The 144,179-nt window shown below is 37.9% G+C and overlaps 1 protein-coding gene across 1 annotated transcript; it reads left to right on the top strand.

Moving 5' to 3' along the window:
* The first annotated feature begins 35,108 nt into the window (after positions 1-35,108).
* On the top strand, positions 35,109-140,144 carry ZFAND4 (zinc finger AN1-type containing 4). Its single transcript, XM_054576892.1, is given in 8 exon segments — positions 35,109-35,176; positions 36,119-36,186; positions 39,576-39,813; positions 63,677-63,827; positions 118,664-119,836; positions 120,863-120,917; positions 138,986-139,103; positions 140,009-140,144. Coding segments are annotated over 8 exon segments (1,977 nt in total). The 5' UTR covers positions 35,109-35,138.
* Positions 140,145-144,179: the final 4,035 nt, after the last annotated feature.

The raw sequence follows: 144,179 nt of genomic DNA, 5'->3' as shown, positions 1-144,179 counted from the left end.
TCCAAAACCTATGGGACACAGCAAAGGCAGTCCTGAGAGGGAAGTTCATGGCAATACAGGCCTACCTAAAAAATATTGAAATTTTTCAAATAAACAACCTAACTTTACATCTACAAAAACTGGAGGAACAACAAAGAAAGCCCAGAGCAAATTGAAGGAAGGATATAATTGAGATCAGAGCAGAATTAAATGACATAGAGGCGAAAAAGCAATTCAAAGGATCAACCAATCCAGGAGCTGGTTCTTTGAAAAGATAAATAAAATTGACAACCTTTTAATAAGACTCATCAAGAAAAGAAGAGAGAGTACCCAAATAAATAAAATCAGATATGAAAGTGGAGAAATTACAACTGATACCGCATAAATACATAGGATCATAAAAAATCACTATGAAAAACTATATGCCAAGAAACTTAAAAACCTAGGCCAAATGGGAAGATTTCTAGAAACAAATAATCCTTCAAAACTGAGTCAGGAAGAACCAGAAAGCCTGAATATACAGATAACAGCTAGTGAATTGAATCAGTAATCAAAAAACTCCTGGTACATAAAAGGCCTGGACCAGACAGGTTCACAGAAGAATTTTACCAAACATTTAGAGAAGAGCTAACTCCAATTCTGACGGATCTCTTCTTGCTCCAATACCAGATTGTTTTTAGTATAGGGGCTTTGTAGTATAGTTTGATGTCCGGTATTGTGATCTCTCTTACTTTGTTTTTCGTTCCCAAAATTGCTGTGGCTATTCGGGGTCGTTTATGGTTCCATATAAATTTTTGAAATGTCTGTTCTATTTCTGTGAAATATGTCATTGCTATCTTAATAGGGATTGCGTTGAATCTATAAATTGCTTTTGGTAGTATGGACATTTTGATGATATTAATTCTTCCAATCCATGAGCATGGTGTATGCTTCCATTCATTTGTGTCTTCCTTAATTTCTTTCTTCAATGTTGTAGAGTTTCTGCATAGAGGTCTTTTACCTACTTGGTTAAATTTATTCCTAGGTACTTTGGTTTTCTTGTTGCTATATTGAATGATTTTTTTTTCTGATTTCTTCTTCTTCTATTTCATTACTGGTGTACAAAAATGCCTTTGATTTCTGAATATTGACTTTGTATCCTGCTGGTTTGCCAAATTCACTTATTAGGTTGAGTAGATTTATGGTGGTGTCTGCAGGGTTTTCTATGTACACTATCATGTCATCTGCAAGCAATGATAGTTTTACTTCCTCCTTTCCTACTTGGATGTCTTTTATTTCTTTTTCTTGTCTGACCGCTGTGGCTAGGACTTCAAATACCATGTTGAATAGAAGTGGTGAAAGCGGACATCCGTGTCGTGTTTCCGATCTTAGGGGAAAGCTCTTAGTTTTCGATTTTGAGTATGATGTTGGGTGTACGCTTTTCATATATGGCCTTTATTATGTTGAGGAATGCCCCAATTTATTCCAATTTTGCTGAGTGTTTTGATCATAAATGAGTGCTGTACCTTATCGAATGCTTTTTCTGCGTCTATCGAGGTGATAATGTGGTTTTTGTCTTTTCCTTTATTTATGTGATGTATTACGTTTATTGACTTGGGTACATTGAACCATCCCTGCATCCCTGGGATGAATCCCACTTGATCACGGTGGATAATCTTTCGAATGTATTGCTGGATGCGGTTTGCCAATATTTTGTTGAGGATTTTAGCATCTATGTTCATCAGCGAAACTGGCCTGTAGTTTTCTTTCTTTGTAGGGTCTTTATCTGGTGTTGGGATTGGGGTGATGCTGGCCTCATAAAAAGAGTCTGTGAGTCTCCCCTCCTCTTGATTTTTTGGAATAGTCTGAGAAGGACAGGGGTTAGCTCTTCCTTAAATGTTTTGTAACATTCTCCTGGGAAACCGTCCGGCCCTGGGCTTTTGTGTGCCGGGACTTTCTTGATTACTGCTTCAATTTCCCCAGCTGTTATCGGTCTGTTCAAGCTTTCTGTTTCTTCCTCCTTCAGTGTTGGAAGATTATACTTTTCTAAAAATTTGTCCATTTCATCTAGGTCTTCAAATTTCTTGGCATATAATTGCTCATAGTAGTTTCTGACAATCCTTTGTATTTTTGTGGTATCAGTTGTTATTTCTCCTCTTTCATTTCTGATATTATTAATTTGGGTCCTCTCCCTTTTTTTCTTGATGAGTCTGCTTAAAGGCTTGTTAATTTTATTTATCTTTTCAAAGAACCAGCTTCTGGATTGGTTGGTCCTTTGAATTGTTCTTTTCGTCTCTATGTCATTCAGTTCTGCTCTCATCTTGGCTATTTCCTTCCTTCTACTTGCTCTGGGATTTATTTGTTGTTTCTCCAATTCTTGAAGTTGTAGTGTTAGGTCTTGTATTTGAAATGTTTCTATCTTTTTTAGATAGAAACATTTTTTATATTGTATTGCTATCTTTTTGTATTGCTATGAATTTCCCTCTCAGAACCCCCCTTTGCGGTGTCCCATAGGTTTTGGACTGTTGTCTGTTCATTTTCTTTTGTTTCCAGAAATTTTTTGATTTCTTCTCTTATCTCATTATTGACCCATTCATTGTTTAAGAGTCTACTGTTCAGTCTCCATGCGTTTGCAAGTTTTCGAAGTTTCTCTTTGAGGTTGATTTCCAGTTTCAAGGCCTTGTGGTCTGAGAAAAAGTTTGGTATTATTTCAATTTTCCTGAATTTGCTGAGGCTTGCTTTGTGTCCTATCATGTGGTCTGTTTTGAAAAACTGCCATGAGCATTTGAAAAGAATGTGCATTTTTCTTCTTTGGGATGTAAGGTTCTATATATGTCAGTTAAGTCTATTTGATTCAGTGTGTCATTCAGCGCCCCAATATGTTTATTAATGTTTTGTTTGGAAGATCTGTCCATTTTTGACAGTGGGGTGTTGAAATCCCCTACTATCAGTGTGTTGCTGTCTATATCTTTTTGGAAGTCATCCAACAATTTCCTTATTAACTTGGGGGCTCCTATATTGGGAGCATATAACTTTACAATGGTCATGTCTTCTTGATGGATTCTTCCTTTAAGTATGATAAAGTGCCCCTGTGGGTCTCTTTTTATGGCCTTTGTTTTGAAATCTACTTTGTCTGATACAAGTATGGCAACCCCGGCCTTTTTCTCTTGCCCATTTGCTTGGAATATTTTTTTTCCATCCCTTTACTTTCAATCTGTGTAGGTCTCTTGCTCTGAGGTGGTTCTTTTGTAGGCAGCATATGTGTGGGTTATGTTTTCTTATCCATTCAGCTACCCTGTGTCTCTTTACTGGGGCATTTAGTCCGTTTACATTGAGAGTTATTACTGATAGGAACTTACTCATTTTTTCTCTTTGTACCTGTGTTTTTCTCTTTCTCACTCTTCTCCTTCCTCTTCTTAAACAAGTCCCTTGAGCGTATCTTGGAGTGCTGGTTTGGTAGAGATGTATTCTTTTAGCCTTCTTTTGTCTGGGAAACTCCGTATTTCCCCTTCTATTTTAATTGAGAGCCTTGTTGGGTGGAGCAGCCTTGGTTGTAGGCCCTTGCTTTTCATGACTTGGAATATTTGTTGCCATTCCCTTCTGGCTTGTAGTGTTTCTGTTGAAAAGCCAACTGCTGGCCATATTGGTGCTCCCTTGTATGTTACTACCTGTTTATCCCTTGCTGCCTTTAGGATTCTCTCTTTGTCTTCGATATTTGCCATTGTAATGATGATGTGTCTTGGACTGGGCCTCGTCAGGTTCCTCTTGAATGGGACCCTCTGTGCTTCCTGGACTTGTGTGACTTTTTCTCTCCTCCAGTTTGGGATGTTTTCCATCATTAGTTTTTCAAGCAAGTTCTCTATCCCTTGTTCTTCTTTTCCTTCTGGTATCCCTATTATACGGATATTATTATGTTTCAGGTTGTGCTGCATTTCCCTCAATGCATCTTCATTCTTTCTGAGACTTTTTTCAATCTCTTGCTCTTTCTGGGAGCTTTTTTCTACCTTGTCCTCCATCTCACTGATTCGATCCTCAGCTTCATCCAGCCTGCTTTGGATTTCTTCTGCTGTGTTCTTCAATTCAGAAATGGTATTCTTCATATCCTCTTGTGTCTTCTTGATAGTTTCTATGTCCTTTTCCAGGCTGATATAGTTTGCTGTAAGATCCTGATAGTTTCTCTGCAGTTTCTCATAGTTATCTTTGAGCTGGCTGGGCTCATTGAGCTTCCTTAGAACCATTGTTTTGAATTCAATATCTGATAGTTCCCTTGCCTGTATTTCATTTAGCTCTCTCTGTGGGGAGTCCCCTTTTCCACTCATTTGGGGGGAACTTCTTTTTCTTTCCATTTTTGTGGGAGTCTGTTAAGCTATTCATTTATTTATTTATTCATTTATTTATTTTTGCTTCTGCTTCAATTGGGCCGTCTAGATTTCCTGACTTTGTGGATTAAACTTCTATGGTAGTAGGTGGGTCTTTTATTCATTTATTTTTCCCTTTACTTTTCTTTCTGGGCCTGCCTCTGATGATGTCAGTTATTGACCCTATATGACCTTGGGTCATTTGTTTGAGCCTTCCAGGAGTCTACTGTCTGTGTCTGACTCCTGCTTGGGGCAGCTCTGTGACCCCTTAGGTCAGGGATGGACTATTCCTGTGGATCGCTCTGCACTCTGACGCCGGCTCCTTGATCGTGCTCCCCGGTAAGGCAGGATCCCCCGCCTGCCTGGGCTCGCGCGTGCTTGCCCCAGCCCAGGGGCTTTTTCGCAACCTCGCGTACTCGTCTGGCCCCCTGGCCTGCGGGCACCCTGGCACTGGTCAGTTTAGGGTCTTCTGTTGTGTGCTTTCACTGCTTTTGGCTCTTTGGGTGTGTTGCTTGCCCTCGCCAAATGGAGACTATGGAAATGGGAGGAAGTCAGCTCCAGGACTCTCTGGTTAATCCTGTCTCCGGTCTCTTCTCCAGGGACTCTGGGCAGCTTTGTGACCCCATCTGCCCGGGATCTACTAATTCTGTGAGCTGCTCCGCAATCGCGGGCCGGGCAGGTCAATTTATGCCTGCCCTCGCCGCTCTGCGCACTCCCTCACAGGCCATAACGGTGCCAACCTGTGGGAGGCCTTGCCAGCCCGTGCGAGCCCTCGCCAGCCTGCGCGGGTCCACACACACACTCAACAACCGTGACCGGCCACTTGGCACAAGTGCGCGCACCTGCACTGGGTGGTTTTGGGGTGTTATTGTGTGCTTTTCGGCTTTTGGCTCTTTGGGGGTGTGGCCTCTTCCCACACAATGGAGACTATCGAAAGGAGGAGTCGGGCCTCTCCGGTTCCTCCTCTCGTTCTTTCCCCAACGCCTTCGTTTCCAGTCTCTCCTCAAGGTTCTCCCAGCCAGTGTGCACTCAGCCCCCCAGATTACAGGCGTATCAGCTGTGTTCCTAGTGCACCAAAGGCAGGTTAATTGGATTCCCTTATGCCCGAGCGAGATGGTAGCTGCAGAGTGGGAGGTGCGTTATCACTGGGGCTCCACCGGTCCCCCTCTCAGTTCTCTTTACAAAGTTTTCCTCACCAGTTTTTTCCCAGGCACCAGCCCACCCTGCTGCTGCCTCTACCCAGAGATCAAGGAGGGTGGCTGCCACTGTAATTTTTGCGTTGGCCCTTGAAATGTCTTTTTGCATCCCCAGCCACCAGTTTCTGGCAGAGAGCGCCCCTAAGCTTTTCAGGGTTGCGTTTTGTGTGTATTTTTGGGTTTTAGTTGCTGTAGTTTAGAGGTTCTTGTTTATTATTCAGACCCCGTTCTTCTTGGGGGGAGCTAACTGGCTGTTTCAATGTCTCTGTGGTGCTAGTGCCCGTGGGCACCCATCCCACCCTCTTGAGCCTCTCCCGTACTTTTCACCCATTGGGATGTGTGAGAGTCAAATCCACTGTCTGTCCGCAGCTCCAAGGTTCCTCTCCCACTATAGTTCCATTGTTTTCCAGGGGATTACTCCACTATTTAGTAGCAATTCCTGTTTGGTCTTGGGAGGAGGAGATCAGCGTGACCCCCATTCACTCCTCTGCCATCTTTTTCCCAATTCGAATTTTAAAAATGAAGACAAAGTGCAGTGAGTATCTTCTGAAGAGGAGCACTCTGAGGGTAGATACTTATGCTTCCAGGTTGGCTTTCTAAATCCAGTGGTCCAGTGGAACCTCTATATGGTAAGACATGCAGGTGAACATAATCATAAATTCAGGATAGCCTTCATAGTGTAAATCCTCATGTCTAGCTGTAATGGGGTACAGCCAGGGCCCCTCAAAGGGGAATTTGTAACAAGGTCCAGAATGCCGGGAGTCCAGGAATATACGATATCCCCCATAGACCTGGCTTGGGGATGGGCTCCATTTTACAATTTCTTTTCTCTTTTTGCTTTGAGTTTAGTTTGGTCTTCTGTATTTAGTTTCTTAATGTGGAAGTTTAAGTTATCTATTTGAGATCTTTCTTTTTTAACGTAGGCATTTACAGTTATAAATACCAGCAAAGCACTGTGTTTACTTAGTACCATAATTTTCGTATGCTGTATTTTTATTTTATTCATCTGAAAATATTTCCTATTTTTCCTGTGCTTTCTTCTTTGACCAGTTATGTTTTTAATCGATGCGGAAAAAGCATTTGATAAGGTCCAGTACCCATTTATGCTAAAAGCACTAAGCGAAGTGGGAATAAAGGGGGCATACCTCAACATAATAAAGGCCATGTATGGAAAACCTAGAGCCAACATCATACTCAATGGGCAAAAACTAAAAGCTTTCTCACTAGATTAGAAACAAGACAACGTTCTCTGCTTTCAACACTTCTATTCAACATAGTATTGCACATCCTAGCCACAATGATCAGAGAAGAAAAAGAAATAAAAGGCATCCAAATCTGAAAGGTGAAGTAAAACTGTCATTGTTTGTAGATGACATGATAGTGTAGTTAGAAAACCCCATAGACTCCACCATAAAACTACTTGACCTAATAAGTGAATTGGGCAAAAAAGCGGGATACAAAGTCAATATTCAGAAATTGAAGGCATTTTTGTACACCAACAATGAAATATCAGCATCAGAAATCAGGAAGAATATCCTCTTTGCTATAGCAACAAGAAAAATAAAGTACCCAGGAATAAACTTATCCAAGGAGGTGAAAGACCTATACTCAGAAAACTACATAACAGTGAAGAAAGAAATTAAGAAAGACACAAATAAATAGAAGCATATACTGTGTTCCTGGACTGGAAGAATTAATATCATCAAAATGTCCATACTACCCAAAGCAATTTATAAATTCAATGCTATCCCTATTAAAATACCAATGACATATTAGGCAGATATAAAACTAATATTTAAAAAACTTATATGAAACTGTAAACAACCCCAATAGCCACAGAAAGGTTGAGAAAGAAGAACTAAGTAGAAGGGATCACAATACCTGATATCAAACTATATTACCAGGCCACTATAATCCAAACAGTCTGGTACTGTTTGGACACGTAGATCAATGGAACAGATGAGACAGAGAGCCCGGAAATAAACCTATGTCTCCATGGTCAATTAATATTCCTCAAAGGGGAAAGAAGCATAAAAATGGAGTAAAAATAGCATCTTCAACAAATGGTGTTGGGGGACCTGACTAGCTACATGCCAAAAAATGAAATTCAACCACTAACTTACACAATATACAAAAATAAACTCAAGACAGACAAAAGACTTAAATATAAGTTGTGACACCATAAAAGTCCTAGAAGAGAACATAGACAGGAAACTCTCAGATATTCCATGCAGCTACATTTTCACCAGTATGTCCCCTGGAACAAGGGACATAAAGGAAAGAATAAAGGAAAATTTCCTACACTGCTAAAGGAAACATGAGCAAAATGAAAAGAGAACCAACTGTATTGGAAAATATATTTGCTGATGGTACCTTGGACAAGGGTTTGATCTCCAAAATATATAAAGAACTCACATGACTACTCTCCAGGAAGACAAACAATTGAATTAAAAAATGGACACAGGACCTGAACAGACATTTCTCCAAGGAGGACATACACAGAGCCCTGAGACATATGAAAGGATGCTCATCATCACTAGCCATCAGAGAAATGCAAATTAAAACCACAATAAGATACTACTTCACATCAATCAGAATGGCCATCATAAACAAATCAACAAACAAGAAGTGCTGACAAGGTTGTGGAGAAAAGAGAACCCTAGTACACTCTAGTTGGAATACGGACTTGTGCAGCCACTGTGGAAAACAATTTGTAATTTCTCAAAAAGCTAAAAACGGAACTGCCATTTGACCCAGCAGTTCTACTGCTGGGATTATACTGTAAGAATCCTGTAAGAATCCTGAAATACCGATTCAAAAGAAACTATTTACCCCAATCTTCATAGAAGCACAATTTACAATAGCCAAGTGCTGGAAGCAACCTAAGTGCCCATTAATAAATGAGTGGATCAAAAAACTATGGTACATTCACACTATGGAATATTATGCAGCAGAAAGAAAGAAAGAGCTACTACCCTTTGGGGCAGCATGGATGGAACTGGAGAGCATCATGCTAAGCGAAATAAGCCAGGGGATGAAAGACAAATACCATATGATCTCACCTATAAGTGGAACCTAATCAACAAAACAAACAAGAAAAATATAATCAGAAATATTGGAAGAAAAATCAAACCAACAGTAATGAGAAGGGAGGAGGGCTATGGGTTTCAGGGAAAAGAAGGGGAAGGGTCAAGTCAAGGAATATGTATAAAGGACCCATGGACAAAGCTAAAGTGGGGAAGGATTGAGGGTGGGAGGTGGGTGTGGGAGGGGCAGGGGAAAGTTGTGGCAGGAAAATGGATACAAATGTATTTGAGCAATAAAAAAATTTTAAAAAGAAACCCCAGATTCTCTCTTTATCTTGAATCTTTGGCATTTTATCTTTATGTTTCTTAGTGTGCTCCTCTTTGGGTCCAACTTGTTCAAGATTATCTGTCCTTCCTGGGCTTGAATGTCTGTTTCCTTCACCAAATTTGGGAAATTTTCTTTCATTGTTTTTACAAATAATTTTTTCAAAGCATTTATTTATTTAAAAAATTTTCAAATACATTTGTCTCCATTTACTTGCCACCCCTTTCCCCTGCCCCACCCGTCCCACCTCCCCCCTCTCAATCTGTCCCCACCTTGGCTTCGTCCATGTGTCCTTCACAGATGTTCTTTGATCTGACCCTTCCCCTTCCCCTTCCCCTCCCTCCTCCCGTGCCTTTCTGTTTCTTCCAATGTTACTAGTCATCTTTTCCTTATAAGTTTTCAATTTCTTGCTCTTTCTCTTATCTTTCTAGCATCTCTATGATGTTGGTACATTTGGAGATGTCCCAGAGGCTCCTTCATTATTGTTGGGTTTTGTTGGTTTATAGTGCTGTTCAAGTTTTCCATTTTCTTGCTGAGCTTCTTTCTAATTGTTCTATCCATTATTAAAAGTGGGAATATTGAAGCCTTCACTATTGTTCAAATATTTCTTTCCTCTCTTCTGTCTCTTTTTTATTTTGGTGGCTTGGTTCTTAGGAGCATGTATATTTATAATGGTTAAATCTTTTTTGATGGTGTCATCCTTTTATCATAATATCCTTTGTTTATCGTAACAATTTTCTTAAAGTCTGGTTTTTTTATATTAGTATAATCAATCTAGTTATCTTTGGCTCCTTTTGCTTCTTCTTCAAACTATCATCTTGATTTTTTGTCTGTTTTGCCAATCTTTTCCTTCTAATTGGAGTATTTTATTCATTTACATTTCATATAATTACTAGCTGGGAGGACTTCTGTCATTTTTCTGTTTGTCTTCTTTATTTGTTATAATACATTTTTTGTTTCTCTGATTTTTCACTACTGCCTTCTGTGTTATATAAATATTTTTTAGTTTATCACTTTAATTCCCTTATCTTTTTAGTTATATATTTTTATTTACTTTCTTAGTGGTTGCCATGGCAAATACTAGTATCTTAGTTTATAAAAATGCAGTTCAGATTACTACTAACTTAATTTTAAGTATATAAAAACTTTGTTGCTAAACAGCTTAGTCTTCCCATTTTTGTTTCTATTCTCACAAATTACATCTCTATACATTGTGTGTTCATCAGTACAGATTTGTAATTGCTTTATGCACTTTGCTTTAAATCAGGCAAAAAGAGTTACAAACAAAAATATATGATTATTGTTTTTAATATTTATCTGTGTAGCCATGATTACCAGTGTTCATGATTTCTTTGTGTGGATCACATTAGTTTCTAATATCCTTTCATTTCAACAGAAGGACTCCTTTTAGTGTTTGTTGTATGATAGATCTGCTCAGTTTTTGTTTGGAATTGTTTTTATTTTTTCCCATTTTTAAAGGATAACTTCATTCTATATAAAATTATTGGTTGGTAGTTTATTTTCAGCACTTTGAAAATGTCATCTTTTTGTCTTCTACCATGGTTTTTAATTACAAATCAGCTGTTACTTTTACTGAGCATTCTTTTACATAAGTAGCTTCTCTCTTGCTTCTTTCTACATCTTTTTTTGTATTTGTTTTTGACAGTTTATGCAGTATCTCATATCTGTCTTTTTTAGTTTATTTGACTTGGAGTTGACTGAGATATTTTGAATATGAATATTAATGATTTTTCATGAAATTTGAGAATTTTTAGCCATTATTTTTTCAAATATCTCTTTTGGCCCTTTCTTTGTTTCCTTCTAGGATACCCATTATGCAAATGGTATGCTTCATGCTGTCCCAATATTCTCTTCATACTGTTGACTTTCATCTTTGTTTGCCTTTGTATTTCTCAGACTAGACTGTCAAGCAATGTACCTTCAAGTTCACTGCTGCTTTCTTTTACCTGCTCAGGTACACTGTTGAGCCCCTGTAGTGAATTTTCCATTTCAGTCATTCAACTTTTCAACTCTGTAATATTGATTTAGTTTTATTTTATTATTTCTAAATATTTATTAATATTCTTTGTTTGGTGAGACATTTTGGTTTCCTGTCTTTCTTTGTCCCTGGTTTCCTTTAGGTTTTGTAACATTTAAAAGAACTTATTTCAAGTGTTTGTCTAACAAGTCCAACTTTTAAATTTCCTCAGAGACAGTTACTATTATTGCTTTTCCCCAGTATATGGGTCACTGTTTCATTTCTTTCTTTTTTTTTTTTTTGTATGCTTTATAGTTTTTGTTGAAACTTGACTGGTTTTCAACATTTTGCTTACAATTTGGCAGCTCTGGATATCAGATGATTAGATTTTCCTTCTTACCAGGCTTTCATTTTTTCTCCAAATTAACTATGTGAAGTCTATATTTTAAAATATTTTTGGTCATGCAGCGTCTATTCCATTAGTAGAGTGGTCAGCTGAATGGACAGAGATTTTCTTAAAAGACAGGAAACAAAGACACCAGTTTTTGCAGAGAGATTCTGTTATTATGTGTGTTGGGGCACACCTTCAACACTCACCCAGACAGTTTATAGCTCTGTTTTAACCTTCACATCCTGGTTATGTAGAGTCCAAAAGTTAGACAGAGGTGAAAACTAAGTGTCTTCTCAGCTCTCTCCTGAGTATATGAACATCCCTGGACATATGTGAATCTTTAAGTTTCCCAGGAATATGTCAAAGATTTTGAAAACTTATTCCCCATTTTTTTCTCTCAATGATTTTGGTTAATCTCAGTTGTTTTCCCCAGCTTTTTTCATTTTGTTAAGCCCAGTAACTAAAACACTTGCTCAGATATGCTCTCAACAAATGCCCTTCTGGTGCATTTAGTGCTAGGTGACCCTTAGTGCTCAATTCTGAGCCAGGTGAGATAAAGGAAGCCATTTTATTTAATTTATTTTTAAAAATATTTTTTATTTATTTTTAGATAGAGGGAAAGAAGGGAAAAACAGAGGAAGAGAAACATTGATGTGAGAGAGAAATATCAGTCAGTTGTCTCTTGTATGCCCCTCATCCAGGTACCGAACCTGCAACCCAAGCATGTGCGCTGACTGAGAACCAAACTGGTGACCTTTCGTTTTGCAGGACGATGCCTAATTAACTGAGCCACACTGCTCAGGGCAAAGAAGCCATATTAGAATCTTCCAGTAAGGAAGCAGATAGGTCAAAACAAATAATTTTAATTTTTTTGTGAATGAGTTATGTTTGTATTCCCTTGGTACTGGTGCTGAGAACAAAGCTGTTATTTTCAAGACTGCTTGTGAACTGGGGAGGGGAGGCTGGCAGTAGTGTAAAGTAAAATACCACAAAAAACTCATCATTTTTTTTTTCAGAATTGTTTTTTCATTTTATTTTTAATTTTATTTTAATTTATTTTTTCAAACACATTTGTCTCTGCCTACCCCCCACCACTTTCCCTTGCCCCCTCCCTCCTTCCCTCCCTCAGCTCTTCCCCTTTGGTTTTGTCCATGAGTCCTTGCTATATGTTCCTTGACTTTCCCCTTCCCTTCCTTTTCCCCTGCCCTCCCTCCCTCCTTCCCTCTTGTCTCTGTTGGTTTCTTTTCCTTTCAGTGTTGCTGGTCTTATTTTCCTTGCGTCTTTGTATTGTTGGTTAGGTTCCACTTATAGGTGAGAGCATATGGTATTTGTCTTTTGCCTCCTGGCTTATTTCGCTTAGCATGATGCTCTCCAGTTCCATCCATGTTGTCGTGAAGTTTAGTAGTTCTTTTTTTCTTTCTGCTGCGTAGTATTCCATTGTGTAAATGTACCATAACTTTTTGATCCAATCATCTACTGATGAGCATTTAGGTTGCTTCCAACACTTGGCTATTCAAAACCACCATGAGGTACCACCTCACACCGGTCAGAATGCCCATCATAAACAGATCAACAAACAACAGGTGCTGGCGAGGCTGTGGAGAAAAGGGAACCCTAGTACACTGTTGGTGGGAATGCAGACTGGTGCAGCCACTGTGGAAAGCAGTGTGGAATTTCCTCAAAAAGCTGAAAATGGAACTGCCTTTTAATCCAGTGATTCCCCTGCTGGGACTATACCCTAAGAACACCAAAATGCCAATTCAAAAGAACCTATGCACCCCAATGTACATAGCAGCACAATTTACAAAAAACTCACCATTCTTAAATCAAATTTCAGTGTTTTATTTTATTTTTTAAGAAGATTTTATTTATTTTTAGAGAGATAGGAAGGGAGGGAGAGAGAGAGAGAGAGGAAGAGAAACATGGATTGGTTTCCACTTACACATGCCCTGAATGGGGACTGAATCTGCAACCCAGGCTTGCAACCTGACTGGAATTTGAATCACACAACCTTTTTGCTATGCACAGGGTGCCCAACAGACCAAATGAATCATACCAGTAAGGGCTCAAGTTCCAGCATTAAAAAATAATAAGTGCTCTCTCGATTGCTATAAGCAGTTGGTCTGTTTCCAGAGTTCTTAAAAAGTTGATTTTGACAGCTTTTAAAAACTATTTTCCAGTTCCTTTTATGGGGGATGTACTTTTGGAATTCCTTACTCTGTCCTTTTTCTCCTGTGTATTTTTTTTTTTTTTAGCTATTTTCAAGCTGAAAAAGATATTCTATCTTGACTTTTCTTTTTACTCCGTACACTAAATATGCTGTTCTGCTGAAATTGTTTCTGACAAGAAATTGGTCATCTTCTTTTGTATTTAAGATATTTTTATTTTTTTCTGGCTTCTTTCCAGCATTTTCTTTATCACTGCTTTTGAACAATGTAATTATGTTATATCTTTCTATAGTTTGCTAAATGATTCTTTTGTCTGGCATTCATTATGCCTTTTGGACCTGTGAGTTTTATAATTGTCTTTAACTGTGGAAAGTTTTAAACTATTTTTTAAAAATATTTTTTTCTTTTCTCTATTGTGTCTCATCTCTTTTGTAAACTCAAATTACTGGTTATAGTAGGTTGCTTGAAGTTGTCCCACAGCTCACTGATTTTTTTTTTTTTTGACACTTTTTGTTCTTCCATGTTTCATTTTGCTTAGCTTCTCTATTGCTGTGTCTTAGAGTTCACCAATTTATTCTTCTCTAAATGTGCAGCTGCTGATACTGTGTCTTAGAGTTCACCAATTTATTCTTCTCTAAATGTGCAGCTGCTGATAATCCCATATTCTAGATTGTAGTTTTTATCTCTAGAAATTTGAATTGGATCTTATTAAATCTTTCTTGTCTACTTTACATTTTGGATATACGGAGTACAATTATGATAACTTATAATGTACTTCTGTGATAATTCTAATATAATTGTCAGTTTTGTGTGTCTTTCAATGATTATTTTCTCACTAAATGTTTTATTTTTCTGTTTCTTTGCATGCCTAGAAATATTTTACCAGATGTCTGACATTGTGAATCTTGTTTTGGGGTGATGGATATTTTTTATTCTATTGATCTTGAGATTTATTTTGTGATTTATGTAATTATTTTGAAACCATTTAATCCTTTCTGTTCTTGATTTTATGATTTATTATTATTTTTTAAGTGGGATTGGAGCAGTATGCAGTGTAAGTCTAATCATCCTCAATATCCTATCCATTGCAGATGAACTGTGAGATTTTATTCTAGTCTGGTTGGTGGCTTTCTATGTTTCTAGCCCTGTGTGAATGCTGGGAAATATTCTCTCTCTGATGGTTCTTTTGTGCTCTGAGGTAGTTTTCTTTTAAGCATATGCTGATCACTGTTTTTGCTGAATACTTGAATAGCACCGTCTATACATCTCCGTTTTGCAGTTCTTTTTTCTTCTCTGTTACTCTTTTTTGATCAGTGAACTCTTACCTGCTTTGGTGTTTTGGACTCTTCGCTCCACTTTCGGCTCTCTGAGTCTACTTATAACCACCTCAATTTCCCATTCCTATACCTGGTTTGGAACTTCTCTCAGAAGTGTAAGGTGGAACAATATTAGTGCTCACTTGATTTGTTTACCACATTTCAGAGGTCACTTTCTTATTTTGCTTGATGTTCTAGTGTCTTAATATCTGTAGTTTCATCTATTTGTCTTGTGTTTTTATTTACTTCAGGAAGGAGGAGGATACATCTAGTTCCTGTTATTCCATCTTCACTGGGAATGAAACCCTTTGTTAAGATACTTTTAGAGGAAGTTCTACCTTCACTAGGTCAGAGGAAGCATTGTTGGCTTTCATTGCCCTCAGTTTATTCTCACATTTCTTTGTTCCATTTGGTGAAAAATCTTTATATATAATCTCAAATTATATATAATTCCTTTTGATATTTGAGGATGAATTCTTTTTTAAATTGTACATTATTGATTATGCTATGACAGGTGTCCTGATTTTTCCCTCTTTGCCCCCATCTACCCCGCACCCCCTACTCCCACAGGAAATCCCCACACCATTGTTCATGTCCATGGGACATGAGTATAAGTTCTTTGGCTTTTCCATTTCCTGTACTGTACTTTACATCTCCATGACTATTCTGTAACTACCTATTTGTTCTTCTTAATCCCCTCACCTCTTCATCCATTCCCCTACATCACCCTCCCATTTGGCAACCATCAAAACACTCTCCATATCCATGATTCTGTCTCTGTTCTTGTTTCCATAATTTGTTTTTTAGATTTCAATTGTTGATATGTATTTATTGCCACATTATTGTTCATAGTTTTGAACTTCTTTCTCTTAAATAAGTCCACCTAACATTTCATGTAATAATGGTTTGGGGATGATGAACTCCTTTAGTTTTTGGGGGTTTTTTTGTTTTTTTTGTTTTTTTGTCTGGAAAGCACTTTATCAGCCATGGATTCTAAATGAAAGTTTTGCTGGGTAGAACAGTCTTGGCTGTAGGCCCCTGCTTTTTATGACTTTGGATATTCCTTGCCAATCCCTTCTAGCCTTCAAAGTTCCTTTGAGAAAGCAGCTTACAGTCCTATGGGGATGCCCCTATAGGTAATTAACTGCTTTTCTCTTGCTGCTTTTAGGATTCTTTCCTTATCTTTAACCTCTAGCATTTTAATTATGATGTGTCTTGGCGTGCCTATTTCCTGCATGCCTATTTCCTTCACCAAAATAGGGAACTTTTTTTTTCAATATTTTTTCAAATAGATTTCCAAGTTCTTGCTCTTTGTCTCCTCCTTCTGGCACCCCTATGACGTGAATGTTGGACTTCTTGAAGTTGTACCAGGACTGCTTATATTATCCTCATTTTTGGATTCTTTTTTCTTGTTGTTGTCCTGATGGGTTCTTGTTTACTTCCTTATGTTCCAAATAATTGATTTGATTCTCAGCTTCATCCACTCTATTGTTGTTTCCCTGTAAATTGTTCTTTATTTAAGTTAGTATATCCTTTGTTTCTGACTGGATCTTTTTTATTCTGCCGAGGCCCTCACTAGGTTCCTTGAGCATCCTTCTTAACCATGTTTTGATCTGCATCTGATAGATTGCTTATCTACATTTCATTTAGTTGTTTGTTTTTTTTTTCTGGAGTTTTGTTCTGTTCTTTCATTTGGGCCATGTTTCTTTGTCTCCTTGTTTTGGCAGCCTCCCTGTGTTTGTTTCTATATATTAGGTACAGCTGCCTTGATTCCTTGTCTCGGTAGTATGGTCTAATACAGTAGGTGTCTTGTAGGGTTCAGTGGCATAGCCTCTCCTATCACCCAAGTAGAGTACTGGGGGTGCATCCTTAATTTGAGCTGAATACACCCTCCTCTTGTAATTGAGCCTTAGTTGCTCCTGGCAGATCAATGGGGGTAATTTACCCAGGCCAGCCAGGTACAAGGACTAGCTGTGACCACTGACCACCAATGTCCACCCTCAATGGAGGATGAGCTGTGCAGTAAGGGTCGTGGTGCTCTAACATGGTGTGTAGCTGTCAAGTGTGTGGGGTGGCCCTGGTGTTTCCCGGGTGATTCAGGCCAAGGTCAGCCCCCACCTGTGTGTTTCCCAGGGCTTTTGGTTTTATTTCTGTGGAGAACATTAACGAATAGAGATGGTGCGAAGCTGGGATATACATGTATCGAGAGATGAATGGAAAATGCCTAGAACAGGATAGCTAATGGATGTCAAACTCATTACTGTTGCACTTAAATTCCTTTCTACACATATGTTTAGACAAAGTCTTTCATTACTCTTCATTTTAGTAATTCTCCTTGAGGTATGCTTTCCTCATTGCTCTTTCTTCAGTAAGTTCAGCTTCTTCCTGTCTGAAGGTATCTCCTCTTCCAGATAACCTTATTGTTCCTTCCATATCTGATTAAAATTGTCACATGTCACTTCCTCATACCTTTCTTGACCACTCATAAAAAATATACTCCCCACTCCCCCAGACTGAGCCAGTCACTCCTTACCTCTTTACCCTGATATATTGGTTTTCATTGCATTGAGTAACCTAGCATTATATTATAGATAAGTGTATGGATGAATGAATTTATTATTAGTATTATTTTTATGTCTTAAATAAAATCTAAGCCTCATGAAGGCAAGGTCTTTTTTCTTATTTACAAGTATAATTTTAGCATGGAATAATGCCTGATATAGAATAGGCATTGAGAGATACCAGTCAAGATGGTAGTGAAGGTAAACACAGTACTCCCTTCCTCCTACAACCACATCAAAATTACAACTAAACTACAGAACAACCATGGTTCAAAGCTGCCAGAAACTAAGCTAAATGGAAGTCCTACAACTACAGAATTAAAGAAAAAAACACATCGAGACTGGTAGGAGGGGTGGAGATGCAGAAAGGGCTGGTCTCACACCTATAAATGGCGGATAAAAATTGGGAGGAATATCTTGTCTTCAGAGGATTCCCTGAGGAGCAAAAGGTTCCAGACTCATTCCAGGCTCCGAGTTCAGGATTCCAGTGCCAGGAGGAGAAGATCCCATAACTTATGACTGTAAAACCCAGCAGGGATTGAGGCTAGGAGGACAGAAACTTCTTGAGTTTCAGGAAGTTCCTCTTAAAGGGCCCACACAGAGACTTAGCTTGGAATCACTCCCTTTGAGCTCCAGCATAGGGGCATCAGCTTGAAAGACACCAGAGACATACAGGGAGGAACTGAATTGCTTGACATCAGGGCAAGAGCTGGAGGGGTATGTTTCTTTTCCAATGGCAGAGGACATAGTTCCATTGCTGAGCCTTCCTCCTACAGAGCAGGCAGACAGGCACAATATCTGAGACTCCATCAACCTGTCTCATGCTGTTTGCCCCAACCTGGTGATTCCCTCAGGCCTCACTCCACACAACTTTCAAACCGCTTTTCATAGTGGCTTTCCAGTGGCTTTGCCATATGAATGAGTTGTCTTGGCTAATGCTTCAAATTTTCATACATTCTCTCAAACCAGCAACATCTGGCCTAATTGAGCCCCATATGTCTCACTAAGTGGTGCCTGGCCTGGCACTAGCAGCAGCTGGCCTTGGTTCACATTTGGCTTCTCCAATGCACTTCCAAGCCCAGCACAAGTAGCAGCCCATCAGCAGGTCTCTTTATAGCTTATAGCAGGTGTCCGTGGGCAGAACATAGGTGGTGGCTGACCTTGGTCTGCACCGTCTAGGAGGCCCCAGAGAAAGTACACCCAGTGAACAGCCTCGGGCTACATCAAAGCACCACAACCCAACCAACCTCCAAAAGTGACTCATTCAAAGGTTCCACTCAGTGGGCACCAGAGCCCTGCTTAAGTTAGTCCTGCTCTGTGTAGGAGGGCCATGCATAGCTGATCTGCCACATTGGTTAGAGGGCAGTGCTCAGTGATCATAGCCAGTCCTTGCAGCTGATTGGCCTGTGTAAATCCCTCCCCCATTGATGTGTCAACAGCAATCAAGTCTAGACTGCAAGAGGAGGGTGTGCAGCCCACATGGAGACATACCTCAAGTGCCATGTTTGGGTGATAAGAAAGGCTGTGCCACTGTACCCCACAAGACACCTACTACATTAGGCCCACACTACCAAGCTCGGGGGACATAGAAGCTTTACCTAAAACACAGAAAGAAAACACAGGGAGACTGCCAAAATGAGGAGACAAAGAAACATGTCCCAAATGAAAGAAGAGAACAAAACTCCAGAAAAAGAACCAGCATAATATAAAGAATAAGTTACAAGGAATCAAAAGTAGAGTGATGACACCAAAAATCAAATCAACAATTTGGAATATAAGGAAACAAAACACTCCCAATCAGGACAGCAAAAAGAAAACAGAATCCAAAAAAAAAAAAAAAAAAAATGAGAGTGTAAGGAGCCTTTGGGACAACTTGAAGCATACCAAAATTTGCATCATGGGGGTGCCAGAATGAGAAGAGAGAGAAAGCAAGAAATTGAAAACCTATTTGAAAAAATAATAACTGAATACTTCCCTAACTTGGTGAAGGAAATTAGACATAGAAGTCCAGGAAGCACACAGAATTCCAAGCAAGATGAATGCGAAGAACCCACACCAAGACACATAATATTTAAAATGCCAAAGATTAAAGACGAAGAGATAATCTTAAAAGCAGCAAGGGAAAAGCAGTTATTTACCTACAAGGGAGCTTCGATAAAACTGTCAGCATATTTCTCAAAAGAAACTTTGCAGGCTAGAAGGGATTGGCAAGAAATACTCAAAGTGATGAACAGCAAGGACCTACAACCAAGATTACCCAGAAAAGCTATCATGAGGAATGGAAGGACAGGTAAAGAGCTTCCCAGATAGGAAAAGGAGTTTATTATTACCAAACCAGTATTATATGAAATTTTGAAAGATCTCATTTAAGAAGAACAACAAAATATGAACAGTGAAAGGACAATAAGTACATATCTATCAACAGTTGAATCTAAAAAACAAAATAAGCAAACAAGCAGAACAGAAACAGAATAAAAAATACAGAGAATGTTTTGACAGTTGCCAGATGGGATGGGGGCTAAGGGATGGACAAAAAAGGTGAAGGGATTAAGGAATTCAAGTAGGTTTTTACAAAATAGTCATGGAGATGTAAAGTACAGCATGGGAAATAGAGTCAATAATAGTCTAATAACTATGGTGTTAGATTGGTGTGAGATTTATTGGGATGATCACTTAAATTATGTGATATTGAACCATACATTCACTGACACTAATACAATAATACATGCAGACTGTAATTGAAAATAAAAAAATGCTAAAAAATAGGCACTGAAATATTTGACAAATGAATGAGTAAAGGAGATCAGAATGATGTTTAATAGTTTTTACCTATATCTAATTGAAATGTGGTAGGCTAGTGTAGATTATTTTTCTATTTGTGACTTTAAAATATGTCATCTTCTTTATGTATATACCATGTCTTCCCTAGTTCATTTATTTAAAATTTTATTTATTTTTAGAGAGAGGGGAAGGAAGAGAAACATCAATGTGTGGTTGCTTCTCGCACACCTCCAACCAGGGAACCTGGCCTGCAAATCCAGGCATGTGCCCTGACTGGGAATCAAACTGGCAGCCCTTTGGTTCTCAGGCTGGCACTCAGTCCACTGAGCCATAGCTGTCAGGGCTCTAGTTCATTCCTATAACCTTTTTTCACAATCACTTTTTTTTTTTCATTTTTTTTTCTGAAGTGTCTATATTCCTACAGTATTATCAAAAGTGCTTTCAAGGTCTTTGTTTTAAAATTTTGTATGTAATAACATAAGGGTACATATATTCTTTCTAAAGTAGTGTTTTGGTTTTCTTTAGATATACATAAAAAGTGAAATCTCTGGGTCATAAGGCAGTTCCATTTTTAAGTTTTGAGGATCCTGGATACTGTTTTGCATAGTATATGCACCAATCTGAATTCCCACCAACAACGCAGGAGTCTTCCTCTTTTTCCACATCCTCACCAACACTTGCTGTTTATGGATGTATTGATGATGGCCATTCTGACAGATGTAAGGTGATATCTCATTGTGTTTTTAATTTTCATTCCTTTAATTATTAGTGACATTGAGCATCTTTTAATATGTGTATTGACATCTGTTTGTCCTCTTTGGAGAAGTGCCTATTCAGGTCCTTTGCCTATTTTGTAATTGGATTGTTTCATTATTTATTTATTTATTTTTTGGTGTTGAGTTGTATAAGTTCTTTTTTTTTAATTGTTCAAGTATAGTTGTCTCCATTTCCCCCCTACTTCTCCCCCTGCCCCATCCATCCCCACCTCCCACCCTCAATCCTGCCCTCTTTGGCTTTTTCCATGTGTCCTTTATATATGTTCATTGATGACCCTTTCCCTATTTTCCCCCATTATCCCTCTCCCCCCTCCCCTCTGGTTACTGTCAGTTTGTTCTTTATTTCAATATCTCTGGTTATATTTTGCTTGCTTGTTTGTTTTTTTTTTTATTAGGTTCCACTTATAGGTGAGATCATATGGTATTTGTCCTTCACCGTCTGGCTTATTTCACTTAGCATAATGCTCACCAGATCCATCCATGCTGTCACGAAGGGTAGGAGCTCCTTCTTTATTTCTGCTGCATAGTTATTCCATTGTGTAAATGTACCATAGTTTTTTATTTTTACATTTGAAAATATATTTTATTGATTATGCTATTACAGTTGCCCAAATTTTTTCTTCCCTTTATTTCTTTCCACCCTTCAACCCCTCCTCCCCATCAGCATTCTGTCCCCTTAGTTCATGTCCATGAAAGTTCTACATACATACATAAAAGTTCTTTAGCTTCTCCATTTCCTGTACTATTCTTAACCTCCCCCTGTCTATTTTGTACCTAACATTTATGCTTCTTATTTCCTGTACCTTTGCCCCCATCGTCCTCTCTCCTCCTCCCCGCTGATAACCTTCCCTGTGATTTCCATTTCTGTGATTCTGTTCCTGTTCTTGTTGTTTGTGTTTGCTTTTTTTTTTTTTTTTTTTAGGTTCAGTTTCTGGTAGTTGTAAGTTTGTTGTCATTTTTATGTTCATAGTTTTGATCTTCTCCTTTCTCTTAGATAAGTTCCTTTAACATTTCATATAATAAGGGCTTGGTGATGATGAACTCCTTTACTTCTGCCTTATTTGGGAAGCACTTTATCTGCTCTTCCATTCTAAATGATAGTTTTGCTGGATAGAGTAATCTTGGGTGTATACCTTTACCTTTCATGAGTTTGAATACCTCTTTCCAGCTCTTTCTTGCCTGTAAGGTTTCTTTTGAGAAATCAGCTGATAGTCTTTTGGGAACTCCTTTGTAGGTAACTGGCTGCTTTTATCTTGCTGCTTTTAAGATACTCTCCTCTTTTGAAAAAGGATTTTATTTTTAGAGAGATGGGAAGGAAAGGAGAAAGAGGAGAGAAACATCAATGTGCAAGAGACAGTTGTTTTTTTTAAGCCCCCATTTGGGGACCTGACCTGGAACTCAGGCATGTGCCCTGACTGGGAATTGAACCAGCAACCCTTCAGTTCATTGGCCCACATTCGGTCCACTGAGCCACACCAGCCAGGGCTCCTTATCTTTAATCTTGGGTAATGTAATTATGATGTGCCGTGATGTGTGCTTCTTTGGGTCAAAGTTCTTTGGGACTCTCTGAGCTTCCTGGACTTACTGGAAGTCTATTTCCTTTGCCAGATTCGGGAAGTTCTCCTTCATTATTTTTTCAAATAAGTTTTCAATTTCTTGCTCTTCCTTTTCTCCTTCTGGCACCCATATGATTCGGATGTTGGAACGTTGAAAGTTGTCCCAGTTGTTCCTAAGCCTCTCCTCATTTTTTGAATTCTTGTTTCTTCATTCTTTTCTGGTTGAATGTTTATTTCTTCCTGCTCCAAATTGTTAATTTGAGTCCTGGTTTCCTTCCCTTCACTGTTGGTACCCTGTGTATTTTTCTTTATTTCTCTTTGCATAGCCTTCACTTTCTCCTCAGTTTTGCAGTCATAGTTGACCATTTCTGTGAGTATTCTGATTACCAGTGTTTTGGACTCTGCAGCTGACAGGTTGGCTATCTCTTCATTGCTTAGTTGTATTTTTTCTGGAATTGTGATCTTTTCTTTCATTTGGACCATGTTTCTTTGTCTCGGTGCACCTGTTACATTGTAAGGGGCAGAGCTTTAGGCATTTGCCAAGGCAGGGCAACCCATGTCATTGCATTGTGTTGCTGTTGTTGGGGAGGGGTCAGAGGGGGAACAGTGCCACTTGCTTGGCTCTCAGCTGGCTTTCAGTCACTTCCCCTGCTACCCACAACCAAATTGGGCCCTTCTGGTGCTGATCCCCAGGTGGGTGGGTTTGTGTACATCCTAGGAGCCTGTGGGTCTCTTTAGTGAAATTCCCTGTGAGGCTGGGAGTTTCTCCTGCTGCAGCCCATACAGGTTTTTACAGCCAGAGGTTTCTATTTCCACACTGTAACCCTGGGTTGTGTGGTCTGTCTTGGTCCCCAGTTGCTTCTCTTGGTTTATCTGCACGTGAACGTGGGACCGCCCAGTCCACCAGCCACTGTCTCAATCCGTCCTCCAGCTACCACCTTGCCCTGCATCCTCTCTGCCCAGGCTTTCTGTCTCCACCCCTCCTACCAGTCTGGATGAATGTTTCTTCTTTAACTCCTTGGATATCGGACTTCTATACAACAGAAAGTTCTATGCTTTCTGGCAGTTCTGGTTGTTTTTTGTTTTTAAATTTGTTGTGTCTTTCCTTGGTTGTGTGAGAAGGCAAAGTGTATCTACCTCTGCTTCCATCTTGGCTGGAAGTCAGCCTGATCTCATGTGTACCATAGTTCTTTGATCCACTCATTTACTGATTGGCACTTAGGTTGCTTCCAACACTTGGCTCTTGTAAATTTTGCAACCAAGATATGGGAGCAGTCCAGCTGCCTGTCAGTAGACGAGTGGATAAAAAAGTGGTGGTACCTATATACAATGGAATATCACTCAGCTATTAAAAAAAATGAAATCTTATCATTTACAACAGCATGGATGGAACTACAGGATTATGCTAGTGAAGTAAGTCCGTCAGAGAAAAAAAATTCCACCATATGATTTCACTTACCGATGGAATCTAGACAACAATATAAATGAACAAACAAAACAGAAACAGATACATAAAGAGAACAGACTGATGGTTACCAGAGGAGGAAGGGGTTGGGAGACTGGGTGGGAAAGCTGAAGGGACTGAGAAGTACAGTTTAGTAGTTACAAAATAGTCATGGGAATATAAGTACAACATAGGAAATATAGTTATTAATATTGTCATAGTGATGTATGGTGCCAGGTGGGTAGTGGAAATATTGGGGGAACACTTTGTAAAATATATGATTGTCTAACCAGTATGCTGTATACCTGAAACTAATACAAAATAATATTGAATGCAAACTGTAACTTAAAAAAATTTTAAAGCAAAAGTAATCCATGATTGTAGAAATCAGAGCATTGTTTTCCTTTTTGTAGGACGTTGATAAAACAACTCTAAGATGAGGGAAATGTTTTATATCTTGATTTGGGTGATGATTTGAATTTATACCTTTTTCAAAACTTACAAAACTCTACATTTAATACTTGTAAATGATGCCATAGTAAAAGAAAACATTGAAGGTAAAATAAAATGTTTTCTATCATATTTCTTTCAACTTACATGTGTCATCCTATTTAAACTAAGTTCCTCCTATTCAGTGTATAGTTGACTTTTCTTATTTTAATCAACAAACAAGTGTAGGCAAGGATGTGGAGAAAGGAGAACCCTTTTGCACTGTTGCTGGGAATACAGATTGGTGCAGCCACTGTGGAAAGCAGTATGGAGATACCTCTAAAAAAAGGTATCTGCCATATGGAACTGCCTTATGACCCATAGATTCCACTGCTGGGAATAAACTATTTTTCTTTTAAAAAAAGTAAAATGAAATTTGTATGTAATATGTGTACTTATCACACAATGTAACCTTAAGAATTAAAGTTGTAACTGGCATTGTTGAATAGAAACATGTGCATTCAGTATAACAAGAAACCAGGAATGGAAATGATTTTTAGTATATTGATTTTCTCATTTGTTTTTTAATTAAGCTTTTATTTATGTTAATAAACTTTATATGCTAGAGCAACTTTAGGTTCACAACAAAATTGAGCAAAAAGTAGAGTTTCCATTACTCTATATACCATGCTCCCCACGGACAAACCTCCCCCCACTATCAACATTGCACACCAGAGTAGTTGATTTGTTACAATTGATCAGCCTATTGACACATCGTTTTCACCTAAAGTCTGCAGCTTGCTTTAGGCTTCCCTGTTGATGTGCATTCAATGGATTTTCACAAATGTGTAACGACATCTATTCATCATTATAGTAATATATAAAATAGTTTCATTGCCCCCCAAATCCTCTCTGCTCTGCAATCCTTCCTCCTTGCAACACCGGGCAACCGCAGTCTTTTTGCTCTCTATTCCATAGTCTTTCCTTTTCCAGAATGTCATATAGTTGGAATTACACAGTATGTAACATTTTCAGATTGGCTTCTTTTCCCCAAAAATGTTTATTTACATTTCTTCCATGTCTTTTCGAGACTCGAGAGTTTATTTCTTTATAGCACTGAATATTCTATTGTCTTCATATACCATAGTTAATTTATTAATTCACTTACTGAAGGACTTCTTGGTTGCTATCAAGTTTTAGTGATTATGAATAAGGATGCTACAAACATCTGAGTGCAGGTTTTTGTGTGGGCATACATCTTTAACTTATTTGGACAAATACCAAGGAGCATGATTGCTGGATCATATAGTAAGAGCATGTTTAGTTTTATAGGAAACTGTCAAAGTGTCTGTACTATTTTGCATTCCCACAGTAGAGAATGAAATTTCCTGTTGCTGCATTTCCTTGTCTGTATTTGATGAGGTCAGTATTTGGATTTTGGTCATTCCAATAGGTGTGTAGTGTATCTCCCTGATATTTTAGTATCCATTTCCTCAATTACATATGAGGTTGAACATCTTTTCAAATGCTTACTTGCTGTCTGTACATCTTTTTTGGTGAAGTTTCTGTTCAGGTCTTTACCGCATTTTTAAAATGGTTTGTTTGCTTTTTTATTGTTGAGTTCTTAGTGTTCTTTATATACTTTGCATAATAGTCCTTTATTAGATATGTCTCCTGAAAATATTTTCTCCCAGTCTGTGGCTTATTTTCTCATCCTCTTGACATTGTCTTTCACAGAGCAGGAGCTCTTAATTTTAAAGAAGTCTAGTTTATCAATTATTTCTTTTTTGGGTCATGCTTTTGGTAATGTATCTAAAAAGTCATCACCATACCCAAGGTCATATAGGGTTTTTTGCATGTTATTATCTAGGAGTTTTTATTTTTTTATTTTACTATTTTATTTTTTTATTGTTCAAGTACATTTGTCTCCATTTTCCCACCACCACTTTCCCAAGCCCTCTTCCCAAGCCCCCCCCATTCCTTTCCACTTTGGCTTTGTCTGTGGGTCTGTTATACGTGTTCCTTGACTTGACCCTTCCCTGCCCTTGCCCCGTCCACCCATCCATCCTTCCCTCTTGATTCTGTTGGTTTCTTTTTTCTTTCAATGTTGCTGGTTATATTCTCCTTCCCTGCTTGTTTGCAGAATAGGTTCCATTTACAGGTGAGATCATATGGTATTTGTCTTTCACCCCCTGGCTTATTTCACTTAGCATAATGCTCTCCAGTTCCATTCATGGATTGCAAAGGGTAGTAGCTCTTTCTTTATTTCTGCTGTGTAGTATTCCATTGTGTAAATGTACCATAGTTTTTTGATCCACTCATTTTTGATCAACTTAGGTTGCTTCCGACACTTGGCTATTATAAATTGTGCTGCTATGAACATTGGGGTGTGTAGGTTCTTTTGAATTGGTGTTTTGGGATTCTTAGGGTACTGTTGCACTGCATGGTGGCTATAGGAGGCCCGCCGCCATGGGGGGGGGGTACCACAGAGAGTGCAGCGCTCCCTGAAACCTGAGGGAAACGGGCCGGGGACAGCTGAGGTGGGAGCAGAGCTTTGAAACCCACAGAACCCGTCCCGCGGTTGTCACGGGTGAGGGGGACAAACAAAACATTGCAAACACTTCTCTGCTTGCCGGGAGAGCAGATGGGGGCACTTCTCTCTCACTGGAGAAAGTCGTGACACATCCTTCTAGTGGGGAAGGCCTCGTTGCCCTTTGTTCCAAGGCTTTTATTGAAAATCTTATCAGTGGGTATGTAACAGGAATGCATACGTTATCTCATAACATCAGTATGGTAAGTTTCACAGTGAATATATGATGCTTTTAACAAGACAAGTGACAGGAGTACACTGATTTACATGGATGGGTCCAAGAGGAGACTAGAATCAACAATAGAGACTATAGATAAGGGGAAAGTAGACTTAAAAGTGCCTTAAAGATACAGGGTAAGAGGTGTAAATAAAGCAAATGTCTTAACGATACCAGGTAAGGGGTGTAAATAAAGCAAGTATCTTAACAATGTAAGGTAAATAAAGGTCCTTCACAGCATGAGCTGACCAGAGATCTGAAGGAGGAACAGAGCACACTCTAAAGAATTTACTTTTAGGACTGATTACCCCAGGACCCACCAGGTATGATCTAGGGCTGTTTTTCCTACACTGCTTCAAGCCTGAGCCATGCGAGGGGAGGGAGCCACCAAGGGTTAAGGAGACTGCTTCTTGGCTGCAACGAGGACTCCAGCCATGACCAAGCCAAGCCAAGAGGTGCAGGGGCTTTTCTGCCCCTTCTCCATGTCCCCAATTTCTTATCGCCTGCCAAAATCGGCCAACACCTGTCTTAGGTTGCCCTTTCCTTGAGGGGTCTTACCCATGATTGGCTAATTGACCATCCATGACAAAGCAGAGAGGCAGGGGCCTGCCAGAGGGGGACAGGCCAAGTCTCCTCAGGAGCCTGTTTTCCAAGGCCTCCTGATTGTTTCCAGCACTGGGGTCCTCCAAACTTTTGGCAGGGTTAAGCTCCTGAAACCAGGCCGGGCGTGTCCCAACAGACTACAGTGCCAGCAGTGGAATTACTGGGTCAAAAGGCAGTTCCATTTTTAGATTTTTAAGGAAATTCCACACTGTTTTTCACAGTGGCTGCAACGGTGTAGTAGGACTCCCTTTTCTCCGCAGCCTCGCCAGCACCTGTTGTTTGTTGATTTATTTGTGATGGACATTCGGACTGGTGTGAAGTGGTATCTCATTGTGGTTTTAATTTGCACTTTTCTGATGGCTAGCGATGATGTTCTCTGGGCCCTGTGTATGTCCTCCTTGGAGAAGTGTCTGTTCAGGTCCTTTGCCCGTTTTTTAATTGGATTGTTTGTCTTCCTGGAGTGGAGTTATGTGAGTTCTTTTTATATTTTGGAGATCAAACCCCTGTCTGATGTATCATTGGCAAATATATCATCCCATGTGGTTGGTTCCCTTGTCATTATGCTGATGTTTTCTTTAGCCGTGCAGAAGCTTCTTATCTTGAGTGCCACTTGTTTATTATTTCCTTTATATCCCTTGCTCTGGGGACATATCGGTGAAAATATTGCTGTGTGGGATATCTGAGAGTTTCCTGCCTATGATCTCCTCTAGGACTCTTACAGTGTCACGACTTACATTTAAGTCTTTTATCCATCTTGAGTTTCTATTTGTGTATGGTGTCAGTTGGTGGTCGAATTCCATTTTTTTGCAAGTAGCTGTCCAGCTCTCCCAACACCATTTGTGGAAGAGGCTATTTTTACTCTATTTTATGGTACTGCCCATTTTGTCAAATATTAATTGACCGTAGGGACTTGGGTTTGTTTCTGGGCTCTCAATTCTGCGCCATTATCTACATGTCTGTTCTTATGCCAGTATCAGACTGCCTTGATTACAGGGGCCTTGTAATACAGTTTGATGTCAGGTATTGTGATCCCTCCTACTTTGTTCTTATTTCTCAAAATTGCTGTGGATATTTGGGATCATTTATGCTTCCATCTAAATTTTTTAAGTGTTTCTTCTGTGTCTGTGAAATAAGTCATTGGTATTTTAATGGGGATTGCATTGAATCTATAAATTGCTTTGGATAGTATGGACATTTTGATGGTGTTAATTCTTCCAATCCATGAACACGGTATACGCTTTCATTTATTTGTGTCTTCCTTAATTTCCTTCTTCAGTGTTGTGTAGTTTTCAGAACACAGGTCTTTTACGTCCTTGGTTAAGTTTATTCCTAGGTACTTGATTTTTCTTGTTGCCATAGCAAAGGGGATATTCTTCCTGATTTCTGATTCTGATATTTCAATTTCAGTGTACAAAGACGCCTTCAATTTCTGAATGTTGACTTTGTATCCCACTGTGTTGCCCAATTCACTTATTAGGTCGAGTCATTTTTTGGTGGAGTCTACAGGGTTTTCTATGCACACTATCATGTCATCTGCAAGCAATGGTAGTTTTACTTCCTCCTTTCCCATTTGGTTGCCTTTTATTTCTTTTACTTGTCTGACCGCTGTGGCTAGGACTTCCAATACTATGTTGAAGACAAGTGGTGAAAGCGGACGTCCTTGTCTTGTTCCCGACCTTAGTGGGAAAGCTTTTAGTTTTTTCCCATTGAGTATGATGTTGGCTGTAGGTTTTTCATACATGACCTTTATTATGTTGAGGTATGCCCCCTTTATTCCCACTCTGCTGAGTGTTCTTAGCATAAATGGGTGCTGTACCTTATCAAATGCTTTTTCTTTTTTTTTTATTATCCTTTTTATATTTATTTATTTTTTTAATTTTATTTTAATTTATTTTTTCAAACGCCCACCACTTTCCCTTGCCCCCTCCCTCCTTCCCTCCCTCAGCTCTTCCCCTTTGGTTTTGTCCATGAGTCCTTGCTATATGTTCCTTGACTTTCCCCTTCCTTTCCTTGTCCCCGGCCCCCCTCCCTCCTTCCCTCTTGTATCTATCGAGATGATCATGTGGTTTTTGTCTTTCCTTTCGTTTATGTGATGTATCACATTTATTGATTTCTGAATATTGAACCATCCCTGCATCCCTGGGATGAATCCCACTTGATCATGGTGGACAATCCTTTTAATGTGTTGCTGGATGCAGTTTGTCAATATTTTGTTGAGGATTTTAGCGTCTATGTTCATCAGCCATATTGGCCTGTAGTTCTCTTTCTTTGTTGTGTCTTTATCTGGTTTTGGGGTTAGGATGATGCTGGCCTCATAAAAAGAGTTTGGGAGCCTTCCCTCCTCTTGGATTTTTTGGAATAGTCTGAGAAGGACAGGGGTCAACTCTTCCTTAAATGTTTTGTAAAATTCTCCTGTGCAAGCGACCGGTTCAGGGCTTCCGTGTGCTGGGAGTTTTTGGATTACTGCTTCAGTTTCACCGGCTGCTGTCGGTCTGTTCAGACTTTCTGCTTCTTCTTCATTCCATGTTGGAAGGTTACATTTTTCTAGAAATTTGTCCATTTCATCGAAGTTTTCAAATTTCTTAGCATAGAATTGTTCATAGTAATTTCTTACAATCCTTTGTAATTTCTGTGGTATCAGTTGTTATTTCTCCTCTTTCACTTCTGATATTATGTATTTGGGTCCTCTCCATTTTTTTCTCGATGAGTGTGCTTAAAGGCTTGTCGATTTTGTTTATCTTTTCAAAGAACCAGCTCCTGGATTGGTTGATCCTTTGAATTGTTCTTTTCATCTCTATGCCATTCAATTCTGCTCTGATCTGGATTATTTCCTTTCTTCTACTGGCTCTGGGCTTTGTTTGTTGTTGTTTCTCCAGTTCTTGAAGCTGGAGGGTTAGGTTGTTTATTGGAAATGTTTCTATCTTTTTTTGGTAGGCCCGTATTGCTATGAACTTCCCTCTCAGGACTGCCTTTGCTGTGTCCTATAGGTTTTGGACTGTTGTGTGTTCATTTCCATTTGTTTCCAGAAACTTTTTGACTTCTTTGAGCTCATTATTGACCCATTCATTGTTTAATAGCATGCTATTCAGTGTCCATGAGTTTTTTCCTGAGGTTGCTTTCTTGTTTCCAGCCCTTGTGCTCTGAGAAAATGCCTGTTATGATTTCGATTTTCCTGAATTTGTTGAGGCTTTTTTTGTGTCCCACTATGTGGTCTATCTTTGAAACTGTTCCATGTACATTTGAAAAGAATGTGTATTTTTCTTCTTTGGGATGAAAGATTCTATATATGTCAGTTAAGTCCATGTGATCTGATGTGCCGTTCTTTCCACAATATTCTTGTTGATGTTGTGTTTGGAAGATCTATCTATTTTTGACAGCGGGGTGTTAAAATCCCCTACACTCACTGTGTTGCTGTCTATATCTTTCTTGAAGTCCTCCAAGATTTTCCTTATATATTGGGGTGCTCCTGTGTTGTGTGCACATACATGTACAATGTTTATGTCTTCTTGATGGAGTCTTCCTTTGAATAGTATAAAGTGTCCTTCTGGATCTCTTTTTGTGTCCATTGTTTTGAACTCTATTTTGTCTGATATAAGTATTGCTACCCGTGCTTCTTTTTCCTGTCCATTTGCTTGGAATATTTTTTTCCATGCCTTTACTTTCAGTCTGTGTAGGTCCTATGTTCTGAGGTGGGTGTCTTGTAGGCAGCATATGTGCGGTTCATGTTTTGCAATCCATTCAGCTAGCCTTTGTCTTTTGATTGGGGCATTTAATCCATTTACATTTAAAGTTATTATTGATAGGTACTTATTCATTTTTTTCTTTTTGTATCTGTGTTCCTCTCTTTCTCAGTCTTTTTCTTCATCTTGTTAACGCAGTCCCTTTAGCATATCTTATAGTGCTGGTTTGGTGGAGGTGCATCCTTTTAGCCTTCTTTTGTCTGGGAAACTCCTTACTTTGCCTTCCATTTTACTTGAGAGCCTTGCTGGGTAGAGTTGTCTTGGCTGCAGGCCCTTGCTTTTCAGCCCTTGGAATATTTCTTGCCATTCCCTTCTGGCTTGTAGTGTTTCTGTTGAAAAGCCAACTGCTGGCCATATTGGTGCTCCCTTGTATGTTACTACCTGTTTATCCCTTGCTGCCTTTAGGATTCTCTCTTTGTCTTCGATATTTGCCATTGTAATGATGATGTGTCTTGGACTGGGCCTCGTCAGGTTCCTCTTGAATGGGACCCTCTGTGCTTCCTGGACTTGTGTGACTTTTTCTCTCCTCCAGTTTGGGATGTTTTCCATCATTAGTTTTTCAAACAGGTTCTCTATCCCTTGTTCTTCTTTTCCTTCTGGTATCCCTATTATACGGATATTATTATGTTTCAGGTTGTGCTGCATTTCCCTCAATGCATCTTCATTCTTTCTGAGACTTTTTTCAATCTCTTGCTCTTTCTGGGAGCTTTTTTCTACCTGTCCTCCTGCTCATTGATTCGATCCTCTGCTTCATTGAGCCTGCTTTTGATTCCTTCTACTGTGTTCTTCAATTCAGAAATTGTATTCTTCATTTCCCCTTGCCTCTTATTGATAGTTTCTATGTCTTTTCTCATGCTGATATAGTTTGCAGTAAGTTCCTCATAGTTTCCCTGTAGTTTTTTGTAATTCTCTTTGAGCTCACTGAGCTTCCTTAGAACTGCTGTTTTGAACTCAGTATCTGATAGTTTACTTGCCTCTATTTCATTTAGTTCTCTTTGTGGGGGTTCCTCCTTTCCCTTTGACTGGGGGGTGTTTCTTTTTCTTCCCACTTTTTGTGAGACTCTTCTTTTTTTGCTCCTGCTTCTTAAATGGATCTGTCTTGACTTCCTGTCGTGTGAACTTCTCCAGTAGGAGACCGCTTCTTTTCTTTTCTTTTTCTCTTTCTTTCTTTTTCCCTCCTTTTTTCCCTCCCTCCCTCCCTTCCTTCCTTCCTTCCCCTCCCTTCCTCCCTCCCTCCCTTCCTTCCTCTTTCTTTCCTTTCTGCATCTGCCTCTGATGAAGTCAGATGTTGACCCCATCTGACCTTAGGCAGTCTTTAAGAGACTTCCAGAAATCTACAGTCTATGTCTGTCTCCTCCAGTTGTTAATCCAGTTGTCACTCTGCCCCCAGCAGTCAGGGCCGGGCAGAGTTCCTCTTGTGGTTGGGGCTATTGGTCCTTTCATGCTGCTGCCGCTCAGGCGAGTGGTCTCCCTGAGTAAGGTGGCAGCTGCCGTGTGGGGTAGGAGTCAGCACCAGGACCCCACCGGCCACCTTCTCAGTCCTCTCCCCAAAACCCCCCCTCCCAAGTCTCTTCAGGCGGCTCCAGCCCACTCTGCTCCTGCCTCCGCAGGAGCCCAGGGTAAGTGCCTACCACTACAAATTATTGCCTTGGCCCTTTAAACGGCTCCTTGCATCTCCAGGTGCCTGTCTCTGGCAGAGAGCACTGCTATGCTTTTCACAGCTGGCGGTTGTCTGTGTGCTTTTTGGGCTCTGGTGCTGTAGGCTGGAGATCCGCACTTATGGTTTAGACCCTGCTCTTCTCAGGGGGGTCCAACTAGCCGTTTCAGTAGCCCTCTGGCGCTGTCGTCGTGGCCGCCCAGCCCACCTTCTCGAGCCCCTACCGCACTCCTTACCAGTTAGGTTGTGTTAAAGCCCATTCCTCTGTCTGTCCGAGGTGTTAAGGCTCCTCTCTCACTATTGTTCAGTTGTTTTCCAGGTGATTTCTTCACAATTCAGTTGTAATCACAGGTTGGTCCTGGGATGAGATCAGTGTGGCTTCCACTCGCAGTTCCATCATCTTGAAGTGTCTGGGCATATTTCTTTTTAAAAGATTTTTGTGTGTTGAGTGAATGGATGGTATTTTAATATGAATTTATTTCATTATTTTTACCCAAATTTCTAATTAAAATATAGAAATTTTTTCTATAATAAGATATTTTGTATTAAATATATTATATTAAAAAGTTAATATTATATTAAAAAGGGTAAAAATAGAAATTTTTTTCTATTAAAATGTATTTTGTATTAAAAGATATTTTCATCTACCAATTATTCATTATTATAAACAAAGCTGTGACAAGTTATATGTGACTCTTAATATATATGTGAATAGCACTTACTGTTAGTATTCTAGTCAACTTATTTTATATTATAGTATCATAAGCAAAAGTAATTATAGGAGGTAGTATGTGAGATGTTTTAAAATGTTTTTTTATCAATATAAGTATCCATTAAATGTTCTGTGTGTAGATAATATGCATTCTCTGGCTAGTATTGTGCATACATTTTTTGGGCATTCAAATATGCAGTTTGCTAAGAAGAAATGATTATTTATGCCTTGGTATCACATATGCCTTACTATTCTTTTAACATTACAAAACTATAAAGAAGCTGTCTTATAGACCTTATTTTCAGCATTGAAAATTGTTCAGAATATTTGCCCCCTCAAGATTGAGTTATTCTGTAATTAGTGTTCAGGCAGTACAAAAAGCTTATTAATATCCAATTGTAACTGTAATCACATACAAAGAATTTTCTAATATATTAATGTTTTTTTCAGAAATTGTATTTTCTGCTGATCTTTTTCAAAGTTACTGACCTTTCCATTTACTAGATATGTGAAAGATGCTATCTTAACCACTAAATAAACTCATATCTATACAATCATTATTCCACATGGGCATGTTACTCTGGGAACAGATTTTTAGAGTAAAAACCCCTAAGGACAGTAAACTGTTCCATATTTTTATTTATATATGGTTGCCATGTTATTTTAGTTTCAGGTGTACAATATAACAATTTTGTATTTGTAGATACTGCAAAATTATCTCCACAATAAGTCTAATTAACATCCATCAGCATACAGTTATAAAAGTTGTTTTTCTTGTGATGAAAACTTTTAGATCTCTCTTAAGCAAGTTTTAGATATACAACACAATATTATTAATTAGAGTCCCCATGTTGTACATTACACCCATATGACTTATATTATAACTGGGAGTTTGTACGTTTTAACCCCCTTTACCCATTTCTCCAATCCCCACTTGTACTTTTAACCCTGAATATAACTGAATGAAAAGTGTACTTTGTAGCATTTAGAACTGGCTTCTAGGCTTTAAATGTTAAATTCCTCATGGCTGATTCATAAAATCTTCTCTTTTAAAGGAGTTCTTGGTTATAGGCCAGGGAGTTATTGAAATATACCATTCTTTTCTAAAGCGAGTAGATTGGACTACATCAATGTTTAGCGATGCCTTTTAAAAACCTATAATTCTGTAAATTTTAGCCAAGCACTTAAGAATTCAATTTAGAAGTATGTTTAATTCCTCCTCCTTCTTCTTTGTTTTTTTAAAATGACTTAGTGTTGTATAACATTCTTCTGAGGATTCTATTGAATTTTTAACTATATTTTATAACCTTTCCCTAAGGTATTCCTATCTGTCAGCAGCACTTAATTTGGAATAATATGGAAATTGAAGATGATTATTGCTTGAATGATTACAAGTGAGTGTAACTGCATATTAGCTGTTTTATAATTGCTCGGTATTACAACTTCATATACTGTTGTTTTTATTCTGAATCCTTGGATCATGTGTCATATTCTGAATAGTTTTGTTTTCTAGATTTCAGTGTGAATCCTGAGCTTTAAAATATGTTGGCTCAATACCCTATATTACCTGATATTTGTCCTCTGAATCTTTGTTTTGCTTTTCTATAATTCACTCTAAGCTATTTATCTCCTTCCATTTTAGATCTTTCTCTTCTGATCTTGAGTTCTTTGCTCCTTTCTTTGAATATTGACCCCATTACCACCTGGCTGGGTTCCTTTCCTTTCTATTTTCACAAGTATTGGGCAAGAGATTATTGCTCTTCACCAGATCTTTTATTTTTAAATTAAGTCCTTCTTCGGTTACTAAGTGACACTATGTACATCAGTGATTGCATATAATAGTATCTGACATTTTGCCTTTTTTCTCCCGTCTCTTACTCAATCTTCACTCTTAAGAGAAGAACAAAAATGCCAGAGGCAATATGGAATAGCTGGAGAGCACTGGGAGACCTTGTAGATTTGCTGTTTTCCTGTTTCCTATTTTATTAAATATATCTGCTACTTTCTAACACTTTGGGTCTTGAACAAGCTTCTTTTCTTCTTAGGGCCTCTTTTTTCTTACATGTAAAATAAAGAGGTTAAACTACATGATCACAGAGGTATTTTCCAATACTTTTACTGAGATTTCATGTCATATTTAAGGATTATGAAAACTTCTTCACTTTTTCATTATTTATATAAGTAAATAAGTTAACATTTTATACTTATGTGCATTGCTATATCTATTTTTATATTTTAGAGGATAGGCACTTGCCTGATAAAGAAGTACATAATATATATTAAACAGTGAATGCATTTTGATGATTGTAGTTTATTATTGTGTTAACTATCCACAGCATTTCAGAAGGCTGTACCTTGAAGCTGGTATTGGCTATGCGTGGTGGACCTATAAATACTAGAAGAGGTAGGCATATGTTAAAATTATGTATATTAAAGCAATTCGACAATATCAATATTCAAGCCAGTTGGTGTTTTTATGTTTTGTAGTAAGGTTCTCTTTCTGTTACTAGGTTTTGAAAGAACCACCTCCCCCCCCCTTGCCCCCCCGCAGGCATTGTTCTTTAAGCCTAAATGAATAGAGACAGGAATTTATATTCCAGACAGTCTCAGTCCAGGGAGAGTTGAAAATAAACCTCATCAATATAAGGAAGGGAAATGGGATGGCGTAGTATAATTATGTTGTCATTGTGTTTAGGTTCACTCCAGTCTTGTTGCTTTTCTTATCCACTAATTCTTTAATTCTTGGGGTAATGATTTTTATGGAAACTTCTAGGATGTCTGCTGTTAGCATGGTCTGTGATGTATTTGGATTTCATAGATATTATCATGGCCCTGTAGAATCCTTTTTCAGACTTAGGCAGTCTCTGGGAGTTTGTTCGTTCGTTCGTTCATTCATTCATTCATTCATTCATTCATTCATTCAGGAAATACATTTTGAGCATGTACTAGATGTTGAGTGCAATGTTTTATGGGAGAAAATGTCCCTACTTTATGAAAGTATCCACAACAAGTGTGTAAAGAATTGATATCACTTCAAGCAGTTGTAAATGCTGTGGAGGAAATAGGATAGTGTGAAAGTCTGTGGAAGCAAGGTAGTGGGAGGATGATTGTGGAAGGACCTTGTGAGAAGATCATGTGAGCAGACTTTATTAACAAGGAAGTTCTAAGCATGGGAAGAACCGGGAATGTTTACATTGGCCCCTGAATCAAGTATGCTACATGAACCCTCACCAAATAGAGGCATCTTTAGACTGCTCAGAGCAGTCTTCATTTTGGGGAAGACCTTCATATTTGTTTGAGCCTTTAACCAGAAAACTGAAGGTTAAGTATTGATTCCAATGGTGATTTATTTCTTCCAAGTCAAATTTTATCTCCATACTTCAAATTTTAGAAAAGTTAGAAAATAAAGTTATCACTATTACCATCTTTTTCCTAAGTATTTCGAGTATTTTGTGAAATGTATTACTTTGGCTGTTTAACTACTTTGCATAAGTTAAAGAAGATGATTAATTAGCACTCTTAATATCTAGGACTGTCTATTAATTGGACTTATGAAATTGTTCTATCTGACATGAGGTGATGTTTATAGTTCCTATTCTGAAGGTAGTACAAGAACCCCTAAAGCATTTACTGAGTCATTATTGTGAGATAGAATGATATACTATTTAATGACATGTGAGCTCCATTGTATTATATTTTTGAAAGTTGGTTATCTCTATATAGTATTTTCTTTAAACCAGGGTTTTAATCAGAATATCTACTTTTCTTACTAGGGCTAAAATTATTTTATGTTTATGAGGAGGCATGTATAAGTGCTACACATTCTGAGTTAAAAATATATGTATTTTTAAAACTTTAAGAAAATGAAAGGCATCATACCCTTAGATAGTTGAAGCTTCATAATACCATTTTTTTCTACAGCTTTCTGTGCCTTATTTGTAAGTTTAAAAATCAGCACCTAGAACTTGTCTGTTTTTTATATTTTAAATTGTTTTTAATAATTTTATCTTTATTGAATCAACTTTTTTGAAATTAAAAACTTGATGTTTTTACACTTATGGTTAAGTCATTTTAAAACTTTACATATTAAAAACTTTGTGAAAAACTGAACCCAAATCTAAAACTTCTGCACATGGTATTTGAGAAACTTTTTCTTTTTAGTTATTTAGTCTTATTTGAAACTTATGGTTAAGAAAGTGTCTTTATCATCTGAGTTCCAGTAATCTTTAGCCTTTAAAATTGTTTTTTGAATTAGCCATTATCAAAAGAGAATAGAAAATACTTTCTTCTCTAAAACTAAATTTTATCTTAAACTGCATATATGATGTTTTATATCTGATGAAATCTAAATGATTTTTGTGTTATGAAAATGTGTGTTCACACATACACATATGTGCATACACATATTCAGTCCCAATGCCTCCCTAACTATGGCACACTATGTTGATTTAAACAAGGCTTTCATGTGGTGTTAGTAACAGCAGTAGCAGTTTTTTATTTTTCATGAATGTAATGTGGAAAATACATCATTAACTTAAAACTGGTAAGAACTTACTTTAAAAATGTCTTTTAATATTTATTCATTTTGTGCCTATGAAAGAGTCAAAGCATCCAAACATTTTTATAAAATAAGCTAAATCTTATTTGTGAAATTTTTGTATTTTAGTAGTGGTGATATTGAATTTAGGCCATGGGAACATTTTTAATGTTTTTACCTTGTTACTTTAAGTGTTTCTTATTGCTGTAACTTTTTAAAAGGGTAGTACAGCACTGTAATTCTGTTAATGATAAGCTACTTGAATGGGAGTTATACAGTTTCAGAAATTGTTGTCTCTTTTAGGAAAGAGCAAACGTTTCTTCAGCTTGACATGAGAGTGTTTTTAGGAATGAACTTCTTTATCTTCCTGTAACCATTACGAAAGACACCCACGTCTGGAGTTCAGGGGCTTTTTAGAACATTCACGCTAAGAGCCAGCAATCTCTTTAAGTCCATTTCCACCACAGGAATGGAACCTGTGGGTGCTGTGGACAAGAGCAGGCTGTATAATCATGGTTGCAATATTATTCAAACCTGAGGACACCTTCAGACTTGTAGAACCTGCCAGTAGTGAGGGTTTTGTTCCAGTCCTTGTTCTCTGACTGAACACATGGATATTTCTAGGACAATTGGAGTCCTGGGAAGATGCTTTTAAGAAACAACATTCTGACCATTATACACACAGCAGTTTCAGTACATAAATGTCCTCCTTGTTTTTGTATTATTGTGTACTTTTAGTAACCTAAGTGCACATCAAGAAACAGCCTCCAATTTAAACTAAGAGTAATCAGCCTGCATTTTAAAACTAGAAAGAAAAAGAGGGATTCACTTGTTTCTCATTAATAATGTGTCTCCTAATTATGTGTGTTTTTGAAATCTAAAGTAAATGAAATTTATATTGCTTTTAATTATTGACTTTCGGAACCAGTATTGGAAAATATAGAAAGCAGAGGTGTTAAGTAAAAATCATAGTGTATTATGTCAGAATCAACAAATACAGACTCTAGTGGTAGGGGGAAAACCTCATGTATCTTTGTACATAACAACATAATAATGCATTTTATTTCTTTCATATTAATACAATATAAGGGGTGGTATGAACTGTAAAAGACCAGAAAATTCTTTGAAGGATATCATGTATATATTATATACACAGGGCTGTATACAAATTCATCATATTATGTCTTGTCACCATCCCAAGATGCATAAGACTTGATATAAATTGAAAGCTTGTTTATCAATTTTTCCATTTGTAGTTCCCATGGAAGATCCACTTAGGGACATGGCTGAGTACATGGATTCCAGTCAAGATGAGGTCTGGGAAAAGACCTCCTACAACAAACAAGTTACATTTTTGATATACCGAGAAGGAGAGCAGTTGAATTTCTTCCGTGTAATAGATAGGGGAGATGGCACTTTAACACCGTTATCTGAATCTTTAAGGTAAATAGGTTTTCATTTGCATGTCTCACTTAGAAAAGGAAATTATATGATACACTCCCTAAAACTTTATGTTTATCTAGTATTGTCAAAATAATCTTACTACATTCACAAGACTGACTAAATGTCATGCATTTCCCTTTTCTCCTTCCACCCCAGGTATGTGATTCTGAAATTGTCCCCATATGATTAATACTTAGAGGGTAGTTTTTAAAACTGAAATTTATTTTTGGATAAGATTTTTTATACAAAAGATTTCTTTCTGTGACATTATGAAACTTTAAGATGCCTACTAGATTATAGAGTCTTGTTATAATAGTGTGTTATTATATAGTCTTGCCATAATTGAAAGGGTTGAACCTAAAATTACTATCTTTTCTCAAAATTTAACTCTGCTGCTTAAAGGTGGGTAAATCTTAATTCTTTGGTCTTGTTTTTCTATTCTATTAAAGGGGGAGAACTTGTAATATTACTTATAAAATCAGAATGATACACCTAAAGGTACTTGACTAGGCAAAATAACAGTTTCTGTGCATTCTCTCTTACTATAACTCTTTATTGCCTTTCATTTAAGTCACTAAACATTTACGGAAATTTTGTAGCTACTCTCTACCCTCTGCACTGGGTTACAAAGAGATTATTTCTCCCTCATGGAGCTTGCGATCTGCTGTAAATAGTATCTATAATATACTGTTGGCAATTGTTATGAAAAGATATCAACATCTCTGGAAAATCAGATGAGAGGGCCTTCATTTTCCTGAATGGTGGGGAGTTAGGTACAACCTCTGAGAAGAAGCAAGCATAAAAGAGGAGTAGGAGTTTGCCAAATAGACAAAGGAGGAAGGAATGGTGTTACAGGTAACTAAATTTAATCCACAAGATAAAAATCCTAGGGACAAACAATTCATAGAAAAGATAACTGATAGTCTGAAGAACAGTTTCTATGTGTCCAGAGTCTAGACACAGAGTAGCTGGACACTCTGCTTAGGGTCCCATAAGCTGCAATCATGGTGTTGACAAAGATGTACTCTTATCTGGAAGCTTGACTGGGGAAGAGAATTTGCTTTCAAGCTAATTCACATTGTTGCCATAATTCATTTTCTTGTGGTTATGTAACTGAGGGCCATGGTTTTTTGCTGGCTGTTGGCTAAAGCCTGCCCAAAGCTTCCTTGTGATGTAGTTAAAGTCAACTGATTTGGCCCCTAAATTATATCTGCAAAATCCTTTTAATTTTTCTCTATCCTGTTGGCTACATGTAAACCACAGGTTATGCCCACACTGAAGGGCAGGAGAGTATATAGGATGAGAGCATCAGAGATTGGGAATCATTGGGATTCCTTTAGGATTCTGCCCACCACAGGTTGTTATGTGGAAGAAAGATTAGGTTTCTTTGTGGAAGAAGGAGAGCAAACTGTAATAAATGGGTAATGACTATATAGTTTTTCTACTTTATTGAATTTATTGGGGTGACATTAATTAATAAAATTATATGGGTTTCAGGTTAACTCTAGTGTGTCGGGACCTACTTAGCACTACAAATGTGGCATAAACATTTGGGCTTGAAGTTAAGAAGGGAGAGCAATGAGAGCTGCAGCCTTAATCCAGTGTCTCTCACTTGGACCATGAGTCAAATTTCTTTATACAGTCTCTCTGTGTGCTAGCTCAAAGGCCCTTTACTACCTGTCATCATCGTTTTTTCAGGTTTCTTTAGTTATGCCATGTTTTTTGTATGTCTGTTTCCCTTTGTTTGAAATGCCATTTCCTCCTTTTACTCCAATTTTTCCTCAGCCAACTTCTATTGTGTTATTGTTCCCCTCAAGGTAATTACTAAAATTTTTCTTTTTTTTCTATTCACCTACTAGAATTGGACAAGAAATAGATTGCATGAGCAAAGGGAACAGAAATAATTTTTTGGTCATACCTTGAAGGAAATTTATCTTCCCTATGCTACAACAGGAGGCAGCAAACTTTTCAGTGAAAAGCCAGATAATTACTATTTTCGGGCTTTTAGGCTAAGAGACAAAATCAGGTGTGGGTATTTATATAACAGAGAGAAAAAAATTTTCAGAAGATTTTTACTGACATTCATTATATAAGAATGATAATTGAGTATGTGAGTATGCATGTGTGTGTGTGATTCAGGTCTAGTAATGGGAATTATTTTTTGTGGGAGTGATATTTTGGGTAAAAAATTAGATGTTGCCTATCTAATTTGCAAAATCAGTTGCAAAAGTTCATTTGTTTAATATTGATCAGAAATGAGATTTTATGTGTTTTATCTTGGAAAATTTCTTTTCACAAAGATAGCTACTACCAATACTAATAGTTCATGAGTATGTGATTTTAATAGAGCATATTGATCACTTGGAAGGTGTTTATAGAATTCTATTAGAGTTTTTTGTTGCTGTTTACCTTTAATATGTTGTTTACACTGCAGATTATTTTCAACTGAAGATAGATGGAGCTCCTCAATGACATATTTTAATAGATTTTTAAATATGGATATTTCTATCAATTTACAGTGAGGTATAAAAATACTGCTGGGAGTATACTGTGAGTTCAAAAAATGTCTGCTGCAAATGTGTGGGAATGGAGATCTCGCTTAAGTTTCTAACTTTTGAAAGCATGACATTACATGTGATTACATTTTGACAACTAGTCAAAATGGCATTACTGCAGTATAAGTTTCTCACAAAAGTACTCTTTTGCCTTGTAATTTTAGGTGGAATTCACTAAGGAACATTATCAAATCCACAGCAAAAGCCAATTTCAAAAGCATTCAGTGTTTGATATTAGCAGTTGAGGGCAGTTCTTTTCTTTTTTTTTTTTTCTCCAAAATAATCCATTGATTATACTATTACAATTGTCCCAATTTTTCCCCCTTTGCCTCCCTCAACCCAGTACCCCCCATCCCTTCCAGCATTCCCTCCCCACTTATTTCATGTCCATGGGTCATGCATATAAGTCCTTTGGCTTGTCCATTTCCTATGCTGTTCTTAGCATCCCCTGTCTATTCTATCCCTACCAATTTGTACTTCTTAATCCCTACATCTTTGCCCCATTCTCCCCTTTCCCCCTCCCAATGGATAATCCTAAAGATGATCTCCATATTTATGATTCTTTTGTTGTTCTGCTTATTGGATTAGTTTCTTTTTTATTTTTTAAATTTTAAAAATCAAATTTTGTTCTTTTTTATAATTTTTATTGTTTTTCTATTATACTTGTCACAAACTTTTCCCCCTATGCCCACATCCACTCATCCCATCCCCGATTGCCACAGTCATTTCCTGCACTGTTGTCCATGATCATATGTCATTCATACATGTTCTTTGATTATTTGTTTATTTTTTAAAATTTATTTATGTTTTCAAATATATTTGTCTCTGCCAACCCCCAAACGCTTTTCCTTGCCCCCTCTCTCCCTCCCTCAGCTCTTCCCCTTTGGTTTTGTCCATGAATCCTTGCTATATATTCCTTGACTTTCCCCTTCCCTTCCTTTTCCCCACCTTCCCTCCCTCCTTCCCTCTTGTCTCTGTTGGTTTCTTTTCCTTTCAGTGTTGCTAGTCTTATTTTCCTTGCATCTTTGTATTGTTGGTTAGGTTCCATTTATAGGTGAGATCATATGGTACTTGTCTTCTGCCCCCTGGCTTATTTCGCTTAGCATAATGCTCTCTAGTTCCATCCATGCTGTCGCAAAGTTTAGTAGTTCTTTTTCTTTCTGCTGCGTAGTATTCCATTGTGTAAATGTACCATAATTTTTTGATCCAATCATCTACTGACGGGCATTTACGTTGCTTCCAACACTTGGTTATTGTACATTGTGCTGCTATGAACATTGGGGTGCATAGGTTCTTTTGAATTGGCGTTTTGGGATTCTTAGGGTATAGTCCCAGCAGGGGAATCACTGGATTAAAAGGCAGTTCCATTTTCAGCTTTTTGAGGAAATTCCACACTCCTTTCCACAATGGCAGCACCAGTCAGCATTCCCACCAACAGTGTACTAGGGTTCCCTTTTCTCCACAGCCTCGCCAGCACCTGTTGTTTGTGGATCTGTTTATGATGGCCATTCTGACCGGTGTGAGGTGGTACCTCATGGTGGTTTTGATCTGCATTTCTCTGATGGCTAGTGATGCTGAGCATCCTTTCAAGTGCCTCTGGGCCCTCTGTATCTCCTCCTTGGAAAAGCGTCTGCCCAGGTCCTTTGCCCATTTTTTGATTGGATCATTTATCATATTGGACTAGAGTCAAGTGAGTCCTTTATATATCTTGGAGATCAAACCTCTATCTGATGTATCATTAGCGAACATATTTTCCCATACAGCTGGCTCCCTTTTAATTTTGCTGACGTTTCCTTTAGCCGTACAGAAGCTTCTTATTTTTATGAGGTCCCACTTGTTTATTCTTTCCTTGATGTCCCTTGCTTCAGGGGACATATCAGTGAAAAAACTGCTGCGTGGGACATCTGAGAGTTTCCTGCCAATGTTCTCCTCTAGGACTTTGATGGTGTTGCGACTTCTATTTAAGTCTTTTATCCATCTTGAGTTTATTTTTGTGAATGGTGTTAGCTGATGATCCAATTTCAATTTTTTGCATGTAGCCGTCCAGCTCTCCCAACACCATTTGTTGAAGAGGCTCTTATTGCTCGATTTTATGCTTCTGCCCCCTTTGTCAAATATTAGATGCCCATAGAGACCTGGGCTTATTTCTGGGCTTTCTATTCTGTTCCACTGGTCTATGGGTCTGTTCTTGTGCCAGTACCAGATTGTTTTCAGTATGGTGGCTTTGTAGTAGGGTTTGATGTCCGGTATTGTGATCCCTCGTACTTTGTGTTTCTTTCTCAAAAGTGCTGTGGCTATTCGGGGTAGTTTATGGTTCCATATAAATTTTTGAAATGTCTGTTCTATTTCTGTGAAATACGTCATTGGTATCTTAATAGGGATTGCGTTGAATCTATAAATTGCTTTGGGTAGTATGGACATTTTGAGAATATTAATTCTTCCAATCCATGAGCATGGTGTATGCTTCCATTTATTTGTGTCTTCCTTAATTTCTTTCTTCAATGTTGTAGAGTTTCTGCATAGAGGTCTTTTACCTACTTGGTTAAATTTATTCCTAGGTACTTTGGTTTTCTTGTTGCTATATTGAATGATTTTTTTTTCTGATTTCTTCTTCTTCTATTTCATTACTGGTGTACAAAAATGCCTTTGATTTCTGAATATTGACTTTGTATCCTGCTGGTTTGCCAAATTCACTTATTAGGTTGAGTAGATTTATGGTGGTGTCTGCAGGGTTTTCTATGTACACTATCATGTCATCTGCAAGCAATGATAGTTTTACTTCCTCCTTTCCTACTTGGATGTCTTTTATTTCTTTTTCTTGTCTGACCGCTGTGGCTAGGACTTCCAATACTATGTTGAATAGAAGTGGTGAAAGCGGACATCCGTGTCATGTTTCCGATCTTAGGGGAAAGCTTTTAGTTTTCGGATTTTGAGTATGATGTTGGGTGTACGCTTTTCATACATGGCCTTTGTTACGTTGAGGAATGCCCCAATTTATTCCCATTTTGCTGAGTGTTTTGATCATAAATGAGTGCTGTACCTTATCGAATGCTTTTTCTGCGTCTATCGAGGTGATAATGTGGTTTTTGTCTTTTCCTTTATTTATGTGATGTATTACGTTTATTGACTTGGGTACATTGAACCATCCCTGCATCCCTGGGATGAATCCCACTTGATCACGGTGGATAATCTTTCGAATGTGTTGCTGGATGCGGTTTGCCAATATTTTGTTGAGGATTTTAGCATCTATGTTCATCAGCGAAACTGGCCTGTAGTTTTCTTTCTTTGTAAGGTCTTTATCTGGTGTTGGGATTGGGGTGATGCTGGCCTCATAAAAAGAGTCTGTGAGTCTCCCCTCCTCTTGATTTTTTGGAATAGTCTGAGAAGGACAGGGGTTAGCTCTTCCTTAAATGTTTTGTAACATTCTCCTGGGAAACCGTCCGGCCCTGGGCTTTTGTGTGCCGGGACTTTCTTGATTACTGCTTCAATTTCCCCAGCTGTTATCGGTCTGTTCAAGCTTTCTGTTTCTTCCTCCTTCAGTGTTGGAAGATTATACTTTTCTAAAAATTTGTCCATTTCATCTAGGTCTTCAAATTTCTTGGCATATAATTGCTCATAGTAGTTTCTGACAATCCTTTGTATTTTTGTGGTATCAGTTGTTATTTCTCCTCTTTCATTTCTGATATTATTAATTTGGGTCCTCTCCCTTTTTTTCTTGATGAGTCTGCTTAAAGGCTTGTTAATTTTATTTATCTTTTCAAAGAACCAGCTTCTGGATTGGTTGGTCCTTTGAATTGTTCTTTTCGTCTCTATGTCATTCAGTTCTGCTCTCATCTTGGCTATTTCCTTCCTTCTACTTGCTCTGGGATTTATTTGTTGTTTCTCCAATTCTTGAAGTTGTAGTGTTAGGTCTTGTATTTGAAATGTTTCTATCTTTTTTAGATAGAAACATTTTTTATATTGTATTGCTATCTTTTTGTATTGCTATGAATTTCCCTCTCAGAACCCCCTTTGCGGTGTCCCATAGGTTTTGGACTGTTGTCTGTTCATTTTCTTTTGTTTCCAGAAATTTTTTGATTTCTTCTCTTATCTCATTATTGACCCATTCATTGTTTAAGAGTCTACTGTTCAGTCTCCATGCGTTTGCAAGTTTTCGAAGTTTCTCTTTGAGGTTGATTTCCAGTTTCAAGGCCTTGTGGTCTGAGAAAAAGTTTGGTATTATTTCAATTTTCCTGAATTTGCTGAGGCTTGCTTTGTGTCCTATCATGTGGTCTGTTTTGAAAAACTGCCATGAGCATTTGAAAAGAATGTGCATTTTTCTTCTTTGGGATGTAAGGTTCTATATATGTCAGTTAAGTCTATTTGATTCAGTGTGTCATTCAGCGCCCCAATATGTTTATTAATGTTTTGTTTGGAAGATCTGTCCATTTTTGACAGTGGGGTGTTGAAATCCCCTACTATCAGTGTGTTGGTGTCTATATCTTTTTGGAAGTCATCCAACAATTTCCTTATTAACTTGGGGGCTCCTATATTGGGAGCATATAACTTTACAATGGTCATGTCTTCTTGATGGATTCTTCCTTTAAGTATGATAAAGTGCCCCTGTGGGTCTCTTTTTATGGCCTTTGTTTTGAAATCTACTTTGTCTGATACAAGTATGGCAACCCCGGCCTTTTTCTCTTGCCCATTTGCTGGAATATTTTTTTTCCATCCCTTTACTTTCAATCTGTGTAGGTCTCTTGCTCTGAGGTGGTTCTTTTGTAGGCAGCATATGTGTGGGTTATGTTTTCTTATCCATTCAGCTACCCTGTGTCTCTTTACTGGGGCATTTAGTCCGTTTACATTGAGAGTTATTACTGATAGGAACTTACTCATTTTTTCTCTTTGTACCTGTGTTTTTCTCTTTCTCACTCTTCTCCTTCCTCTTCTTAAACAAGTCCCTTGAGCGTATCTTGGAGTGCTGGTTTGGTAGAGATGTATTCTTTTAGCCTTCTTTTGTCTGGGAAACTCCGTATTTCCCCTTCTATTTTAATTGAGAGCCTTGTTGGGTGGAGCAGCCTTGGTTGTAGGCCCTTGCTTTTCATGACTTGGAATATTTGTTGCCATTCCCTTCTGGCTTGTAGTGTTTCTGTTGAAAAGCCAACTGCTGGCCATATTGGTGCTCCCTTGTATGTTACTACCTGTTTATCCCTTGCTGCCTTTAGGATTCTCTCTTTGTCTTCGATATTTGCCATTGTAATGATGGTGTGTCTTGGACTGGGCCTCGTCAGGTTCCTCTTGAATGGGACCCTCTGTGCTTCCTGGACTTGTGTGACTTTTTCTCTCCTCCAGTTTGGGATGTTTTCCATCATTAGTTTTTCAAACAAGTTCTCTATCCCTTGTTCTTCTTTTCCTTCTGGTATCCCTATTATACGGATATTATTATGTTTCAGGTTGTGCTGCATTTCCCTCAATGCATCTTCATTCTTTCTGAGACTTTTTTCAATCTCTTGCTCTTTCTGGGAGCTTTTTTCTCCCTTGTCCTCCATCTCACTGATTCGATCCTCAGCTTCATCCAGCCTGCTTTGGATTTCTTCTGCTGTGTTCTTCAATTCAGAAATGGTATTCTTCATATCCTCTTGTGTCTTCTTGATAGTTTCTATGTCCTTTTCCAGGCTGATATAGTTTGCTGTAAGATCCTGATAGTTTCTCTGCAGTTTCTCATAGTTATCTTTGAGCTGGCTGGGCTCATTGAGCTTCCTTAGAACCATTGTTTTGAATTCAATGTCTGATAGTTCCCTTGCCTGTATTTCATTTAGCTCTCTCTGTGGGGAGTCCCCTTTTCCACTCATTTGGGGGGGAACTTCTTTTTCTTTCCATTTTTGTGGGAGTCTGTTAAGCTATTCATTTATTTATTTATTCATTTATTTATTTTTGCTTCTGCTTCAATTGGGCCGTCTAGATTTCCTGACTTTGTGGATTAAACTTCTATGGTAGTAGGTGGGTCTTTTATTCATTTATTTTTCCCTTTACTTTTCTTTCTGGGCCTGCCTCTGGTGATGTCAGTTGTTGACCCTATATGACCTTGGGTCATTTGTTTGAGTCTTCCAGGAGTCTACTGTCTGTGTCTGACTCCTGCTTGGGGCAGCTCTGTGACCCCTTAGGTCAGGGATGGACTATTCCTGTGGATCGCTCTGCACTCTGACGCCGGCTCCTTGATCGTGCTCCCCTGTAAGGCAGGATCCCCCGCCTGCCTGGGCTCGCGCGTGCTTGCCCCAGCCCAGGGGCTTTTTCGCTACCTCGCATACTTGTCTGGCCCCCTGGCCTGCGGGCACCCCGGCACTGGTCAGTTTAGGGTCTTCTGTTGTGTGCTTTCACTGCTTTTGGCTCTTTGGGTGTGTTGCTTGCCCTCGCCAAATGGAGACTATGGAAATGGGAGGAAGTCAGCTCCAGGACTCTCTGGTTAATCCTGTCTCCGGTCTCTTCTCCAGGGACTCTGGGCAGCTTTGTGACCCCATCTGCCCGGGATCTACTAATTCTGTGAGCCGCTCCGCAATCGCGGGCCAGGCGGGTCAATTTATGCCTGCCCTCGCCGCTCTGCGCACTCCCTCACAGGCCATAACGGTGCCAACCTGTGGGAGGCCTTGCCAGCCCGTGCGAGCCCTCGCCAGCCTGCGCGGGTCCACACACACACTCAACAACCGTGACCGGCCACTTGGCACAAGTGCGCGCACCTGCACTGGGTGGTTTTGGGGTGTTATTGTGTGCCTTTCGGCTTTTGGCTCTTTGGGGGTGTGGCCTCTTCCCACACAATGGAGACTATTGAAAGGAGGAGTCGGGCCTCCCCAGTTCCTCCTCCCGTTCTTTCCCCAACGCCTCCATTTCAGCTTCTCCTCAGAGGTCTCTGGGCAGTTCTGTGACCCCTTTGGCCAAGGATCCACCACCTGTGCAGACTGCGTTTCAATCGTGGGCAGTCTGATTTGTGCGCGCCCCCTTCTGCCTCTTTGGGTGCGCGCCTTTCCAGCCCACAATGGAGACTACGGAACAGTGAGGGAGTCGGGACTCCCCAGTTCCTCCTCCCATTATTTCCCCAGCGCCTCCATTTCCAGTCTATCCTCAGGGGTCTTTGGGCAGTTCTGTTACCCCTTCTGCCAAGGATCCACCACCTGTGTGAACTGCGTTTCAATGGCGGGCAGTCGGGTTCATGCGCACCCCGCTTCTGCCTATTTTGGGGTGTGCTTTGCCTGCCCAGAATGGAGACTATGGAACTGGGAGGTAGTCAGGACTCCCTGGTTCCTACTCCCATTCTTTCCCCAACACCTCCATCTCCAGTCTTTCCTCAGGGCTCTCCCAGCCAGTCTGCACTTAGTCCCCCAGTTTACACACGCACATGCTGTGTGCGGAGCACACAAAAGTCAGGTTAATTGATTCCCTTATGCCTGAGTGAGATGATAGCTGTAGAGTGGGAGGTGCGTTATCACCGGGGCTCCACCGGCCACCATCTCGGTTCTCTTCTCAAAGTTTTCCTCACCAGTCTTTTCCCAGGCACTAGCCCACCCTGCTGCTGCCTCTACCCAGAGATCAAGGAGGGTGGCTGCCATTGAAATTTTTGCGTGGGCCCTCTAAATGTCTCTTTGCATCCCCAGCCACCTGTCTCTGGCAGAGAGCGCCCCCAAGCTTTTCCAGGTTGTGTTTTGTGTGTATTTTTTGGTTTTAGCTGCTGTAGTTTAGAGGTCCCTGTTTATGATTCAGACCCCGTTCTTCTCGGGGGGGAGCTCACCGGCCGTTTTAATGTCCCACTGGTGCTATTGCCCGTGGGCACCCAGCCTACCCTCTTGAGCCTCCACCGCACTTCTCACCTGTTGGGATGTGTGAGAGTCGAATCCACTTCCTGTCTGCGTCTCCAAGGCTCCTCTCCCACTATAATTCCACTGTTTTCCAGGTGATTACTCCATTATTTAGTCACAATTCCCATTTGGTCTTGGGAGGAGGAGGTCAGCGTGACTCCCATTCACTCCTCCGCCATCTTTCTCTCTCCTGTTCTTTGATTTTTTAGATTTGATTGTTGATACTTGTGAATTTATTGCCATTTAAATGCTCATAATTTTGGTCTTCTTTTTCTTCAATAAATCCCGTTACATTTTATATAATAATGGCTTAGTGATGAACTCCTTCAGCTTTACCTTGCCTGGGAAGCCCTTTAGCTGCCCTTCCATTCTAAATAATAGCTTTGCTAGACAGCATAATGTAGGTTGTAGGTCCTTGCTTTTCATCACTTTGAATACTTGTTGCCAATTCCTTCTACCCTGCATTTTCCTTTGAGAAATCAGCTCACAGTCTTATGGGAACTCCTTTGTAGTAAACTATCTGCTTTTCTCTTGATGCTCTTAAGATTCTCTATTTATCTTTAACCTTTGGCATTTTATTCATGATGTGTCTTGGTGTTATCCTCTTTGTGTCCATCTTGTTTTGGACTCTCTCTGTTTCCTGGACTTGCATGTCTATTTCCTTCACCAAATAAGGGAAGCTTTCTTTTAGTATTTTTCAAATAAGTTTTCAATTTCTTGCTCTACCTCTACTCCTTCTGGCATCTCCATGATGCAAATGTTGGTATGCTTGAAATTTTTCCAGAGGCTCCATATCCTACTCATGTTTTTTGGATTCTTTTTGTTCTTGTTACTCTGAATGAATTTGTTTTCATGCTTATGTTCCAAATTATTGATTTGATTCTCAGCTTCATCTGCTCTGCTGTTGATTCTCTAAATTTTTCTTTATTTTACCTAGTATAACCTTCATTTCTGCCTGGGTCTTTTTTATGCTGTTAATGTACCCAATGAGCTCCTTGACCATCCTAATAATCAGTGTTTTGTACTCTGATAGATTGCATCTCCATTTTGTTTAGTTCTTTTCTTTCATTTGGACCATATTTCTTTGTCTCCTCATTTTGGAAGCTTCCCTGTGTTTGTTTCTATGTACTAGATAGAGCTGTGTTGACTTCCTCTCTTAGTAGCATGGCCTATTGTAGAAAAGTCCATATGTAAGTTGGATGGGGCAGAGCCTTAAGTATTGCCAGGGCAAGGCAAACCATGTGAACCAGGATGATGGAGCCTCAGATACAGTATTGCCACTCTGGCTCTGTGTGGGAGAGGGCTCTGAAAAGACACTGGGCCTGGAGTTTTGTCTGGGAAGAAGCTGTTCCCTGGCACTTGTTCTGATGCTAGACACTTCAGTTTCTCCCTGTATGCCAAGCTGCCCTTCTAGCTACTGCACTAGAGCTGGAGCTAGAGGGAGTGAGTCTATGTAAGTCCTAAGACCATTGTGGGCCCTTTAAGATGAGACACCTTAGAGTCCCTCGGTTTCATCTGCTGCCCCAACCCCCACTAGTTTTTACAGCCAGAAGATACGGGGACTTATATTCCTTGTAGTGGAACACTGGGCTGGGTAGTCTGTTCTAGGGCTGGGATACCTCACTCCCGAGGTATCCCTCCTGATTTTTATGCAAAACATATGGGTGTGGGACTGCCCATTCCATATCTCCACATCTCCACCTCTCCAACCTGTCTGAAGAAATGTGACTTCTTTTATTCCTTGGTTGTGGGGACTTCCTTACCACTTGATTTTCTGACAATTCTGGATGATAGTTGTTTTGTAATTTATTTGTAATTTTTCCTGTGTTTGTGTGAGGAGGCAAGCTGTGTTTACCTATACCTCCATCTTCAGGGTAGTTTCTTTTCATCAGAAAAATTCTGTGTCAACCCGGAGCTAAAAATACACAATTAAACTACTACTCTCAAGCCATTGAATTGTTGCTTAGGTCCAGGACACAAATCAAGTTTACCATTAACACCAACGGTGCAGTAACACATAATAGATTCAAATATTGTCCACAGAATACCTGCTGAGTAACCATAGGATTTAAACACCTTACATTTCATTACAAAAACTTTGTAAATTTGTTCAACAAGCTTTTTGCTTTTGTGTTCCAATAATTTTATTCCATCCGTAATAGCAGATATCACTTCAAGTTGTACTAAATCAGTGTTTTAGCAACTTCTTTGAATATACCCTTTTTTAAAGAAGGAAGCTGTAGAACTATAAGAATAGAGGTACCAGATTCAAGACGGCAGAGCAGTGAGTGGAAGTCACACTGACCTCATCCCAGGACCAACCTGTGATTACAACTGAATTGTGAAGAAATCACCTGGAAAACAACTGAACAATAGTGAGAGAGGAGCCTTAACACCTCGGACAGACAGAGGAATGGGCTTTAACACAACCTAACTGGTAAGGAGTGCGGTAGGGGCTCGAGAAGGTGGGCTGGGCGGCCACGACGACAGCGCCAGAGGGCTACTGAAACGGCTAGTTGGACCCCCCTGAGAAGAGCAGGGTCTAAACCATAAGTGCGGATCTCCAGCCTACAGCACCAGAGCCCAAAAAGCACACAGACAACCGCCAGCTGTGAAAAGCATAGCAGTGCTCTCTGCCAGAGACAGGCACCTGGAGATGCAAGGAGCCGTTTAAAGGGCCAAGGCAATAATTTGTAGTGGTAGGCACTTACCCTGGGCTCCTGCGGAGGCAGGAGCAGAGTGGGCTGGAGCCGCCTGAAGAGACTTGGGAGGGGGGTTTTGGGGAGAGGACTGAGAAGGTGGCCGGTGGGGTCCTGGTGCTGACTCCTACCCCACACGGCAGCTGCCACCTTACTCAGGGAGACCACTCGCCTGAGCGGCAGCAGCATGAAAGGACCAATAGCCCCAACCACAAGAGGAACTCTGCCCGGCCCTGACTGCTGGGGGCAGAGTGACAACTGGATTAACAACTGGAGGAGACAGACATAGACTGTAGATTTCTGGAAGTCTCTTAAAGACTGCCTAAGGTCAGATGGGGTCAACATCTGACTTCATCAGAGGCAGATGCAGAAAGGAAAGAAAGAGGAAGGAAGGGAGGGAGGGAGGAAGGGAGGGGAAGGAAGGAAGGAAGGGAGGGAGGGAGGGAAAAAAGGAGGGAAAAAGAAAGAAAGAGAAAAAGAAAAGAAAAGAAGCGGTCTCCTACTGGAGAAGTTCACACGACAGGAAGTCAAGACAGATCCATTTAAGAAGCAGGAGCAAAAAAAGAAGAGTCTCACAAAAAGTGGGAAGAAAAAGAAACACCCCCCAGTCAAAGGGAAAGGAGGAACCCCCACAAAGAGAACTAAATGAAATAGAGGCAAGTAAACTATCAGATACTGAGTTCAAAACAGCAGTTCTAAGGAAGCTCAGTGAGCTCAAAGAGAATTACAAAAAACTACAGGGAAACTATGAGGAACTTACTGCAAACTATATCAGCATGAGAAAAGACATAGAAACTATCAATAAGAGGCAAGGGGAAATGAAGAATACAATTTCTGAATTGAAGAACACAGTAGAAGGAATCAAAAGCAGGCTCAATGAAGCAGAGGATCGAATCAATGAGCAGGAGGACAGGTAGAAAAAAGCTCCCAGAAAGAGCAAGAGATTGAAAAAAGTCTCAGAAAGAATGAAGATGCATTGAGGGAAATGCAGCACAACCTGAAACATAATAATATCCGTATAATAGGGATACCAGAAGGAAAAGAAGAACAAGGGATAGAGAACCTGTTTGAAAAACTAATGATGGAAAACATCCCAAACTGGAGGAGAGAAAAAGTCACACAAGTCCAGGAAGCACAGAGGGTCCCATTCAAGAGGAACCTGACGAGGCCCAGTCCAAGACACATCATCATTACAATGGCAAATATCGAAGACAAAGAGAGAATCCTAAAGGCAGCAAGGGATAAACAGGTAGTAACATACAAGGGAGCACCAATATGGCCAGCAGTTGGCTTTTCAACAGAAACACTACAAGCCAGAAGGGAATGGCAAGAAATATTCCAAGGGCTGAAAAGCAAGGGCCTGCAGCCAAGACAACTCTACCCAGCAAGGCTCTCAAGTAAAATGGAAGGCAAAGTAAGGAGTTTCCCAGACAAAAGAAGGCTAAAAGGATGCACCTCCACCAAACCAGCACTATAAGATATGCTAAAGGGACTGCGTTAACAAGATGAAGAAAAAGACTGAGAAAGAGAGGAACACAGATACAAAAAGAAAAAAATGAATAAGTACCTATCAATAATAACTTTAAATGTAAATGGATTAAATGCCCCAATCAAAAGACAAAGGCTAGCTGAATGGATTGCAAAACATGAACCGCACATATGCTGCCTACAAGACACCCACCTCAGAACATAGGACCTACACAGACTGAAAGTAAAGGCATGGAAAAAAATATTCCAAGCAAATGGACAGGAAAAAGAAGCACGGGTAGCAATACTTATATCAGACAAAATAGAGTTCAAAACAATGGACACAAAAAGAGATCCAGAAGGACACTTTATAATATTCAAAGGAAGACTCCATCAAGAAGACATAAACATTGTACATGTATGTGCACACAACACAGGAGCACCCCAATATATAAGGAAAATCTTGGAGGACTTCAAGAAAGATATAGACAGCAACACAGTGAGTGTAGGGGATTTTAACACCCCGCTGTCAAAAATAGATAGATCTTCCAAACACAACATCAACAAGAATATTGTGGAAAGAACGGCACATCAGATCACATGGACTTAACTGACATATATAGAATCTTTCATCCCAAAGAAGAAAAATACACATTCTTTTCAAATGTACATGGAACAGTTTCAAAGATAGACCACATAGTGGGACACAAAAAAAGCCTCAACAAATTCAGGAAAATCGAAATCATAACAGGCATTTTCTCAGAGCACAAGGGCTGGAAACAAGAAAGCAACCTCAGGAAAAAACTCATGGACACTGAATAGCATGCTATTAAACAATGAATGGGTCAATAATGAGCTCAAAGAAGTCAAAAAGTTTCTGGAAACAAATGGAAATGAACACACAACAGTCCAAAACCTATAGGACACAGCAAAGGCAGTCCTGAGAGGGAAGTTCATAGCAATACGGGCCTACCAAAAAAAGATAGAAACATTTCCAATAAACAACCTAACCCTCCAGCTTCAAGAACTGGAGAAACAACAACAAACAAAGCCCAGAGCCAGTAGAAGAAAGGAAATAATCCAGATCAGAGCAGAATTGAATGGCATAGAGATGAAAAGAACAATTCAAAGGATCAACCAATCCAGGAGCTGGTTCTTTGAAAAGATAAACAAAATCGACAAGCCTTTAAGCACACTCATCGAGAAAAAAATGGAGAGGACCCAAATACATAATATCAGAAGTGAAAGAGGAGAAATAACAACTGATACCACAGAAATTACAAAGGATTGTAAGAAATTACTATGAACAATTCTATGCTAAGAAATTTGGAAACTTCGATGAAATGGACAAATTTCTAGAAAAATGTAACCTTCCAACATGGAATGAAGAAGAAGCAGAAAGTCTGAACAGACCGACAGCAGCCGGTGAAACTGAAGCAGTAATCCAAAAACTCCCAGCACACGGAAGCCCTGAACCGGTCGCTTGCACAGGAGAATTTTACAAAACATTTAAGGAAGAGTTGACCCCTGTCCTTCTCAGACTATTCCAAAAAATCCAAGAGGAGGGAAGGCTCCCAAACTCTTTTTATGAGGCCAGCATCATCCTAACCCCAAAACCAGATAAAGACACAACAAAGAAAGAGAACTACAGGCCAATATGGCTGATGAACATAGACGCTAAAATCCTCAACAAAATATTGACAAACTGCATCCAGCAACACATTAAAAGGATTGTCCACCATGATCAAGTGGGATTCATCCCAGGGATGCAGGGATGGTTCAATATTCAGAAATCAATAAATGTGATACATCACATAAACGAAAGGAAAGACAAAAACCACATGATCATATCAATAGATACAAGAGGGAAGGAGGGAGGGGGGGGGGGACAAGGAAAGGAAGGGGAAAGTCAAGGAACATATAGCAAGGACTCATGGACAAAACCAAAGGGGAAGAGCTGAGGGAGGGAAGGAGGGAGGGGGCAAGGGAAAGTGGTGGGCGTTTGAAAAAATAAATTAAAATAAAATTAAAAAAATAAATAAATATAAAAAGGATAATAAAAAAAAAAAGAAAAAGCATTTGATAAGGTACAGCACCCATTTATGCTAAGAACACTCAGCAGAGTGGGAATAAAGGGGGCATACCTCAACATAATAAAGGTCATGTATGAAAAACCTACAGCCAACATCATACTCAATGGGAAAAAACTAAAAGCTTTCCCACTAAGGTCGGGAACAAGACAAGGGACGTCCGCTTTCACCACTTGTCTTCAACATAGTATTGGAAGTCCTAGCCACAGCGGTCAGACAAGTAAAAGAAATAAAAGGCAACCAAATGGGAAAGGAGGAAGTAAAACTACCATTGCTTGCAGATGACATGATAGTGTGCATAGAAAACCCTGTAGACTCCACCAAAAAATGACTCGACCTAATAAGTGAATTGGGCAACACAGTGGGATACAAAGTCAACATTCAGAAATTGAAGGCGTCTTTGTACACTGAAATTGAAATATCAGAATCAGAAATCAGGAAGAATATCCCCTTTGCTATGGCAACAAGAAAAATCAAGTACCTAGGAATAAACTTAACCAAGGACGTAAAAGACCTGTGTTCTGAAAACTACACAACACTGAAGAAGGAAATTAAGGAAGACACAAATAAATGAAAGTGTATACCGTGTTCATGGATTGGAAGAATTAACACCATCAAAATGTCCATACTATCCAAAGCAATTTATAGATTCAATGCAATCCCCATTAAAATACCAATGACTTATTTCACAGACACAGAAGAAACACTTAAAAAATTTAGATGGAAGCATAAATGATCCCAAATATCCACAGCAATTTTGAGAAATAAGAACAAAGTAGGAGGGATCACAATACCTGACATCAAACTGTATTACAAGGCCCCTGTAATCAAGGCAGTCTGATACTGGCATAAGAACAGACATGTAGATAATGGCGCAGAATTGAGAGCCCAGAAACAAACCCAAGTCCCTACGGTCAATTAATATTTGACAAAATGGGCAGTACCATAAAATAGAGTAAAAATAGCCTCTTCCACAAATGTTGGGAGAGCTGGACAGCTACTTGCAAAAAAATGGAATTCGACCACCAACTGACACCATACACAAATAGAAACTCAAGATGGATAAAAGACTTAAATGTAAGTCGTGACACTGTAAGAGTCCTAGAGGAGATCATAGGCAGGAAACTCTCAGATATCCCACACAGCAATATTTTCACCGATATGTCCCCAGAGCAAGGGATATAAAGGAAATAATAAACAAGTGGCACTCAAGATAAGAAGCTTCTGCACGGCTAAAGAAAACATCAGCATAATGACAAGGGAACCAACCACATGGGATGATATATTTGCCAATGATACATCAGACAGGGGTTTGATCTCCAAAATATAAAAAGAACTCACATAACTCCACTCCAGGAAGACAAACAATCCAATTAAAAAACGGGCAAAGGACCTGAACAGACACTTCTCCAAGGAGGACATACACAGGGCCCAGAGAACATCATCGCTAGCCATCAGAAAAGTGCAAATTAAAACCACAATGAGATACCACTTCACACCAGTCCGAATGTCCATCACAAATAAATCAACAAACAACAGGTGCTGGCGAGGCTGCGGAGAAAAGGGAGTCCTACTACACCGTTGCAGCCACTGTGAAAAACAGTGTGGAATTTCCTTAAAAATCTAAAAATGGAACTGCCTTTTGACCCAGTAATTCCACTGCTGGCACTGTAGTCTGTTGGGACACGCCCGGCCTGATTTCAGGAGCTTAACCCTGCCAAAAGTTTGGAGGACCCCAGTGCTGGAAACAATCAGGAGGCCTTGGAAAACAGGCTCCTGAGGAGACTTGGCCTGTCCCCCTCTGGCAGGCCCCTGCCTCTCTGCTTTGTCATGGATGGTCAATTAGCCAATCATGGGTAAGACCCCTCAAGGAAAGGGCAACCTAAGACAGGTGTTGGCCGATTTTGGCAGGCGATAAGAAATTGGGGACATGGAGAAGGGGCAGAAAAGCCCCTGCACCTCTTGGCTTGGCTTGGTCATGGCTGGAGTCCTCGTTGCAGCCAAGAAGCAGTCTCCTTAACCCTTGGTGGCTCCCTCCCCTCGCATGGCTCAGGCTTGAAGCAGTGTAGGAAAAACAGCCCTAGATCATACCTGGTGGGTCCTGGGGTAATCAGTCCTAAAAGTAAATTCTTTAGAGTGTGCTCTGTTCCTCCTTCAGATCTCTGGTCAGCTCATGCTGTGAAGGACCTTTATTTACCTTACATTGTTAAGATACTTGCTTTATTTACACCCCTTACCTGGTATCGTTAAGACATTTGCTTTATTTACACCTCTTACCCTGTATCTTTAAGGCACTTTTAAGTCTACTTTCCCCTTATCTATAGTCTCTATTGTTGATTCTAGTCTCCTCTTGGACCCATCCATGTAAATCAGTGTACTCCTGTCACTTGTCTTGTTAAAAGCATCATATATTCACTGTGAAACTTACCATACTGATGTTATGAGATAACGTATGCATTCCTGTTACATACCCACTGATAAGATTTTCAATAAAAGCCTTGGAACAAGGGGCAACGAGGCCTTCCCCACTAGAGGGATGTGTCACGACTTTCTCCAGTGAGAGAGAAGTGCCCCCATCTGCTCTCCCGGCAAGCAGAGAAGTGTTTGCAATGTTTTGTTTGTCCCCCTCACCCGTGACAACCGCGGGACGGGTTCTGTGGGTTTCAAAGCTCTGCTCCCACCTCAGCTGTCCCCGGCCCGTTTCCCTCAGGTTTCAGGGAGCGCTGCACTCTCTGTGGCACCCCTCCCCCCATGGCGGCGGGCCTCCTATAGCCACCATGCAGTGCAACAGTACCCTAAGAATCCCAAAACACCAATTCAAAAGAACCTACACACCCCAATGTTCATAGCAGCACAATTTATAATAGCCAAGTGTCGGAAGCAACCTAAGTTGATCAAAAATGAGTGGATCAAAAAACTATGGTACATTTACACAATGGAATACTACACAGCAGAAATAAAGAAAGAGCTACTACCCTTTGCAATCCATGAATGGAACTGGAGAGCATTATGCTAAGTGAAATAAGCCAGGGGGTGAAAGACAAATACCATATGATCTCACCTGTAAATGGAACCTATTCTGCAAACAAGCAGGGAAGGAGAATATAACCAGCAACATTGAAAGAAAGAGGAATCTGACAGGGACAGGAGGGAGGGCGGTGGTCGTGGCAAGGGGAAGGGGAAAGGTCAGATCAAGAAACACATGTGAAGGACACATGGACTAAGTGAAGGTGGCGAAGAATGAGGCGGGGAGGTGGGGTGGGCTGGGCAGTGGAGCATGGTGGAGGGTAGATGGAGACAAACGTATCGGAATGATTAAAAAAAATAAAAAAGAAATTGAGGTACCTTGTAAAATTTTATTAATTTAATTTTTATCTTTTTTAAAACCATCACCCAAGTACATAGTTAGTGGTTTTAGAGAGAGGGGAAGGGAGAGAGAATGGGAGGGAGAGAAACATTGATGTGAGGGGAAAACGTTCATTGGTTGCATTTTGTACATGTCCTGACCAGGGACCAAAAGTTCAACCTAGGTATGTGCCCTGACCAGGAATTGAACCCATGACCTTTCAGTTTCCTGGGCAATGCCCAACCAACTGAACCACACAGGACAGCGTAAAAATATTCTTTAGTTGTTTTATACAGACTCTTCAAAGTGTCTAGCTATTTAATCTCTTCAAACTTGGTATTGATGCCCCAAATAAATAAAAACACCTGAACAGTATCATTAACTTGTGTTGACTCATCAAAAGCCAGGAAAACAACTCCAAATAACTTGCCTTATTTTTTAATTAACTATTGATGTTGCTTCCAATTTTGTTAACTGTTCGAGAAGTTGTTCTTGCCAAAGGAGTAGTCTTTAAAAAAGTTTGTTTATTTCTGGACACATTTCAAGTACTGTAATCACACATGGTTCCATTAATTCTGTGTTGGTGAACAGATTTTCTTGCTTGGCTAGTAAATAAACCACTTAGAAACATATTTTGATTATAGTCTATTTTCATTTTTTAGCTTCTTTTTTATTTTATTTTTATGCTTTTTTTAAATTGTTGCTTAGTTACAGTTGTCCCGCATTTTCCCCCATTTCTCTCCCCTACCCCATTGCCCTGACTCCCACAGTCAATCCACCCTGCCATTGCCTGTGTCTATGAGTCCTCTATTCGTGTTCCTTGGCTCTCCCCTGCCCCTTCTTTCCCTCATTATTCCCTACCTCAACCCATCTGGCACTGTAAGTTTGTTCTTTATTTCCAAGTCCGTGACTCTATTTTGCTCATTTGTTTGTTTTCTTGATTAGGTTCCTCTGATAGGTGAGATCATATGTTATTTGCCTTTCACTGCCTGGCTTATTTCACTTAGCATAATGCTCTGCAATTACATCCTTCTGTTATGAAGGCTAGGAGTTCCTTCTTTTTTTCTGATGTGTAGTATTCCATTGTGTAAATGTACGATAATTTTTTGATCCATTCATTTACTGATGGGCACTTAGGTTGATTCCAACACTTGGCTATTGTAAATTGTGCTGCTATGAACATTGGGGTGCATAGGTATTTTTGAATTGGTGTTTTGGGATTCTTAGGGTATAATCCCAGCAGTAGAATCGCTGGGTTGAAAGGCAGTTCCATTTTTAGTTTTTTGAAGAAATTCCAAACTGTTTTCCACAGTGGCTGCACCAGTCTGCATTCCCAGCAGCAATGTACTCGGGTTCCCTTTTCTCCACAACCTCACCAGCACTTGTTTGTTGATTTATTAATGATGCCCATTCTTACCATTGTGTAGCAGTATCTCATTATGGTTTTAATTTGCATCCCTCTAATGGCTAGTGATGTTGAGCATTTTTTCATAGCTTCAGCAATTTTGAGAAAGAAGAACAAAGTAGGAGAAATCACAATACCTGACACCAAAGTATATGACAAGGCCACTGTAATCAACGCAGTCTGGTACTGGCACAAGAACAGACACATAGACCAATGGAACAGAATAGAGAGCCCAGAAATAAACCCATGTCTCTGTGGTCAGTTAATATTTAACAAAGGGGACAGGAATGTAAAATGAAGAAAAATAACCTCTTCATTATATGGTGTTGGGAGATCTGGGCAAGTATGTGCAAAAAAATGAAACTAGACCACCAACTTACACCAACCATAAAAATAAATTCAAGATGGATAAAAACTGGAGTTAAATATAAGTCAAGACACCATTGAAGTCCTGGAGGAGAACAAAGGCAGGAAAATTTCAAATATCCTATGGAGAAATATTTTCACTGATAAATCCCTTAGGACAAGGAAAGAATAAATAAATGGGACTACGTCAAACTAAAAAGCTTCTGCGTGGCTAAGAAAAACAACAGAATGGAAAGGGGACCAACTCTATGGGAAAACATATTTGCCAATGATACCTTGGACAAGGGTTTGATCTCCAAAATATATAGAGAACTCACATGACTTCACACCAGGAAGACAAACAATCCAATTAAAAAAGGGGCAACGGACCTGAACAGACACTTCTCCAAGGAGGACATACACAGTGCTCATTTTCATGTTCTATTTTTGGGTTTGTTTTTTTTTTGCGGTTTTAAAATTTATTATTACCACATAGCCAAGACTTTAAAATTTATTTATTATTACCACATAGCCAAGACTTTAAAATTTATTTATTTATTACCACATAGCCAAGACTTAAGTACAGGACACCCACCATAGTTATTTCAGAAAATACTGTACACTATTTGCAGTTCAACTGAATAATTTTAAAGACATAAAACAAATGTATAAAACTATCTTCTGGAGACTAGAAACACATACATTGAGTTTACAGTTTCTTCATAATGAGATGAAAGGCCATATAAAATTGAATCATGTTGGAGATATCAAAATATAATTTTTATACTCCCTAATTTTTATTATACAAGTAAATAAAAGGAGTTATTCTTTCTTTACTTAAGGATCCACAGTATAATAAATATCCTTATACAGATCTGAATTTTGTCTTATATTTACAAATCCAAAGTTGACAGTACTGAGCAATAGTGATATTTATGTGTTCTCATGTTCTATTTTTGTGAGGCAATTTTATTACGGTGAGATGTTCCATTTAAAATTTTGTTTTTTGTTTATTTTCATTGTATTTTTTCCATTCCCATTTTCCCCCTTATACTCTGTTCCACTTCCATTCACTCCCCTCCACTCCAGAGTCACCACACTGTTGTCCATATCCATGAGTCCTTTGTCTTTTCTGCTCTATCCTTCCAACATAGATATAAGTGAACTTTCTACAATGATTGACACATATTCTTTTTCTGCTCTATTTAAAATTTTAGTCATTCGCCAATTTTTTTTTTAAAACTCTTACTGCTTTACTTTTCTCATTATTGAAACAATTGAATTTCAGTAACATTTGTGTTCAGTTTAGCAAACATTTTTCACTATGTGCTAAGCATTGTGACAGGTGCTAAGACTAGAAAGATAAAAAAGTCAAATAACTGCTTTCAACTTATACATATGGTAGAAAAAGAGGGAAAAATAGACATTTAAGTATAAATACGAAGGCAGTGTGATAAGTACGGTTGCATGATGCAAAGAAAAGAGGCCCCAAATAATAATTATGTTAAGATATGAACAAATAGTATGATGATTAATCAATAATTGAAATGTTTAACATATTTAACAATTTGTGTCATTAATTACTTGCAGTTTTTTCATTTAAAATCTGTGCTATTCTAGGTGGTTACATTTCTAAACACACTGCAAAAATTCTTACGTTATCTGTATTATTTTGTAGTTATCCTTCAAGAACAGAAAATGTTCTGGTGACACTTGTGTATGAGTCCCCCCTCCTTTTTTCTTTGTGAGAATCCCCTCAGAATGAATAAAAATCAGGACTTCAGTGTCAATTTTTTTTTCATTCTGGATAATGGAGATTTGATCAGCTTGTGGTCTGGTTTGCCTTGGCTGATAAAATGAAATAAGATCATTTTTGTGGAAAGGGATTTTGCTTCTGTGGGAGTTATATAGCCAAAAGACCTTTATTTATGGTATAGTGACATCAGAAAAGCTTAGCAGTACTTTTAGTAGGGCTAGAGTATGATATTTATCTCCATTTATTTTTTTCTCCTAAAATATATTTTTAAAAGACATTTGCCTTGAATTCACATTGGCAAGGTGGATTTATTTTTTATCATTAGCAGCATCTATAGTTTCTATTGCACATGCAGTATTTTTAGTCATTGGGAAGGTGTCAGGCACATAATTATTGTTGGTTTGTTTGTTTTGTTTTTTTTTTTGTAGTGGTGGTTCTGTATATAATTTATGTACTGATGAAGATGAAGAAATTGAGCCTTCTCCTTCTGGGCAACAGATAATTGAAAATTCAATAACTATGAATAAAATGAAGCTGCTGAAGGCAAAGATGGAGAACGTGAATCTTGGCAAAAAGGTGAAGCTATCGGCAATGGACCCAGCCCTTCTCTAGTTTATCCCTAAAGGTCTCACAGTAATGAGTTCCACTGGTAATTGTGAAAAAAAAATTTATAAAATATTATTCATCTCAAGTTTCTGGCCTCAGTAACTTATTGAGATATTAGAAGAGATGAATTGTTTTTTTTAGACCAGCAACACATCTAATGTGGTTATAGTACACTGAAAACAATTAATGATTTTAAAAATTTCACAGTTCTAGAGCTGAGAAAAATTATAGATAGCCTAATCTTAATCTTAGTTATCTTTTGTTTTTAATTATACTTTATGCTGTTTGTTTTTCTAATTTTTTCCACTTTATCTCCCTCCAGCAAGTCCCCCCACACTCCCTCAGATAATCCCCACACCGTTATCCATGTCCATAGGTCCTGCATATGTGTTCTTTGACTACTCCAGTCCCTATGCTGTAATTTACATTCCCATGACTATTCTGTAACTACCAATTTGTACTTTTTTAATTCCTTCATGTATTTCACCCACACCCTAATGCTCCTGCTATCCAACAACTGTCAAACGTTCTCTGTATTTATGGTGCTGTTTCAGTTCTGCTTCTTAGTCAGTTTTGTTGTTCAGATTAAATTGTTGATAGATATGCATTTATTGCCATTTTATTGTTCATATTTTTGATCTTCTTAAAAAAGACGGTTTAACATTTCATATAAAACTTGTTTGGTGATGATGAATTCCTTTATTTTTGTTTGGTTTTTTTTTTTTTTTTGGTCTGGAAAGCTCTTTATCTGCTCTTTGATGCTAAATGATAGCTATGCTGGGTAGAGCAATCTTGGTTGTAGGTGCTTGATTATTATAACTTTGAATATTTCTTGCAATCCCTCCTAGCCTTCAAAGCTTCTTTTGAGAAATCAGCTGACTATCTTATGGGAGCTCCCTTATGTGTAACTAACTGCTTTTCTCCTGCAGCTTTTAAGATTCTCTCTTTATCTTTAACCTTTGGCATTTTAATTATGATGTGTCTTGATGTAGGCCTCTTTGGGTTCATCTTGTTTGGGACTTTTCATGTTTCCTGGACTTGTAAGTCTATTTTCTTCACCAAGTTAGGGAAGTTTTATTATTTTTCCAAATAAGTTTCCAATTTCTTGCTCATTCTCTTCTTCCAGCACCTCCATAATGGAAATGTTGGTATGCTTGAAGTTGTCACAGAGGCTCCTTACACTCACCTCATTATTTTGCATTCTTATTTAAACTTCTTGCTGTTTGAATTGGGTTTTTTTGGTTTGTTTGTTTCCTTCCTTGTGTTCAAAATCACTGATTTAATTCTTGGCTTCGTCCAGTCTAGTGTTCATTCCCTGTAAATTGTTCTTTATTTCAATTAGTCCATTCTTTGTTACTGACCAGACCTTTTTTATGCTGTTGAGGTATTCACTAAGTTTCTTGAGCATCATTTTTCTTTTCTTTTTTTTATTGTTGTTCTATTACAGTGGTCCCAATTTTCCCCCACAGCTCTCTCCTTCCCCTCCCACCCACCACTCCCACAGTCAATCCCCACCCTTTTGTCCACATCCCTGAGTCATTTATATTTGTTCTTTAACTATACCCTTCCCCTATCCACCTCCCCCATACCTTCTGTTCCCTGTCAGTTTTTTCTTTCTATTCATGTTTCTGATTCTATTTTGCTTGTTTGTTTTGTTCATTAGTTCCCACTTAGAAGTGAGATCATATAGTACTTGTCTTTCACCATCTGGCTTATTTCACTTAGCATAATACTCTCCAATTCCATCCATGACGTCAGGAAAAATAGGAGTGCCATATTTCTTTCTGCTGCCTAGTATTCCACCGTGTAAATGTAATACAGTGTTTTGATTCTCTTATTTATTGATGGGCATTTAGGCTGTTTCCAGCACTTGGCTATTATAAATAACACTGCTATGAACATTGGGGTGCATAGGTACTTTGGAATTGGTGTTTCAGGATTCTTAGGGTATAATCCCAGCAGTGAGATCGCTGGGTCAAAGATAGCTCCCTCTTTAGTTTTTTGAGGAAATTCCGTACTGTTTTCCACAGTGACTGTACCAGTCTGCATTCCCACCAACAGTGCATTCGGTTGCCCTTTTCTCTACATCATCCCCAGCACTTATTGTTTATTGATTGAATGATTGATTTTCTTTTTTTAATTTTGTATTTTTAAAGCATGTTTATTCTATTACAGTTGTTTCAATTTTTCCCCCTGTACCCTCCTCCACCCATCCCACCCTGCCCCCTGCTCACACAGTCAATTCCCACACTGTTGTCTATGCCCATCGGTCATTTATACATGTTCTTTGTCTAGTCCCTTCCCCTTCTTTCCACCACTGTCCTCCTTCCACATGCCCTCGGGACACTTTCAGTCTGCTCTGTGTTTCCATGCCTGTAGTTTATTTTGTTTGTTTGTTTATTTTGTTGAATAGATTCCACTTATAGGTAAGATCATATGGTATTTGTTTTTCACCAACTGGCTTATTTCACGTAGCATAATATTCTCCAGTTTCATCCATGTTGTCACAAAAGGTAGGAGTTCCTTCTTTCTTTCCTTTTTTTTTAAGTTGCAGATTGATCTTATTTATTTTTTTAAGATGTGAAGATCCATTATAAAATATTTAAACATTTAAATCCATTATAAAGTCTCAGCAATTAAAATAACATGACACCAGCACGGAAATAACCAAGTAGATCAATGAAATAAAATGAGTATTCTAGAAACAAATGTATATGGCTGTCTAACAATGTAATATATGATTAAATTGATATTTCAAGTCAATGGGGAAAATAAGGCTTTTTAAATAAATAAGGTGCATGGACCACTCTTACTTGAAATAAAACAAATATAGAGCCCTATTTCACACATTATACAAGAAATATTCAGGTGAGTTAAAAATCAATATGTAAAATCTAAGGAGTTTTAGGAGAAAATACAAAATAATATTTTTCTTATCCTGAAGTAAAATATTCAAACCCAGAAGCTATAAAGTAAAATATTGACAATATGACTATATTAAACATTTAAGACTATTCAGAAATATATATACATATAAAAAGTTAAAGGATAAGTAATAGAATAGGAAAGTATTTTCAACACATTTAAAAAAGGATTAATAGTTTTTTTTAGGTAAAAAATTCTACAAACTTTAATTAAAAAATGGATAAAGAATACCAAAAAGTCTTTTAAAGCTTTTTAAAAATAATAGAAATAGGCAAGAAATATACAAAAACAGGTTTAGTTTCAACAAATAATAAAGTAACAAAAGAACACATCATTGTCACAATCATATGACTAGGTATAAAAAATATTGGTAATATCAAGTATTGGTGATTGTGAAAGGAACTGGGTATTCATAGACTCTTTTTCTTCATCTTCTTAAAGCACTCCCTTTAACATATCTTGCAATGCTGGTTTTGTGGAGGTGTATCCTTTGCCTTTCTTTTGTTTGGGAAACTCCTTATTTCACTTGTCTTCTTTGCTTGTCTTTGATATTTGCCATTTTAATTATGATGTATCTTGGAGTGGGTCTCATTGGGTTCCTCTTGAATGGGACCCTCTGTGCTTCCTGGACTTGTGTGACTTTTTCTCTTCTCCAATTTGGGATGTTTTCCATAATGACTTTTTCAAATAAGTTCTCCATACTTTGTTCCTCTTCTCTTTCTGGTATCCCTATTATACTGCTCTTACTATGTTTCAGGTTGTCCTGCATTTCCCTCAATGCCTCTTCATTCTTTTTGAGTCTTTTTTCATTTTCATTTTCATTTCTGGGCACTTTTTTCTACCTTGTCCTCTAGCTCACTGATTTGATCCTCTTTCTATTGTGTTCTTCAATTCAGAAACTGTATTCTTCATTTCCTCTTGTCTTTTATTGATAGTTTCTATATCTTTTCTTATGCTGATATGGTTTGCAATAATTTCCTTATAGTTTCCCTGTGGATTTTGGTAATTTTCTTTGAGTTCACTGAGCTTCCTTAGAACCGTTGTTTTGAACTCAGTATCTGATAGTTTACTTGGCTCTATTTCATTTAGTTCTCTTTGCGGAGATTCTTCATTTCTCTTCAATTGAGGGGTGTTTCTTTTTCTTCCTATTATTTGTGAGACTCTTTTTTTTTTTTTTTGCTTCTGCTTAAATTTATCTGTCTTGACTTCCTGACTGTCACTTCCTGACTTGACACTTCCTGGTGTGAACTTCTACGGTAGGAGATTGCTTTTTTTTTTTTCTTTTTTCTGGATATGCCTCTGATGATGTCAGCTGTTGACCCTGTCTGACCTTAGGCAGCCTTTAAGAGACTTCCAGGAATCTACTGTCTGTGTCTGTCTCCTCCAGTTGTACCTAGTCACTCTGCCCTCAGCAGTCAGGGCCGGGCAGAGTCCCTCCTGTGATCCTGGGTATTGTGTCCTTTAACCTTTCTGCTACTTGAGGGAGTGGTCTGCCTGAGCTAGTTGGCTGCTGCCATATGGGCGAAGAGTCAGCACCATGAACCCCGTGGCTACTCCTTTAGTTCTCTCCCCAATGCCTCTGTCGCCAGACTTTCCTCAGGCGTCTCTAGACCACTGTGAGTCCTCTTTAGCCAGGGATCTACTATCTGTGACTGCTGCTCTGTGCTTAGTACTGAGGCCTGAGTAACACTGGGTCGGGGATGAGCCTATTGAGGTTGGGGCTATTGTGTCCCTTCACGCTGTAGCTGCTGTGTGGGGAGTGGTCTGTCTGAGCAGGATGGCTGCTGCAGAATGGGGTGTGAATCAGCATCCGGACTGTGCAGTCCACTTTCTCAGTTCTCTTCCCACAGCCCACCTCCCTAATCTCTCCTTAGGTGGCTCTAGCCACTCTGCCCCTGCCTCCATCGGCGCCCAGAGAAAGTGGCTGCCACTACAAATATTTGCGGTGGCCCTTTAAATGGCTCTCTGTCTCCAGCTGCCTTTCTCTGGCAGAGAGCAACCCTGCCGCTTCTCACAGCTGGCTGTTATCTGTGTGCTTTTTCGACTCAGGTGCTGTAGGCTGGAGTTCCCCACTTATGGTTTAGACCCTGCTCTTCTCAGGGGGATCCAACTGGCTGTCTCAGTGTCCCTCTGGTGCTGCTGCCCGTGGGTCCCTATTCCACCTTCTTGAGCCTCTACTGCACTCCTTACCAGTTAGGTTGTGCTAAAGCTGATTCCTGTGTCTGTCTGAGGTTTTAAGGCTCCTCTGTCACAATAGTTCAGTTATTTGTTCCAGATGATTTCTCCACAATTTAGTTGTAATTCCAGATTGGTCCTGGGAGGAGGTCAGTGTGACTTCCTTTCACTCCTCTGCCATCTTGAAGTCCTCTCTTCATCTTTAAGCAATTCCTTTACAATATCTTGCAATGCTGGTTTGGTGGGCATGTGTTCATTTAGCATTTTTTTTTTTTGGTTTGGTCTGGAAAGCTCCTTATTTCCCCTTCCATTTTAAATGAGAGTCTTGCTGGGTGGATTAGTCTTGATTGCAGGTCTTCACTTTTTATTACTTGGAATTTTACTTGCCATTCCTTTCTGGCTTGTAGTGTTTCTGTTGAGTAATCAGCTACTAATATCCTTATCAGAGCTCCCTTGTATGTTACTAGCTGTCTCTCCCTTGCTGCCTTTAATATTCTCTCTTTGTCTAAATTTTGCCATTTTTATTATGATATGCCTTGGAGGGGGCCTCCTTGGAATCTTCTTGATAGGGACCATCTGTGCTTCTTGGACTTATGTGACTTTTTCTCTCATTATGTGAGGGAACTTTTCAGTTATTACTTTTTCAGACAGATTTTCTATGCCTTGCTTCTCCTCTTCTCCTTATGATATACCCATGGTATGGATATTATTACATTTTATGTTGTCCTGAAGCTCCCTTAAACCCTTTATTCTTTTTGAGTCTTTTTTCATTTCATTGCTCTGTCTGAGAATTTTTTTTCTACCTTTTTGTCCAGCTCCTTGATTCAATATTCTGCTTCACCTGCTTTTAGTTCCTTCTAATGTGTTTTCAATTCATAAATTGTAATATTTATTTCCTCTTCAGTGTTATTGATAGTTTCTATGTCCTTTTTCATGGTGATGTAGTTTGCAGTAAGTTCCTTTTAGATTCCCTGTAGTTCTTTGTAGTTCTCAATAAACAGAGCTCATTGAGCTTCCTTGTAACCATTATTTTGAACTCAATATCTGATGGTTTACTTCCCTCTATTTCATTTACCACACTTTCTGGGGATTCCTCCTTTCCTTTTGTTTGTGAGTTGTTTCTTTGTCTCCATATTTTATGTACTTTTCTTTTTTTTTTCTGGTTCTTAGAGTGATCTGCTTTGACATCCTGTCTTCATGGTGTAGCCTTCTATTGCAGGGGACCTGTGGGATTCAATGGTGCAGTCTCCTTGATCTCCTGAGCTTGATGCTCTTAGAATGCTCTTTATGCCAATTATGTTGGCGCTCTGTTTGTAATTGGGTTTTGATTGCTGTTGGGTCATTCTTTGATTGGTTCTTCCCTCCAGCGTTCCATCCACCATGTCTTATATGATGTTATGCAGGTGCTGCCAGAACAAAACCACACTTACAAAAATAAGGCCACCCACAATCACATGGTCAACAGCAAATGAGCCAGTATTAATAAGGGTGTAAAGATTAAGGCTATTATAAGAGAGGAGAAATGAATATCAGATGACTGAAAGAAAAATGATTTTGAGATGGTACAGGAGGAGCAATAATGAGTAGGGAGTCAGGGCAATGTGAGGAGAGAAAGGAAGTAAAATTTACATTGTAAATAAAAAAGAAATAAAGATGGTGGAATGGAGCAATAGAAGGGAAGTATATAGTATTAAGTTTAAACAGAAAGTTGTAAATGCTGTATAGTAAGAGAGAGAAAGATTAAAAAAAGAAGTAAATAAAAAGAGAACCAAATTGGAGAAAATTACCCACCACAGCACTACCAACAATAAGTGATCTATTATTAATATAGGTGGAATGAGAATAACAGGGGAAAAACAAAGAAAATCTTAAGAGATGTCTAGAGGAAAGGGAAGTGATTTTGAGATGATCGAGGGAGAAGAAATACTAAGAGTGAAGAGTGAAAACCAGGATAAAACAGGGAAAAATTAAAACACGAGATAAAAAACATAGAGGACAGGATGAAGGCAGAATAGATTAGGAGAGGGGAATGGTAAAATTTTTTTTTTTTTGAGATAAAAAAAGATAGCCACTTTTATTTTACATATACATAAGGTAACTTTTTTTAGCATAAATATAGAAGGAACCCTGAAAATAAAGAATAGAACAAATGTAACAGACAATAGTATGATGTTTCTATATAGAAATAAAGTACGGTTTATATGTTAACGAATGTGTGAATTTAGTTTCATTTTGTGTTGTTGGTGTTTACTATACTCTATTACCTTTTGGATTAGGCAACTAGAAAAGTAATATATGTAAAAGAATTTTTGGAATTTTAGGAAATTATATTGGAGGATACTGAAATTCTCTCTCAAAAAACTATATGTACTGAAAAATCTTCTGAAGGAGGAAAAAGATTTGGCCAGCCTTTCTGACTGTCTATCTGCCTGTCTTTCTTTTCTTTTTTTCTTCTTTTTTAATATCTCTATCTTATGGACACTTGAAAATAATGTGTATTCTGTTGTTGGATGACAGCATTATATAAATGTCAACTATATCTTGTGTGTTGATAGTGTTGTTCAGTCTATATCATTATTGATTTTCTGTCTAATTCTTCAATTATTCAGATAGAAATGTAAAATCTCCAATTATATTTATGGATATGTCTGTTTCCTTCAATTCTATCTGTTTATGCTTATGCTTATATTATGTACCTCTGTTGCTTGCTCCATACACATTTAGGATTGCTATGATTTCTAGGTGGATTGACATTTTATTATATAGTATCCCTCTCTGTCTGCTAACTTTCTCTGCTCTGATGTATACTTTATCTGACGTTAATCTAGCCATTATTGTTTTCTTTTAATTAATAATTGCATGATTCAAGTTTGTCCACCCTTTCACAAAATATAGGCATGCATTCCATTTGGAGAGAGTTTCCCATTGGGATGTGTGACTTGAATCCACTGTCTGTCTGCAGCTCCAAGGCTCCTCTCCCACTATCATTCCATTGTTTTCCAGGTGATTACTCCACTATTTAGTCGCAATTCCAGTTTGGTCTTGGGAGGAGGAGGTCAGCGCGACTCCCATTCACTCCTCTGCCATCTTTCTCCTTCCCTGCCTGTCTTTCTATGTGTATCTAATCTACCTATCTGTCATTTATCTGTCTCATCTATCTTGTCTTATCTGTTTCTTACAGATTTAGACCTCATAAAAGCATTTTAACAATCTCGTTTATTAAAATTGAAGTTGTTCTTTTTTAGGATTTTTTTTCCTTAGTAAGACCTCACACATTTTTTTTTATTTTAACCTTTGATGCAATTATCTGTGCTATTTTGCTCACTTTAGCTCTCTTCCCCTTCACTTTGAATCAACTTAGATCTTTTCTCTGCATAGGAAATCTCTAAACTTCCTCTTAAATATATCACTGGGGTCTACCCTCTCTCAAGAAAGGATCATATGCTACATGTTTTCTTACATCCTCCTATTAAAGATGATCTCTTCTGAGCTGTAGTATATTGGTGAGACATCTAGGGGGAGATGATTGGATATTGTTGTCAATTATTTCTTGAATATTTTTCTCATTAATTAGTTCCACTATAGTATCAGATGTAATGGAGACAATTTTGCACTTTCATTATTGGTAGTTGGGTGATCTAACATTATTATAATTAGTAATCTCATATTTTTAAAAACATAGAGGTGATTTTATCACAAATATTTTTCCTCATTGGCTGTAGTAATAATGATCTTAGTTGATTTTCTTCTGTCAAATATCATAACTAATTTTAAAATGTATGATTTCTTTATGGTTACTAAACAATCTTACTATATTATTAGCATGTATTAATTTAATGTATTGCTTTTTAAAGAAAGTTTGCCTTTTAAAATATTTTGTTATATATATTTTTTAACTTTATTTTTATTGTTGACACTATAGCAGATGTCCCCATGCCTCTGCTTTGCCCACCTCCACCTATGCCCTCTATCCCCTTCCCTCTGGCCATCGCCACACTGTTGTCTGTGTCTACAGGTTATGCATATATGTCCTTTGGCTAATCCCTTCACCTTCTTTCATCCATTCCCTTCTCCAATCCCCTCCCCTCTGACAGCTGTCAGTCTGTTCCATGTATCCATGCCTCTGTTCCTGTTTTATTCATCAATGTATCTTGTTCATTAGATTCCACATACAAGTGAAATCATGTGGTATTTGCCTTTCTCTAACTGACTTATTCCACTAAGCATGATAATCTTCAGGTCCATTCATGCTGTGGCAAAAGGTGAGATTTCCTTCTTTTTTATGGCCACATAGTATTCTTTTGTGTAAAAGAATGTACCACAGCTTTTTAATCCACTCATCTATTGATGGGCACTTAACCTGTTTCCACATCTTGGCTACTGTGAATAATGCGACTGTGAACAGAGAGGTGCATATATTATTTTGAATTGGTGTTTCAGCATTCTTAAGGTGTATTCCCAGTAGAGGGATCACTGGATCAAAAGGCAGTACTATTTTTAACTTTTTTAGGAAACTTCATACTCTTTTCAACAGTGTTTGCACCAGTCTGCATTCCTACCAAATGTGCATGAAGGTTCCCTTTCCTCCACATCCTCACCAGCACTTGTTTATTTATTTATTTATTTATTTATTTTCTGTTTCACCTGGTTTATTTCTTTTTTTTTCACTTTTTTATTTTTTTATTTTTATTTTTTTAATTAATTTATTTACTTTTTAAATACATTTGTCTCTGCCTTCCCCCCACCTCTTTCCCTTGCCCCCTCCCACCTTCCCTCCCTCAGCTCTTCCCCTTTGGTTTTGTCCATGAGTCCTTGCTATATGTTCCTTGACTTTCCCCTTCCCTTCCCTTTCCCTGCCCCCCCTTCCCTCTTGTCTCTGTTGATTTCTTTTCCTTTCAGTGTTGCTGGTCATATTTTCCTTGCTTCTTTGTATTGTTGGTTAGGTTCCGCTTATAGGTGAGATCATATGGTATTTGTCTTTCGCCCCCTGGCTTATTTCGCTTAGCATGATGCTCTCCAGTTCCATCCATGTTGTCGCAAAGTTTAGTACTTCTTTTTTCCTTTCTGCTACGTAGTATTCCATTGTGTATATGTACCATAATTTTTTGATCCAGTCATCTACTGATGGGCATTTAGGTTGCTTCCAACACTTGGCTATTGTAAATTGTGCTGCTATGAACATTGGGGTGCATAGGTTCTTTTGTATTGGCGTTTTGGTGTTCTCAGGGTATAGTCCCAGCAGGGGAATCGCTGGATCAAAAGGCAGTTCCATTTTAAGCTTTCTGAGGAAATTCCACACTGCTTTCCATACTGGCTGCACCAGTCTGCATTCCCACCAACAGTGTACTAGGGTTCCCTTTTCTCCACAGCCTCGCCAGCACCTGTTGTTTGTGGATCTCTTTATCATGGCCATTCTGACCGGTGTGAGGTGGTACCTCATGGTGGTTTTGATCTGCATTTCTCTGATGGCTAGTGATGCTGAGCATCCTTTCAAATGCCTCTGGGCCCTCTGTATCTCCTCCTTGGAAAAGCATCTGCCCAGGTCCTTTGCCCATTTTTTGATTGGATCATTTGTCTTCTTGGAGTAAAGTCGAGTGAGTTCTTTGTATATCTTGGAGATCAAACCTCTATCTGATGTATCATTAGCAAATATATTTTCCCAAATGGTTGGCTCCCTTTTCATTTTGCTGATGTTTTCTTTAGCCGTGCAGAAGCTTCTTATTTTGAAGAGGTCCCACTTGTTTATTCTTTCCTTTATGTCCCTTGCTTTAGGAGACATATCAGTGAAAAAATTGCTGCGTGGGATATCTGAGAGTTTCCTGCCAATGTTCTCCTCTAGGACTTTTATGGTGTTGCGACTTATATTTAAGTCTTTTATCCATCTTGAGTTTATTTTTGTGTATGGTGTCAGCTGATGATCCAATTTCAATTTTTTGCATGTAGCCATCCAGCTCTCCCAACACCATTTGTTGAAGAGGCTGTTATTGCTCCATTTTATGCTTCTGCCCCCTTTGTCGAATATTAGATGTCCATAGAGACCTGGGCTTATTTCTGGGCTTTCTATTCTGTTCCCCTGGTCTATGGGTCTGTTCTTGTGCCAGTACCAGATTGTTTTGAGTATAGTGGCTTTGTAGCAGAGTTTGATGTCCGGTATTGTGATCCCTCCTACTTTGTGTTTCTTTCTCAAAAGTGCTGTGGCTATTCGAGGTCGTTTATGGTTCCATATAAATTTTTGAAATGTCTGTTCATTTCGGTGAAATACGTCATTGGTATCTTAATAGGGATTGTGTTGAATCTATAAATTGCTTTGGGTAGTATGGACATTTTAAGGATATTAATTCTTCCAATCCATGTGCACGGTATATGCTTCCATTTATTTGTGTCTTCCTTAATTTCTTTTTTCAATGTTGTATAGTTTTCTGCATACAGGTCTTTTGTGTCTTTGGTTAAATTTATCCCTAGGTACTTTATCTTTTTTCGTGCTATATTGAATGGTATATTTTTCCTGATTTCTTCTTCTTCTATTGCATTGCTGGTGTACAAAAACGCCTTTGATTTCTGAATATTGACTTTGTATCCTGCTGGTTTGCCAAATTCACTTATTAGGTTGAGGAGTTTTTTGGTAGAGTCTACAGGATTCTCTATGTACACTATCATGTCATCTGCAAACAATGATAGTTTGACTTCCTCCTTTCCTATTTGGATGCCTTTTATCTCTTTCTCTTGTCTGACCGCTGTGGCTAGGACTTCCGATACGATGTTGAAAAGAAGCGGTGAGAGCAGACATCCTTGTCGTGTTCCCGATGTTAGTGGGAAAGCTTTCAGTTTTTGCCCGTTGAGTATGATATTGGCTGTAGGTTTTTCATATATGGCCTTTATTACGTTGAGGAATGCCCCATTTATTCCCATTTTGCTGAGTGTTTTGATCATAAATGGGTGCTGTACCTTGTCAAATGCTTTTTCTGCATCTATCGAGATGATCATGTGGTTTTTGTCTTTTCTTTGATTTATGTGGTGTATCACGTTTACTGATTTGAGTATATTGAACCATCCCTGCATGCCTGGAATGAATCCCACTTGATCGTGATGGATAATCTTTTGAATGTATTGCTGGATGCGGTTTGCCAATATTTTGTTGAGGATGTTAGCATCTATGTTCATCAGCGAAATTGGCCTGTAGTTTTCTTTCTTTGTAGGGTCTTTATCTGGTTTTGGGATCAGGTTGATGCTGACCTCATAGAAGGAGTCTGGGAGTCTTCCCTCCTCTTGGATTTTTTGGAATAGTCTGAGAAGGACAGGGGTTAGCTCTTCCTTAAATGTTTTGTAAAATTCTCCTGGGAAACCGTCTGGCCCTGGGCTTTTGTGTGCTGGGAGTTCCTTGATGACTGCTTCAATTTCCCCAGCTGTTATTGGTCTGTTCAAGCTTTCTGTTTCTTCCTCCTTCAGTGTTGGAAGATTATACTTTTCTAAAAATTTGTCCATTTCATCAAGATTTTCAAATTTCTTGGCATATAATTGTTCATAATAGTTTCTGATGATCATTTGTATTTCTGTGGTATCAGTTGTTATTTCTCCTCTTTCATTTCTGATATTATTAATTTGGGTCCTCTCCCTTTTTTTCTTGATGAGTCTGCTTAAAGGCTTGTCAACTTTATGAATCTTTTCAAAGAACCAGCTTCTGGATTGGTTGATCCTCTGAATTGTTCTTTTTGTCTCTATGTCATTCAGTTCTGCTCTAATCTTGACTATTTCCTTCCTTCTACTTGCTCTGGGATTTATTTGTTGTTGTTTCTCCAGTTCTTCAAGTTGTCGTGTTAGGTCTTTTATTTGAAATGTTTCTATCTTTTTAAGGTAAGCCTGTATTGCTATGAACTTCCCTCTCAGGACCGCCTTTGCTGTGTCCCATAGGTTTTGGACAGTTGTCTGTTCATTTTCATTTGTTTCCAGAAATTTTTTGATTTCTTCTCTTTTCTCATTATTGACCCATTCATTGTTTAATAGTGTACTGTTCAGTCTCCATGAGTTTGCAAGTTTTTGAAGTTTCTCTTTGAGTTTGATTTCGAGTTTCAAGGCCTTGTGGTCTGAGAAAAAGTTTGGTATTATTTCAATTTTCCTGAATTTGCTGAGGCTTGCTTTGTGTCCTATCATGTGGTCTATCTTTGAAAAACTGCCATGAGCATTTGAAAAGAATGTGTATTTTTCTTCTTTGGGATGTAAGGTTCTATATATGTCAGGTAAGTCTCTTTGATTCAGTTTTTCATTCAGCGCCACGATATGTTTATTAATGTTTTGTTTGGAAGATCTGTCCATTTTTGACAGCGGGGTGTTGAAATCCCCTACTATCAGTGTGTTGCTATCTATATCTTTTTTGAAGTCATCCAACAATTTCCTTATAAACTTGGGGGCTCCTCTATTGGGAGCATATAAGTTTACAATGTATATGTCTTCTTGATGGATTCTTCCTTTAAGTATGATAAAGTGCCCCTCTGGGTCTCTCTTTATGGCCTTTGCTTTGAAATCTACTTTGTCTGATACAAGTATGGCAACGCCAGCCTTTTTCTCATGTCCATTTGCTTGGAATATTTTTTTCCATCCCTTTGCTTTCAATCTGTGTAGGTCTTTTGCTCTGAGGTGGGTCTCTTGTAGGCAGCATATGTGTGGGTCATGTTTTCTTATCCATTCAGCTACCCTGTGTCTTTTGATTGGGGCATTTAGTCCATTCACATTGAGAGATATTACTGATAGAAATTTACTCATCTTTTCTCTTTGTACTTGTGTTCCTCTCTGTCTCATTCTTTTCCTTCATCTGCTTAAACCAGTCCCCTTAGCATATCTTGGAGTGCTGGTTTGGTAGAGATGTATTCTTTTAGCTTTCTTTTGTCTGGGAAACTCCGTATTTCTCCTTCTATTTTAATGGAGAGCCTAGCTGGGTAGAGCAGCCTTGGCTGTAGGCCCTTGCTTTTCATGGCTTGGAATATTTGTTGCCATTCCCTTCTGGCTTGTAGTGTTTCTGTTGAGAAGTCAGCTCCTAGGCGTATCGGGGCCCCCTTGTATGTTACTTTCTCCTTCTCCCTTGCTGCCTTGAGGATTCTCTCTTTGTCTTTGACATTTGCCATTTTAATGATGATGTTTCTTGGAGTGGACCTCCTTGGGTCCTTCTTGAGTGGGGTCCTCTGTGCCTCCTGGATGCATGAGAGCCTTTCTCTCCACAAATTAGGGAAATTTTCCATCATTACTTTTTCGAGGAGGTTCTCTATTCCTTGCTCCTCTTCTTCTCCTTCTGGTATCCCTATTATACGGATATTATTGCGTTTCAGGTTGTCCTGCATTTCCCTAAATGCTTCTTCATTCTTTTTGAGCCGTTTTTCCATTTCTTGTTCTTTCTGGGAGCTTTTTTCTACCTTGTCTTCCATCTCACTGATTCGATCCTCAGCTTCATCCAGCCTGCTTTGGATTCCTTCTACTGTGTTCTTCAATTCAGAAATGGTATTCTTCATGTCCTCTTGTGTCTTCTTGATAGTTTCTATGTCCTTTTCCAGGCTGATATAGTTTGCTGTAAGATCCTGATAGTTTCTCTGCAGTTTCTCATAGTTATCTTTGAGCTGGCTGAGCTCATTGAGCTTCCTTAAAATCATTGTTTTAAATTCCATATCTGATAGTTCCCTTGCCTGTATTTCATTTAGCTCTCTCTGTGGGGAGTCCCCTTTTCCACTTATTTGGGGGGAACTTCTTTTTCTTCCCATTTTTGTGAGAGTCTGTTAAGTATTTTTGTCCTTTACTTTTCTTTCTGGGCTTGTCTCTGATGATGTCAGTTGTTGACCCTATAGGGCCTTGGGTTGTTTGTTTGAGCCTTTCAGGAGTCTAATGCCTGTGTCTGACTCCTGCTTGGAGCAGCTCTGTGACCCCTTCGGTCAGGGCTGGGCTATTTTTTGGGATCTCTCTGCACTCTCACGAGAGCTCCTTGAGCGCGTTCCCAGCGCGGCAGGGTCCCCCACCTGCCTGGGCTCGCATGTGTTTGCCCCAGACCAGGGGGCTTATTCGCGACCTCCCGTGCTCATCTGGCCTCCCTGGCACGCGAGCTTCGCGGCACTGGTCAGTTTAGGGTCTTCTATTGTGTGTTTTCCCCGCTTTTGGCTCTTTGGGTGTGTTGCTTGCCCTCGCCAAATGGGGACTACGGAAATGGGAGGAAATCAGCTCTAGGACTCTCCGGTTAATCCTGTTTCTGGTCTCTCCTCCAGGGACTCTGGGCAGCTCTACTTATTTTGTGGGCCGCTCCGCAATCGCGGCGGGTAGGTCAATTTATGCCTGCCCTTGCCCCTCTGTGCAATCCCTCGCAGGCCGTATGGGTGCCAGTCTGTGTGAGGCCTTGCCGGCAGGTGCACGCGTTCGCCAGCCCGCGTGGGTCACACACACACTCGCCAACCCTCGCCGGTCACTCGGCACAAGTGTGCGCGCCTGCTCTGGGTGTTTTGGGGGTGTCCATGTTTGCTTTTCGGCTTTTGGCTCTTTGGGGGTGTGGCCTCTTCCCGCGCAATGGAGACTATGGCAAGGAGAAGGAGTCAGGACTCCCCGGTTCCTCCTCCCGTTCTTTCCCCAATGCCTCCGTTTCTTGTCTCTCCTCAGGGGCCTCTGGGCAGTTCTGTGACCCCTTCGGCCGAGGATCCAACCCCTGTGCGGACTGCGTTTCAATCGCAGGCAGTCTGGTTCATGCGCGCCCCGCTTCTCCCTCTTTGGGGTCGCGCCTTTCCAGCCCACAATGGAGACTACCGAACGTGGAGGGAGTCGGGACTCCCCCGTTCCTCCTCCCGTTCTTTCCCCAATGCCTCTGTCTCCAGTCTCTCCTCAAGGCTCTCCCAGCCAGTCTGCACTCAGCCGCGTAGCTCACAGGCGTACAAGCTGTGTGGAGCGCACAAAAGGCAGGTTAATTGATTCCCTTATGCCTGAGCGAGATGGTAGCTGCAGAGTGGGAAGTGCGTTATCACCCGGGCTCCACGGGCCGCAGTGTCAGTTCTCTTCACAAAGTTTTCCTCACCAGTCTTTTCCCAGGCACCAGCCCACCCTGCTGCCGCCTGTACCCAGCGATCAAGGAGGGTGGCTGCCGCTGCAACTTTTGCGTTTGCCCTTTAAATGTCTTTTTGCATCCCCAGCCACCTGTCTCTGGCAGAGAGCGCTCCTAAGCTTTTTGGGGTTGCGTTTTGTCTGTATTTTCTCGGCTTTAGCTGCTGTAGTTTAGGGGTTCCTGTTTATGATTCAGACCCCGTTCTTCTTGGGGGGACGCTAACTGGCCGTTTCAATGTCCCTCTGGTGCCAGTGCCCGTGCGTACCCAGCCCACTCTCTCGAGCCTCCACCGCAATTCTCACCCGTTGGGATGTGTGAGAGTCGAATCCACTGTCCGCGGCACCAAGGCTCTTCTCCCACTATTGCTCCACTGCTTTCCAGGTGATTACTCCACTATTTAGTTGCAATTCCAGTTTGGTTTTGGGAGGAGGTCAGCGTGACTCCCTTTCACTCCTCCGCCATCTTTCTCTCCGGAATGGTAAAATTTGATATCTGAAATACCAATAGTGAAGATCTATAGAGAAAATTGAAGAAATGCAACAATCACCACCCTATCCGTAACCAATGAGCAAGGATTGATAAACATGGAAGAGAACAAGGGTATTTTAAGAACAGGTAAAAGAATATGAGATGACCAATGATGAGAAAAAATGGTTTTCAGAGGCTGGAGGAAGGAGAAACCGTAAGAGTGTGGATTGTAAACAAGTTGTAGCAAGAGAAAAAACAAAATTTAAAATGAAAATAAGAAGAGGAAAGAAGAGTAAATTGGGGTAAGAGAAGGGAGGAGCAAAATATAAAATTTGAAGTAAACTAGGTATATATATCTAGTGACTTAATATGTACAAACTTGAAGGACAAGAAATGAATGTCAAAAAGCTATGCAGGAAGAAGATTATGAAGAAGACAATTGTGGAATTTGTCTCGGTAGCATCTATTATTTACCACTCTTTTTTCTTTCTGGATCCACCTCTGTTGATGTCAGATGGTGTCCCAGTCTGGCCTTAGGCAGCCTGTACGAGACCACCAGGAATCCACAGTCTATGGCTGACTCCTTCAGTTAATCAAGTCATTCTGTAATCAGTAGTCAGGCGTAAGCACCACAGGGTGGGGAAGAGTAATTCTGCAGGTGAGGCTATTGCTTCCCTCAGACTGCTGCCTCTTGGAGGAGAGTGGTCTGCCTGAGCAAGATGGCTTCTACAGTATGGGGAGTGGTTGTGATTCAGTACCAAGATCCCAGCAGCTGCTCCCTCAGTTCTGTCCTTAAAGCCACTGTCCCCAGTCTCTCCTCAAGTGTCTCTAGTCCACTCTCCCCTCTTTGCTGGAGACCAGGATAATTGGTTGCAAAGGAAATTTTATGTGTTGGCCCTTTGAAAAGCTCTCTGTGACTCCAGCCACCTGTCCCTGGCAGAGAGAAACCCTGTAGCTTTTCACAGCTAGATGTTATTTGAGTTCTTTTCAGGCTCTGTTGCTGCAGGTTGTGGTGCTTAGCTTGGAGTTTAGACCTCACACTTCTTGGGGGAACCCCCAGCCACTGAAATATTCCTCTGGAACTTCATCTGCTGCCCATGGGAGCCCAGCCAGCCCTCTTGCACCTCCTCTGTACTCTGCACCAGTCACATTGTGGTGCAGCAGTTTCTTCTGTCTCTCCATTGTTATAAGGCTTCTCTCCTGCTATTGTTCAGTTGTTTATTCTGGATGTTTTCTCTACAATGTAGTTGTAATTCCAGATTTGTCCTGGGAGGATGTTAATGTAGCTTCCACTTATTCCTCTGTTATCTTGGCTCCACATTCCGTGAGCATCCTTATAACTAGTGTTTTTAACTCTGCATCTGATAGATTGCTTATCTCCATTTTGTTTAGTTCTTTTTCTGGAGTTTTGTTCTGTTCTTTCATTTGGGTCATGTTTCTTTGCCTCCCTGTGTTTTTTTTTTTTTTTTTTTTTAATGTATTAGGTAGAAAGCTACTATGTTTCCCAGGCTTTACAGAGTGGCTTAATGTAGTAGGTGTCTTGTTGGGCCAGTGGCACAGCTTCCCCTATCATTCAGGCTGGATAGTCAAGGAGTGCTCATTGTGTGGGCTATATAAGCCCTCCTTTTGTAGTTGAGTCTTGACTGCTGTTGGCACATCCAAGTTCAGCAACCACCTGTGTTCTCTTGGGTCACACAGCATAACCTACAAAGCGATCTGCAGATGGGTACTTGTGCAGTGCTTGGAGGTGCCCAGGAGAGGTCAACTGTGAACCAAGGCAGCTGCTCCTAGTGCCAGGCCTGTGGCAACTTAGCAAGAGGTATGGGGCTTACTGAAGCGAGATGCTGCTTGTTTGAGAGAATTTAGGAAAATATGAAGCATAGGGCAAGATAAGCCATCATATGTAAAAGCCACTGGAAACACAGCTTTGGTGGGCCTGAATATTGGGTTGAGCAGGGACAGAGGGAATCACCAGAGTGAGGCAAACAGTGTGAGTCAGGTTTATGGAGTCCTAGAAATGGTGCCCTCCTGCTAGCTCTTTGGGGAGAGGGCTCAGAAAAGGAACAATGGCCTCTGCCAGCATTTCTGTCTGGGAGAAAGCTACCCCCCAGCGCTCACCCTGATGCTCGACATTTCAGTTTCTCCCTCTACATACCTGATGCATTTCAAGTTGCTGCCCTGGTGCTGGAGCTCAGAGGGAGTTAGTCTAAGTAAATTTCTGTGGGGGCCCTTTAAAGGGAACTGCCTGTGATTCTACCAGTTTCTGTGTTCCACAGCTTCAAACCCCACTGATTTTTATAGCCAGCAGTTATGGAGACTTATCTTCCTGATTTGGAACCCTGGGCTAGGGAGCCAGGTGTGGGGCTGGGACCCCTTACTCCTGAGATATCCTTCCTGATTTTTATCTACCACACGTGGGTGTAGGACCAGCCTGTTCAGCATCTTTGCCCCTTCTACCAGTCCCATGTTGTTTTTTCTTTAATTCCATAGTTGTAGGACTTCTATTCAGCTAAATTTCTGACTTCTGAATGATGTTTTTTCTATAGTTTAGTTGTAGTTTTGATGTGGTTGTGTGAGACGGCCAGCTGTGTTTATCTATCCACCATCTTTTTTTTCCCCTTTGATATTTTTCTTTTTTTTTAATTGATCAAATATATTTGTCACCATTTTCCTGCCACCACTTTCTCTTGCCTGTCCCACATCCACCTCCCACCCTCAATCCTTCTCCATTTAGGCTTTGTCCATGGGTCCTTTATACATATTCTTTGATTTGAACCTTCCCCTTCTTTTCCCCATTACCCTCTTCCCCCCTTCCCTCTTGTTTGTCTGTTTTTTTTCAATGTTGCTGGTTATATTTTTCTTGTTTGTTTGTTTTGTTGATTAGATTCCACTTATAGGAGAGATCATATGGTATTTGTCCTTTATGCTCTGGCTTACTTCACTTAGCATAATCCTCTCCAGTTCCATCCATGTGGTTGCGAAGGGTGGTAGCTCTTTCTTTCTTTCTTTCTGCTGTGTAGTATTCCATCCATGCAGTTGCAAAAGGTAGTAGCTCTTCTTCTTTCTCTCTTTCTTTCTTTCTTTCTTTTTCTTTCTTCCTTCCTTCCTTTCTTTCTTTCTTTCTTTCTTTCTTTCTTTCTTTCTTTTTATTTCTTTCTTTCTTTCTTTTTCTTTCTTTTTCTTTCTTTCTTTTTCTTTCTTTCTTTCTTTCTTTCCTTCTTTCTTTCCTTCTTTCTTTTATTTCTTTCTCTTTCTTTCTCTCTTTCTCTTTCTCTCTTTTTCTCTTTCTTTCTTTCTTTCCTTCTTTCCTTCTCCCTTCCTTCCTTCCTTCCTTCCTTCCTTCCTTCCTTCCTTCCTTCCTTCCTTCCTTCCTTCCTTTCTTCCTTTCTTTCCTTTCTTTCCTTTCTTTTCTGCTGTGTAGTATTCCACTGTGTAAAGATACCATAGTTTTCTGATCCACTCATTTACTGATGGGCACTTAGGTTGCTTCCAGCACTTGGCTATCATAAATTGTGCTGCTCTGAACATTGGGGTGCATAGGTATTTTTTAATTGGTGTTTTGGGACCCTTAGGATATAATCCTAAGTGGAATTTCTGGGTGAAAAGGCAGTTCCATTTTTAGCTTTTGAGGAAATTCCAAACTGTTTTCCACAGTGGTCGCACCAGTTTGCATTCCCACCAACACTGTACTAGGGTTCCCTTTTCTCCACAACCTTGCCAACACTTCTTGTTTGTCGATTTGTTTATGATGACCATTCTGACCAGTGTGAAATAATATCTCATTTTGGTTTTAATTTGCAGCTCTCTGATGGCTAGTGATGCTGTGCATCCTTTCCTATGTCTCTGGGCCCTGTGTATGTCCTCCTTGGAGCAGTGTGTGTTCAGGTCCTTTGCCCATTTTTTTATTGGATTTTTTGTCTTCCTGGAGTGGAGTCATGTGAGTTCTTTATATAGTTTGGCAATCAAACCCTTGTTTGAGGTATCATTGGCAAATATAGTTTCCCATATGGTTGGTTCCCTTTTCATTTTGCTGATGTTTTCTTTAGCTGTGCAGAAGCTTCTTATTTTGATGAAGTCTCATTTGTTTATTCTTCCCTTTATGTCCCTTGCTTTAGGGGACATATCAGTGAAAAGATTGCTGCATGGAATATCTGAGTTTCCTGCCTATGTTCTCCTCTATGACTTTTATGGTGTCACCACTTATATTTAGGTCTTTTATCCATCTTGAGTTTATTTTTGTGTATGGTGTCAGCTGGTGGTTGAATTTCATTTTTTTGTGCATGTAGCTGTCCAGCTCTCCCAATACCATTTATTGAAGACACTATTTTTACTCCCTCTTATGCTTCTGCCTGCTTTGTCGAATATTAACTGACCATAGAGACATAGGTTTCTCTATTCTGTTCCATTGATCTATGTGTCGGATCTTATGACAGTATCAAACTGTTTTGATTACAGTGGCCTTGTAATGTAGTTTGATATCAGGTATTGTGATCCATCCTACCTTGTTCTTCTTTCTCAAAATTGCTGCAGCTATTCGGGGTCGTTTATGGTTCCATATAAGTTTTTGAAGTGTTTCTTCTCTATCTGTGAATTATGTCATTGGTATTTTAATAGGGATTGCATTGAATCTATAAATTGCTTTGGATAGTGTGGACATTTGATGATGTTAATTCTTCCAGCCTACGAACGCAGTATATACTTCCATTTATTTTTGTCTTCCTTAATTTATTTCTTCAGTGTTGTGTAGTTTTCTGAATACAGGCCTTTTACCTTCTTGGTTAAGTTTATTCCTAGGTACTTTATTTTTCTTGTTGCTATAGCAAATGGATTTTTTTTCCTGATTTCTGATTCTGATATTTCATTTTCAGTGTACAAAAACACCTTCAATTTATGAATATTTACTTTGTATACTGTTGTTTTGCCAAATTCACTTATTACATCGAACAGTGTTTTGGTGGAGTCTGCAGGGTTTTCTATGTACATTATCACATCATCTATAAACAATGATAGTTTTACTTCCTCCTTTTCCATTTGGATGCCTTTTATTTCTTTTTCTTGTCTGATTGCTGTGGCTAGGACTTCCAATACTATGTTGAATAGAAGTGATGAAAGTGGACAACGTTGCCTTGTTTCTGATCTTAGTTGGACAAAAAAAGCTTTTAGTTTTTGCCCGTTGAGTATGATGTTGGCTGTAGGTTTTTCGTACATGGCCTTTATTATGTTGAGGTATGCCTCCTTTATTCCCACTTTGCTGAGTGTTTTTATTGTAAATGGATGCTGTACCTTATCAAATACTTTTTCCACACCTATGATATGATCATGTGATTTTTTATTTCCTTTTATGTGATGTATTACACTTATTGACTTTCAAATATTGACCCATCCTTGCATCCCTGGGATGAATCCCACTTGATCATTGTGTACCTATCCAGCATCTTGACTGAAAGTCCTTACAATTATTTTGCAAATTGCTGTACTCATACTTACTTATTTTGGATATCTTTGAGTGTTGATAAAGAGTATGCCTATGTTCAGCTTCACTAGATATTGTCAGTTTTTCAATGTGATTCCAAAGTATTTGAACCAATTTACGTTCTTTCTCATAGTAAATGAGGCTTGCAGCTTCCATGCATTCTTACTAGTATTTGGTATGGTCGTTGTTTATTTTTGTCATTCTGGTTGATGTGTAAAGTCATCACAGTGTTGCTTTAATTTGAATTTCTCTGACCAATGAAGTAGAGAACCCTTCATATATATTTATTGGATATTTAGTTATCCATTTTTATAAAGTACCTTTCAAACATTACCCATTTTTCTATTGAGTTGTATGTTTTTTGCTTGTCAATTTTTTAAAATCTTTACATGTTCCATTTGTTAAAAGATTTTATTTATTTTAAGAGAGAGGGGAAGGGAAGAGGAAAGAGAGGGAGAGAAACATTGATGTGTGAGAGAAACATTGATTGGTTGCTTCTTATACCTATCCTAACTGGCGACTGCACCTGCAACACAGGCATGTGACCTTACCAGGAATTGAACTGGTGACCTTTAACTTTTTGGAACAATGCCCAACCAACTGAGACACACTTGGTCAGGGTCCGGGCAGAGATCTTTGCATATTCTAGATATAAGTCCTTTGTCTCACATATATATTATATACAAATATATCACCTCTCTATTACTTTGCTGTTTACTCTGTTAATAGCTTATCCCCCTTTTTTATTGAAATATTACATGTATATATAAAATATACAAGTCTTTAATATATAGCTTGATGAGTTTTTACATTAATATATAAAGAGGTGGGTACAACCCAAATTAAAATGGACCTTTCTCTCCAGTTTTCCTTGAAAGCTTTCCCATCCAATACCTACTTTTCCCTGGTCCCAGAAAAAAAAAAAAACCAACTGCTGTTCTTATATTTGTCACCATAAATTTGTTTTGTCTCTTTTTGGACTTTGTATAAAGGGAATAATATATTCTCTGTCTCTTTTTTATTTGGTCTGGTTTCTTTTGTTCAACACAATGCTTTTGTGACTCATGCTCCTGAATGTATCAATTCATTCTATTTCACTGCTGTGTAACAATACTTCAATTTGTTTATTCTCCTTTTGACGTGTGGGTTGTTTCTAGTTTTGGGCCTTCAATAATAAAGCTGCTTTCAATATTCTTACACATGTTTTTGATACATATATACATATCATGTTTTTGGAGGGCATATACATAGGAATTGTCTTATAGAGTTATAGGGTAGGTATTGAATGTACAGGGTCCAGCAGAAGTAACACCTGCTTGAGTGTGGTTGGTAGGATAATAAAACAGCTGTAATAATTTATAGTTTTAATTTAAATATTTCACCTAAAATGTCATATGGTGTACTTGTGTATGATATTGTTATGTTACAGAATTACAAGCTTATGATTTTGTAATAAAAGCTTTTGTAAAAAAAAGAGGGCATTATTTGTGCTGGACCCTGTATACGTAGCTTTAGTTACTGTGCCAAATTATTTTGCCATGTGTCTGAGCCAGCTGACACTCCCATCGCAACAAGAGAGTTCCAGTTTGTGTCACATTCTCAACAACACTTGATATTGTCAGTCTTTGTCATTTTAATCATTCTGGTGGCTGTGCAGTGGTTTTCATTTATATTTCTCTATAAGGAATATTGTTAAGTTTTTCTTATTGACCATTACAATATTGGCTTTTGTGTCAGCTGTTTTTATATCATGTGTTTAAACACATCAGAATTAAAAATAATTCTTGACTTGTCAATGCCTGTTCATCTTTTTCTCATTTTTTCTAATTAGAGGTCTGCCTTTAGCTTATTGTTTTATAGGCATCTTCATACTATGGGTAACAGTTTTTTGTCAGATATGTGATTTATACACAGCTTGCTCTTTTGCTTTATTTTTAAAATAAATATTTATTTTAATATTCGCTAACTTAGTGAGTTTTCCTTTTATGATAACCAATTTTATAGCCTTTGAATGAAGTCTTTACCTACCACAAGGTCTTGAAAACATGCCCTGTGTTTTTGTCCAAAAGCTCTATGATTGTTCCTTTCTCACTTAGATTTACAATCTATTTGAAATAAAACCTTTTTTAAATGTGATGTGTATAAGGGTGAGATAATTTTCTCCACATTCCCAAATGTCTATGTACCTAAGAACAGAACTTCAGAATATATGAAGCAACAGCTACAAAGATAACTAAACAAATTCATAGTTATATTAGAAGATTTTTCACACTTCCACTCTCAAATAATGGACAGAAAAGGTAGGCAGTCAGAAAGGACATAAAAAGGCTTAGACAATACTATTAACATCCTTTTCCCAATTGATATTTATAGAGTGTGCCAGTTAACAGCAGAATACACATTTTTAAAAAGTGCACTCAGAATATTTACTAGGATAAACCATATCACGTGCTAGCAAACAAGTCCCAATTAATTTTAGAAGATTCAAATCATACAAAAATGCTCTTTTATTACAATGAAATAAAGCTGGGAGTCAATAGCAGAAAGATACCTGGAAAATCTAGTATTTTTGAATAATAGACTTATATGGAACATGTCAAAGAAGAAATCCAAAAGCATGAAATAGCTTGTATATTCTTTTTAAGAAAGATTTTATTTACTTATTTTTAGAGAGAGGGGAAGGGAGAAAGAGAATATTAATCAGCTGCCTCTCATACACACCCCAGCTGGGGATCAAACCCACAACCCAGGCATGTGTCCTGACCTGGAATTGAAATGGCAACCTTTCACTTTGTGGGATGACACCCAATCAATCAAGCTACACTGGTCAGGGCTCATTCATATATTCTTGAAATGAACCACTCTTGGTTGTGAAGAATTTTCCTTATATGTCATCAGAAATATTGGTCTGTAATTTTCCTTTTTTATCCAACATACAGCAAAGGTGAAAGAATTTTGGAATAAAAATTATCTACCACCTAGATTCTGCAATTAACATTTAAATTTTTTTTTTAATTTTGGTAAAATACATATAACATAAAATTTGCCATCTTAATCATTTTTGGGTGTACATGCAATTCGGTAGTGTTAAGTACGTTCACATTGTTGCACAACCAATCTCCAGAACTTTCTCATCTTGTAAGCTGAAGCTATATTCATTAAAAAATTCCATATTCATTAAACGATTCCCTATTTATTTGCTCCTCCCATCCCCTGGAAACCACAATTCCACTCCCTGTTTCTATGAATTTGACTCTTCAGATTTCTCATACAAGTGGAATCACACAGTATTATTTTTGTTGACTTATTTCATTCAGTGATGTCATAAAGGTTCATCTACGTTGTAGCATATGTCACAATTTTCATACTTTTTTAAGGTTGAGTATTCCATTGTATGTATGAACAGCATTTTATTTATCAATGTATATATTGATGAAGACTAGTGTTGATTCTGCCTTGTGAATGAATCTATAAACATGGGTATATAGATATCTCTGGGATCTCACGTTCAATTCTTTTAAATCTAAACTCAGATTTTCGGGGCCATATGGTAATTCTATTTTTAATTTTCTGAGGAACTGCCACACTGTTTTCCATAGCAGCTGCACCATCTTACAATCCCACCAATAGGGCACAGGGGTTCCAATTTCTCTGCATTCTCACCAACACTTCTTTTTTTGTTGTTATTTTAGTAGCCATCCTAATCAGTGTGAGTTGATATCTCATTGTATTTTGTAGTTTTGTTTTGCATTTTTCTAATGAGATTGAGCATTTTTTCATGTGCTAATTGTTCATTTGAATATTTTCTTTGGAGAAATGTCTATTCAAGTCCTTTGCCCATTTTTGAATGTGGTTGTATGTTTTTATTGTTGAGATTTAAGAGTTCTTTCTATATTCTTTATATTAACCTCTTACGAGATATACGATTTGTAAATATTTTTTCCTATTTTGTAGGTTGCCTTTTACTCTGATGGTAGTCTTTTGACGCACAAAACTTTCAAATTTTGATATAGTATAATTTATTTTTACTTTTGTTGCCCATGTTTTTGGTGTCATACCCAAGAAATTATTGCTGAATCCAGTGTCATGAAGTTTTTCCTCCTATGTTTTCTCCTAAGAGTTTTATAGACTTACATTTAGCTCTTTGATACGTTATAAGTTACTTTTGGTTTTGGGTATAAATAAGGGTTCAACTTCACTCTTTTGTATGGGAATATCCAATTTTCCCATCTTTTTGTTAAACTGTCCTTTTCCCATTGAGTAGTCTTGAAACCTTGTTGAAAATTATTTGACCTTATATGTGAAGGTTTATTTATGGGGTTCTCTATTCTATTCTATTGGTTGATATGTCCATCTTTATGCCATTAGCACACAGTTTCGATTACTGTAGCTTTGTAATAAGTTTTAAAATCAGGAAGTATGAGACCTACAACTTTGTTCTTTTTCAAGATTTTTTGGGTTATTTGGGGTCCCTTGAGATTCCATATGAATTTTAGAGTGGATTATTCTATTTCTGCAAAAAAATGCCATTGGGATTTTGGTTAGGATTACATTAAATCTGTGTATCACTTTGACTTATGGTTTATTTAGAAGTGGGCTCCTCAGTTTACAAACACGTGAAATATTGTATAACTTTTTGTTATTATTTATACTTTAATTTCACTGTGGTCAGAGGACATAGTCTTAATGATTTCAAGTCTTTGAAATTAGGTGAGAGTTGTGAGTAAGCATATTGGCAAATGCCACTTGTATACTTGTGAAGACTATGTAATCTGTCACTATATGCTGTGTCCTATATATATTAATTAGAGCGGGTTTGTTAATTATGTTGTTCAGGTGATCTGTGTTCTTTCTGAATTTCTTTTGGTCTCTTTTCTATCATTATTGTGAGAGGTTTATTAAAAATCTTCCTCTTTGGTTTTATGTCTACGTATTTCTCCTTTATATGTTCACTTTTTTCTTTACATATTTTGAAACCCTGTTACTTGATACAGTGAATATTTGTGTGATATCTAAAGAATGATAGCTTCCTTGTAGTTTGACTTCTTTATTATTATAAAATGTTTTTATCTCTAGTAATGCATTTGTCTTAAAATCTACTTTTTCTATTATTAGTATAGCTATTCTATCTTTCTTTTTTGTATTTCTCTTGTATATCTTTTCCATCCTATTACTTTCAATCTATGTTCTTGTATTTAAGTTTTATCTCTTATAATCAGTATATGGTGGGTTTTATTAATTTTTTAAACCTAAACCAACAAGAGTCTTTTATTTCATTTACATTTAGTGTAATTATCAACATATTTGAATTTTTGTCATCTTATCCTTTGCTTTCTGTTTAACCACCTGCTTTATGTTTTTTTCCTCCTTTTTTGGATTAGTATATTTTTCATTATTCAATTTTAGTCTTCTATTACTTTGTTAGTTATGCATTGTTTAATTGTTTATTTTATTCGAGTGGTTACTCTAGAGATTATAATGTGCATCCGTTGAATCCATATAGCCTAAGAAAAATGATTTTTACCACTTTCCTGTTAATGTCAGGATGTTAGAACACTAACTCCATTTTTACATCCAAATACATTTTTTGTCATTGTTGTCATGCATTTTATTTTTACACTTTATTTTGAAACCCTCCAATTGTTTTATATTGCCAATATTATTATTTATACACCAATATTATTATGTACATAATAATTATTTATATCATCCATGTTCACTTTACCTAGATTCCCTGGTAAACATTTTTTTTATTTTTTCTTAAATTTAAATTTTTTATTTTTTTAAATTTATAAATCATGTTTATTCTATTACAGTTGCCTCACTTTTTTACCCCTTTACCCTCCTCCACCTATCCTACCCCCACACCTCACTCCCACAGTCAGTTCCCACTGTTGTCCATGTCCATGGGTCATTCATATATATTCTTTGTCTAGTCTCTTCTCCTTCTTTCCACCATTGTCCTCTTTCCTCATGCACTCTGGTCACTTACAGTTTTCTCCATGTCTCCATGCCTGTGGTTTATTTTGTTCATTAGTTTATTTTGTTGAATAGAGTCCACTTATAGGTGAGATCATATGGTATTTGTCTTTAATCAACTGGCTTATTTCCCTTAGCTTAATATTCTCCACTTTCATCCATGTTGTCGCAAAAGGTAGGAGTTCCATCACTCTCTTTTTCTTTCTTAAATGAAGATTGATTTTATTTATTTTTTTAAATGTCAAAGTTAATTATAAAATATTTTAAAAATTTAAAACTATTAAAAAGTCTCAGCAATTAAACCAGCATGACACCTGCACAGAAATAATCAATTAGATCGATGAAATATAATGAGTATTCTAGAGACAAACGTGTATATGTGTCTAACAATGTAATATGTGATCAAGTTGATATTTCAAGTCAATGGGCAAAATAAGGCTTATTCAACAAATAAGGTGCATGGACCACTATTACTTGAGATAAAACAAATATAGAACCCTATTTCACATGTTATAGAAGAAATATTCAGGTCAGTTAAAAATCAATATGTAGAATCTAAGGAGTTTTAGAAGAAAATAGAGCTAATATTTTTCATGACCTGAAGTAAAATATTCAAACCCAGAAGTTATAAAGTAAATATTGACAATATGGCTATATTAAACATTTAACTATATAGTAATATATGTATAAAAAAAGTTAAAGGACAAGGAATAGAATAGGAAAGTATTTGCAACACATCTAAAACGTGGATAATAGATTTTTTCTTTCTTGTTTTTGTTTTAGGAAAAAAGTTCTACAAACCTTTAATCAACAAATGGATAAAGAATACCAAAAAGTCATTTAAAGCTTTTTTAAAAATAATAGAAATAGGCAAGAAATATACAAAAACAGGTTTGGTTTCAGCAAATAGTAAAGGAACAATTAAAATAACATCACTGTCACAATCAGATTAATGAATATTAAAAAGTATTCGGAACTCTGAAAGGAAATGGGTATTCATAGAAAATTTTTCTTCATCTTAAAGAAGTCCCTTTAGCATATTTTGCAGGGCTGGTTTGGTGAGCTGTATTCTTTTAGCCTTCTTTTGTCTGGGAAACTCCTTATTTGGCCTTCCATTGTACTTGAGAGCCTTGCTGGGTAGAGTAGTCTTGGCTGCAGGCCCTTGCTTTTCAGCCCTTGGAATATTTCTTGCCATTCCCTTCTGGCTTGCAGCCTTTCTGTTGAGAAGGCAGCTCCTAGCCATATTGGGGCTCCCTTATATATTATTACCTCTTTCTCCCTTGCTGCCTTTAGGATTCTCTCTTTGTCTTTGATATTTGCCATTTTAACGATGATGCGTCTTGGAGTGGGCCTCATTGGGTTCTCTTGAATGGGATCCTCTGAGCTTCCTGGACTTGTGTGACTTTTTCTCTCCTCCAATTAGGGAAGTTTTCCAGAATGACTTTTTCAAACAGGTTCTTTATCCCTTCCTCATCCTCTTCTCCTTCTGGTATCCCTATTATACGGATATTATTACGTTTCAGGTTGTCCTGCATTTTCCTCAATTCCTCTTCATGCTTTTTGAGTCTTTTTTCCATTTCTTGCTCTTTCTGGGAGCTTTCTTCTACCTTGTCCTCCAGCTCGCTGATTCAGTCCTCAGCTTCACTGAGCCTGCTTTTGATTCCTCCTACTGTGTTCTTCAATTCAGAAATTGTATGCTTCATTTCCTCTTGTCTGTTATTGATGGTTTCTATGTGCTTCTTCATGCTGATATAGTTTAAGTTCCTCATAGTTTCCCTGTAGTCTTTTGTAATTCCCTCTGAGCTGACTGAGCTCATTGAGCTTCCTTAGAACTGTTGTTTGGAACTCAATACCTGCTGGTTTCCTTGCCTCTATTTCATTTAGTTCTCTTTCTGATGATTCCTGCTTTCCCTTTGAGTGGGGCATATTTCTTTGTCTTCCCATTATTTGTGAGACTCTTCTCATTTGCTTCTGATTCTTAAGTTCATCTGTCTTGATTTCCTGACTTTGTGGTGTGAACTTCTATGGTTGGGGACTGCTGTTTTTACTTTCTGGATCTGCCTCAGATAATGTCAGATGTCGTCCCTGTCTGACTTTAGGCAGTCTGTTTGAGACTTCCAGTAATCTACTATATGTGGCTGTCTCCTTCAGCTGTTAAGCTATTTACTCTGCACTCAGCAGGCCGCCTTAGACAGCTCAGGGCGGGGCAGAGTCCCTCCTGGGGGTGGGGTTATTAAGTCCTCTCTTGCTGCTCTCCTATGGGGGAGGAGTCCGCACTGGGATCCTGCTGGCTACTCTCTCCATTCTCTCCCCAAAGCCTCTGTCCCCAGTCTCTCCTCAATTGTCACCATGCCTCTCTAGGCCCCCTTTAGCCAGGGATCTACTATCTCTGGCTGCCACTCTGCACTCAGCAGGCAGCTTAGACAGCACAGGGCGGGGTGCAATCTCACCTGTGGGTGGAGCTATTGGGTCTTTTCATGCTAGTGCCACTCAGGGGGAGTGGTCTCTGCCTCAGCAAGATGGCTGCTGCTGCATGGGGGATGAGTCAGCACCGAGATCCCACTGGCTATTCTCTCAGTTCTCTCCCCAAAGCCTCCTTTCCCAGTCTCTTCTCAGGTGTCTCCAACCCACTCTGCCCTGCCTTTGCCAGAGACCAAAGTAAATGGCTGCAATTAAAAATTTATGTGTTGGTCCTTTAAACAGTTTTTTGTGTCTCCAGCCACCTGTCTCTGGCAGAGAGCGAGCCTGCTGCTTTTCCCAGCTGGCTGTTTTCTGCATACTTTTTGGGATCTGGTATTGTGGGCTAGAGATCCCCACTTTAATTCGTTTAGACTCCACTCTTATCAGGGGGACCCAACTTGCCGTTTCAGTATCCTTCTGGTGCTGCCGTCCCTTGGCACCCCGCCCGCCTTCTCGAGTCTCTACCGCACTCCTTACCGGTTAGATTGCACTAAAGCCGATTATTTTGTCTCTGAAAGTACAAGGCTCCTCTCTCACTGTTGTTTAGTTGTTTGTTCCAGATGATTTCTCCGCAATTTAGTTGTAATTCCAGGTTGGTCCTGGGATGAAGTCAGTGTGATTTCCACTCACTCCTCTGCCATCTTGATTTTCTGGTAAACATTTTAACATATTTGCTTTCTCTTCCTATTTTCCGACCTGATCCATCTGGGAGTTGTTGCAGATAACATAATATTTTACCCTAAATACTATTTTTGGCATATATTTTCTAAGAACAAGGGCCTTCTCCTACATAACCACTATACAGATGTCATACATGTAACTTTTGTTGATATACATTATGCTATCTGTATTCATATAGTTCCTTGCCTCAATAATGTACTTGATAATATTTTTTAAATTTTTTTTTCTCTTTTCTATCTGGAATCCAATGAAGAATCATGCATTACATTTAGTTGTAATTTTTTTTGTCTCTTTTTTTTTTTACAGAACTTTTTTTACAGTGTTTTTTTAAAAACTCATGTCAGATATTTTTGAAGAGTATTGATCAGTTGTTTTGTAGAATGTCCTCAGTTTGAACTTGTCTGATTATTTCACTGTGATTAGATGAAGGTTAAGCACTTTTAGCAGGAATATTGCATAGTTCATGTATTCTTCTCAGTGCAATTTAACACGGGCACATGATATCAATTTGTAGTCTTTCCATTATTTTTTAAAGAAAATTTGCGATTTGAGTTGATACCTTTCCCTTTTATCCAAGAGTTGTTTAATGAAATTTACAAAAATTTTTAGTGAGAGAGGCTTTTTGATTTTTCATTGTTTTTTAATCCTCATCTGAGGATATGTTTATTTATTTTAGAGAGAGAGTAAGGGAAAGAGAGAGAGAGAAATATCAAATGGTTGCCTTCAGATGCACCCTGACTAGAGATCAAACCTGCCACCTTTTGGTGTACAGGATGATGCTACACAGCTAAGCCAAGTACAAGGGCTGATTTTTCATTTTTTTAAATTTCTAGTTTTATTGGGTGGAAGTCAGAGAATGTTGTTTATATTTCTACTTAATGAATTTGATTAATTTTAATCTAATACCATTCTTCATAATATCCTATGTATATTGTAGAAGATGGTTCATTTACTACCATCAGGGCAAAGTTTGATAGATCTATAAGATTGGCCTTATTAATTGGTTATTTAGGTCCTATATTTCCTTATGTTTTGTCAGCTTGTTTTCTCTTGGAATTAGAATAGTACTATATGAAAATCTATCATTGGTGAGTTTCTGCATACTTCTCTTTTTATCTTCCATAATTTTTGCTTTAAGAATGTGTTTGTGTGATTTGGTGCATAAATGTTAATTAGTTTATATATTAATAATACTGCTAACTCTAGGTGTTACACAGTGTTTCACCTCTGACCTTCTGCATGAATTTTTTCCATGCATGTGTGTACGTGCATGTTTGTGTATACATGTGCATGCATGTGTGTGTTTGTGTTTCATGGGGATGGAGCTGTTGAAGAAATGACCAAGGACTGTTTCTCCTGGTTAATTGTCCTCCAAAATGCAGACTATAACTTTATAGGTTTGTTTTGGTAAATTTGAACTTACCTGATTTTATTTTATTTTTTATTTTTTTATTTTTTCTATGAAAATTGCTTTATTGATATAAATAGGGAATTTACAGAAATAGGATTATAATACAGTAGAAATTCACATAAAATATGTATGTAATGCTAATTTTGCCTATATATGTTTCCTGACATAAACATTGACTGTAATTGTAGGTTCTTTTTTTTTCTTAAAATTACATTTTATTGATTATGCTATTACAGTTACCCTGATTTTTCTCCCTTTGGCTCCCTCGACCCAGCACTCCCCCCTCCCTCAGGCAATACCCTCGACATGTTCATCCCTGTGGGTCATGTGTGTAAGTTCTTTGGCTACTCCATCTCCTATACTGTATTTTACATCCTCATGGCTATTCTGTTACTACCTATTTGCACTTTTTTTATTTAATTTATTAATTTATTTTTCCAAACACATTTGTCTTTGCCTTCCCCCCACCACTTTCCCCTGCCCCCTCCTCCCTCTCCCTCCTTCAATCCTTCCCCACTTTGGTTTATCCATGAGTCCTTGCTATATGTTCCTTGACTTACCCATTTCCTTCCTTTCCCCCCCACCACCTCTCCCTCCTTCCCTATTGTCTCTGTTGGTTTCTTTTCCTTTCAGTGTTGCTGGTCTTATTTTCCTGACATCTTTGTTTTGTTGGTTAGGTTCCACTTATAGGTGAGATCATTTGGTATTTGTCTTTTGCCCCCTGCTTATTTCGCTTACCATAATGCTCTCTAGTTCCATCCATGCTGTCGCGAAGTATAGTAGTTCTTTTTTTCTTTCTGCTGCGTAGTATTCCATTCTGTAAATGTACCATAATTTTTGGATCTGATATGCATTTAGGTTGCTTCCAACACTTGACTATTGTAAATTGTGCTACTATGAACATTGGGGTGCATAGGTTCTTTTAAATTGGCATTTTGGGATTCTTAGGGTATAGTCCCAGCAGGGGAATCACTGGATCAAAAGGCAGTTCCATTTTCAGCTTTTTGAGGAAACTCACACTGTTTTCCACAATGGCTGCACCAGTCTGCATTCCCACCAAAAGAGTATTAGTGTTCCCTTCTCTCCAAAGCCTCGCCAGCACCTGTTGTTTGTTGATCTGTTTATGATGACTTTTCTGACTGGTGTGACATGGTTTCTCATTGTGGTTTTTATCTGCATTTCTTTGATGACTAGTGATGCGGAGCATCCTTTCAAATGTCTCTGGGCCCTCTGTATGTCTTCCTAGGAAAAGTGTCTGCCCAGGTTCTTTGCCCATTTTTTGTTTGGATCATTTGTGTTCTTGGAGTGGAGTCAAGTGAGTTCTTTATATATTTTGGAGATCAAACCTCTGTCTGATGTATCATTAGCAAATATATTTTCCCATAGAGTCGGCTCCCTTTTCATTTTGCTGATGTTTTCTTTAGCCGAGGAGAAGCTTCTTATTTTATGAGGTCCACCTTGTTTATTCTTTTTTATGTCCCTTGCTTTAGGAGACATATCGGTGAAAAAATTGCTCTGTGGGATATCTGAGAGTTTCCTGCCAATGTTCTCCTCTAGGACTTTTATGGTGTTGTGACTTATATTTAAGTCTTTTATCCATCTTGAGTTTATATTTGTGTATGGTGTCAGCTGATGATCAAATTTCAATTTTTTCCATGTAGGTGTTCAGCTCTCCCAACAGCATTTGTTGAAAAGGCTATTATTACTCCACTTTATGCCTCTGCTCCCTTTGTCAAATATTAGTTGCCCATATAGACCTGGGCTTATTTCTGGGCTTTCTATTCTGTTCCACTGGTCTATGGGCCTGTTTTTTTGCCAGTACCAGATTGTTTTGAGTATAGTGGCTTTGTAGTAGAGTTTGATGTCCAGTATTGTGATCTCTCCTACTTTGTTTTTCTTTCTCAAAATTGCTGCGGCCATTCGGGGTCGTTTATGGTTCCATATACATTTTTGAAATGTCTGTTCTATTTCTGTGAAATATGTCATTGGTATCTTAATAGGGATTGCATTGAATCTATAAATTGCTTTGGGTAGTATGGACATTTTGATGATATTATTCTTCCAATCCATGAGCATGGTATATGCGTCCATTTATTTGTGTCTTCCTCAATTTCTTTCTTCAATGTTGTATAGTTTTCTGCGTAGAGTTCTTTTACCTCCTTGGTTAAATTTATTCCTAGGTACTTTGGTTTTCTTGTTGCTATATCGAATGGTATTTTTTTCTGATTTCTTCTTTTTCTATTTCATTGCTGGTGTACAAAAATGCCTTTGATTTCTGAATGTTGACTTTGTATCCTGCTGTTTTGCCAAATTCACTTATTAGGTTGAGTACATTTTTGGTGGTGTCTACAAGGTTTTCTATGTACACTATCATGTCATCTGCAAACAATGATAGTTTTACTTCCTCCTTTCCTATTTGGATTCCTTTTATTTCTTCTTCTTGTCTGACCACTGTGGCTAGGACTTCCAATACCATGTTGAATAGAAGTGGTGAAAGCGGACATCTTTGTCGTGTTTCCTATCTTAGTGGGAAAGCTTTTAGTTTTTAGCTGTTGAGTATGATGTTGGCTGTAGGCTTTTCATACATGGCCTTTATTACGTTGAGGAATGCCCCATTTATTCCCATTTTGCTGAGTGTTTTGACTATAAACAGGTCCTATACCTTATCGAATGCTTTTTCTGCATCTATTGATATGACCATATGGTTTTTGTCTTTTCCTTTATTTATGTGATGTATTACATTTATTGATTTGTCATATTGAACCTGCATCTCTGGATGAATCCCACTTGATCATGGTGGATAATCTTTTTATTGTATTGCTGGATGTGGTTTGCCAATATTTTGTTGAGGATTTTAGCATCTATGTTCATCAGCGAAATTGGCCTGTAGTTTTCTTTCTTTGTAGGGTCTTTATCTGGTGTTGGGATTAGGGTGATGCTGGCCTCATAAAAAGAGTCTGGGAGTCTTTCCTCCTTTTGGATTTTTTGGAATATTCTGAGAAGAACAAGGGTTAGCTCTTCTTCAGATGTTTTGTAAAATTCTCCTGGGAAACCGTCTGGCCCTGGGCTTTTGTGTGCTGGGAGTTTCTTGATGACTGCTTCAATTTCCCCAGCTGTTATCGGTCTGTTCAAGCTTTCTGTTTCTTCCTCCTGTTGGAAGATTATAAATTTCTAGAAATATGTCCATTCATCAAGGTTTTCAAATTTATTGGCATATAATTGTTCATAGTAGTTTCTGACAATCCTTTGTGTTTCTGTGGTATCAGTTGTTATTTCTCCTCTTTCATTCCTGGCATTATTTATTTGGGTCCTCTTTCTTTTCTTCTTGATGAGTCTGCTTAAAGGCTTGTTGATTTTATTTATCCTTTCAAGGAACCAGCTCCTGGATTGGTTGATTCATTTCTGCTCTGATCTTGATTATTTCCTTCCTTGAGCTTGCTCTGGGATTTATTTGTTGCTGTTTCTCCAGTTTTTGAAGTTGTAGTGTTAGGTCTTTTATTTGAAATGTTTCTATCTTTTTTAGGTAAGCCTGTGTTGCTATCAACTTCCCTCTCAGGACTGCCTTCACTGTGTACCATATGTTTTGGACTGTTGTATGTTCTTTTTCATTTGTTTCCAGAAATTTCTTGATTTCTTTGGGCTCATTATTGACCCATTCATTGTTTAACAGTGTGCTGTTCAGTCTGTATGAGTTTGCAGGTTTTTGAAGTTTCACTTTGAGGTTGATTTCCAGCTTCAAGCCCTTGTGGTTTAAGAAAAAGCTTGGTATTATTTCCATTTTCATGAATTTTCTGAGGCTTTCTTTGTGTATTATCATGTGGTCTATCTTTGAAAAATTTCCATGGTCTCTTGAAAAGAATGTGTATTTTTCTTCTTTGGGATGTAAGGTTCTACATATGTCAGTTAAGTCTATTTGATTCAGTGCATCATTTGCTCTGCAATATCCTTGTTGATCTTTTGTGTGGAAGATCTGTCCATTTTTGACAATAGAGTGTTAAAATCCCCTACTATCAATGTGTTGCTCTCTATATCTTTTTTGAATTCATCCAAGATTCTCCTTATATGTTTGGGTGCTCCTATGTTGAGTGCATATAAGTTTACAATGTTTATGTCTTGATGGACTCTTCATTTAAGTATTATAAAGTGTCCCTCTGGGTCTCTTTTTATAGCCTTTGTTTTGAAATCTATTTTGTCTGATATAAGTATTGCTATCCCTGCTTTCTTCTCTTGCCCATTTGCTTGGAATATTTTTTTCTATCCCTTCACTTTCAGTCTGTGTAGGTCCTATGTTCTGAGGTGGGTGTCTTTAGGCAGCATATGTGTGACTCATGTTTTCTTATCCATTCAGCTATCCTGTGTCTTTTGATTGGGGCATTTCGTCCATTTATATTGAAAGTTATTACTGATAGAAACCTATTCATTTCTTCTCTTTGTACCTATGTTTTTCTTTTTCTCACTCTTTTTCTTTCATCTTAAACCAGTCCCTTTAGCATATCTTGTAGTGCTAGTTTGGTGGAGACATATTCTTTTAGCCTTCTGTTGTCTGGGAAACTTCTTATATCCCCTTCTATTTAAATTGAGTGCCTTGCTGGGTAGAGCAGCCTTGCTTGTAGGCCCTTGCTTTTCATGACTTGGAATATTTGTTGCCATTCCCTTCTGGCTTGTAGTGTTTCTGTTGAGAAGTCAGCTCCTAGCCGTATCGGGGCCCCCTTGTATGTTTCTTCCTGTTTCTCCCTTGCTGCCTTGAGGATTCTCTCTTTGTCTTTGATAGTTGCCATTTTAAATATGATGTGTCTTGGGGTGGGCCTCCTTGGGTCCCTCTTGAATGGGGCCCTCTGTGCTTCCTGGACCCATGAGACGTTTTCTCTCCTCAAATTGGGGAAATTTTCCATCATTACTTTTTCAAGGAGTTTCTCTATCCCTTGCTCCTCTTCTTCTCCTTCTGATATCCCGATTATGCTGATATTATTGCGTTTCAGGTTGTCCTGCATTTCCCTCAATGCCTCTTCATTCTTTTTGACTCTTTGTTCCATTTCTTGTTCTTTCTGGGAGCTTTTTTCTACCTTATCCTCCATCTCACTGTGTTGATCCTCGGCTTCATCTAGCCTGCTTTTGATTCCTTCTACTGTGTTTTTCAGTTCAGAAATGGTATTCTTCATTTCCTCTTTCTCTTATTGATAGTTTCTGTGTCCTTTTCCAGGTTGATGTAGTTTGCAGTATGTTCCTTATAGTTTCCCTGTAGTTTCTCATAGTTCTCTTTGAGCTCGCTGAGCTCATTGAACTTCCTTATAACCATTTTTTTTTTAATTCTGTCTCTAATAGTTTACTTGCCTCTATTTCATTTAGCTCTCTCTGTGGGGATTCCTCCTTTCCCCTCACTTGGGCGAACTTCTTTTTCTTACCATTTTTGTGAGAGTCTATTTTATTTATTTATTTATTCATTTGCTTCTGCTTCAATTGATATGTCTAGATTTCCTGACTTTGTGGATTATTTAAAGTTCCATCGTAGTAGGTGGGTGGTTTTAATTATTTGTTTTTTCTTTACTTCTCTTTCTGGATCTGCCTCTGATAGTGTCAGTTGTTGAGCCTGTCTGACCTTGGGTTATTTGTTTGAGCTACTGTCTGTGTCTTTCTCCTGTGATTGTCAATCTGGTCACTGTGTCCTCATCTCTCAGGCTTAGGCACCACAGGGTGGAGCAGTGCCTCCTGATGACGGGAATATCGTGCCCTTATAGTTTGCTGTCACTCAGGTTAGTAGTCTACCTGAGCAAGATGGACATCGTTGACTAGGGAAGAGTCAGCACAGGGACTCCTCCATGCCTCTGTGTCCAGTCTCTCCTGGAGGGTCTCTCGGCAGTTCTGTGACCCCTTCGGCCAGGGACTTACTATTTCTGCAGACCGCGTTGTAATCGTGGTCCTTCTGTCTTGCGCACTGCTTCTGCCTCTTTGGGGACATGGCCTGCCTGCACAAAATGGATAGTACAGAATGGGGAGGGACTCCCTGGTTCCTCCTTCCCCATTCTTTCCCCAAGGCCTCCATCTTAAGTCTCTCCTCAAGGGTCTCTATGCAGCTGTGTGTCCCCTTTGGCCAGGGATCCTCTATTTCTTCCAGCCAGTCTACACTCAGCCCCCAGCTCACGTACGCACAAGCTGTGTGTGGAGCGCACAAAAGGCAGGTTAATTGATTCTCTTATGCCTGAGCGAGATGATAGCTGCAGAGTGGGAGGTGAGTTATCACCAGCGCTCCGCTGGCCACCATCTCAGTTCTCTTCACAAAGTTTTCCTCACCAATCTTTCCTCAGGCACCAGCCCACTCTGCTGCCGCCTCTACCCGGAGATCAAGGAAGACAGCTACCACTGCAAATTTTTGCATTGGCCCTTTAAATGTCTCTTTGCATCTCCAGTCACCTGTCTCTGGCAGAGAGCGCCCCTAAGCTTTTCGGGATTGCGTTTTGTCTGTGTGTTTTCCTTGTTTCAGCTGCTGTAGTCTCGGGGTCCCTGTTTATAATTCAGACCCCGTTCTTCTCAGGGGGATCCAACTGGCCGTTTCAATGTCCCTCTGGTGCTGGTGCCCATGGGTGCCCAGCCCACCCTCTTGAGCCTCCACTGCACTTCTCACCCGTTCAGATGTGTGAAAATTGATTCCACTGTCTGTCCACATGTCCAAGGCTCCTCTCCCTCTATCGTTCCATTGTTTTCCAGGTGATTTCTCCACTATTTAGTCTCAATTCCACTTTGGTCTTGGGAGGAGGTCAATGTGACTCCCATTCACTCCTCCACCATCTTTTTCTGCCTTCACTCTGATTTTAGAGTAACCCTCTGTGTCTGAAAATATAGAGACAGTCCAAAGAATGAGGAAGTTATTAGTGTAATTGCTGTTAGGCCTGCATTAACTATCTAAACTGCATTGATCATAGCATCTTTTTACTTGTGCGCTTTCCTTTGAGTATTTATTATGTGCTGTGTCAAGAATAATTAATAAATAAGAATTATCCCCATTTTATTTGTGATGATACTGAGGTTCAGAGAAATGATCAGATTTGACCGAGGTCCCTGGCTGGTATGTGACAGAGTTTTGAAAGAAACCGTAGCTCTGTGCCCTTCTGTGAAATGTTTTTGTTTTTCCATACAGTTGAAAACAATATTATATTAGTTTCAGGTGTAGAACCTAGTGATTAGAAATTTATATAACTTATAAAAGTGGCACCCCAATAAATGTAATATCCATTTCACACCATACATAGTTATAATATAATTATTGACTATATTCCCTATGATGTATGTTGCATCCCCATGACTATTCTATAAATACCAATTTGTATTTCTTAATCCCTTCACGTTTTTTAGCCATTGTTGTAATCCCCCTCCCATCTGCAGCTGTCAAAATATTCCCCGTATCTATGAGTTGGTTTCTATTCTACTTACTCGCTTTATTCTTTACGTTCCACATGGAAGTGAAATCATATGGCATTTGTCTTTGTCTGATTTATTTCATTCTACACAATACTCTGTAGGTCCATTTATTTTGTTTCAGATGTCATGATTTCATTCTTTTTTTATTGCTCAGTCATATTCCGTTGTGTATATGCACCACTTCCTTGTTATCCTTTCATCTATTAATGGACACTTAAGTTACTTCCATATCTTGGATATTGTAAATATTGCTGCAATGAACATATGGGTGCATATGTTTTCAATTTTAATATTTAGGGTTTCTTTAGATAAATATCCAGAAGTAGAATTGCTGGGTCCTGCTTTTTCTGTTGTTTCAGTCTTTGTTTTGAAGTATATTTTCTCTGGTGTAAGAATTGCTACCCCAGCTTTTTTTGTTTGTTCCTATTTTTATGAAGTATCTTTTCCCACTTCTTTACTTTTAGTTGGTGTGTATCTTTTCATCTGAATCTCTTGCAGACAGCATATGTAAGGGTCTTGTTTTCTTATCCATTCAGCCACCCTGTCTTTTGATTGGATCATTTAATCAATTTAAATTTAAAGTGATTGTTAATAGATATGTCTTTATTGCCATATTGCCATTTTATTGTTCATATTTTTGCTTTTTTCCTTCTTCTTAAAGAAGACCCTTCAACATGTCTTATAATACCTGTTTGGTGGTGATGAACTTCTTTAGCTTTTTCTTGCCTGTGAAGCTCTTTACCTGTCCTTCAGTTCTAAATGATAGCTTTTCTGGATAGAGTAATCTTGGCTTCTCATTACTTTAAATATTTTATGCCAATCCCTTCTGGCCTGAAAAGTTTCTTTGAGAAATCAGCTAATAGTCCTATGGGAGCTCCCTTGTAGGTAATTACTTGCTTTTCTCTCCTTGTTTTTAAGAGTCTTTGCCTTTAACCTTTGGCATTTTAATTATGTGTTGTGGTATGGATCACTTTGGGTTCATGTTGTTTGGGATTTTCTTCCCTTCCTGGACTTATGTGTCATTTTCCTTCACCATGTTAGGGAAGTTTTCAGTCACTGTTTTTTCAAAGAGGTTCTCAAATCTTGCTGTCTCTGTTCCCCTTTGGTCTCCCTGTTATTCAGATGTTGTTACACTTGATGTTGTACCAGAAGTCCCTTAAAATACCCATATTAATTTTTTTTCTTTATGCTGCTCTGATTGGGTGTTTTGCTACCTTGTCTCACATATTGATGATTTAGGCCTTTGCTTTATCTAATCTGTTGATTCATTCTAGTGTATTCTTCATTTCAGGTATTGTATTATTTATTTCTGACTGGTTCTTTTTTAATAGTTTCTATGTTTTCTGTTTATGCTGTTGAAGTTCTAAGTTCCTTGAGCATCTTTATAATCATTGTCTTGGACTCTGCATCTGGTAGTTTGCTTGCCTCCATTTCATTTTCTTTTTCTGAAGATTACTCCTGTTCTTTCATTTGGGACATGTGTTTTTGCCTAACCTTTTGGCTCCCTCTCTGTGTTTGTTTCTATGTATTAAGTAGATTTTCTTTATCTCTTAATCTTGGTTGGGTGGCCTTATGTATTAGGTTTTCTGTAAGACCTAGCAGCTTAGCCTTCTTGGACACCTGCATGGTCACTTCAGGTTTGTTTCTCATGTGGGTTATGTGCACTGTTTTTTTTGTAATTGAACCTTGATTGCTGTTGGCATGTCAGTGGAAGTGTGTCACCCTCAGGCTGATCAGCTATGAGACTCATCTGTAACTATAGTGGAGGAGCTACTGTGCAGATATGACCCCATGGGGTAGAACTTGCTTTGGTGAAGCTCTGGTGTTTGCTAAGTTTGTCCCTCCTTGTGTTGCTTGTGGAAGTGTTTGGGTGGTACTCGGGTATTTTCTGAATCTGACCACCAGGTGTACTGGTTCTGGGGCCTCCTGGGAGCTGTATGCCAAGGTCAGCCACCTCTATGCCCTGCCTGGGGCCACCTGGCATGAGCTACAAAGTGATATGCATATGGCTGGTACTTGTCCTGGGCTTGGAGGTGCCATGGAGAGGCAAAGCTGCAAACTGAGTCTGGCTGCCCCCAATGCTGGCCTAGGGCCACTTTGCAAGAGGCACGGGGCATGCAGAGGCCAGATTCTGCTTGTTCAGGTTTGCAAACCTTTGAGAGATTTCAAGAAAATTTGTAGCATAAGCCAAGATTGGCTGTTTGTATGTGGGTGGAGTAGGTCTTCAAATCACCAGGACAGGAAGAACATTAGCCAGGTTGATTGTGACTCAGACATCGCATCAGCTTGCTCCTGCAGGGGGAAGGCTCAACAGAGGAACAATGCGTTTTGTTACAGCTTCTGTTTGGGTGAAAGCTGTCCCCTCTAGCCCTCACTCCAAAGCCAGACAATTCAGGTCTTCCCTCTGTGTCCCTAAGGGCTTTTGAGCTGCTGACGCAGCTCTGGAGCTCAGACTAAGTGCCTTAGACTTCATCAGTCCTCCATTTCAGCAACAATTTCTGCTGGTTTTCACAGTCATAAATTATGGGGGCTTGTCTTCCCAGTCACTGGAATCCTGGCAGTGTGGCCTGATACGTGCTGGGATACTTCCCTCTGTAGGGGGGGCACCTTGGCAGCTGAGATATCCCTCTTGATTTTTAACCACCACACTTGGGTGTTCAGTTTGAATTTTCCTTGCCTGATAGCAAGTCTATAATCCTTGATATTTTACTGTTTTCATTTTCTTTGTATACATTTCCCATTCTTTTTAATTCACTTTGAATTACTTTGTTTTAGGTATATATTTTTCATAAAGTATTGAGTTTGTTTTGCTTTGTGAATCAACTTGAAATTTAAAAAATAGGCAACTTAATGACATTGATATTTACTGAAATGACTTATATTTAGTCTCAAATATCTTATTATTCTGTTATATTTACAGTTTATGGGTGGTCTATTATATTTTTTAGTGTGTATGGATCTGTGGTTCTGTCAGTGTGTACTTTTTGGTCCTTCAGAAGGCTTTTGTTTTTTGTTCTATTGTTTAACTTTATGTTAATGATTTTTATTATGTCCTTAATCTGCCTTTTCCTTAGTGAACCTTGTATTCTTTTATTTTCCATCTTTGAAAGATATCTTTTGACTCATACTTATTAACTAAGTTACAATCAATGTACGTATTTTACTCTTTTCCCTCTTTCTGCTTCTATTAAATAATTTTTCATTATTTCTATTTTTGTGGAAAATATAACCTTTATAAATCATTTTTTACTGTTCCCGTTCTTATGTTAGTTTTAGACATTGGTTAATTAAATATATACCATGCTTACTATAAATTTTTTCACTCAATTTTACCCATAATTTTTGATTAGAAGAAGCTCATCTCTAGTAGATTACACAGAAAAGACTTGTAAGTACAGTAATTCCTCAGTTATTAGATAGATATTTAAAACTTTTTCTTTAGCTTGGGCACTTACAGGACAGTTTTTCTGGACATGATATATTTTGTTTATACTTTTCCCCTTGAGTTTCTTTTCTTAAACTTTGTAATTAAATTTACTGAGGTGATATTGGTTAATAAAATTATATAGGTTTCAAGTGTACCATTTCATAATACATCATCTATAAATTGCATTTGTGTTTACCACCCAAGATCAAATCTCCATCTTTCACCATACATTTGACCCCCTTTAACCTTTACTATCTACTCACCCCAAACCCCTTTCCTCTGGTAATCATCATTTTGTTGTCTGTGTGTATGAGTCTTTGTTTTTTTATTTTTCTTATTCATTTTGTTGCTTGCAGTTTTAAATCCCACATATGAGTGAAATCATATGATTCTTGACTTTTTTTTGGTCTGACTTATTTCACTTAGCATAATATTTTCAAGATCTGTCCACGTTGTTGCAAATGGCAGTGTTTCATCTTTTTTTAGGGCTCAGTAGTATTCCATTGTATATCACATCTTCTTTATCTAACCATTTATTAAAAGGTACTTTGGTTATTTCCATGTCTTGACTTTTGTGAATATTGTTGCAATGACATTAGGGGTGTATATATCTTTATGAATAAATGTTTTCAAATTATTCAGAAGAGGGGTTGGCTGGGTCATATGGTAACTCTATTCTTAATTTTTTAAGGAGCCTCTATACTGTTTTCCATCATCGCTATACCAGTTTACCTTCTACCACCAGTGAATGGGGGTTCCTGTTTCTCAATTTCTTGAACACTTGTTACTTGTCTTGTTGGTAATAGCCTTCTGACAGGTGCAAGGTTGTATTTCATTGTAGTTTCAATTTACATTTCTCTCATAGCCAGTGAAGTTGATCATTTCTATATCTGTTGATCATTCATTTGGCTTCTTGAGAGAAGTGTCTTTTCATGTCCTCTGCCCATTTTTTAATGGGATTATTTCTTTGGGGTTAAGTTGCAGGTTCTTTATATTGTATAGTTTGGATATTAACCCCTTGTCAGAGCTGCTGTTTGCAAATAAATTCTCCCATTTGGTTGGTTGCCTTTTGCTTTGTTGGTTTCTTTTTCTGTGTAGAAGCTTTTTTTAGTCTGATGTAGTCTCATTTCTTTATTTTTGTTTTTACTTTCCTTGCTTTTGGAGTCAAATTCACAAAATTCCCTCTGAGACCAAGATCTTAAAGTTTAGTACCTATGTTTTCTTCTAGGTAATTTATTGTTTCAGGTCTTGCATTTAGGTGTTTAGCCCATTTTGAGTTAATTTTTGTGTATGGTGACAAACAGTAGTCTAGTTTCTTACTTTTGCATATGGCTTTCCAATTTTCCCAGCACCATTTATTGAAGAGACTTTCTTTTCTTCATTGTATATTTTGGGCTTTTTAAAAAAAATTATTTACCCGTATACATGTGGGCTTATTTCTGGGCTCTCAGTTCTGTTCCATTGGCCTGTGTGTCTGTTTTTCTTCCAAAAACATACTATTTTGATTATCATCATTTGTAGTATAACTTGGAGTCAGGGAGTGTCATAGCTTTGTCCTTTTTTTCTCATGATTGTGGTGCCAGTTCAGGATCTTTTGTGGTTCTATACAAATGTGATTATTTTGTTTTGTTCTATTTCTTCAAAAAAATACCATTGGGATTTTGAAAGGGATTGCATTAACTCTGTATATTGCTTTAGGTAATGTGGCCATTTTAACTATATTGTTTCTTCCAGTTCATGAACACAGAAAATCTTTCAATTTTTTTTGTGTCTTTTTCAATCTCTTTTAATGACTTGTAGTTTTCAGTGTGTAGGTCCTTCACATTTTTCTTTATTCCTAGGTATTTTCTTTCTGTTGTAATTGCAAAAGGAATTTTTTTCTTTTTTTCCTGAAATTTTATTGTTAGTATATAAGAATGCATTGGATTTTCATACATGATTTTTGTATCCTGTAACTTTACTGTATTTTTTTATTGTTTCTAATAGTTTTTATAATGGAGTCTATATGATTTTCTATATAAAGACTCCTGTCTGCAAAATGAGACAGTTTTACTTTTTTATTCCTAATTTGGATGCCTTTTATTTTTTTCTCTTGCCAGAACTATGTTGAGTAACAGGGATGAGAAAGGTCATCCTTGTCTTATTTTAAATTGAATTTATTGAGGTGACATTGGTTTGTAAGACCATGCAGGTTTCAAGTATACAACTCAATAAAACATCTGCATTGCATCATGCACTCATTGCCCCAACCAAAGTCTCTTTCCATTCTCATTTTCTGACCCTTTGCCCACCTCCACCTACCCCCACCCCTTTTTCCTCTGGCTATTACCACTCTGTTGTCTGTGTCTTTGTGTTATAAATAAATACATATACATATACATACATACACACACACATATATATATATATATATTTTGCTTAATCCCTTCACCTTTATTCATCTAGCCCCTCTAACCCCTCCAACAATTGTTAGTCTGTTCCCTGTGTCCATGCTTCTGTTTCTATTTTGTTCGTCAGTTTATTTTATTTATTACATTACACGTATAAGAGAGATTATATGATATTTGTCTTCTCTGACTGGCTTATTTTACTTAGCATAATAATCTCTAAGTCCATCCATGCTGGACTGTCCCAAAAGGTAAGATTTATTTATTTCTCTCTCCCTCCTTCCCCTCTTCCTCCCTTCCTCCCTCTCTGTTTTTTTCTTTTCTTTTCCTTTCACTCTCTCCCTCCCTCTCTCCTTCTTCCCTTCCCACTTTCTCCCTTCCCCCTTCTTCTCTTCCTCCCTTTCTTTTTTCTTTTCCTTTCCCTCCCTCCCCCCTTCCTTCCCTCCTCCCTTCCTTCCTTCCTTCCTTCCTTCCTTCCTTCCTTCCTTCCTTCCTTCCTTCCTTCCTTCCTTCCTTCTTTCCTTCCTTTCTTTTTTCCTTCTCTTTCTTCTTTCACAGCCTACCAATACTCCACTGTGTAAATGTACCACAGCTCTTTTATCCACTCATCTACTGTTGGGCACTTGGGTTGTTTCCAGCTCTTGGCTACTGTAAATAATACTACAATGAACATATATATTTTTGCATTAGTGTTTCAGGTTTCTTAGAATATATTCCCAGAAGTGGTATTGATAGGTCAAAAGTCAGTTCCATATTTAATTTCTTTTTTTGGGAAACTCCATATTGTTTTGCACAGTGGCTTCACTTGTCTGCATTCTCAACAGTGCATGGGAGTTCCCTTTTATCCACATCCTTGCACACATGTTGCTTGTTGATTTATTGATGACAGCCATTCTGACAGGTGTGAGGTGGTATCTCATTGAGGTTTTACTTTGCCTCTCTCTGATAATTAGTGATGTAGAGCATTTTTTCATATGTTTATTGCCCATCGGTATGTCCTTTTAGAAAAAGTGTCCAGATCCTTTGCCCATTTTTTTAATTGAGTTTGTCTTCTTGGTGTTGATTTCTGTAAGTTTTTTATATATTTGGGAGATTAACCCCCTATGAAATGTATCATTGGTGAATATGCTCTCCCATGCAGTGGGTTGCCTTTTCATTTTGTCAGTGGTTTCTTTTACTGTGCAAATGCTTTTTAGTTTGGTATAGTCCCATTTGTTTATTTTTTTCTTTGTTTTACTTGCCCAGGAGATATTTCAGTAAAAATATTGCTACAAGAGATGTCTGAGATTTTGCTGCCTATGTTTTCTTCTAGGATTTTAATGGTTTTGCAACTTACATTTAAGTCTTATATCCATTTTGAGTTTATCTTGTGTATGGTGTAAGTTCGTTGTCTAGTCTCATTTTTTTGCATATACCTGTACAATTTTTCCAACACCTTTGTTGATGAGGCTGTCTTTATTCCATTGTTTGCTCTTGCTTCCTTTGTCAAATATTAATTGAATATAATGACATGAGTTTAATTCTGGGCTCCCAATTCTGTTTCATTCATCAATGACCTGTTCTTATGCCAATACCAGAATGTTCTGGTTAAAATGGACTTGTAGCATAGTTTGATAACAGATATTATGATACCTCCAACTGTGTTCTCCTTTCTCAAGATTGCTGCGGTTATTCAGGGTCTTTTTTGGTTCCATATAAATGTTTGGAATATTTGTTCTAGATCTGTGAAATAGTCCATTGGTATTTTAATAGGAATTGCATTGAATCTATAGATTGGTTTGGGTATTATGGAAAATTTAATGAGACTAATTTTTCCAGTCCATGAATGCAACATATGCTTCCACTTATTTATATCTTCCTCAGTTTCTTTCTTCAGTATTTTATCATTTTACAAGTGCAGGCCTTTTACCAAGGAGGTGAGTATAGCTCCTTGGTAAAAGGCCTTTATTTGTAGGTACTTTTTTTGTTGTTGTTGCAGTAGTAAATGGAATTGTTTTCTTAATTTCTCTTTCCGAAAGTTCACTACAGGTATATAGAAATACCACTGACTTCTGAATACTAATTTTATGTTCTGCTACTTTGTGCAATACACTTACTAGACCTAGTAGTTTTTTGGTAGAGTCTTTAGGTTTTTCTGCATGCAATATAATGTCACCTATGAATAAGGACAGTTTTACCTCTTCCTTCCCTATTTGGATGCCTTTTATTTCTTCTTTTTGTCTGATTACTGTAGGACTTCCAATACTGTGGTAAATAAGAGTAATGAAAGCAGACATTCCTATCTTGTTCCTGATCTTAAGGGAAACACATCTGGTTTTTGCCTTTTGGGTATGATGTTGGCTCAGGGTTTGTAATATATGGCCTTTATTATGTTGAGGTATAATCCCTCTATTTCCACTTAGCTCAGAGGTTTGTGTTTTTTTTTAATCATAAATTGGTATTGGATTTTCTCAAATGCTTTTTCTGCATCTATTGATAAGATCAAGTGATTTTTATCCATCATATTGTTTATATGATATATCACTTTTTAAAAAATTATATTTTATTGATTATGCTATTGCAGTTGTCCTGATTTTTCTCTATCCCTCCCCTCCACCCAGCATCCCCCACTCCCTCAGACAATCCCTCCACCCTTGCTCATGCCCACAGGTCATGCATGTAAGTTCTTTGGCTACTCTCTTTCCTGTACTGTACTTTACATTTCCATGGCTATTCTGTTACTACTTATTTGTATTTCTTAATCCCCTCACTTCTGACTCATTCTCCCACCTTCACCCACCCCATCTTTTTATTTTCAACCTTTGGCATTTTAATTATGATGAATCGTGGGGTGGGCCTTTTTGTATCTATCTTGTTTGAGATGCTCTGTGCTTCCTGGACTTGCATGTCTATTTCTTTCGCCAAATTAGTGAAGTTTTCTTTCATTATTTTTCCAAATAGAGTTCCAATTTCTTGCTCTTTCTCTTCTCCTTCTGGCACCCCTATGAAGCAATGTTGGATTGCTTAAAATTGTCCCAGATGCGGCTTCCACTATCCTCATTTTTGGAGATTCTCTTTACTTCTTGTTGTTCTGATTGGTTGTTTTTTATTTCGTTATGTTCCAAATCATTCATTTGATTCTCAGCTTCATCCGCTCTACTGTTGTTTCCCTGTAAATTGTTCTTTATTTCAGTTAGGGTATCCTTTGTTTCTGACTGCATCTCTTTTATGCTGTTAAGGTCCTCACTAAGTTCCTTGAACATCCTTATAACCAGTATTTTGAAATCTGTATCTGATAGATTGCTGATCTCCATTTTGTTTAGTTCTTTTTCTGGAGTTTTGATCTGTTCTTTCATTTGGGCCTTGTTGCTTTGCCTCCTCATTTTTTCAGCCTCCCTGTGTTTGTTTCAATGTATGCTTTCACTCCATGTCTTGGTAGTGTGGCCTAATATAGTAGGTATCCTATAAAGGTCCACTGGCATAGCCTCCTCTGTCACCCAAGCTAGTTACTCAAGATGCACCTTCATGTGAGCCACATGAGTATACCTTCCTCTTGTAGTTGATCCTTAGTTGCTATTGGCAGATGAATGAGAGGGATTTACCTGGGCCAGTTAGCTGCAAGGATTGGCTGTGACCACTTACCACCAATGTCCACTCTCCGTGGAGTATGTGCAGGGTCAGAGTGGTGCTCTAATGTGGTCTGTAGCTGTCCACTAGGTGTGCTAGCTCAAGGGGTTTCCTGGGTGGTACAGGCCAAGGTCAGCCCTCACCTGTGTTTTGCCTGGGGCCACCCTACCTGAGTTATAAAGCTATCTGAGATGGCTGCTACTTGTGCTGGGCTTGGAGATTCCCAGGCAAAGCCAAGCTGTGAATATGGGCTGCTAGTTCCTGGCCTGGGGCTCGCTGAGGCTTGTTTGAGAAGATTTAGGAAGTTGTGAAGCATTAGTCAAGACCATTCATTCATATGGAAAAGCAGTTTGGGTGGGCTGTAAGTTGGGTGAGGTGGAATTCCTAGGATCTCCAAGGCGTATCAAGCATTGTTAGCCAGGTTGATGGAATCTTAGATATGGCACCAGTCTGCTGGCTCAGTCTGGATGGATGTGGTTTCTTTAATTCCATAGTTGTCAGACTTCCATTCAACTCTATTTCCGTGGGTTCTGAGCAATAGTTGTTCCATATTTTAGTTGTAATTTTGTTGTGCAATGAAGTGAGCCATGTCTGCCTATGCTGCCATCTTGACAGGAAGTCCTATATATCATGTTTGATTTTCAAATATTGTACCAACCTTGCATGCTTGGAAGAAACCCCAGTTGATCATGGTATATGATCTTTTAAATCATGGGGTATTGCTAGATCTGATTTGCTAATATTTTGTTGACGATTTTAGCAGCTATGTTCATCACATATATTGGCCTATAGTTTTCTTTCTTTGTAGTATCTTTAGCTGGTTTTGGACTTAGGATAATGCTGGCCTCATAAAAAGAGCTTGGAAGTCTTATGCCTCTTGAATTTTTTGGATGAGTTTGAGAAGGACAAGTGTTAGTTCTGCTTTGAATGTTTGGTAAAATTCTCCTGTGAGGCCATCTGGTCCAGGATTTTGTTTCCTGGTTTTTGATTACTGCTTCATTACTTGCAATCAGTCTATTAAGGATTTTTTTTTTAATTTAATCTTTTTTATATACTTTTTCATTACCATTTTGTCCTCTTATACCACTCTCCCCTCAGCAATCACCACACTGTTGTCCATGTCCATGAGTACTTTTTCCTCAGGTCTTTAAATTCTTCCTGATTGAGCTTTGGAAGATTTATTCTCCGAGGAATTTATCCATTTCACCCAGGCTTTCTAATAGTTGACATATAGTTGTTCATGGTATTTTCTTATAATCCTTTTTATTTCTGTAGTGTCAGTTGTTACTTCTTTTTCATTTCTACTTTTATTTATTTGGCCCTCTTTTTTTTCTTGATGGGTCTGATAAAATGTTCATCAGTCTCATTTATCTTTTCAAAGAACTAGCTCCTGGTTTCATTGATTTTTTTTAAGTCTTTTTTTAGTCTTTATGTCAATTATTTCCACCATGGTCTTTATTATTACTTCCCTCTACTTACTCTGGGCATTGTTTGTTGTTCTTTTTCTAGTTCTTTTATGTATAAGGTTAGATTTCTTACATGAGATTTCTCTTGCTTTTGAGGTAGACCTGTAATGTATGAACTTCCATCTCATGACTGCTTTTGCTGTGTCCCATAGGTTTTGAGTTGTCGTGTGTTTATTTTAATTTGTCTCAAGGTAACTTTTGATTTCTTCCTTGATCTCATTGTTTACCTATTCATTGTTTAATAGCATATTATTTAACCTCTATGTGTTTGACTGTTTTTGAGGGTTTTTTTTTTTTTTTATTGTAGTTGAGTTCTAGTTTCATACTATTTTGGTCTAAGAAGATGCTTGATATGATATCAATCTCCTTGAATTTATTAAGCCTTGTTTTGTGTCCTAACATGTGATCTATCTCTGAGAATGGTTCTCATTATCAAAAGATAAGAATGTATATTTTGCTGCTTTGGAATGGAGTGTTTTTAAATATTAATTAAATTAATCTGATCCTGTGTGTCATTTAAGGTGCTGTTGCTTGTTGATTTCTGTCTGGAGGATCTATCCTTTGGTGTCGATGGGGTGTTAAAATCTACTATGACTGTATTGTTGTCCATCTCTCCCTTAATGTCCACACAGATTTTCTTTATATATTTAGGTGCTCCTATTATATTGGATTGTAAGTCTTTATTTTTCATCACTTTGATTATTTTATGCCAATTCTTTCTGGAATGAAGTGTTTCTGTTGAGAAATCAGTTGATAGCCTTAGAGGAACTCCCTTGTAGGTAAATATGTGTTTCTATCTTGCTGCTTTTAAGATTCTTTCTTTGTTTTGAACCTTTTCTGTTTTAATTATGTGTCTTGGTGTGGGCCTCTTTGGGTTCATCTTGATTGGGACTCTGTGCTTCCTGAACTTGTGTGAATTTTTCCTTCACTAGGTTAGTGAAGTTTTCAGCCATTACTTCTTCAAACAAATTCTTTTTCCCTTGTTCAGCCTCTTTTCCTTATGGCACTTCTGTGATACTGATGTTGTTATGCTTGATATTGTCCCAGAGGTCCTTCAGACTTTCCTAATTTAAAAAAATTCTTTTTTATGCTCTGCTTGGGTGCTTAGTATTATTTTGTCCTTAAATTGCTGACTTGACCCTCTACTTCATCTAACCTGCTGTTGATTCCTTCTAATGTATTCTTCATTTCTGAGTGGTTCTTTTTTATGATTTTTATGCCCTTTTTACTGTTTACTACCTCTTTAAGTTCTCACCTGGATTATGCATTTTTCCTTTAAGCTCCTTGATCATCCTTATAACCATTATTTTAATCTCTGCATTTTGTATTTTGATTGCTTTCATTTCATTCATTCTTGTGTCTTGAGAGTTTAGATTTTGATGTGATATGGCTCTCAAAAAAAATATCTGGGCTCTGGCCAGGTGGCTCAGTTCATTGGAGTGCCATCCCATAACCAAAAATTTGTGGGTTAGATTTGGGTCAGGACACATACCTAGGTTGTGGGTTTTATCCTTGGTCAGGGTACATACAGGAGGCAACCAGTTGATGTTTCTCTCTCACACTAGGTTTCCTCTTTCCTCTCTCTCTCTCTCTCTCTCTCTACCCCCCTTCCTGTGTCTCTAAAATCAAGAAACATATCCATGAGCGAGGATCAAAAAACAAAATCTGCAAATACTAGGTTAAAGACGTTGATTCAGGTTAGAGTATTGTGAATGCAGTGTTCTTTTGCCTCAATTTTTTTTTTTTTTTTTGCAGAAGATTTTCATCAGCTGAAATATTTTGATTTTAATTTTCTGTTTTATAGTAGCTTTGTATGGATTTTGGTCTACCTTGTTCTGTTTATGTTTACATTTTCGTATATTTTTTTCCTTGAATAAACATTATGTGTAGACAAAAGTGAGGATTTTGTGTGGCAAAGTAAATTACTTATTTCAAGAGCATCCTCTTCTTTCTTTATAGTGAAATGCAGGTTTTTTTTTAATCAAAGGTACTCTTAATGAAGGGTGAGGGTTGGTATGTTTTATGATTTGATGATTCCTTTTTGTGTCTATAGTATTCTTTAACTTTCATGCTCTCTTCTTTACCTTCACGATCAAGTTCTTAATGGGTGCCTTTTCCTTCCTACTTACTCCTTCTTCCTACAGAAGTGGTGCATTCTTGAAGCTTCTCGTCATGTATTGAACAGTTTTTTAAGTCACTTGCTTTTTACATCCTAGTAGCTTCTGTTTTAATGTCCTAAGTCTTAAACCTGCTTGATTTTTTATAATCAAGTAGGATTTTCTCTTATTGGGTTTATTACATAATTGTTCCATCAGCCCTAGGTTATCCACATTTCTGTCTTTTTCTGCCTTCCCTCTTCTACTCCCTTCTCTCCTTCCCCTCTTGCTTCCTCCCTTCCTGTCTTGTTCTACACTATTGCTTGTCTCTCACCATAGGCATAGGTTTTGCAGATAAGTTTCCTGGATTTGAGTATTTTCTTTCTTACAGGTAACTTGAAGTTAATTTTACATGTTTTTTACTATTGATGAAGAATTATGGGTGATTTTATTAGTTTATGTTGTTGGTTTATAATTTTTTTAGAAATCATGGAGAAATTAACATTTAGACAACTACCATTAATTTCTACAGCCCAGAAGTCATTACCTTCATCTTTGAGGAATATTTTCACTGAGTATAAAATTACAGATTGGAAAAACAATGGCTCTAAGATATAAGTAACTAGTGGAGCCAAAATATCTTTCCAACAGTCCTATTTCTTTGGATTTTTAGCCCTTCTACTTCTTGCCTCTAATGGTATCTACTGAATTATCTAGCTTTTCTTTTATTTCTATGTTGGACGTATTGGTATGTCATCAGGTATTTTATCCTATCTGGATGCTCATATTAGTTCATACCTTAAGGATAAGAGCAAGGCTCCATCTTTAATCTTCAACTTTATGTATAACATCATGAATTTTTGTGATACTGTCATTAAAATCTAAAACCTACCGTATTAGAGACCCGTAGACACTCCCAGGTTTGACAGTTTGCTAGGAAGACTCGCAGGACTAGCATATAGTGGTATTCACGGCTAAGATTTATTTCAGTAAAAGGGTACAAGGCAAAATCAGCAAAGGGAAAGGGGAAACCAGGCACAAGCTTCCAAGTAGGACACCATATCCTACTGCAGTCTCATAGGATATACTTAATTCCTTTATCAATAAATTGTGTCAACATATGTAGAATGTTGTTTACTAGGGAATCTCATTAGAAACTCTGTGCTTAGGTATTTTATTAGAGGATGTTCATGTAGATACCCTCTGCCTAGCATGTATCAAAATTCTAGACTCTCAGAGGGAAAGGGGATGTTCAGAATAAACTATTGTTTGCATAAACAGGTTAGGCACAATGAGCCATTCTTATCATTTAGGATGGTGGAAACCCTCTTGAAATACAAGTTCCTAGAAGCCAGCCGAGGACCAACAGTGCAAGCAGGGGTTTTCAAGGATAGCAGTTTCGTTCTGTTAATTCTTCTCTGCAATATCTACCTTGCCAACCACTTACTCATCTGGCTAGTAAGAGTTGTTTAGGATCTAAAATAGGTCAGCAATGTCATATCTAATATAAACAGTGAGGTTTCTTCTCAGCAACTAACTCTTACAGTTAATCGGAAGTGAGGGAAATAAAATTATTCTCAGAAAATTATACTTAAGGAAGATAGCAAAATTCTCTTAAAAAAACTTAAGATTTTAATCTTTAAACATTTTAAATTAATAAAAAATGCCAATGTGATACATTAAACCACATTTTCTTCCTTTGTTAGTTTTTATTAATGAGCAGAAAAAAATGACTGAAATGACCGTGTAAAGGAATTATATATTCACTCTTTTCTTTTAGCCTAAAAAAGCTGTCAAGGTACAACCTCGCCCACCTATAACACCTCGATCTTCTACTAGCTCCACGGCAGCTGTTCGGCACAGATTCTTAAGAGTTCTCCCCCACATTGGGCAGTCTTGTTTACCTTCTCCTAGGAATGTATGTCTACCTGAAACATCCAACAATGCAATTTCAAGTTTGACAACGCTGCCCCCTGCTGATAGACCTGTATCATCTATAACTAGTGATTTTTGTAAAGAAGATGATAACTGGGAGAGTAACACACTGAATCATTCCAATGGTAGCATCAAACTACCATCTCAGGTAACCCATGTGGAGTTCAAAAATGACAAAGAGTTTGCTGAGTCTATTCTCCATCTTGGATCATTCCTGCCTAGGCGGACACAACACTTTTCAGGAAATTTGTCATCCAATAATAAGGATGATACTGTTTTATTTCCAACTTCTGAAGAGTGTGTAACTGCAAAATCACTTCTACCTGAAGTAGGTTCGTTTGCTTTGTTTACAGAAGGAAATATTGATGAACAGAGCAGTAGCTTAGAAGGCACCCAGAAGGTAAATCCTGACTTCTTAGTTACTCATGGTGATAAAGGGTTGAAAGCTACAGAGCAACATATTAAAAATGTTGCAAGAGAGTTGAGTGGTGAATCAGTAGAGACTACAGTTCTCAACAATCATGAATTAAGTCCTCAAAAAAATAGACTCTTGTCACCTCTTCACTGTTCTACACCAGTGTCACTCCCTAATTCTTTGGTGAAACCACAGAGACAGTCCAAATGTTTTGAGTCTGGGAATCTTCAGTCTTCTTCACAAAATGTGCTTCGGTCACTGGATGTTCGAAATATAACTGATTCTTATTTCTCTAGGATTACTCGCTTTCGAACTGTTAAAACTGATTCACCTGGAAAAAGATCCAATGTTATTTCTAAAGTTGAGGCTCGGGACATCACAGAAATGGCTAACAAGGCTTCCAAAGAACCTGTTGGTTGTATAAATAATACAGGTTTTCTTGCTTCTTTGGCTCGGAGTGCAAGCAGAGAGGATTTACAGAGCATAGGTGGGGTAGGTAGGCTTCGGACATCTGGAAATGGACCGACCACAGACCTCCAGCATCTTCAGGAAAAATGCACTAGGAAAAGTTCTCCTCAGTTAGAATCTACAGATTTTTTTCTAGTAAGTATTTTCCTTTCGATATGTTCTCGTAGTGGTTATCCTTGTAATGATTCAATGTATTTAAAGTTTGTTTTTTGTTTATTTAAATAAGGAGTCCTAAAGTTGATTTCTTTTAATAGTTTCTCTTAAAATGTTTATCTAGTTTGTAGAATCAGATGAATTTTAAATAATGTCTTAGTCCTAAATTGAGAACTGTAACTTGAAACTAATTTCATTAAACAACTTAACACAGTAGTACCCACCACAATTATCTATGGGGGATACATTTCAATACCTGCAGTGGATGTCTAAAACCACAATAATACCAAACTCCATATATACTACATAAAACATATATGCTTGTGATAAAGTTTAACTTATATATGTAAGTTAGACACAGTAACGGATTAACAATATCTAATAATAAAACAGAACAATTATAACAATATAGTCTAATAAAAGTTATGTGAATGTGGTTTCTCTCCTTCTCAAAATATCTTATTGTACTGGACCCACCCTTCTTCTTGTGATAATGTGAGTTGGTGCAATGTTTACGTGATGAGATCAATTGAGTTTAGATACTCTGGACAAAAGGATGATTTCTTTCCTGGCAGAATGGAGTGAGATTTCATCATGTTACTCAGAATGGTGTGCAATTTAAAACTTATGAATTGTTTATTTCTGGAATCTCCCATTTAATATTTTTGGACTGTGGTTGACTTTGGGTAACTGACACTGAGGAAAGCAACACCATGGGTAAGGGGGAAATAATGTACTTTTAAATGCTATTTTTATTAATGATTTTCCCAAATGAGATCTTTTATTTGAGCCATCAAATTATACTCTCTTAAACATAAGTAATAAGCACAATATTGCTAGATGTGAGAATCAGTTTCCAAGTTAATTTAATTAAAATTAGATTAAATAAATAGTTTTAAATAAAAGACCAACAGCATTTTGGTAATAAAGTGCAAGTATTCCATGTTTGATCTTTTCTTCTGTTCTCCATTAACTCACCTCCATAGATGTTTTGTGTTTTAATTGTAGTCTTCCCGTGGTATTGGAATGAATGGAAATAATACCGCATCAGGGAAAAGAGTAGGTAAGCTACAGATAATATTTTAAACAATTTAAGGCTAATAATCATATCATTATGCATACTATTGAATTTCAAAGAAAAATGAGAAGAACATTCTTTAGTATATGCAGAGTAATCTCTCCCTAAGCTTTGTTTCATCCACTTAAGAAAATGATTATGAGAACTGACGATTGGACATATTTGAAGAATAAAACTAAATTGAAATTTAGGTCTCTGTTGTTTGAGAAGGGACATGGTCTATGTGAAAAGACAAGATGAATGAAGAATTAACCTGTAGTTCCCAATGCTCCCGGTCACTGGACACTTCAGAGCCATGCTGAGCTGCTGGATGTGCCTTGATGAAGTACTGTAGAACGTTGTTTCAAGCATGCTAGTAAGAGTTCCTTTTGATGAACTGGTTATTTCTGGATAAAAGAAAAGGACCATTTATAGGTCCAGACCTTACCAAAGAATAGTAGCAGAACTGACTGTTAAATTAGCACTCCCTTCTACCAATAACATCTTAAAGGTCGCTGACCAGTCCTTATTTATAATACAGCCAATATTATCATCATCTTTTGTGCTTTAATAACCAGACTTTGTAACGGGAAACTCATTACAAAGATGTACCATCTTTATAGCCTCAAGGTTCTAAAGTATATTTTGTGTATTATGGTTGTTATATGAGTCTTATGTCTTTAAAGAGGTACTCAAGGTTTCTTTTCCACTACTTATAAGGTTCTGAATTCTTAATATATTCACTTTTTAAACAATGTTTTTATTGCGGTAAACTACACATGACAAAATTTACTGTTTTAATCATTTTAAGTGTATAATTCAGTGCATTAAGTACTACATTGACATTGTTCAGCAATCATTACCACCATCCACCTCAGGAACTCTTTTTATATGTAAAAACTGAAACACTGTACTCATTAAACACTATGTCCTCCCCCAATCCCTGGTAACCACTATTCTATTTTCTGTTCCTATAATTTTAACTACTTCATATAATTGAATAATACAGTATGTGTTATTTGTGTTTGGTTTACTTAGCATAATGTCAAGGTCCATCTGTGTTGTGGCATGTGTCAGAATCATACTTTTTAACGCTGGATAATATTCAACATATTATTGAAAATATATACATTTTGCTCAATGCATCTTTGGGTAAAATCTTGTGTGTTTTCATATTTGAACTACTGCTATGAATATAGGTATACTAATATCCTTTTGAGACCTTGCTTTCAATTCTTTTGAGCATATACACAGAATTGGAATTGCTGGATTTAATGGTAATTTATATTTTTTGGGGGGCTATTTATTTAAATTTATAAATCATGCTTATTCTATTACAGTTGTCTCAATTTTTACCTCTTTACCCACCTCCACCCATCCCTCTCCACTCCACCCCCTCACTCCCACAGTCAATTCCCACTCTGTTGTCCACGTCCATGGTCATTCATGCATGCAGTTTGTCTAGTCCCTTCCCCTTCTTTCCACCATTGTCCTCTTTCCCCATCCCCTCTGGTCACTTTAAGTCTGCTCCATGTTTCCGTGCCTGTGGTTTATTTTGTTTGTTAGTTTATTTTGTTGAATGGAGTCCACTTATAGGTGAGATCATATGGTATTTGTCTTTCACCAACTGGCTTATTTCACTTAGCTTAATATTCTCCAGTTCCATCCATGTTGTTGCAACATGTAGGAGTTCCATCTCTTTCTCTCTCTTTCTTTCTCTTTCTTTATTTCTTTCTTTCTTAAATGCAGATTGATTTTATTTATTTTTTTAAATGTTAAAGTTAATTATAAATATTAAAAAAAGTAAAACCATGATAAAGTCTCAGCAATTAAACCAACATGACACCAGCACAGAAATAATCAAGTAGATCAATGAAATATAATGAGTATTCTAGAAACAAATGTATATATCTGTCTAACAGTATAATATATAATTAAGGCGACAGTTCAAATCAATGGGGAAAATAAGGCTTATTCAACAAATAAGGTTCATAGACCACTATTACTTGAAATAAAACAAATATACACACTATACAAGAACTATTTCACACACTATACAAGAAATATTCAGGTGAGTTAAAAATCAATATGTAGAATCTAAGGAGTTTTAGAAGAAAATAGGACTAGTATTTTTCATGACCTGAGGTAAAATAGTAAAACCCAGAAGTTATAAAGTAAATATTGACAATATGATTATAAAAAACATTTAAGACTATATAGTACTATACATATAAAACAAGTTAAAGGACAAGGAATAGAATAGGGAAGTATTTGCAACACATCTAAAACTGGGTTAATAGGTTTTTTGTTTTTTAGTTTTGTTTTTTTAGGGAAAAAAGTTCTACAAACCTTTACTCAATAAATGGATAAAGAATACCAAAAAGCCATTTAAACCTTTTTTAAAAATAATAGAAATAGGCAAGAAATAATTAAAACAGGTTTAGTTTCAATAAATAGTGAAGGAACAATTAAAATAACATCATTGTCACAATCAGATTAATGAGTATTTAAAATATTGGTAATATCAAGTAATGGCAACTCTGAAAGGAACTGGGCATTCATAGAAAATTCTTCTTCATCTTAAAGCAGTCCCTTTAGCATATTTTGCAGTGCTGGTTTGGTGGAGGTGTATTCTTTTAACCTTCTTTTTGGCCTTCCATTTTAATTGAGAGCCTTGCTGGGTAGAGCAGTCTTGGTTGCAGACCTTGGCTTTTCATGACTTGGAATATTTCTTGCCATTCCCTTCTGGCTTGCAGCCTTTCTGTTGAGAAGGCAGCTGCTAGCTTGTATTGGGGCTCCCTTATATGTTATTACCTCTTTCTCCCTTGCTTGCTTTAGAATTATCTGTTTGTCTTTGATATTTGCCATTTTAATCATGATGTGTCTTGGAGTAGGGCTCATTGGGTCCTCTTGAATGGGACCCTCTGTGCTTCCTGGACTTGTGTGACCTTTTCTTTCCTCCAATTAGGGAAGTTTTCCAGCATGACTTTTTCAAACAGATCCTCTATCCCTTCCTCATCCTCTTCTCCTTCTGGCATCCCTATTATACGGATATTATTATGTTTCAGGTTGTCCTGCATTTCCCTCAATGCCTCTTCATTCTTTTTGACTCTTTGTTCCATTTCTTGTTCTTTCTGGGAGCTTTTTTCTACCTTATCCTCCATCTCACTGTGTTGATCCTCGGCTTCATCTAGCCTGCTTTTGATTCCTTCTACTGTGTTCTTCAATTCAGAAATTGTATGCTTCATTTCCTCTTGTCTCTTATTGATAGTTTCTATGTCCTTTTTCTTTTTTTTAAATTTTATTTTAATTTATTTTTTCAAATACATTTGTCTCTGCCAACCCCCTACCACTTTCCCTTGCCCCCTCCCTTCTTCCCTCCCTCAGCTCTTCCCCTTTGGTTTTGTCCATGAGTCCTTGCTATATGTTCCTTGACTTTCCCCTTCCCTTCCTTGTCCCTGCCCCCCCTCCCTCCTTCCCTCTTGTCTCTGTAAGACAAATACCATATGATCTCACCTATAAGTGGAACCTAACCAACAATACAAAGATGCAAGGAAAATAAGACCAGCAACACTGAAAGGTAAAGAAATCTATGTCCTTTTTCATGGTGGTATTGTTTGCAGTAAGTTCCTTGTAGTTTCCTTGGAGTTTTTTTGTAATTTTCTCTAGCTCACTGAGTTCATTGAGCTTCCTTAGAAACATTCTTTGAAACTCAGTATCTGATAGTTTACTTGCCACTATTTCATTTAGTTCTCCTTCTGGGGATTCTTCCTTTCCCTTCGAAAGGCGCATATTTCTTTGTCTTCCCATTATTTGTGAGACTCTTCTCTTTTGATTCTGCTGCTTAAATTGACCTGTCTTGATTTCCTGACTTTGTGATGTGAACTTCTGTTGTTGGAGACTGCTGTTTTTACTTTCTGGATCTGCCTCTGATGATGTCAGATGTCGTCCCTGGCTGACCTTAGGCAGTCTCTTCGAGACTTCCAGGAATCTACTGTATGTGGCTGTCTCCTTTAGCTGTTAAACTAGTCACTCTGCACTCTGCAGACCACCTTAGACAGCTCAGGGCGGGGCAGAGTCCCTCCTGGGGTTGAGGTTAGGGAGTCCTCTCTGGTTGCTGCCGTATGGGGGAGGAGTCTGCACCTGGATCCTGCTGGCTACTCCGTTCTCTCCCCAAAGCCTCTGTGTACCTACAATATCAAAACCTACAAAGAGGTACACAGAGGCTTTGGGGAGAGACACTCTCCTCAAGTGTCTCCATACCTCCCTGCACCCCCTTTAGCCATGGATCTACTGTCTGTGGCTACCACTCTGCACTCAGCAGGTGGCTTAGACAGTACAGGGCTGGGTGGAATCCCACCTGGGGGCGCGGCTATTGGCTCCTTTGACTCTGGTGCCACTCAGGGGTAGTGGTCCCTGCCTGAGCAAGATGGCTGCTGCTGCATGGGGGATGAGTCAGCACTGAGATCCTGCTGGCTACTCTCTTAGTTCTCTCCCCAAAGCCTCCTTCCCTACTCTCTCCTCAGGTGTCTCTAGCCCACTCTGCCCTTGCCTTTGCTGGAGACCATGGTAAGTGGCTGCAAATACAAGTTTATGCATTGGCCCTTTAAACGGTTCTTTGTGTCTCCAGCTGCCTGTCTCCGGCAGAGAGCAACCCTGCCGCTTTTCACAGCTAGCTGTTTTCTGTGTACTTTTTGAGTTCTGGTGCTGTGGGATAGAAATCCCCGCTTTTGGTTTAGATCCCGCTCTTCTCAGGGGGATCCAACTGGCTGTTTCAATATCCTTCTGGTGCTGCCACCTGTGTGTGCCCTGCCCACCTTCTCGACTCTGTACCGTACTCTTTACCAGTTAGACTGCGGTAAAACCCATTCTTCTGTCTCTGAGGTTACAAGGCTCCTCTCTCGCTATTGTTCAGTTGTTTGTTCCAGGTGATTTCTCCACAATTTAGTTGTAATTCCAGGTTGGTCCTGGGATGAGGTCAATGTGACTTCCACTCACTCCTCTGCCATCTTGGTTCTCCGGATCTTACGATAATTCAATATTTAATTTTTTAAGGAACCACCATGCTGTTTTTCATTTTATTTATTTTATTGTTGTTCAGTTACAGTTGTCTTCATTTTCCTCCCATTGCTCTACCCTGCTTTGTCCAACCCCTGTTCCCACTGACAATCCCCACCCCTTGTCCTTGTCTATAGCAGTGGACATACAATATTATATTACTTTCAGGTGTACAACATAGTGATTAGACCTTTATATAACATACAAAGTGACCACCCCAATGAATCTGGTACCCATTTTATACCACACATAGTTATTATAATATTAATGAGTATATTCTCTATTCTATACTCTAAAACCCATGACTATTTTGTAACTACCAATTTACACTTTTAACTTATTTTTTAAATTTTTATTTTCAATTACAGTTTACATTAAACATTATAGTGTATTAGTTTCAGGTGTACAGCATAGCAGTTAGAAATCATACTTTACAAATTGGTCCCCCTGATATTTCAAGTACCCACTTGGCACCATACATAGTTATTACAATATTATTGGATATATCCCCTATGCTATAATTTATCACTGTGACTATTGTGTGACTACCAATTTGTACTTCTTGATCCCTTCACCTTTTTACTCAACCCCTATTCCACCCTCCCCTCTTGCAGCCATGAGCCTGTTCTCTGTGTCTGTGAGTCTGTTTCTATTTTGTTAATTTATTTTGTTCTTTGGATTCCACTATAAGTGAAATCATACTGTATTTGTCTTTCTCTCTCTGACTTATTTTAGTTAGCATAAGAACCTCTAGGTCCACCCATGCTCTTGCAAAAGGTAAGATTTCATTCTTTTTTATGGCTGAGTAATATTTCATTGTGTGTGTGTGTGTGTGTGTGTGTGTGTGTGTGTGTGTGTGTACCACAGCTTTTTTACTTCTCTATTGATAGACACTTGGGTTGCTTTCATATCTTAATATAATAATATAACGGAGCATATATACTTTTGAATTAGTGTTTCAGGTTTCTTCAGATATATACCCTGAACTAGAACCACTGGGCCTTCAGCCAACTTCATTTTTAATTTTTGGAGGAACCTCCACACTGTTTTCTATAGAGGATGCACCAATCTGCACTCCCACCAACAGTGCACTTGGGTTCCCTTTTCTCCACATCCTTGCCAACACTTGTTGTTTGTTGATTTATTGATGACTTATTCTGACAGGTGAGAGGGTATCTCATTGTGGTTTCAATTCACATTTCTCTGATGATTAGTGATGTTGAGCAACATTTCATGCCTATTGGCCATCTATATGTCCTCTTTGGAGAAGTGTCTATATGTCTATTTCACTGAGTTGTCTGATTTTCTAGTATTGAGTTTTCTAGTATTCCTCATTGGAGATGTCATTGGTGAATATCATTTCTCATTCCATAGGTTGTATTTTTTTTATGGTTTCCCTTACTGTGCAAAAACTTTTTAGCTTGATGTAGCCCCATTTGTTTATTTTTTTCTTTTGTTTCCCTTGCCTGATGAGACATGTCAGAAAAAATGTGGCTATGAGAAACCTCAGAGACTTTACTGCTTATGTTTTCTTCTAGGAGTTTTATGGTTTCAGGTCTTACATTTAAGTTTATACTCCATTTTGAGTTTATTCTTGTGTATGGTGCAAGGAGGTGTTCTAATTTCAACTTTTTGTATGTATTTGTTCAATTATCCCAACACTTTTATTGAATAGATTACCTACTTTCCCTTGTTCTTGCTTCCTTTGTCAAATATTAGTTGACCATATAGGCACAGGTTTATTTCTGGTCTCTCTATTCAGTTCCAATCGTGTATGTCTTTTTTTTTATGTCAGTACCATGCTGCTTTGATTATTATAGCCTTGTAGTATAGTTTGATATAAAATAGTGTGTTAACTCCCACTTTGTTCTTTTTTTTTTTTAAAGATTGTTGTTGCCATTTGGGGTATTTTGTGTCTCCATACAAATTTTGGCATTATTTGTTTTGTGAAATACACCATTGGTAACTTGATAGGAATTGCAATGAATCTATAGATTGCCCTGGGTAGTATGGACATCTTAATGACACTAAATCTTCCTGTGTATGAATACAGTATATGTTCCATTTATTTATATCTCTTTTGATTTCTTTCTTCAATGTCATTATTTTATGAGTAGGTGTTTTACCTCCTTCATTAAAATTATTCCTAAGTATTTTATTGTTTTGATGAAATTATAAATGTAACTGTTTCCATAGCTTACCTTTCTGATAGTTCATTTAGTGTATAAAATGGCAGCTGATTTCTGGATTATTTTGTACCTTGCTCCTTTACTGAACTTATTTATTAGTTTTATTACTTTTTTTGTAGAATTTTTAGGGTTCCCAATATACAGTATCATGTCATGTGCAAATAATAACAGCTTTACCTCTCTCTTTGTAATTTGGATACCTTTTGTTTCTTCTTGTCTGATTGCTGTGGCTAGGATTTCTAATACTATGTTGAATAAGAGTGTTGAGAGTGGATTTCCCCATATTCTTGATTTTAAGAGAAATACTTTTATTTTTTTCACCTTTGAGTATGATATTGGCTGTGGGGTTTTTCATACATGTCTTTTATTATTTTGAGGATTGTTCCCTCTATTCTCACTTTTTTTGGGAGTTTTTATCTTAAACAGGTGCTAGATTTTGTCAAATGTTTTTTTGTGCCTCCATTGATATGATCATATAATCTTTATCCTTATTTTGTTTATGAAGTTAATCACATTAATTGATTTGCAGATATTTACCAAACTTGCATCCCAATAATAAATACCACTTGATCATGGTGTATCATATTTTTCATGTATTGGCACATTTGGTTTGCTAGTATTTTATTAAGAATTTTTGTATCTCTTCAATATTTTCAACAGGGCTATTGTCCTATAATTTTTTTCTTTGTAGTACCTTTATTTGGTATTAGAATCAAGGTAACACTAGCCTCATACAATGAGCTATTGTCCTTTTTTTTTCTTTTTAGTACCTTTATTTGGTGTTGGAATCAAGATAACACTGGCCTCATACAATGAGCTTGGGAGTCTGCCCTAATCTTTTAATTTTTTTGGAATAGTTTGAGAAGGTTAGGTATTAGTTCTTTAAGTATTTGGTAAAGTTCACCTCTGAAGCCATCTGGTCCAGGACTTTTTGTTTATGGGGAGTTTTTTGATTATTGCTCTGATGTAATTGCATTTAATTAGTCTATTTTGATTTTCTTATTTCTCTTGATTCAGTCTTGGAAGGTTCTACTTTCTAGGAGTTTATCCATTTCTTTCAGATTTTCCAATTTGTTGGCATATAATTGTTCATAGTATTATTTTATAATCTTTTGTATATCTGTAGTGTTGTATCCTCTCTTTCATTAATCTTTATTCACTTTGGACTTTGTTCTTTCTCTAGTTTCTTTATGTGAAAGGTTATATTGGTTTTTAAAAAATATTTTATTTACTTTTAGAGAGAGGGGAAGGGAGGGAGCAAGAGAAGGAGAGAAACAGCAATGCATGAGGGATACATTCCCTACTATAATTGTATAACTATCACTCCCTTTTTGGACATCAATATTTGCTTTATGTATTTAGGGGCTCTTTTGTGACATGAATAAATGTTTACAATGATTATATCATCTTGATGGATTACTCACTTTATCATTATATAATTACTTTGTTTTGTTATAGCCTTTGTTTTAAAGTCTATTTTGTCTGATGTAAATATTGCTATGCTGATTTTTTTTTTCCATTTGCATGAACTATCTTTGTTCATTCCTTTACGTTTAGTCTGTGTGTGTGTCTTCCATTCTAAAGTGGATCTTTGGTAGGTAGCATATATATGGGTCTTGTTTTATTATCCATTTGACTACTCTATGTCTTTCAAAGTTTCTTATTTTATTTCTTCCATTACCATTTAACTTATACCCTCTCACCCTCTTCAATCACCACTCTGTTGTCCATATCCATGAGTCCTTTCCCTTTTTGTTCAATCCTTGCACCCCACCAAAAGTTGTCATCCTACTCTCTATATATGAGTCTGTCTCTATTCTGCTTGTTAGCTCAGTTTGTCCATTAGATTCCACATGTAAGTGCAATTATATGGTATTTGTCTTTCTCTGACTGGCTTGTTTCAGTTAACATAATGTTCTCCAGGTCTATCCATGCTGTCACAAAGATAAAAATTTTCTTCTTTTTTTTATTGCGGAGTAGTGTTCCATTGTGTAAATATTCCATAGTTGTTTTATCCACTCATCTACTGATGGACACTTGGGCTGCTTCCACATCTTGGCAATTGTAAATGATGCTGCAGTGAACATAGGAATGCTTATATTCTTTTGAATTAGTGTTTTGCATTTCTTTGAGTATATTCCCAGAAGAAGGATCACTGGGTCAAAAGGCAGATTCATTTTTTTTTTTTTTTGAGATGTCTCCACACTGCTTTCCACAGTGGTTGCACCAGTCTGCATTCCCATCAACAGCGCAAAAGGGTTCCCTTTTCTCCACATCCTCACCAGCACTTGTTGTTTGTTGGTTTATTGATAATAGCCACTGTGACAAATGTGAGATGGTATCTCATTGTGGTTTTTACTTGCATTCCTCTGATGATTAGTGACATTGAACATCTTTTCATATGTCTATTGGTCATCTGTATGTCCTCCTTGGAGAAGTGTCTGTTCAGGTCCTTTGCCCATTTTTTAATTGGATTGGTTTTTTGGTGTTGAGTTTTGTAAGTTCTTCATAAATTTGGATATTAACATCTTATCAGTTGTGTTGGCGAATATGTTCCCCATTCTATGGGTTGTCTTATTTTATTGATGGTTTCCTTTGCTGTGCAAAAACTTTTTAGTTTAAAGTAGTCCCATTTGTTTATTTATTTATTTATTTTTTGGTTTCCCTTGCTTGGGGAGATATATCAGATAAAATATTGCTATGAGAAATGTCCAAGGTTTTACTGCCTATATTTTCTTCTAGGACTCTTATGGTTTCAGGTATAACATTTAAGTCTTTAATCCATTTTGAATTTCCCTTGTGCATGGTGTAAAAAGGTGGTCTAGTTTCATTTTTCTGCATGTCCAATTTTCCCAACACCATTTATTGAATAAACTATCTTTAGCCCATTGTATGTGCTTCCTTCCTCTGTCTACTATTAATTGACCATAAAGGTGTGGGTTTATTTTGGGGGTTCTCTCCTGTTCCATTGATCAATGTATCTGTTTTTATGCCAGTACCATGCTGTTTTGATTACCATGGCCTTAGTAATATCAAATGTAACCTGATATTAGGTAGCATGATTACTTCAACTTTGTTCTTTCCCACGCTATGTCTTTTGATTGGGTTATTAAGTCCATTTACATTTAAAGTGATTATTGATAGATATGTAGTTATTGGTATTTTATTTTTCATAATTTTCTTTTTTTCTCTATTTCTTTTTATTGTTTATTGATTTTAGAGAGGGGGAGGAAAAGAGAGAGATAAGGGGAGAGAGAGATTTTTTGTTCCATTTATTTATGCATTTCATAGGTTGCTTCTTGTATGTGCCCTGATCAGGGATCAAAACCATGACCTTGGAGTATTGGGACTGTGCTCTAACCAGCTGAGCTTCCCAGCCAGGGCTTTCTACTCCTTCTTGTAGAAGTTTCTTTAACATTTCTTGTAATAATGGTTTTGCTGATAATGCACTCCTTTAACTTTTTCTTATCTGGGAAGCTCTTTGTCCTTGATTCTAAATGATCATTTGCTTGGGAGAGTAGTCTTGATTGTATGTCCTTGCTTTTGATCACTTTGAATACTTCATCATTCCATACCCTTCTGGCCTACAACATTTCTGTTGGGAAATCAACCAACAGTCTTATGGGAGCTCCCTTGTAGGTAACTAACTGCCGGTTGGGTGTTTGTTTGTTTCTTTTGTCTATTTCTTTGCTGCTTTAAAGAGTTTCTCTTTGTCTTTAACTTTTTGATATTTTAATTATCATGTGTCTTGGTGTCAGCATCTTTGGGTTTATCTTTTCTGGGAATCTATACTTCTCAGACTTATATGTCTGTTTCCTTCTCCAGGTTAGGGAAGTCTTTTTTCATAATTTCTCCAGACAGGTTCTTAATCCTTTGTTCACCCTTTTCTCCTGGTATCCCTATGATGTGGATGTTGTTACACTTGATGTTGTCCCATAGGTCCTTTAGATTTTCCTAGTTTTTTAAATTCTTTTTTTTTCAGGTCTGCTTTGATTTTTTTGGCTATGATGTCCTCCAAATTGCTAATTCAGTCTTCTGCTTCATGTAACCTGCTATTGATTTCTTCTAATGTATTCTCCATTTCAGATATTGCATTCTTCATTTCTGACTTTTATTGTTTCTATGCCTTTTTTTATGTTTACTAGCTCTTTAAGTTCTCACTGAGTCCACCCATTCTTCCCCTAAGTTCCTTGAGTTTCCTTATAGCCTTTGTTTTGAACTCTGTACCTGGTAGCTCAATGGCCTCCATTTTATTTAGTTCTCTTTCTGGGGATTTCTCTTTTTCTTTCATTTGGGATATGTTTCTTTGCTCTCCATTTTGGCTGCCTCTCTGTATTTGTTTCTTAGGTAGATGTTCTATGACTCCCAATCTTGGTGTGGTGACCTTATATAATAGGTGTCATTTGGGCCTCAGTGGTGTGATCTGCCTGATCACTTGAGCTGGGTGCTCCAGGAATGTTCCATGTGTGTGATTTGTGAGCCTTCCTGTTGTATTTGAGTCTTGATTCTTGTTGGCTTATCTGTGAGTGGAGTTGACCATCAGGCTGGCTAACTGGGAAGATTGACCCCAACAACAATGTTCAAGCTGCTGTTGGCAACTGACTCCATGAAGCAGAATTGGCCCCAGCACTGTCTGCTACCTGCCAGCATCTCCTTTTGGATTTACCATTTGTGAAGGTAATTGGGTTGTGCTCTGATGTGGTCTGAAGCTTGCCACTGGGTGTGTTGGTTCTTGGGAATTTTGGGAGGGACTCCAGCACAGGTCAGATGTGAGGTGCTGCCTGTAACCAGCCTTGTGGTACCTGTGTGGAGCTACCAAGTGATCCACAGTTTTTGGGTGCCTCTGCTGAGCCTGGATACTTGTGGGAGGGGCTAAGCTATGTATTAAGGCTAGCTTCCACCAGTTTCAAGTCTGGAGGCTGGTCAGCAAAGACCCAATGCACCTTGGGATGCTTTTCGGTTTGCTGGCTAACTATTTGTCTCAGTGACTGGAGGAGCCTCTTGGCAGTTTATGAGCTGTGTGAGACAGGTTCTCAGTGAGTCACCAGGTAAGGGCTTTGGTGTTCACCTGGTTGATACAGCTTTCAACTTTGTGTCATTATTGGGTCTGACGTAGTTCAGCAAAACCTCATGATACACCAGGGTTAGCTGGCACCCACCTGGAATCTGTGGGCCTTTGTAGTAGAATGGGGTCTCAGGGAGTCACCAGGATGAGGCTAGCAGATTTCCTCAGGCAGGAAGGTGGACTCCCCACTGATTTTCATAGCTAGATACTGCGTGGGCCCTTCTTTCTGGCATTAGGTGCTCTGGGTTAGAGAGCCTGGCTTGGGGCTGAGATTCCTCACTGCTCTGGGGGAATCTCTTCAGATAAGATATCTCTCTGGATTCTCTCCCCGTCACATAGTTATAGAGTCAGCCACTTTTGCATTTCTGCCCTTCCTACCAGTTTCAATGCAGGTTCCTCTGTAAATCTTTAGTTATAAGACTTCTGTTCAGCTTGTCTACAGATAGATATTCAGGTCTATTGTTCTGTACTTTAGCCGTACTCTTGATACGGTCCAGGGAGGAGACAAGTGTAACTGCCACCTACTTTGTCACCATCTGGAATCCCCTAATTTGAGCTTTTTTTAAATTGCCCACAGCACCTTATGGTTTGCCATTAGGAGTGTGAACTGAGTTTCAGTCTGGACCTGTCTTTCTTACCTTCCCTGCCCATTCAATTTGTACTTCTTAATCCCTTCCCCCTTTTCACCCATTCCACCCAACCTTCCTCCCACCTCACAATCATCAACATGTTTTCTGTATATATAAGGCTGTTTTTGTTTTGTTTTGGTTTTTTGATTTCACGTACAAGTGAAATCATATGGCATTTGTCTTTGCCTGAATTATTTAACTCAGCACTGTACCTTCTAGGTCCATTCATATTGTTTCAGATGGCAAGATTTTATTCTCTTTTGTCATTGAATGATATTCTATTTCACCAATTTGGTATATGCACCAATTTTTTTTATCCATTTATCCATTGATGAACTCTTAGGTTGAGTGCATATCTTGGCTATTGTAAATAATGCTGTAATAAACATATGGATGCATATGTCTTTTCAATTAGTGTTTTGAGTTTCTTCAGATAAATGCCCAGAAGTGGAATTGCTGGGTCCTACTTTTCTCCTTTTATAGTCTATGTTTTAAAGTATAGTCTGGTATAAGTAATTGCTACACCAGCTTTTTTGTTTGTTTCCTTTTTCACGAAATATCTTTTTCCTTCCATTTACTTTTAGTCCGTGTATGTCTTTGTATCTGAAGTGAGTTTCTTGTCAACAGCATATGTAAGAGTATTATTTTTTTATACTTTCAGCCACCTTATGTCTTTTGATTGTAGCAGTTATTCCATTTATACTTAAAGCAATTGTTGGTAGCTATGTAGTTACTGCTATTTTATTATTCATGTTTTTTATTTTTTTTTTCTTTTTAAAAAAGTGTCTTTATAATTTCTTATAATACTGGTTTGGTGATGATGAACTCCTTTAGCCTTTTCTTCTCTGTGAAGCTCTTTTTCTCTCCTTTGAGTCTAACTGATAGCTTTTTCCATGTAGCATAATGGTGGTTGTCCACCATACTGCTTTCCATTGTGGCTGTACCATGTTACATTCCCAGCAACAGTGTGCAAGTTTCCCAATTTCTCCACGTTCTCACCAATACTTGTTATTTTCATTCATCTTCCCTCCATCGCCCTCCTTCCCCTCTCCCTCACTCCCTCCCTCCCTTCCTTCCTTCCATTCTTCCTTCCTTCCATTCTTCCTTCTTTCCTTCCTTCCTTGGACATCCTAACAGGTGTGTGGTGGTATCTCATTGTCATTTCAATTTGCATTTCCCTGATGATTAGTGATATTGTGTATCTTATTATGTACTTGGCCTTTCATGTATCTTCTTTAGAGAAATGTCTCTTCAAATCCTTTCCCCATTTTTTAATAAGATTGCTTGTTTTTTTGTTGTTAATTTTTATTTCTTCTCTATATATTATGGATATTAATCCCTTATCAAATGTATGACTGGCAAATAGTTTCTCCCATTCTATAGGTTGCCTTTTTACCCTATTGTTAGTGTCTTTGATGCACAATCATTTTTAATTTTCATGAAATCCAATTTGTCTTTTTTTTCTTTGTTGTCTGTGTTGTTGGTATCATGTCCAATAAATTATTGCCAAATCCAATGTCACGAAGATTTTCATGTAAGTTTTCTTCTAGGAGTTTTATATACTTAGGTCTTGTTGCATTTAGGTATTTGATATATTTTGAATAAATTTTTGAATATAATGTAATGTATAGGTCTAATTTTACTAGTTTCCATGTATGTATCCATTTTGCCTAGAACCATTTGTTCCAAAGACTGTCCTTTCCCTATTGAATGGTTTTTGTACACTTGTCAAAAACCATTTGACCATGTATGTGAAGGTTTATTTCTGGGTTCTTTAATCATGTTCTGTTGATCTGTATGTCTATTTTTATGCTAGTACCATGCTGTTTTGATTACTGTAATATATACATATATACTTTCAGTGTTATAATTATTTTTCCTTGATACATTCAGGTCTGTCCTGTCATAACTACAGCCCAGCCTCTTGAATGTTTGTGTTTCACTTATTTCTACTCTCTTAACTCTTAATTCACACTGCATCTCACTTTTTTTACATCTCACTGCACCTCTGAAATTATTGTTGCTGAGGTTACCAAAGACCTCCAAAATTTCAGATCCAATGGATGCTTCTGTATTTTTATGTTGCCTGATTGTTGTGGCCATCCTTGAAATAGTTGTTTTTTCTCTCTCTTAAGCTCTCTTTCTGGGCTGTCACATTGTAGTAAATATATATATATTTTAACCTCCGTTTTCTTTTGTATTCATTTTACCAGCCTCCTGCTTGTCCTTGTGTATATACTCTTTAGGTTGACTTAATTTAGATAGGTCAAGCCATCTTCTGCTTCCTGCAGTGCTGATTCCTCAAACTAGAACTGTGTAACTTGCTACCATTCCCTTTCAGTAATAACTATATCATCCTGAATTACTGACAAGAGTCTGTGTAAATGTTTGTATAAGTTTTATTTAATTGACCTATTAAGTTCTTCCATTGGTCCTCTCTGCTTTTTACTATAGGGTTTCCCTTGTAAATTTTATTCATCTTCATAGTTTTAGTCATCATTTTTAGGCAGATTACCAAACTTGCATCTTGAACACACTTTACTTTTTTGGCTGCCTTTTTTGTTGGGTGAGTTTTTTATAGATCACTGTGTTAGATAAAATATTAGACCTAGACATGCCAAACAAGTTAGTTGATCCAAATATATTTAATCTTCTTCCGAACAGCAACTCTTCACATCAACATTACTTTTTTGGCTTTTAAAAACTCATATGTTCTATTTTTGTGAGGCAGGACTTTCTGCATACTACACCTAAAGCAGCACATTACAGTTGTGAACACAAAAATCCAGCCACCTTTTATTAAGCCACACATTGAAGAGACTTGCACAAATGAAAAAAAAATACCACTTTTCTCCTCTATAGTTTTTCATTAAAAATATGTTCCATATGTTAAAAAAAAATCATATGTTTAACTCATTTAAGAGAGAAGTTGATGATTAATGATTTCTTTTTATAGGATAAGTAGAGTTTTGCTAGAGTAACAAAGTAAGACAGTATTTTTTAATAACTCTTTTTTGAATATTTTACTTATTTATTTTCAGAAAGAAGGGGAGGGAGGGAAAAAGAGAGGGAAGGAGAGAAACAACAATGTGTGAGAGAAACATCGATTGGTTGCCTGCTGCATGCCCCCAGCTGGGGACCTGGCCTGCAACCCAGGCATGTGCCCTGACTGGAATTGAACCAGCGACCTTTTCGTTCACAGGCCAGCACTCAATCCAAGGAGTCACAACAGCCAGGGAAAAATGGAGCATTTAGAAGGGATTGTGCATATAATGTGTTTGGTGTGTTATTCAGAGTGGGTATAATATGGTAAATGACAGAAAATGACTTTGCAAATTTGGTATTGAACATATTAGGCCTTGAATGCCAGTCCAAAGAATTTGACTTTTTCCTGTTTGTTGTATGGAACCGATATATTAGTGATGGTTCCTAGTCTGGAGTAGATAACCAATGAGTGGTTTTCTCTAGTGGGTAGAAGGCTATATGGAAACTGTTCTCCTTAGAAGAATATTTCAGTTTTGTTTTGGTGCCACTTCATTCCAGAGAACACCACTATGTTCTCTGTCAGCATATCCAAAAGAGCTCTTGAATGAAAAACATTTGGGAAACTTTGAGTTAAGCTCTCCTAAGGGGGAAAAAAAATGAAAATATGACTACACTGAACTAAATTATCAACACATTTTCTACTTTGTTTAGAGAACAATATTTTAAAACTGAATTTCAGCAATAATTGCCATTAGATGAGCTTCCAGAGGATATCCAATAATATATGCTTTTCTTTGGTGTCCTATGAAAATGCTCATCTTATTTTTAGTTTTTAAGAAGTGGAAAATATCCCATCATCCTTGTGAAATGTTCTTAGTAGCTAAGGGCAGTTGATGAAGAAAGCACTTACTAGCTGAGTTGGTTCCCAGTATTATCTGCAGTCATTCAGTTAATTATTTCAAATTTTGTTTCTTGTTTTGGCAAGATATGGGAATATATTTTAGACTGATAATAGAGCAAACTTAATTTCACTGGACTGATATACCCAGTATTTAATGTGGGTTGTGGCAAAAAGGTATACTGTAATTCTAATTTTTTGAACTCTTGAAGAATTTTAAGAGACTTTTAGCTTTCAGATGAACATTAAGTCCAGACCTCCCAAACCTTTATCAGTAGTGGAGAAAGGTACCCATACCACTGACACTCAACAGTTTTCTTTCCCATTACTTCTTGTTTTTGTTTTCTTTTCTTCATGCCTCTTGGACTTTGAGTGCCACCAAGCACTGTGTATTTGCACTGTTTTTGTAACAGCTGTGGACAGTGACTTTGAGCTTCTCTACTTATGAGGGGTTTGTTGGAAATGTGCTCATTTCTAAAAGTATTTCACTTAGTAATTACAGAAATAGATTTATTCTTTTTTATGTCATAACAGATATGTTCTTATTTTTAAGGTGAAAATTCAAGTTGTTACAATCATACAGAATTTAGTAAATGTTTTTTGAAAAGGTAGCACTGTAAAATCAATCATATTAGTTACTGCTGCTAATATATTTTATATAATTATAACATTTAAAATTTTCAGAATGCTTTTTATATGTGAAAACTGAGTTGACCTTAGAACACTTAGAAATCTAGGGAGAAAAATACATGCTCTGTTATCTTAAAAATAAACAAATTGAAGTTTTGAAAGAATAATAACTTGCTTGTGGTTTGATGAATTTAATGTCTATGGGGTAATTATGACTAAAAGACCAATTTCATGATTTTTTGGTACCCCTTCTTTGTTTTTTAAAAAAAGGATGATTATATTGCATATTATGTCATTTCTCAAAGGTCTCATAAACATGATTATGAATCAGACATTTTTCTTGGTTCACTGTCAAGTTTGATGCACTTCCTATATACTGATTGCCCTTAGAAATAATCGGAAATGTGTTGGTGTGTACAAACCTTCTAAAAATATGAGTCAGAGTTAGTTGAAACCCACCATATTTTAAAAATAGATTCTGCAAATAATATTAGATATAAAATAATACAAATTAATTTCTATAGAATAGAAATGTGCTTGTGTTTTGTGTTTTTGCTTAACAGTATTTCACATTTATAATTTTATGCCTGTATTAATCAAGGTGTCCTTTGTCTAAACAGGAGAATGTATCCATCACCTCCCACCTGTGCAAACCCCTATTCAAACAAACAAGAAAACAACAAAGCACTGTTTTCATTGTGGGAAGAAAACTGGACTGGCTACTAGCTATGAATGCAGGCATGTTGGTTGTCTTAAAAAGTTGAGATGCTTTCTTTGTGGTGACCCAACTCAGAGATACAACATAAAATGTTCTCAAAGTTGTTTATTTATAACATTATTAAGATGGCGTTCATATAGCAGCCATCAGTTTAACTCCTCCTAATTGGCTGAAGTAAAGAACAAGTAGATAGTTCATGCATTTCCAAATTCATGAGAACCTCCTCTGCTCCTTAAATTAGGAGATTTGAACCAATGGTGGTGTACACTTTTTTGTCTTATGATAGGTATTCTTGTTCTTTTTTGAGTATAGCTTGAAAGAACCCGTCCTCTAAGATTCTATTTTAAATTTAACAAAGGACTAAAATTAATGTATAAATTTTAACAATTATATGATGTACTTTTATTTTAAAAAAGATGAATAATATATTTATAAAAATAATTATTTTTTAATTAGCATTGGTTAATATGCTTCAAGGATGGTGTCTGCACTTCGATTGAGGCCAGACATGAAAAATAACTGCTGCTTTTTAAGAGTGTATTCTATTCAAATAGAAATAGCTTATCTTGTTATAGAAAAAGTTTTTAAATCCCTCATGGCTTTGTTAGGTTTTCTACTTCTCCCAGATTTAAATAGTGGAAATGTTTATTAGCTTTTGCAGTTTTACTGCTTCATAAATGACTATACTCTATTTCATTCCATAATGTGTTATTTATTATAAACTCTCATAGTCATAAACAGTTAACTTATTCTTTTGGGGGGTGCTTGTGCTTGTTTATGAGTGGAAGAGAAATACCACTGCTGAAATTGCTAAAGAGAACCAAAGGGCTCGTGTTGGACTACCTGAAGTCAAGCTCTGATCTTCAAAAGAGATGAGCCTCTGATAAAAATGTGACTATTGATATAAACTTTCTTTGTGCTTTAGATGTGGAAACAACTTCTGTGCATCCCATCGCTATGCAGAAACTCATGGCTGCACCTATGATTACAAGAGTGCAGGGAGGAGATACTTACAGGAGGCAAATCCTGTGATTAATGCACCAAAACTCCCCAAAATTTAACTCTTGCTCTGCACCTAACTGTTCTGCCTGAGGAATCATATTACACTGACAGACAGAAGAAATATTGTTTAGACTGCATTAATTTTTTTCTACTCCAAACGATTTTCCAAATAACAAAAGCATACAATGCATACTGTTGGAGAATGAGAATGCTACTGTATTTGACCTCTCTATTCTTTGGTGAATCAAAAGTTTTAAAAAGAGTTTTAAAAACTTTAAACTATAATGATTTCACTTTGTTATTGCATGCCTTATGTTAAATATTTTATATATTTGATACTGCAATTTTACTAGACAAGCTTCAAAAGGTATACTTTATGAAGTTACTATCGACTATATAACTATCTTCCACATTGCACAGAAATGACCTGTCATATAATGGCGCTGTTCAAACCTACCACTTTTCTCTGAGGGTGGGGTGGGTGGGGATTTTTAAAAGAAAAATTACATGTGTGAAAGTTTCGTGAGTTTAATAGCAAGTCTCTTATTATTTTATGCTACTTTTTGTAAAAAAAGAACATTTGGTTTTCCAGTGTGGTTTTAATACCAGTAATCTTCCATATTCACATTGGCATTCAGATATGTATTCATTCTACAAAACACATCATGTTAATTACAGCACATATTTCTTAAAATAATACTTTTTAAAAGGCATTTTTAAAATGGATGTCCCACTTGTTGCCATTAAATGCAAAACATAACTTTTCACTTTTGAAAAACAAAATCTCACACAGCTTGGATTGTTTTTCTTATATGTTGAGTGCTATTACCAGAAGAAATTCTAATAAATATTAAATTTTACTAAGAGTTTGATTATTTGATTATTTAAAATAATTTTATGAGGTTTCTTTTTGCTTAATCCCTTCAGCTTTATTACCCAGTCCTCCTACCTGCCTACCCACTGAGAGAGTCAGTTTTCTGTATCTATGAGTTTGTTTCTCTTTTGTTTGTTAGTTTATTTTGTTAATTAGATTCTACACATAAGTGAAATAATATATTAATTGTATTATCTGACTGGTCTATTTCAGTTAGCATAATACACTGCAGGTCCATCCATTGCAGTTGCAAAGGGTAAGATTTCCTTCTTTTTTTCACAGATGAATATATTGCATTGTGTAAATGTACCACAACGATTTTTATCCACTCATCTACTGATGGGCACTTGGGCTGCTTCCATATCTTGGCAATTGTAAATAATGCAGCAGTGAATATAGGGGTACAGGCATTATTTTGAATTAGTGTTTTGGGTTTCCTTGGATATATGCCTAGAAGTGGGATCACAGAGTCAAAAGGAATATCCATTTTTATTTTTTTGAGGTATTTCCATACTGCTTTCCACAGTGGTGTACCAGTCTGCATTCCCATCAACAGTGCAAAAGGGTTACCCTTTCTCCACATCCTCACCAGCACTTGTTGTTTGTTGTATATTGATGATAGCAATTCTGACAAATGTGAGATGGTATCTCATTGTGGTTTTTACTTGCATTCCTCTGTTGATTAGTGACATGAGCATCTTTTCATATGTCTGTTGGACATCTGTATGTCCTCTTTGGAGAAATGTCTATTCTGGTCCTTTGCCCACTCCTTAATTGGATTGTTTGATTTCTTGGTGTTGTGTTTTGTAAGTTCTTTATCAATTTTGAATATTAACCCATTACCAAACATTAGCAAATATGTTCTTCCATTTAGTGGGTTGTATTTTCATTTTGTTGATGGTTTCTGTTGCTGTGCAAAAGCATTTTAGTTTGATGTAGTTCCATTTGTTTATTTTTTCTGTTTCCCTTTCCAGAAAAGATATATCAGAAAAAATATTAATATGAGAAATGTCCAAGGTTTTACTGCCTATGCTTTCTTCTCGGATTTTTATGGTTTAGAGTATAACATTAAAATTTTTAATGCATTTTGATTTTATTCTTTTTTTGCATAGAATTATTTTTATGTATTTATAAAAAACAGGCTGTGTTGTTAGCTATTTAGTGACTGAACTCAAGATTCAATCCCTTAAATGTTTTTCTTTTTTTTTATTGTTCAAATACATTTGTCTTCATTGTCCACCACCAATTTCCCTACCCCACCTACCCACACCTCCCTCCCTCAATCCTTCCTACTTTGGCTTTGTTCTTGGGTCCTTCATACAGGCTGCTGGACTTGACCCCTCCCCTTCCTTTCTCTATTCCCCACCTTCCTCCTTCCCTCGTGTTACTGTTGGATTCTTCTTTCTTTCAACGCTACTGGTTATATTTACCCTGCTGCTTGCTTTGCTGATTAGGTTCCATGTATAGGTGAGATCATATGGTATTTGTCTTTCACCTCCTGGCTTATCTCACTTAGCATAATGCTCTTCAGTTCTGTCCATGCTGTTGCAAAGGGTAGTAGCTCTTTCTTTCTGCAGCGTAATATTCCACTGTGTAAATATACCATAGTGTTTTCATCCACTCATTTACTGATGGGCACTTAGGTTTCTTCCAGCACTTGGCTACTGTAAATTGTGCTGCTATGAACATTGAGGGGCAAAAGTTCTTTTGAATTGGTGTTTGGGGATTCTTAGAGTATAGTCCCAACAGGGGAATCACTGGATCAAAAGACAGTTCCATTTTTAGCATTTGAGGAAACTCCAACTGTTTTCCACAATGGATGCACCAGTCTGCATTCCCACCAACAGTGTACTAGGGTTCCCTTTTCTCCACAACCTCGCCAGCACCTGTTGTTTGTGGATCTGTTTATGATGGCCATTCTGACCGGTGTGAAGTGGTATCTCATTGTGGTTTTAATTTCCATTCCTCTGATGGCTAGTGATGATCAGAATCCTTTCAAATGTCTCTGGGCCCTCTGTATGTCCTCCTTGGAGAAGTGTTTGTTCAGGTCCTTTGCCCATTTTTTTAATGGGATTATTAGTCTTCCTGGAGTGGAGTTGTGTGAGTTCTTTATATATTTTGGAGATCAAACTACTGTCCAAGGTATCCTTGGCAAATGTATTTTCCCTTATAGTTGGATCCCTTTTCATTTTGCTGATGTTTTCTTTAGCCATGTAAAGGCTTATTTTGATGAAGTCCCATTTGTTTATTCTTTCCTTTATGTCCCTTGCACTAGGGGACATATTGGTGAAAATACTGCTGTGTGGGATATCCGAGAGATTCCCACCTATGTTCTCTTCTAAAACTTTTATGCTGTCATGACTTATATTTAAGTATTTTATCCATCTTGAGTTTATTTTGGTGTATGGTGTAAGTTGGTAGTCAAATTTAAATATTTTGCATGTAGCTGGTCAGGTCTCCCAACACCATTTGTTGAAGAGGCTATTTTTATGCCATTTTATGCTGATGCACTCTTTGTCGAATATTAATTGATCATAGAGACATGGATTTTCTGGGCTTGGTATTATTTCCCATCGATCTATGTGTCTGTTCTTATGCCAGTACCAGACTGTTTTGATTACAGTGGCCTTGTAATATAGTTTGATGTCAGGTATTGTGATCCCTCCTACTTTGTTTTTCTTTCTCAAAATTGCTGTGGCTATTCAGGGTCATTTATGCTTCCATATAATTTTTTTAAATGTTTGTTCTATGTTTGTGAAAGACATCATTGGTACTTTAATAGGGATTGTGTTGAATCTATAAATTGCTCTCAGTACTATGGACATTTTGATGATGTTAATTATTCTAATCCATGAGCACGGTAGATACTTCCATTTATTTGTGTCTTCCTTAATTTATTTATTCAGTGCTGTGTAGTTTTCTCAGTACAGGGCTTTTACCTCCTTGCTTATGCGTATCCCTAGGTATTTTATCTCTCTCATTGCTATAGTATAGGATTTTTTTTCCTGATTTCTGATTCTGATATTTCATTGCTGGTGTACAAAAATGCCTTCAATATCTGAATATTGACTTCGTATACTGCTGTTTTGCTCAATTCAGTTATTAGCTAGGTAGTTTTTTTTGTGGAATCTGTGGGATTTTCTATGTACACTATCATGTCATCTGCAAACAATGATAGTTTTACTTCCTCCTTTCCAATTTGGATGCATTTTATTTCTTT

The sequence above is a fragment of the Pteronotus mesoamericanus genome, unplaced genomic scaffold, assembly GCF_021234165.1.
Source record: "Pteronotus mesoamericanus isolate MK-2021 breed Mesoamerican mustached bat unplaced genomic scaffold, CSHL_Meso_final contig_35, whole genome shotgun sequence".
Classification (NCBI taxonomy): Eukaryota; Metazoa; Chordata; class Mammalia; order Chiroptera; family Mormoopidae; genus Pteronotus; species Pteronotus mesoamericanus.
The sequence above is the reverse complement of the archived record's forward strand: the minus strand, read 5'-3'. Positions and strand labels throughout refer to the sequence as shown.